General features: G+C 39.7%; 2 protein-coding genes across 7 annotated transcripts; both read left to right on the top strand.

The window, feature by feature from the left end:
• The first annotated feature begins 30,196 nt into the window (after positions 1 to 30,196).
• On the top strand, positions 30,197 to 91,069 carry ANO5 (anoctamin 5). Of its 4 annotated transcripts, XM_074917846.1 has the most exons (23): positions 30,197 to 30,321; positions 42,468 to 42,512; positions 45,267 to 45,337; positions 52,048 to 52,095; positions 57,455 to 57,499; positions 58,668 to 58,781; positions 64,280 to 64,348; positions 65,476 to 65,760; positions 66,104 to 66,217; positions 68,079 to 68,194; positions 69,090 to 69,224; positions 70,463 to 70,568; positions 70,658 to 70,718; positions 72,348 to 72,499; positions 76,340 to 76,414; positions 77,097 to 77,319; positions 79,853 to 80,022; positions 81,137 to 81,234; positions 81,482 to 81,612; positions 83,882 to 84,087; positions 85,138 to 85,319; positions 86,447 to 86,552; positions 87,413 to 91,069. In XM_074917846.1, exons 1-23 carry the CDS (start codon positions 30,261 to 30,263, stop codon positions 87,632 to 87,634), a joined length of 2,835 nt encoding a protein of 944 aa, XP_074773947.1. In that variant the 5' UTR covers positions 30,197 to 30,260; the 3' UTR covers positions 87,635 to 91,069. The 4 variants fall into 4 exon arrangements, with proteins under 4 accessions (XP_074773947.1, XP_074773948.1, XP_074773949.1 ...); XM_074917847.1 differs by lacking the exon at positions 57,455 to 57,499; XM_074917848.1 differs by lacking the exons at positions 52,048 to 52,095; positions 57,455 to 57,499.
• A 17,577-nt stretch (positions 91,070 to 108,646) lies between these two features.
• On the top strand, positions 108,647 to 142,854 carry SLC17A6 (solute carrier family 17 member 6). Of its 3 annotated transcripts, XM_074918054.1 has the most exons (13): positions 108,647 to 109,291; positions 109,368 to 109,370; positions 112,299 to 112,551; positions 113,815 to 113,933; positions 130,121 to 130,235; positions 132,079 to 132,166; positions 132,268 to 132,354; positions 133,192 to 133,334; positions 135,753 to 135,902; positions 138,057 to 138,189; positions 138,720 to 138,830; positions 140,267 to 140,394; positions 140,753 to 142,854. In XM_074918054.1, exons 1-13 carry the CDS (start codon positions 109,206 to 109,208, stop codon positions 141,083 to 141,085), a joined length of 1,749 nt encoding a protein of 582 aa, XP_074774155.1. In that variant the 5' UTR covers positions 108,647 to 109,205; the 3' UTR covers positions 141,086 to 142,854. The 3 variants fall into 3 exon arrangements, with proteins under 3 accessions (XP_074774155.1, XP_074774156.1, XP_074774154.1); XM_074918053.1 differs by lacking the exon at positions 109,368 to 109,370 and having other exon boundaries at positions 108,648 to 109,291; XM_074918055.1 differs by lacking the exons at positions 109,368 to 109,370; positions 135,753 to 135,902.
• The last annotated feature ends 1,325 nt before the right edge of the window (positions 142,855 to 144,179 follow it).

The following is a 144,179-nucleotide window of genomic DNA, read 5'->3' as shown; positions in this document are numbered from 1 at the left end:
TGACATGAGCTAACTGGAACAATACTTATAAAAGCTGTTTAAACTTCATTTCCCCAAAAATAGTTTTGGTCAAAAAAATTCTAGCTCATTAACTCATAGATTTGACCTTTGGCTAGAGTGAGGCTGGCAGAATGGGTGACAAGCTGCTTCTGGACTCCTTCTCAAAATAAGTGGCTTATGGCAATCTATAATAAACACCTCAAGACAAAAGAGAAGGCGGTTCAGTAACCCCAGCTGGCAGAATTGCTCCTCCTGTCATGCAGCTACTGTACCCTAAACTGAAGGGCAGTTCAGGACTCCTGGGACAAAAAAGAGATTGAAAATGGATTTGCCTTTCACCAGGCTTGTTCAGTGCTTACCCCTCTATTGCACTTGCACAGAGTAAGGCTCAGAATTTCTTCCTTGTCCTTTGATTTCTCTGCTAGCAAAGTAGTTTAGTGCTACTCTACTGAGTCCCACCACTCTGTAAGGTTACCTAATTATGCCTACAAAAAATTAATTTTACCTCTTTTCCTGCTGTATCTTTGTCTTTACAGCCCATATCACAGGTGTTTATTCAGCAGAAAGAATAAGGTCAGAGTCTTCTATTTTTCTCTGAAGAGACTAACACAAAGCTACCCTGTTTTTTCTTGATTTAATTACCAGTTCTGTGAGTAAAGCTCTCACACAGGTTCTGTTACTGTTATTTTGCTTCAGTTGCTGCTTGGGGCCATTGTACTTTCCGTTTCGGATATGCCTCCAGGCAGTTTTGGCCTGCTGAGATCTTTTTTTGACACCCTGAGAACTACTGATGAGTTTTTGTACCCCTGCGGCAATGCAACCTGTCTCCCTGGCAGCTAAAAATGACACTGCACTGGTTGGACTGCTCTCCAGTATGGTTCATGTACTCTTTTCTTGGCACATAATTTTCAACAGGTGTAACCATGCTCTAAGAGGCCCAGGGTAGCAGCCTGTAATACAGCAATTGCTTAAAGGAGCTGTTCTTTTAGAAGAAATGATGCTTGCATTGTTATGCAGGCTGCTGATCATTGCCTGGCACCTCTGCCCTCACGGCAAGAGTCCAAATAACTTGTGAGAAGGCACTTTGCCATCTCAGCAGATGGACATGAGCATAAGCAGCTTAGGGACTATGTCTGCGTATCAAGCATAGGCATTGAGGGCACGATTCCTAGCCAAGAATGCTGCAACTGCTGTTTATCTTCTGCTTACCAACCAAGAGTTGTTTATCTTCTGCTTACCAGCCAAAAGAGTTCAGGGAATATGTCATTGCTAATTAAGACCTGGGCTGGACTCAATTTCAAAAGTATAAAATATGACTGTGCAAAACAAGTGTCTGTCTGGCTTGAATCGAGCAGCAAGCCCTAAAAGGGATCAAGGGAGTTATCAGGATGAAATCTGCACTGGGGCTGACCAAAATCCAGGAAATGATGCCTCAAAATGTTGCCATTTCATCAGATTCAGGAAAAGAGTAAGGGAAGGGTGAGCAGGGAAATCACTGTTAATATGTGGGTGGATTTATATTAACTCAAAAGAAAAAGTGAAACTTGGCATAATAAAGAGATGTAGTTGAAATACAGAACAAAATTAGGCCTAATATGGAAAAAAATCCTGACTGTAATTGCATGAATTTAGCGAATAATTTCAGAAAGGAAGGCTTAGAGGAATTTTTGTTTGGTAATTGTAATACCTGGGAGAAAAAACTTCTTCAAAATAAAAAGACAATACTGTATTCACTGTGAGAAAACCCAGATGACCTAAGGGATCTTTTCCTCTCTCAGTTCCATGAGTCAGATAGAATTACGTTACCTGAGGTACAGTGGTAGTACAAGTACTACAACGGCTTTGAAAGCCTAAACTAGAATTAACTGATTCAGAGGCTTTCTCCATGTACGGAGAAGAAATGAAGCAGAGGATCAGGCAATATATTATTTAAACCGTGACGTGACATGCTTCTGCTCACTGGAGACAACTGCAATATCAGATGACAGGATCAAGGACATTCTGAAAATATACTGAAAATATTTTAAAACTGGGTTTTGGTTTTGCCATTGTTATCTGAGTTTCAGGTCAAATATTCATGAAGTATCATAAAATCTGCCCCTCCCCTTTTACAATTTTAGTACCAAAAATGGTTAGTAATTAGGGAAAGAAAACAGGTCAGGCATTTGCTTTTCTGATAGAAAAGGAATTATAAATAGAAGGAAAACAAGTGAAAAAAAACAAACAAACAAAAAAAAAAACCAACCTAAAACTGAGAGGGATTCACTACATGATACTTTACTGAATATTTGAAATTGAGCACCGTAAAAGGAAAAGCTGGCTCAAAAGGTAAAAAGCCTGACACAAAAAACTATGAACCAGGCACATCAGATTTCAGAGCTGATGTTCCCTCATTCAAGTCATTATCCACACACTGATACTGAGTACTAGGACCATGTAGTTTACATTATTTTATTTCACGCATTTTTATTTACACCCATGAAGCTATCTTCATCAAGCCAAGTTTGAAAGATGTTATGCCTGTGAGGAAACGGATACAAGAAACTCAAATGTTCTTCAAATCTTTACAAATATATATGTTCAGACAAAAAAAGTTTCTATATAGCGTATGTTTCTCTTATCAGGCACTGATACTAATAAGTTAGAAATGTCCAGCTCCCTTTCCCACTGCCCTTCCTCTTTCCTGACCGCTGGTATAAGAGGAAAAGCCTCCAAAGGAGCAAAACTGAAGCACAAGCACAGCTCACACAAACAGATGCAGCATGTTCCAACACCCTTCTCTAATGATACAGCTAGATAAACTATATCACTTCAGACTCTTCTCCAGCCTTATGCTAAAAGACAGACGGGATTTGCTTTTCATCACCAAAATGTCTTTCCACAGTTCTACCAGCTTTCAAAAACAGTGTAGTCCTGACAGCTACTTTCATTATCACTACACTTGTAACAATATTTGAATTTATATATTTACACTTCTGTCAGAGGACCTTCATATAAAAGAAGAAAATTTATAATCTTTGGTAGTATCATAAAAGTCTTGCAAGGCCATCACATCCCCTTGCATTGTATCATGTGATAATGCAAATATTTTTGGGATACAAAGTAAATTGGAAGAAATCTGTGTTTTACCCTTGTCTGTTACCATCCACTTCTTCCTACAGTAACTATTTAAAGTCTAAACCAAAGCACAGTGAAGTTAGAATTTGCTCAATGAAATAACCTTTTTTTATTTATCACACTTCAAGTCACCCAGTTTTCTTCTGAATATCCTGATGACCTACAGTCACACATGAATGTCAGTGGAACTATTCACAGACTGCTCACACTGCTTCTCAGCGCAGCCAGAGCCACCTTCCCCCCACCCCCCCAAAAGTCAATTAAATGGGTATTCTTTGCTTACTTACAAGATATCGGTCAGCTATCAGGTTAAGATGACGTGTTAGACTTATCCTCTCTGCTAGCTGGCAGATTATCTGATTTTGGGAGGATTGGTTTGGAAAAAACGTAGAAAAAGATTGCTCTCCATCACAAATCACAAGTACAGGGTACAATAACTGGGTTTTGTAAGGCTTGAGGATGAGCACTGGGCAGCACCTGAAGAGTTTTAGGGAAAACAAAAACCTGAAGAAAGTAACCCATAGTTAACAGCAACCAGCACTAGATAGCACACAGACAATGAAAATGTGCGCTACTGAAGTAGTGCTGCTTCCTTCTGTTTTACCTTTAGCTTTTTTTTCCCCTTTTTCCATGGTATCAAAGCCAAGGCTAACAAGGAAAATAAGCACCTTCAAGCCAGGTTTTCCCCAGTCAAACACACTTACAAGTATCCAGCTCTCTGAAAGGTCTCCAGATACCTGCCCGAGGTGCCGCTGCTCCAGAAGCCGTGCACAGGGAGGGGGAGGTACCCCAAAATGGACATCTAAAGACATTTAAAATGCATATGTGGCAGTAAAGCTAGACACTCGCATTACGGTTGTTCTAAAGGTAATTCAGTCCTTCTTGTTGTCTCCAGCTTCTTGTTTTCTGTGTACACTCTCTCTCAAATTCACACAATTCCCTTCTGAGGCTTGCTCAAGATACTCACCTCATCTTCCATTTCACCAGCCCTCCTCTAGCATAACCACCCAAACTGTCTATGTCTATCCTGCACAAAAATTCTTGCACGCCCAAGCTCCAGCAAGAGAGGTCTTGCACACCAGGTCTCCTCCAGGACTCTTACTACCTACCTGGAGATCAACGGAGCTAAATTCCTGCCAAACTTGCTCAGAAGAGGACTAGCATGGCCTCGCATCACTAACCTCAGGCCTTGTGTCCCCATACACAAAGAGATTTCTTTTAAAATTGCCTTTTTCTTGTGTAAACTGTTTTCTCACGGTCCAGCTTCACTGCTCCCTTACCCTCCCGGGTAGGCAGAGATCTGCCAGCAGTGGTGGCGCAGGCAGTGCACAGCCAGGCAGGCTGGAGAGGGGCAGGAGAGGCTGCCCACCCTCACCCAGCTGCTGCCACAAGCACAGGGCATGCTGGAGCCTTGCATCCTCCTCATGCTTTCTTCCCCCAGACTGATTAGCCCACAGTAACTTGTGTACACTTCTCACATGGTTACCAGGCAGAAAGACAGAGGAAGAAAGGAGATCTTTCCCTGGGTCTCCTCATGCTCCTGAGAAATGTATTTCAAGAATTTATTCTGTACTGTGGGTGAAGGCAGGGGAGGAGGTGCTTTTTGAAAGCAGCTGTTTTAGGAAACACGAAGCACAAGGATGCATTTGAAATGTGACCCTGACCTACTCTGTGCTTCACATTTTGCAGGAAAATGCTTTTATCTACTGCAGATCCACAGCTTTTAGCCCTTTCCTGAAAGAATGGGTCTGTGACCTGTCTTTGAAACAGCTAAGCAGGGACTATTCCTTTTAAAACACAGTTGAAAGGGGAGATGATGAAACAGCATTGAATAAAATATGAATCCTTGGAGCAGAACTCAAGCTATCTGTCTATCATGTAGTGCCCTACCCATAAGGCTATGTTCGTACTCCTGTTATCGTATTGAATCTTGAGTTCATTTCTATATAAAAATCCAGATTCAAGAGGATGGCTGAAGAACACTGCCCATGTTCATACCCCGCTAACCACAGACACCTAAACTAGGCAGGAAAATGGGGCATGTGGGTCTCAAATCTGTGACAGGAAAGAAAGGTGAACATGAATCTTTTGCAATTACAGGCTACTACATATAAGGGAAACAGTAGGGTGAGACTATCCTCCTTCTAAAGGGAAATGACAACTCCTACTGCATCTTGTCCAATCTTTCCAGTTCATAAGGCACTTAACTAGGTGGAATCCCTTTTGAGATTTAATCACAGGATTCTCTAATTACTTGATCTTGAACGTGAAGTCCGTCAAACCCAACTTAAGAATTCAGTGTTATTATAGCTTGGTATCTGGACAAGGCTGAGTAACTCTGTACTCTGGCAGAAGAGGGGAAAGAAACATGCTGAAGTATAATCAGTTGCAGCTACTCTCTGAAAGCCAACAGCAGTCAAAGGGCCAGCACCCTGAGCCTGACACAGGAGGAAAAGCATGAGTTCATGGCATATTTAAGCTCACAAAAAAAAAAAAAAGAGAACTGAAAAAGGAAAAATACATAATAGAAATGTCATGAGCAGTACAACGTTTTAGGTTTCTTATTAAGTGTGGTCCAGCAAAGCAAATATAATCTGAAGTGCAAATTCACGAGTTAATACATTAAGCAAATTCTTGGTTCAAAATTCCACTGGGAACAATAGTCATTAGACACTGTCACCTACTGTAGATGGTTATGAAGGAACCTAATAGAGGAAGAAGCTATTAAACATTTCATCTTAATAATACCTACCTGCTGTCTCATGGTCTACAAAAAGAGACACGAGAATTTTCCATGATAAATGTATCTCATAGAAAAGGAAGAACTGCTACGTGCTACAGATTTTTGGCTGAATTTTTTTTCCACTTGTGTTGTTTGTTTTGGCTTTTTTTTCCATTTCACTCAATACGCTGTGGAAGGATTTTTCTGCCAAAGGGGAAAAATATATTATTTACTGAACCAAACCAATAGCTCATGTAAGTTTATGCCCTGTCCTTGGTGGTGGTCAACATGAGCTACCTTACACAGAATAGGATGGAAGAGGTACAAGAAATTCTAACTAAAAATTCTGAATAGCAGGCTAAATGAGAAAATTCTGGTTTAAGCTCAGGATGAATATGCCCTGAAACATAATGATCTACAATTATCTAAATATCGTATCCCATTAATATTTGTCAGTTCTTTCCAATTTTAGTTCTCGTAGTTTGATCATACTGGGACCATTTCAACTCATATATTCCTAACCAATATTTTACTCGAGTACTGCATTATCCCAGTTCACCAGCACATGAGTTAAAGCTATTGAGAAACAGGCTGCTTTCTATCTGCTACCAACAAATGTGATCTACTATAGTAATTATATTAAAACCCTATCTTTGAAGAGTTTTTTAATAAAGTGCTAGAGAACCATTACCACCAGGTTTTCCAGTTAAACTTATTTGAGCTCACAGTCTGGTCTAATATTCCCAACCACCCTACTACAGACTGCATTTGAAGAGCAAGCTATTAGCTTTCGGTTTAATAGCTGGCTGGCTGTTTCGGTTTAGATTCCCAAAGTCAGACACAAATCGCTCATGTTGTCTCCCTTCTTCTTGACTGCTCCGCTAAGATATATTTCCCCCTGACCACCAGCTCTGTTATGTTTCCTGAACCAGAAATGAAGCATGGATTTGTAACATAAGCAGTAGGTCTTCGCACTGGTTAGCCCAATACAAATGTTTTTCGCATCCTGTTCACCATTAGTGTGTGCGAGAACTGATTTCTTCCCACAGTTACTTCCATTCTTCTAGAATTGTGAAAAATCGGTGGCCTTGATTAGGTATTTTGTCAAATAGGTTTTGATGAGATGCGTAGCTGGAAGGATATTTGACTAGTTCTGCATTTGTGCTCCAGCAGAAACAGCTCATCAGCTTAGCTCATATATTTCAGCAGAAAGAGCAGGATTAAATGTCATGAGGCTGTACTGGATTATATGCGAGGTTTTCCGACCTAATTCATTTTCATTTTTCCTTCTTATTTTCCCCTTTAGTGCAGTATGCTTCAGTAAACCTAATATCTGACTTTCATAACTATTTTGAAAATTATAAATACCTCTTCTATGAAGCCCTATGAAAAGTCATCGCATTACAAGCCTTACAAAGAGATGCTGAAAAAAATCTTTCATTAAAAGTGCATTAGGTGCTAAATGAATCTACAAAACCAGACCCAGAGACCCATATATTGCCTGTACGGGGAATAAGATATATAAAGTTTGTGGCTGGCAATCTGTTATTCAAATGGAACATTAACGTAATAGAAAGTATCTGCTTGTATCAGCAAGACTACCATCCTAAACCTTACAGAGTAATCTCTTGCTCTTAATAGCATTTCACAGGAATCACCACAGACAGCACAGAAAACATTATCTGCTGTAGCGATGCACAGTAATAGCCAATGGATAGTCCTTTCTCTTCAATACATTTAATGCGCAATTAGAGAGGTCATTATTTAAAAAGGTCACCACTTGAATTTGATTCTGGATCTCAGATCCCCAAAATATGAGGGTAGGGTACCAATCTGATTCAGATTTTCTATTTTATCTACAAAAAACTGGGAACTCACCAACAATGAAATCCGATACTAAGTATATAAGGAAAGAAGAAACTTTCTCAGACATGGAGTGTGGTTTCTCCCACTTAGGCCAATGATATGGAACTTAATTTATAATTAATGAATTAAGATGTGGAAATTCAATTGAAGTTTCCAAGCTAAATCCTTAACTGGTGTAACTCAGATATAATTCAGACTTAAATACCACCAAACTAACAATATGAACTACCAGGGAGTAAGAATAATCACAGTAAGGAGGAACAAATTACTCAACTCTGTCATTTTACTGATTAAATAAAATATCAGGGTTCAGTAATTTTAGCAATAGCAAGGCTTCAAGTAGCAGTTAGCAAGATGCTTCTGAAAAAATTACGTATTTCTTATTCTCTTGGTGTCTGAAATAATTGAAGATTCTTCATCTTAATGTTTTGTTTCATCTTCTATCACTGCAACACCCGACAAGAAAAATATGATGTCTACTGGCCTTCATTTAGACTTTATCAATGAATGGTGGATAAGGGTTTTTCTGACCACGCTGAGGTTGGAATTCCTTTCTATTCTCCTGTCTCCATATTCCAGTACAAGTCTCTGGACATTTCATACTTAAAAACCACTGTGATTCTTAACAGAGACATTTCCCTTCCTTTCTCACCCATAGGACCCAAATGATATGTTCTGAGCATGTTCAACCCAATGAAACAGAGGAGAAGAACTCTCCATAACATCATCACAATATTTATTTAGTACTGGGCAATTCAGATGAAAAAGCTTTATCACATTACAAAACTTGGACCTGTCAACCCTTACCAGCAGGACAGTATCCCATGAAACCCACAAGACAAGTGGTTCTCAATCTTTACTTGTGAAACACTTCCTATTTGCATAGAAAAATTAAAAATATTTGCCTTCAGTTTGAGATAGATTCTTGGAATTCATATGGGATAAAAGTAAAATTCATTCAAGTCCTCGAGGAAATTAATATTTGTTTCTTAAAAGTAGAGAGAAGCTGGGGAGGGCCATGAGAGACAGGGAACTCCTCAAAGGCACTGACACCTGGGCCATCCTCTCTGCTAGCCTTTCCCCATCGCCTCACTATTTTGCCATTTCTGCACACTGACTTATATAAACCCATTTTTTAGGTAAATATTAGATCCAGTGATTGGGTGACAGAATTTATAAATTTATCTCTGGGTTGTGAACTCGTCTAGCCCTCTGGGTATGAAAAGTTAAGTATTATGTAGGTTAGTACTGAAACAACAGAAATCCCCCCTGAGAATCTACCATCAATATCTCAGTTCTGTGTTGCCAGAAGAAGGGCAATGTTATTCTACAGAACAAAACATAATAAAAACAATTTATTTTTTTTTTTCATGTAAATCACCACCGCCTGAGACGAGAAGCAAATTGTAATCTCTAATTGCAGGTTGTCAGAATCAACTGTTCTTCCCAGTTCACTATAATGGGGAACAGTAGCGACAAACTGATCCCACATCTAAAAACATGACTTGCTGTCTCCTTTTTCTGACTTTGAAAAGACTGAAAAGCCTTTGTCTTATTAATAGAGTATACTTTTTTAGAAGTACAAAGTACATATTTGTCCAGAATATTTCTAGATTAGACTTCAGGACAGCCATAAATCTACATCAGAAAATACCTTGGCAAGCAGCTAAGGTTTGATTGTACAAAATGCTTCCGAGTAATACTTAACAGATTATGCTGCAAATATTTTAAAGGCTAAAATCAAATCTAATCTAATCAAAAATAACTCAGCTGAACTTCCTGGAGGAAAGGATAAGGCAGGTGGTCCACTGGCATGACATCTTTACTTTTTTCTAGGATTTTCAGAAATACGGATGTAACGTAGAGATGCTCCCACTCCAAAGCCACTTGGAAAAGCCATTTATAGTAAAACTTTAATAAGCACATTGATGACTTAGGAACATAAATTCCCTTTTTGAAAGTGAGGTAGGCACTGACAAGCTTAACTCCCCTAAAAATAATTCCCAACACCATAATTCCCTAATTCTCATGCACATAACCAATGTGAATTAAGCTTTTTTTACCTTTTAAAGAAGAGAATTATTGCAAATAGCAACTATTTTTCTACCGATGTTCAAATAAAGAGACTATATATACTTTCTACAGAGTCTATTTTTAGGTCTGAATCTGAAATTATTTCATCTTGGAGTTGGTTAAGGGTAAATTTTTTCCATCTTGCAATTTGAGCAAGAAAACTTCCATAGCTGCGGGCAGTTTGTAGTAGACTCCTCAAAGAGCATCAAAACCAAACCAGACAATACAAATGCTTATTATGAAAATGTTTATATTTAGAACGTGGGCTAATATTTTGAATAATTACTCCCATGGGAAGGGATTCACAGAAAAAAGAAGAAGGTGGCAATACATGTCTTTGCACCTCTTGCTAGCTGGGAAAGAGAAAAGCAATTTTAGTTTCTTTCTACAGAACCATTCTAGGTAGTCTGCCAGAATCTTGGCACAGCAGCCCACTCCCCTTCTGCCAGGTAAGGGGGCTGTAAGGGAAGCAGTGCATCCAAACCCGTATTTCCTTCCCTTCCCATGCTGTGTGGTAAATGGTCCAACTCACTGCTTCCTCAGCCTCATGGAGCTGCCTGATGGGGACTTGCCTCTCAATTTCTCTTTGCATACAGAAATATCTTCAGTGTTTTAATTTCTCAAGAGGATTTTCCATCAGCTAAATATTTAAAAAAAAGTTCCCCAGACATTTTCTAACATTCAGCAATCTGCTAAGTTTTGGAGCAGATGATTACTTATTTGAGCACAGAGTTTCTTCATTTTTGTACAGTGCCTTGAACAATAGGGGCCTAATTACATTAATGGTCCTTTGCCTCTAAAGTCTGTAACTTGAAAGGGTCATTTCAGAGATGGGCGTTTCCAGCTATGCCAAGCCTCTAACAAGCTATTATTATGGAAAAAAAATCTCCTAAAGCACAACAACAATTAAAGATCTGTCAGATCACTAAGGATCTACTTGAGGCAATAATATAAATACACCAATTCACAGAAACCAATCTTGTTCTATGAATTCACAGTTTGTTTCCAGATGGTATCAGATACTTTGTCTAAAGAACTGCACTCATCCAACTTGTTGATGATAACCTTTTCTCATTTCATATAACACTTACAATGTGATGAACTAATACCAGTATTCATACCTGATTTTGGAAAATAGAAACTTAGGACACAATGTTTGCAAACTCAGCAGGATCACTCAAAGCACTAAGTTACTCAGGCATAAAAATAGACAGTAAGGGATCTTAAACTTGTAAATAAATGTTGAAGAATAATCCTGAGAGCAATTGTGAGAAAAAAAAATATTGTCAACAGTATATTTTAAATCAGTGAGCTGTTGTAGTATTGGAATTTAGTGATGCTTGTGCCCTTTCTGACATTAAGTGCTTGCCATGCTTGCTTTGTCTGATCAGAGCCTGTAATCTTTGCTACTGCTGTATTTCAAGCTGCTGATGAAACAGCCTGAGGAAGACTGGAAATACCTCTTTGAAATGCTCAGCTGGATTTATCAAAAAATGAACCAACAAAACTTTGAGAAAACTGCTGCAGAACCAAAAGCAAGAGAGAACTATGTGCATTACAAGCATGAAGATAGACATCTAGGAAATGCTCAGATAGGATTAAAGTGGAGGGCAAATAATTGCCTAAAGAAATAATCAAGTACAGACAAGACTCCATGCACAGATGTAAGATTCCCCCAACTAAAAGTAAATATTTGCCCTTTCTTGCTTCCCCCACTCCATGTGTATCCAGCTTCTACAATGGCAGAAGGACAACTGACCCTGATGCTTTGCCATGGTCTATATTAGGAGCTATAGGGGTCACTTTAAATTATTTCAGTTGCAGAAAATAACTTGGTGAAAGTACACAGCAGAATTTTTCTCTCTCAAAAGAAAGGCTGGAGGCTGGCGGAACAGAAATTGATGGTGATCTCAAACCGATGATTTCATGGTAAGAGACAAATAGGAAGCCTCCTGTAGCATCACGCTATGAGAAAAATAGTACACCCTTTTTCTCACAAGGGTTTGGCTGATATTTTATTACTGGTAACATTTCTGTAAGTACCCTGTAAGTGCAAAAGACGCAGCTTTGCATGACAAAACCTGTCATGAAAAGCAATGCCCACCAATGTTGATTTCATTTAAAGGTAACAACATAGGAAAAAAATGCGCAGAAACCCAACACTCTCCTTTGCTATGTATGGAACTTTCTCGTCAAGAATAGGGCTCTAGAAGATTATTTTCCCTCTTTTTGCTTTTGCTGCACCTGTAAAAGGAGATGACTGCCAGCATGCAGCAATCGGCACTACTTTGTAATAGAGATGATAAAACAAACCTGCTTGTGAGAGCAGATATCTGCAACCAATGACGCGTGACTTTCCTCCAGAGCTGCCTTCCTACAGATGGTCATAAAGTAGTTGAAAAGGAAATCTTAATATGTTTTAGTTATTTTTATATTTACTTACACAGAAGAAGCTTGACGTTTCAAGCCTTGTGACCCCCATCAAGAAAAGCTTAATATAACAGGAAAAGAACTTGTACATCCTGAATACTGTACATCACTAGTAGGCAAATGACAACTTAGCACCTCACAGTAGTATTGTGCCAAGGCGATACACTGCCAATGCCACCTACAGACACACTGAATTACAGAGCACGCAGGACAGCACCTGCAACACCCGCCTCTCCAGGAGCTGGTCGCTGCCCAGGGACATCGCCCGCTCGGCACACGGGTACTTGTGAGCTCTCTGCAGCAGAGACCATCTTGCTCCTCTGTGTATTTTTATTACGTGGCAGCGAGCAGAAGGCAGTCTCACTCCACCACTGAGGCCCTGGCATCCTCTGGCGCAAAGGTAAATAAGTGAGCGCACCGAACGGCACACAGCTCTGACATTTTTCATGGCCTCTTCCAGAAATAGCACCCGCCCCATGCAGGATGGTCTGTGTTCACTCTTTCTCACCGCTTCCCTTTGTGGCAACATCAGAGGGTTTCTGCTGGGATTAGAATCATTCACCATCCCTGAGCCACCTCAGGCCGTTAAAATATTGTGAAACAAAAGGGCCCGTTTAGTTTTACCCAGCGAAGCGGGAGCCGTACGTTCACTATATTAACATTCATCCTCCAAGTGACCCCAACCCCGACCTGCTGCGGAGCGGCTGATGGCGGCGGCGCAGCGCAGCGCGGGCTGGCAGTGCCCCCTGCCGGCTCCGCGCCGCCCGAGCCGCGCAGCAGCCGCGCAGCAACCGCGCAGCGGGCTGGGACCGCCGCACCGCAGGGCAGCGGGGGGATGAGCGGCCGCTCAGTGTGGGAAAAAACGAAACCAAACCAAAAGTGCAGAGTCCCTCTTACTAAGGTTTACCTGCCGTAAAAATCCTTTTTTTCTGTGTGTATTTTGAAATACAAGTATTTTCACTTATATACGCACAATTTCCTACCTTTGTGCGAGCTCTGCCATCTCCAGCGAGTCACTCATGAAAACAGCTTGCCTGGCACACGGGCATGACAGATGAACCATGACGGGTAATCGGCGAGGAAGAGCGACCCTCACCCGCACGCGAGAGGTGGGGGTGAGCATCCAGACTCTGCCCCTGCCCATGCGATGGACGCGGCGTTTTCTTCCTCCAGTTTCTTGCCTGCGAGGACAGGATGTTAAGTAACACCTGCTTATCTGCATGGCAGTGCCCGATGGGACCCTGGGTGATGGGACCCTGGGTGAGCAGAGCAGCCGGGGGGCGCCGGGGCAGCCCCAGCCCCGGGTGTTGGGCACCACGGCGGGGATGGCGATGGGCCCAGGCCAGGCAGGGATGTCAGCCAGGCTCCTCCTTGTGAGGCCCATGGCCAAGCAGGCAGGGGCTGGCAGGGTTGGTGGCGCCCTCGGGGCCCTGGCAAGTTTGTCTTGTGTCTTCTGAGTCCTCCTGCTTCAACATTCCTCCCAACTCTCAGGTTTTTCTTCTTTTCCACATTTATAAAGGGAAAGGAAAGGAATTGCACCCATGTGGAGGCACGGGAGCCAGGCTCCAACACAGAGGGCAGGTCTGCATCACGGTGAGTGCAGGGCCCATTCTTGATTATTAAAGCTGACAGATAAAGACTATTAGGTCTCCTCGCCAGCCTAGTAAGCTACGTACTTTCATATACCACCCACAAAGAGCTTAAACAAACCCTGAAGTGGATTAAGCAGCTAAGAAAAGGGAAAAGTTCCTATATTTAGCAGGATGGAAAGAATAAAATGGCTTTTAATAATATGAATAAGCATCTCAAAGCTTAACTGTACCATCTCAAGGCTCCTCTGGCGCTCAACCAAAGCCCAGAAATTAACATCTTGTAAACAGAAATTTTTAGCACTTGTTAACTCATGTCACGAATTTATATTGAAAACATGCATTTTAGTAGTCATGCTTAACGCTGCCATTTTGTTTCCACTGCATGAATATATGGACTAAGTGTGCGATTGAGACTTTGGCAATAGACCCTTAATTAGTTTCTTTAGGACAATACCAAGGTACACAAGAAATAATACAATAAAACAGAAATTTAAGTCACTGGAAGGTTTGAGTTCTGGCAGGACTGCTTTCATTTATTATAAAAAGAACAGAATGAATTTTCCAAAATGTTTAATGTCAGTACTTGCAGTTCTCCTTTCACAACAACAGGAGAAAAAAAAAATTGTCTAATGCCCAAAAATGACATCTGTGAAAAAAATCTGTGCTAGAAAAGATGAAAAGAACATCTAGTACAATTTATTCACAGAAATGCCCTTAATAGACTAAATTTACACCATAAAACCCCTTTTCTACCCACTTTGTATAATGAAGAATATTATGTTATTGATACTAGTGTTAAAGCAGCTTTGTGTGGTATAGTAAATCAGACTCAAGGCATGCTTAGCAGATGGATGCATTTCTGCTACGTGCTAGGGACTGTATCAGTTCGCCACCCAATAAAGTCTTATCAGCACACTCATCCATGTCATCTAACTTTCATTTAAGGGCATCACTAAAATCAGTAGCTGAGATTTAAAAGGTTGAGAAAGCAATCAGATCACCAGAACACCCTTCTGTTATACAGCCCATCTCAGGTAGCCCTTGCCACAGATTTCAACCTGGTGCTGCAGGCAGAGAGCAACAGAATGAATTGAAGCCGCAGCCATCTTCCCAGAACACCATTTGAAATTTCACTTGAGGAGGCACATAGTAGAGTCAACCAAATTAACATTTTTACCGTTATTGACACTACAAGATTTATTACTCCCTGTTCAATTTAAAAAGATTCCCTGGGGAAATTTTTAAGGGGTGCTTGCTTTATTAGTTGTTATTGAGTTGGACCATTTGACAGCTTGTGGGGAATGTCTGAATAACAAAATCCTTGCTAGAAAGAGACCAAGAGACCCCTGGTGACTGATACGGGTGACATTGATTTGATTTTAGCATGATGCATTTAGTTTCCATTGTTAAAAGAATATAGCAGATTAATTTAAAGAATGAATAGTAACTATATGAACTGTATACACAAAGGAGTCTGACTAGGGCTGTGATAGAACCTGGAGCCCTACAGTGCACACAGCTCTCACTTCCCCAGTAAACATTAATTTCAGCAAGATTACTATACAGAGCTGGATTACTGTGGGGAGGAAGCACTAGGGCTGAACCCTACAACTTCTACACTTGATATTCACAGAATACAAACACAGGGTATGTTAGAGTTAGGCAGCCATGCAGTTTGAGAGGTATTCTTGGTATTAAAATACAAAACAAAAGGCTAGCTAACAAGTAACAAAACACAAGGTCAAGCACTGACAAGACTTGAACTATTTTTTTCTGAGGGATTATGAGAAAAACACGCAGTCTAGGAAGGTGGAGACAAGAAAGACAATAAGTTTAATTAATTCACCCAGACAATAGAGCATTTATAGAACTATGGACAAAGACACCAGCTTCCTTTAAAATGATGATAAGAAAGTTTAGAAAACCAGGAGTTCATCACGTTTACATGATTACATCACCAGCATTGTTTGCTAATTGCCATAACCCTTAAATCCCTCATTTTAGATTTGGGCAGTAGTCGAAAGTTGTATTGCTGCTGTCAAAATGGCTTTCACTTTCCAAGGAAGGATCGGTGAATATTCCTGTTAGACCGAGAAACAGTAAGTAGTGGAGGGACGTAATGTACTCAGAGATGGTTGAAATCAACTTATTGGAAGTTTAAACTAAAAGCGAAAATTTTTAAGAAGAACTTAAAATATGTCCTTAAAAAAATGCCTCAAAAGTCTGGGGTGTTTCAATTTCAGATGAAGTCTCTGCTGGATGGGCAGCAGCTATACATACTCTGGACTGAGAACTGCACTAACATATCTTTCTACCACGGTTCCAAAAATTCCCTAGCCTCATGCATTTTTTTCCCTAGTCCCCCAGAAAACAGTTGCAGCAACCTGGTTGATCATCACTACAATCTCAACCTGCAACCACCAAGAGCCTGAAAAATCACCGTGTGAAGGAAGTAAAAGGGTTTTATTCAGTCTGTGAGCGTTTGGGGGCATATCAAATCTGAATTGGCTAATCCTAAAGTTCATCCAAGGCTTAATATGAATCAATCATTAACCCCACATCTGTACTATATACTGGGCTTTGGCAAAAAAAGCATGCTAGGCAAATATTCAGATTATACAAACCAAAGGAAGCCTGGAATCTGTTCTCCAAGCAGGCCACGGTTACTCAGAAGAAATAGCATTTGTCCCCTGTTTTTCTACCCATCCATACATTGCTGTGTACAGCTACTATAATTACACTTAACCCTCTCTGTGTTACATATGCTAATATAATTTTCTGTAGTGTGTTTGAGTCATCCATAATTCACTCCTGTCTTTCTAACAGAAAATTTATGCCTGTGGGGCTGGAACACTCCGGTGGTTTTCCAGTATGCCAGGTGAATGCCCAAACCAGTGGATCACAGTCAGTTTCCTTAACCGTGACTCTATCATCAAGAAGTCTACAGAACAAAACAGTTTAATAGCAAGAGATTCCACAGGGTAGGAGATACTCACAAGCAATAGCTCTAACTCACCACTTCTGGTGATCTGGCATTTCTCCATTGCCAGGTTAATATCCTTGGCATTGACCTACAGAATTACCTTGTGCTAATTTTCTCTTGTTTGGGCCAAATGAGAGAAATCCTTTTTATAGAACAAAAAAGAGTCTCAAGAATAGTAAACTTCCTAAAAGCATCAACTTCAAATGATTAACATTAGCTCTTGAAAATTGTCATTGGACTCAATTTGAATGATATGTCTGTTGTTCCAGGTCTGAGACCAAAAAAGTCAGTGACTATGAATCTCTAAATGGTGGCTAAAATAGACAGAAAAATTACTGCCGGGTGTTCCCCAAATGAGAGCTTTGCACATCTTTCTAACTAGTCTGCTTACAGGAGAAGCAACTCAGGGGATCCCTGCGAGGTACTGCAGTGCCATTCCATTCCTGTACGCTGTGAAAGCCAGAGACAAGGCATGAATACTTCTTGAAAAGCGTTTAACAATGAAGGAAAGAAGAACACAGTTCCTTACATTAAACCAAATCAAAATGCCATGTTCGAGAATCTAGCCACAGATGACTAAACCTAGCAAATTGGATGATCATTATAATGATGAGCTACGGCCATGGGCATCATAGGGCAAGAAGTATCCTGCAACCAAGGAGCAGCATGTAAGATCAGCCTCACTGGAAGAATGATTGATTGCAAGCAAGCAAGAAAGAAATTGCATACGAATGCTTTTTCTGGAGACAATGTTCTTCTTTGTGCTCTTGAAACCCAAGACAAAGCCTCTGTGAATATAAGATGATAATTTAAAAGAAATTAAGATGGTTTCTAACTTGTCATATCAAATCCTTATATAAAAGCATTTCCATTTGCTGTGTAATACATGTAATGTCTAAAGGTCTTAATTATATTTGTTTTCTGGTTGATTCTCCTCACCTAAGAAAGAGGTACACTGCTATCTAAAAATGAATGCTTCTGAGAAGCTTTTTCTCTTTTTCAATGACACTATAACAGTAACAAAGAATCTTGAGCCATTGGCTTTAGTGTGAGTTTTGTCTCAAAACGGGCAAACTAAACATTTCAGGATTAGGTCCATAGAATTACATCATCATTAGATTCAAAAAGATAAATATTTATTCACTGTGAATGGTATTGTAACACTTCCAAAGGGACCGTGGAACAAAGGACAACAGTATCAACAACAGCCCACAGTTGTCTGATGCTGAAAGATTTTATATATTCAAATGATAAATGTCACATACTTGCAGACAAAGAGACAGGGATGAAATCAAAGGCGACATAAAATACTTGCTGCTGCCTAAGGGTAACTGCTGGACACCAGGAGACAACTGTGACAGCACCTATCCCCTGAACCAGCAATCTCTGCTTCGGACAGCAGGAAATCTAGTTTTGCTAGGAAGGAAAAGGGAGACTATGTGGCTGTGCAGGAAAAGCAGAAGAGCAGCCATGGAAGTAGCAAAAATCCTCTACTGTTGTCATACCCTCATTTGATTCTGAAGTGAAAAGCATTGAAACTCCGAGACGAGGTAGAGATATTCCGAGTTGGCTGGGAAAAGAATGATGAATGAACGTGAGGGTAGGAAGGAAGGCTGATTAGGGGAGAAATGGAAGAAAGGGAGATATCAGAATCAAATGGAAAGGGATCTGAAGGTGGGTAAGAAGAACTAGGTTCTTCTTACCAGAAACAGCAGGATGAGAAGAGAGAACAGAGGTGGAGAACGCAAAGGCTCTGGGAAGTTTAGTTACATGCCAGAGGAATCCTTGGTAAAAAAAGGTTCCGAATCAGTGACACAAAACACTGTACATGGTACAGCAGTAAAGCTATATAAATTATTACTCAGATTACACACAATTTTCACTCTGTGTAGAATTGTGAAACTGTAACAGGAAAAGAACAAAATAAGAGCTGTGAAGTGTGAAAGAAAGCGGAGAGGGGAGAACTTGTTTTTCTCAGGTTATTTTTTTTACATACAGCAAGGAAAAGGTTTTAATTCCGAAATGTTAAGAAAAACAATTTAAAAAATAAAGTCTCCATTAAAAAAGAGCACCTTCTAGATTAATATCCTGTTCTATGGTTTGTCTTACCCGTTACTTTGCCTTGTCCCAGCTACACTTTCAGCATCTAACTCTGTATTTCAGATGCATATGCCTAATGATCCCTAGCTATTGAGTACAGCTGTCACACAGAAGAATCACCACTCTGCCAACTCTGGTATCTAAGTCCCACACTCAGGCTCTGCACTGGAAGATACCTCTATATGCCTCTTGCCATGAGAAAAAGGCCTTACTTCTAGTCATGTCCACAACACAGCAGGCCAACTGGAAGGTAGTCTTGGAAGTGAAGCTCCTAAAGGACAAGGCTGAATAAACTACCTCAAAGCAGTGCCTTCTGAATTGGCAAGAGTGAAGAATCAGAAAAGAATGAGCAGGAGAATCAGTTAGGTTTTTATACATGGGAGGCATTAAACTGTACATGAGGTAGTTCAGGTTTTAGGATAACCAAGATAGGAACGAGGTGGGAGAGGTCAAGGTACAAACTTAGGTAGGAGAGAAAAAACTAAGCTAAGGTCAGGTTCCTCTGGCAGGAGTTAAATACAACACTATTATGGACCGTAACACTAAGGCAATTGTGAATCCCCTACCTCCTCGTGTTTCCTGCTGATTACTTTGCATTTTGAAAAGCAAAATGGGGCTCCAGCCAAGCTGTTTGTTTGGATTTGGCTCAGATATGTCTACGCCCTGCTGAACCAACTGATTTCCCTGGCAAATTGATAGTAGCTTGAAACCTATCACTGGAAATTATTTGTTGCACAAAGCCAAGCTCACTTGGCCAAGTTCACAACAGGTGTAATAAAACTAAGGAAAGTCTCTGGCACATTTTTCATACAACTCACCCAGGACCCCATTTCCTCAGGTACTCCTTATTTGCTAGCTAAGCAAATGCTGAGATGAGGCAATTTTCCAATTCTTAATAATTCTATCAATTGAAACTTGAGTCAATAGATTATCACTGGACTGTTTTGATCAAAACTAATGACGAGCTGGAAGAGCAGTTCATGCCAATGCTTATCCCATCACTATCTGGGCCTGGTTTTTAACTGAAATAAAATCAGCGGTGAAAGGGTCAGTGTTAGGAGTCCACCCAGGGAAAGTTTCAAATCAAGCTTCTCCTACAGTATGCAGCCATGGTGGTTGCACTCGATGCACCACATAATCATGGTGGGGAATATAACTGTGGTTCGGAGCTTCTTGAGAGAGAAAAGCAACAGAATGAATCACATCATTTCATGTCCCAGCTCTAAAAACAACGAATGACACCAACAAGAAAAAAATCATGGGAGACATGTGAAAAGGATTTCTCAAAACATAAAAGAAGGGCTCATAAAGCAGCATGGGACTCTGACTATTAATATATTACAGGAAAGGATTGTATAAAAATTGCTGGTCTTTGGAGGAGGAACCTCTCTTGTATGATTTAGTAAGATGTACCATAGCAGAAGAATACTAATAATCAATTCTCCACTGCCTGATAACACTGCTGAAAAGATTAGTGTTAAGAAAGGTTGATTAAAGCAAGTGCTACAACTGCTGTTGACCCTGACAACATATGCTGTTGTGCTGAATTAGAGAATATCAGCTCCAATCTAGCAGCAAAGCATGATCTTGAAAATTAATTAAGACTAAAGATTATCAGATGTCTGGTTCAAAAGCATTTTAAGAGAAGAAGAATAACAGATTTTAAACATGAGTTCTGGGGCATGCATATAGAAAAACAATGATGGATTCTGAGACCATTAGCATTTCTTAAGGGCTTTGGTATGGAGATACTAAACCATAAGCAGACAGTCAGAAATTTTATTTAAAAATAGCAGAGATGCTCATAAGTGCAAGGTAAAAAGAAATGCTCTGCCTGTTCCAGTTTTCATTTGAGCACGACAGGAAATGTGCGGGGAGGGTATCAATTTTACAAACAGAAATAGAGGGATGAAGCTCAATAACTTCATTCCTTTGTGAAAGTACAAAGGAAATGAAGAAAAAAGCTGCAGCAGGCCAAGGCAAAGTTAGCTGATACAGATGGTGGCTCACTGACTAATGATTGATAAGAGCAGCGATTACTGACAGTTTTAAAAAATGTCATTCTATTTTAATTCTCAATATGTCAGACCCAGGAAAATTAAATCACATCAGAAGCCACAGACCTATTACCGAAAGGCCGATTTTTATGAAACTTTTCCTCAGCAATTTTAACTGAGAGATTAACTAAAGCCTACTCCATTAACTTGAGTCAGACAAGTTTTAGGAGAACATCAGGCAAAAAAGAACGAAGAACTGTTGTACTTCCAGATCCTGCTTCCATTTCCAGAGATCGCTTGGGAATCAAAGAGTAAATGACCTTGATATTCATAGGAGTACTATCATTCAAAACTTCTGTCAAAGCATGCAGATGTGCTTTGAACTGAAAAATGAAGTAGCATCGCTTGTCTAATGTAGAGATGGCTCAGGGAAGCCAGTGTTATCCCTCTATATAAAGCCACATTCGCTCCCCTAATGCACCCGTTAACACCGATGGGGCAGGGTATGATTCAGAGTTACACCACTACACTTGCAAATCCTGAGGCTGCGGCTTCTTCAGTAACCTGTGGGAGGGTGTGAAGGAAAATATTATGATCACTGAGTCCTTGTGCAATCGACTGGTTTTAAAAGCCAGGCCAAAAGGTGCTGTGTGTTTGATACTAGCTCATTTCTTGACTCACGCACAATTTAAAATTGTGAAGCACGGACCGTGCCTCTGGGAAGCTGAGTATGATTGTGCTGGAAAACTTTGAGAAAATTGAGGACCAGGTTTGATCCAAGAAAAGGAGAGGTTATTCTAGACTTAAAGGTCTAACTTGAAAAAAAACCAACAGGAGTTCTTGAAAAATAGACCTACTAATATGTTTGCAGTACCAGAGTTTATGTACCAAATCACACAAGTATCACTTTCTCTCCTTTACAATACAGAGAACTACCAACAAATGTCTGTGTATTCGTCTTTTGTGTTTGATGATAAGTCCAGTAATTTCAGGCATTTGACAAATATGCTAATACTAGCTATTTTAGCAGACTGACTTACCTCAAGATTTAACTTAAAAGGAATCATCCAAAACTAAGTATTGTATGCTCATTGATAGGAGAAGTAATGAATTCAACAATCAGGAAAAATCTTCACAATTGAAACACTAGGACTTAAGGATTTCAGAAATGATCCAATTACTAATTACAGGATAAGTAACTACCATGGTATCTTCTTGCCTCTTTTCACATTTGAACTGAAGCATGAAACAGTAGAATATTTTAAATGAGGGAAAGAAGAAATTACAAATGAGACTCTTCCTGATATATTATGCACTTGAATGGGTATCCAAGAGGGCATAGTTAGAAGGCACAACCGGTTTGTCTTCTGATAAACAATACAATTTACAATTCATAAGAAGAATTATATTATAGACAATAGCAATGACCTCAAGAAAAGAGATTTGACTTTTATTAGAGATGGCATAGCTCCTCTTATGAATACAGCGGTTTGACAGGAAAGGAGAATTAACATTCTGAGAGGTAGCCACCAAAAAAGTGTTCAAATGGCAGATTTGCTCTACAGAAATTAGAGTTATGTGCTGGCCTATCTGCGTTACACTTTGGCTTTCCCACCTGAAGACAGAGGTAAAGAGCAAAAAAAGAAATTGGCAGTGGTAGGCCTCTTTGAAGCCAGATGAAACAGAGTAGAACCTTGCCTTTTGAAGTCTTTTATCTATTCCCCTGAAATTTTAAATATACTTCCCAGACAATGAATGTTTTAATTTGATACTACATTTTTCTTACTTATTGCTTCTATTCTTTTTCACTCTGTTCCTCCCAGGCTCTGCTTCTTCCTGTTTAGAATGTGTACATAAATTATTAGATTATATTGATTTTGTCCTACTATTCATACTTCTTATCTGATTTTTAAAGTACAGATTTTAAAAAACATTTTTTCTGCTTAAACTTGTTGCTTTACTTCTTGCCTGATCCTTCCTATTCTGTTTGATGTGGCTGAAGGTGCCCGTGTGTTTCCTGGCTCCTGCTGCTCCTGGATGCTTATCACGTTTGCAGAGTTCGCCTGACTAATCTGTATGCCCAGGCTGAGCTGCGGCTGGGATGGCCAGGCCAGCTGGGGCAGCCCTGACAACTTTGCACGAGGGTTCCCCTGGGTGGGGAGATAAGCGCTACATTATTCAGACAGGATCTGGGATAGGGATCAACTCAGGCTAGAGACCGGGGAAAGGCTGGAAACCATGAGGTCGCTGTATCTCTCACACTTGTGCGGAAAAGCTGTGAAAATGAGAAGGAAACTGAAGGGCTGCTACAGCCAAGGGCTACCAGCTCACTCACCAGTTTTATTAAAACTGAAACCAAGACTGTATCAAGTAGGACTGGATAAAAGCTGATGTCATCTACTGTTTAATTTACCTTTTATGAGAAAGGGTCCCTTCCAGCATGTATTAGTGTGACTACATCCATCGGGGCACAGGCCAGCCCAGACACCCACACTCCCAGGTGGCCGCACCCCGAAGCACACAGCCGGGTTGTGATGGTATCAGCCAGCACACAGCCCCAGGAATCTGGGAAAACCTGCGTGTCCTTGGGCAGGGTTGGTTATTGCAGAAACACCTTAGGCTTCCTTTCTGCCTAGGACCATCACACAGCCTTCCCTAAGGCAGACAACCCTACACACCTTCATCTTGCTTGCTCCTATTAATATTATTTTTTAACTTTTTGTCCTTCTCTCCGATCTTTTCTGTCTCTATAGAAAAATGCATATTGTTTTCTTTCCTGGCCCATCTACCTTCACTCATTTCTGCTTAGAAGTGCTACCTGCAGCCCTGTGCCTAGACCACTCTGTAAGATGAGACCTTCACAGCTTCTTCTCTCTGCTATTGCCTGGAAGGAGGAGAATGGGACTGCTGGCAAAGAAGAGCAAGACAGAAAGCTGCACGAGCCTGTGAAAGATGGAAACCTCCAGCCAAGGCATTGGAACTAACCTGCAGAGCCTCCTCGAGGAGATGCGCTGAAGAGACATGATGTAGCTTATCATTTGATATCAGAGAAGCCAATGTGGAAACATGACTCCTTTGTTTATGTTGGTTTCTAGGGGTGCTGTATACATGCAATGCAATGAATGGAAGCTTTGAAAACTAAGTCTGCCAAATACGCAGAATTTAACAATATAACAGCAAACGTGAAACATTTTCTTAAAGCTCACATTATAACTACTGTTATTCTTCATGGAGAACGTTATAAACAGCAGAGAAGAACATGGTCATTCAATACTGCCCATCACTTGTATCATTATTTCTATTATTGTCACCAGCCTGCCAGCTAAATAGCTTGTGCTTGAACATCTTGCACAAAATAACCTGTGCTTGAATACCTTGCCTTATTAAAATGCAGATTGAAGGCTTACATTTTTCTAGATTTTTTGACAAAGCTGATAACCTCTTGATATAATTTTTATAGACTTTGTAATAAAATATCTAATCAAGGACAGTTAAAAATGTGCATACATGAGAGATGCACAAGTCATTAAAAGCTGTGTACAAAAATTGTAGGCAACACAAATTTATTGGTGATGACATAGAATATTATTTGTGTGTATCTCACATGTAACAGCAGGGTTTTTGTTCTCTTGTGCTTTTAGAGTGTCTTTATCATTCCATTCTGCTTTACTGCCTAAGCCGATTAATGTACACTGAACTGATTTTGTTAATATTTTTGCTAGAGCTACTAAGCTCCCCACATAATTTCAGTGCTCCGTCTTTCACACATCAGCCTCATTTACTCAATCTCAAATCCTCTGCGTTTAACAAAAAATACTATAATTCGACTTTATTTTATATAATCAACCAAAATGAAGCATGAGGCGCCAGCAGCTGTAGTTTCACAAATACTGTTACCGGCAGAGGGCACTAAGCCCTGAGAAACTGAATTGTCTATAAAAGGACAAGAGAGAAAATGGATGATTTCACTAGAAGCACACAGGAATTTACTAAAATGATGCAACTTCTTATCTTAACATTGTAGTTTAAGTGCCAGAACTGATGAAGTGGCCTTATCCCAAGCCTACCGCATTCAGTAATCTTTTATGTGAACGTACCTATCAGTGCACAACCCATCAGACTTAAATACTGATCTTCACTCACGCTGTTAGGAGCAGTTTAGCAAAATCAATGGAACTATATCCACGGAGACACGATGAGAGTGAAGAATCATGCTTCAGACGTTGTTACTGAATAGATTTTGTACATATTCAAGTATCCTTAAGAATGTCTCTACCAGCAGGAAAAAGATGAATTCTCCCAACTCTGCAAAACACATCAAAGTAATTTTTTTCTTGTCATCTTTTTTTGTGGTTTCTTTGGATGATTTTTTTTAAGGAGGCTTTGATGGCAGCTGTAAACTGGGCAATCCAGTTATGAGAGTGTAACTGCAAGATTACAGAACTAAAATATCTGTTTGTGCTTGAAACAGGATACAGGCTTCTGTTAAGATTACTTGGCTCCCTAGCAGCTCTCTGAAACCTGCTGCTGCTCACTCAGGCAGGGGCCCCAAACCCGCGTCCCTGTTTCAGGCTGTCCCAGCACTGCTGGGAGGTGCCTGGGCTCAGCTGGGACCGCGCCCATGCAGTTTCCTTGCCCTGGGGAGGGTGCAAACCGGGTTGTTGATTTTAGTTCTACTGTTGCAAACATGTAGTAACTCCAGCCAAGAAGAAGGTAGGTTATAATACTCTGTAAAGTCATCTGTTTGTTTAGACATCATAGGTGTTATTCTTAGTGGCACCGCTTTCTGCAAACAGCTAACTGAAAAGTGATGGAGTAGGAAAAGAATGCAGTGAGTAATGCTGAACTTTTGCATACTACGTAAATGCACTTCCTCTGAGAAGCGTTTGCATTCTGCCGCCTCGCAAGGCAACCGTGGCACTCTCTTTTCATTTCCTGACGGCTTTAGGGCTGTGCAGCAGCAGGCACAAAGCATCAGCTGTCCCGATATACAAATTCAGGTGCCCATCCCATCAGCAAGCCTTGCTGTAGGTCAGTGCCCGACCCTGGCGTGGTGTTCCAGCAGCCTTTGGAGCTGTGTATAATGGGATGGAAGGGTCAGATGTCAGGCACCCTCTGAGTAAAATGCAAAAAGAGTTTAGGGAGCCCAGACTGAATCTCCAGACAGTTGCAATCTCCCTTGGGCTTGCTCTTTGGTCAGTGGCTGTTCCATTCCTCTCTTTGCAATGACAACTTTCCCAGGAGAGCACCCCATCACCCCTGCCCAGCTGCTCGCTCCCTCCCCACACCCAGCCCAGCCTGGGGGCTGGTGGGGCAGCCTTCCAGCAGGAAAGGCTGAATTCACTCACAAGAATTGGCCTTTGATCTCTCACATTCCAGGCAGGTGTTGAAACTTTAACTGAAGTTACTGCCTGCAGTACAGAAACTGTGCTCCCTTTCTGGTGCATTTGAGGGGAAAAAAAAAAAAAAAAGGCAAAAAAAAAAAAAGCCTGTGATAAGTAAATGGCAGTTTTGGGTAACAAAAGGCTGGATTGGGGCACCTAACTTGGATCTGAGTCCCACTTTATCTCCCTAAGCCTGTTTGGTATCTGGCCCTACTGGCCTCTAAAAGATTCATTTCTTTCCAAATGCCACTATTGCTTATATTCTACTAATTCAAAGACAGGGAAAGAAATAGGTTAGCTCATCAACTAGAAAGCCTCAACTTCCTTTAATTGGTTGACAAAAGCACACTCCTGAAGATGTGCAAGACGGCAACACTGGTTTCTGGGATGCAGCCCGCATGTGCTGAAATCTCACAGCAAAGTGATGGTCCATGGGGTTGTTCAACCATCAGAGGAGAAAGAGCAGGCTGAAGAGGCTGGGAAGGAGATACACCGCTTCCCTTTAGCTCCTGCAAGTGTTTCAAACTCATGGTTTGTTATTTCTAACTCGTGCTCACAATCTGATTTGAAAACTCACTAAAACTCTGAAAAAAAAAATATATATATATATATAAAACTTTTTTAAACAAAAGGAGCATATGCAATACACATATCTTCAATATCAGAAAGTTGTTGCACCTTCTGAGACTGGCATGGATATATGACATGCATAGCATAGGGAATCCTGAAAGCATATGCTATTTGAACAACTTGTACATCGGTCCCCAAGTGGTGAATGCAAAAGCTGTATATACTAGACTCCTTCCCAGAAGATAGATAACAGAGAATGAATTTTTTCGGAGCATCTACTGATAAGACACAATAGCTCCATTTTCCACATGATTTAGAACTCAGGGCCATATTTTCAAAGATCATTTAGTGCTGAGAGGTTTACGCAGCCCTCTAAGAGGACTTCCATTTCCATTGTGACTTGTTTTGAACAGGCCTTGGGGCACCCACCTGAGACAATGATGGGTGCGGAGGTATCTTAGAAATCTGACCTGCCAATCCCACCAATTTTTCTGTATTTAAATAATAATTTTTTAAAATATGAAGGCCTGTAAATCACTTCCAAGCTTCTGAAAAAGCCCATCAATGGAAAGCAGGACTTCATAAGGGCTACAGTCCATCTGCTCTCCTTTAGCACAAACAAAGGATTGCGCAGTGCTGCTGAACATCCTAAGTGTAATCACTGCTAGTAGTTCTTGGTGATGCTTGCTACCTACACCCACAGCCTTCTAGGTATTTTTACTATTTTTTGGTTTATGTATATACTGTACTAGATACACTGGTTGAACTCCAAACCATCAAAAGCAGAAACACTATGGCATACCTGTATTGATATTTCAGGAATAAAATGGTCCTGCCATTGTGTGGTTCCCTGTGTCCTCCTTTGTTTTGTCAGTACCTGTTGCTTGCAGTGACTCATGGAACTGAAAACCCAGGAAAAAAAGTTTAACAGTTTGACCTGAGTCACTGTATCGCCTTACGATCGATCAGAAGTGACAATGCAAGGTGAGAGGCAAAAAGGTCTGTGCCTTTTGAAGGAAGTGTGGTCCTGGATTGCCTAAGCAATCCCCTGTGAAACCAGGGAGGCAGACAATGGCTGCTTAAGCTCCGAACAGACCAGAAGCCTCACGGCTGGGTGTGCGCCTGCCACGGGCACAAGGCCTTCCACAGATAGCTCCTTCCAGGAGAGCAGGCTCGGGTCCCCTCCCCAACACAGGCACTGTGCAATTTACACAAATTCCGTGCTTCCACAAACCATGGGCCTGTCCAAGTACAGTGATTTGCAAAATCATCTTCGGCATTCTGGATGTGGTACTTACACAGCTTTAGGTGTGGTTGGCTTCGCCGCCGCACATGCTGGGTGGAGCTGGGAAGAGCGAGTGTGTAATTAGGAGGCAAAACCCAGCGATGGCCGTTGCAATTCTTGCTGTTTCTGGCTCTTGTCATCTCCTAAAGCATTTATCTGAGATATATAATGTTGGGAGGAAATTAAAGGCTTAGAAAATACAGCTTTTAAACTGAATGTGGTGACCTGTCACGTTGTATACAGTCACAGGCTGTTTAAAGATGCCCCTTGGTGTGCTGTGCCCATCCCCTTTGTTCCCGCCATCCTGCATCACAATATTAAAAACCAAACTAAACATTTCAGACTTTGGAAAGAAACCAGACACATTTTTAGGTCTTGCTCATGACTAAAAATACACTTCCTGAAGCAGTAATGCCACACAATACAAATAAAGGCCTAATACTGTAGACCTGTACACAAACCCAGCACCTTAGCTGACTCACTTTATTTGATTAACTTTATGCTTAAGAAATCCTGTCATGAAACTGCTGTTGTGCTACTGTTGCCCAAGCGGCAAAACTCCCTATCAGTTTGGTGTATCAAACGGTTACTTAAGCTGAATATACAAAAAAAGTTAACCTGAAAGAAGGCCTGAGATGGTATTAATGAACAAAAAAATGTGAAATACGCATACTGAACAAACTGTCTGTTGGAAACTATCTCAGATTATTGAAGGAGGAGATGAGGAGATGGGGCTGTTTGAGACATAGAAACGGCACCAGCTCCAGGAGAAGGCACAGCAGCTGCCACTGGAGCCTCCTGTCCTCCCTGTCGCGGTCAGGCTCTGGTCCTGGGAGATGCCCTCTGCCTCAAAGATCCAGAGGAAGCCTGGACTAGATTCAGGTGACAAATTCTCTGTCCATCCAACACCTGGAATGAAAGAGTTATGTTTCTTCTGCCACCTCTTCATGCCATGTTTCCCCTTCCTCAGGCTTAATTCTTATTTCTGTCTCTCTCCCAACTGCTACTTAAAAAGAAGGCAGGATTGTTAGCCAAAACAATGTTTTTGCTAGCTCTGAATCTGTAATGAAGACAGTGAACAGCCTTATCCTTTATTACCCTGACACCAGCGTAAGTTTGCCCTGTAGGCAGGAGAACTGTGTGCTGTTCTTAACAACCTGCAGGATCAAAAGTAAGAGCAAATGTACCCTCAGTAAAGAAGAATCGCTGACTATGCTGGCTTTGGCTGGGAGAGACTTAAATTTCTTCACAGCAGCTTAAATGGGGCTATGTTTTGGGTTTGTGATGGAAAACAAATAACACAGGGAAGGTTTAGTTATTGCTGAGCAGCTCTTACACAGCATCCACACCTTTTCTGCTCCTCACCAACAGGCTGGGGGTGCACAAGAAGCTGAGAGGAGACACAGCCAGGACAGCTGATCCCAACTGACCGAAGGGATATCCCATGCTGTACATCATGCTCAGAAATAAAACTCGGGGGGGGGTGTGGAGGTTGGCAGGGGCTGCCGCTGCTCAGGGACTGGCTGGGCATCGGTGGGTTGGTGGTGAGCAATTTTGCATTTTTTGTTTTCCTCGTCTTTTTTTTTTTTTAATTATTAAACTTTCTTTCTATCAACCCACAAGTATTCTGAATCCTTCCGATTCTCCCCCCATCGCACTGTGACAAACTGGGAACTGAGTGGGATTTAGTTTGCCAGCCAGCATCAAACCACCACACTGACCCACCCAACTATTAACTATTAAAAAAGATGCAGACAGGGGAAAAAAAAAAAAAAAAAAAGACGACAAACTCTTTCTTCTATCTAAATGGGCAAATAAAATTGCACTATGGGGATTTAAAAAAAAAAAATAAATGGGTTAATGGAAAAGCCCTTCCCCTCGGGCGCGGTTCCCTCCCGGGGGCGGCCGACGGGCGGGTTCCCCGCCCGTCGGCCGCCCCCGGGAGGGAACCGCACCCGGTTGGTGCCGGTCCCCGGTGTCCCCCTCCCTCCTCCGGTCCCCCCCCTCTGCCTGCCCGTGCTCCGCCTCTGCGGATAGTGCGCATGTATGGGGCGGCAGCCCAGCCCCCTGACTCACCCCGTCTTCTCCAGTCCGTTCCCACATCCCCCGGTGGCGGAGGAGAGAAAGGAGGACGGCCCACCATGAATCGGTTGGGGAAAAAAGGAGATGAGACCCTCATCGAGATGGCGTTGTCGGCCGATGGTAGGAGACAATGAAGTTGGGGGGTGGATGCGTTGTTTTGTCTCGTCAGGGTGAGGAGGAGGAGGAGGACGGGGGGGGTGTGTGTGTCTTGGTGCGGCGGGTTTCTCCCCTAGAAGTGTCGCGGGTGGGAGGGAGCGGAGTGTCCCGGCAGCAGACGGGATCCTGGGGGTGTGTGTGTGTGTGTGTAGGGGTTTGGGGGGGGTTCTTGTTGCCCCCCGAGGCTCTGCAGGCAAGCTTCTGGGAGGGGGGGGCTGATTCAGGGTGATTTCTTGACGCCTCCTGAGTCTGGTTTTAATCCTCCGGCTTCCCCTGGGAACTGCAGACACGTTTGCATGAGCCTGAGCATAGGTTGATCAGGCCTTTGTTAACCCTAAATAAACCTGGAGAAAAAAAAAAAAACAAACACCCAAACAGTTTCTACACCAGCACTGCTCAGAATCGATACTAGAGGTTGCCCTTAATATTTCTGTTTAAACACATTTAAAATGCAAAAATCCCGTTGACTGACAGAAAACTCTGACCCCTTCCCCGAGCACTGGGTGCTGGCTGAGACGAGCCGCTGTGCCAGCAGCTGAGGCTGTCCCGAGGAGCAGGCTCAGAGCAGCCCAGGTCCCCTAAACGTTTTGGGGGGGAGCAGCCCCCCTCCTGCCATGCTCCATCCCAGATGTGCCAGCCCCGTCACCTTCAGCCCCCCGCAGAGCAGCCGGGGGGTCAGCGCTGGGGCCTTGCTTTTCTGCAGAAACCGGGTTACAGTTCCCAATTTGTGTCAGTGTGTAATGTAATTTTTTTGATAATGAATGGGGTAATAGCGCGATTTCGTAAAATAACATGACGCAAATGCTAAGTTTGTATTTATCAGTACCTCACCTGGCAACGTGAATCAACTGTCAGATGTAAGATAATACGTTGATGTTTCCAGAAAGATTCTATTTTTAAAACTTAAAGAAAAACAGTGACCTAAACAAAAATTATTTGAGGGAGTCATTCTTTGCCATCAGTCCTAGAAGTGAAGATCTTAAAGCAGGAAGGAACCACTCAGCTTGTGGGCTGCCTGCTTGGCTTGTATGTTTTCCCTCCCTGCTTGACTACAGCGTCTCTTTTAGAAAAACATCATGCCATTTTAAATTCCTTGAGCGTTAGTGTAAAATCATGATTTTCGAGCATCTCTGACAGTCTTGTCTCAGTGAAATAACGGGTAAGGGCTATGAAAGCTATCCATAAGAGCTGTTTACAGTGTCGGCGGGGCAGGGTGCCCGCCGGGAGTGTCAGACAGACTTTTTTCCTGGCTGGGGCTGGCAGGCTTGCTGGGAGCGCAGCAGATGGGTGGTGTGGCCTCTTGGCCGAATGGGCATTTCCAGTCTTGTGGGGAGCCCTGAGTCACTGCCCGTCCCGCTGCCTGTGAGCCGTGAGGGAGCCGAGCGCTGAGCTGCTCTAAGCAGCCCCTTGCTCCTCTGAAGTAGCTTGAGACTAAAAAATACAAAATATGCGACGACCACTTAGGGAGTGATGTTGGAAGTTTGTAAACTTAATTCCGCAGCATTTGATCTTCCCATGAGTGTCTTGAGGGGTTTTTTATAGTCATAAACATTGAATATAAGGAGATTTGGGGGGTTTCACTCAATGGGGATGATTTAGTAGGATTTACCATACAGGAGCTCGTAATTGTCTATATAAAACCTTGCACCAGTTCATTTTTTTGAACCAAACACTTTTTAAAACAAACAAATTGAATATGGGGTAAAGCGAGTATTATTTTTGATGTTAACTTGTTGTCCAAAAATCTCTCGAGGTTTTTAAAAAATCTTCATTAAATGATACTTTAGAAAAGTTAACAGTGTGCATATATTGCCGGTGGGATTTCTTGTAGATCTAAACATCTGCTTTGTGCTTTTAAGGAACAGATAGCCTCTTAAGGAGGCTCCAAGCTAGAGATGTCTGACATGCACAAGAAAGGGTCTGTGTGAGTCAGTAGGAACAAAGCAGAAGAAGAAACATCTGCTACTTATTTTCCTTAAACACGTGCTCCTATTCAGCTAGTACGTGTGTATTTAATGCTGGTTTACTACTGCATTTCATTAAACTTGAATGCTGAGGAACAGGTTGTGGGGGTGAAAAACTCCTCACCGGCAGCAGAACGTTTAGCTTGCAGAGGCTGTGTTTGGAGACCGTGTGCCAAAACTTCTAGCTTGAAGGAAGCTTTCTGGCTTCCTGTTGAATTATACCCGCGTGAGGTAATAACTTCCATTTTCATGTACGTGATTTTGCTTTCTCTTGGCAGATGTGTGGCATTTACTTCAAATATTAAAAAAACAAGAGAAGTGAAATTGCAAAATTGGAATGTAAATATCAGAGGAAGAAGACCACAGTATGCTGTTGGGAATATTTCTTCATGGCTATACTGTTTCTTGGCATTTTTTTTACAGCATTAAATGTTAATGCTGCAGTCTCTGTATTGTGGGATATATCCCCAAGACTATGGATCTTCTGGAAACTCATAATTGACTCCATGCTCTGGTTTGAAATACAGTGCCTTTATGCTCATGGTTCATTTTTCACAACTTCCAGGAGTATGGTTTGAACCTGAAATGCTCAAAGACTGATCTAACTTTGAATGCTTACTTAGGTTGGTTCTCATTTAGTTCGTGTTCCCTCTGAGGAAGGCAGCAAAACATCGGGAAAAGCCGATGGCGTGGCTTGCAAATGGCACTTGTGCCATTGTGTCAGCTTCTTGCAGTGTCCCAGCCAAATACTGCTGTTGTTTAATAGAATGATACTTCGCTTATTTCATCAGAATTACTATGGCTCATACTAGTGACATAAAAATACAGGCCTCTGTTGGAAATGACAGCTGTCTGTAATTACTGGAGAAATGTATGTAGTAATTTCTGATCTATTTGTGGAAATGTGGAATGGGTTATCATGTTCCCACAGGGCTGAAGAGAAGGGTTTGTTAACATGAAAGCTGTTTGAACGATTATTCCCAGGTAATGAAATAAAAGCTCTGAGAAATTTAGACACAGTTCAGAATATAAAAGGCAGGGAAGAAAATACTCCCTTAGACCAACCAACGTAGTTTCCAAGTGGAATTTCTTTACTGGCTGCGATGCGTCACTGTGGCGGCACAAGCACAGGTTGGTTATCAGAAGGTAAACCTCCTTTTAACAGAAGACTCTAGTTCATAGTAGGAACGCCTGCTTTTGGGAACTGAGCCCAGCAACTTGCACAATACTGCCTTAGATATCTTTTCTGTACACATGCTGTGGTGCTTTTAATGAGAAAATAAACATCAAACTCATTCCACCACAGCTGTTGAATATAGATTTTTATCCAGAGATTTGTGTCAGAGTTAAAAAAAAAAAAACAAACAAACAACTCTGGTCTTGGACTGGTGACAGATTTGCAAACGCTTTTCTTTTAGATGAGGACCCTGCTTATGAGGTTAAAGTCTCTCTCTCTGCAGCCCTCAGAGTAGCAAAGTGGAGCACCTCCAGAGGAGGGATTAAGTCTCTCATGTCTTCTTAACCCAGTAGCAATTATGTGGGAAGTTTAGGCCACGCTTGGGAGAGCTGGGCGGTAGAGCTGAATTCCCCCAGGTGAAGAACAGAGTGACTGTCCTGCCCATCCCAGGTGAATGTGGTTTTGTCTCTATTTCATGGGGGGTCCACAGTTTCACCTTTTTCCTCAGAAAATATTCTGCAGCTGTTTCTCCACAGGGTTTCCTGGAGTTGGTTCCAGCTGGGGCAGAGGGTCTGGGCTGTGACTGCCAAATAAAGGCTGCGGGAGCAGCTGAAACCCTGCTGTAGTGGAGGGCTGAGCCATGGCTTTCTGCGTTTCCCTCTCAGGCACTTTGCAGCTAAGTACTGTCTGGTGTGGTGTCCCTTTCTGCGGTGTTTACAGGATTAATGGAGAGGCAGGGTTTCTAGTTCCTAGGAGTTTGATTTTCATTTTCATTTAAATGAAAGTCTGGCTTTGGATCTGAGTAAAATTCAGAATTCTGACAGTGTAACTACTAGAAAGTTTCCATTCTTTGATGCTGGCTAGGGAAATTGTGTATAAATATGATGTTGCACCCTGGAAGGTTTTTGTAACTAATTCTTCTCAGTTTACAAATAAAATCCAAAGTTATTTTGCTTTTTAAGATTTTATTTAACACGTGCATTAGCAGCACATGTTGAGAACTGGAAACTGCGTTGAAATGTTTTTGCACTCTGGAAAAGTCTACAGAAACAAGATAACTGTGTCATAAAATGAAAGGGTCCTTTAACATCTGTGTACAAATGATTAATAATTACTGTGATGCAAGGAAAAATAGGATAAGGGCGCTGCTGAAAATGTGCTTTTAAAATTAGGCTGAGAACTGTTGGTGAATATTGTAAAAAAACCCAAAAAACCACAAAACACAGAAAACCTGATACCATTGTCTTCATATTTAATATCTATAAACTAATTAATGAGTTGTATATACACATGGAGAAGTACAGTCACCTAACATAAACATGTAGTTAAGAAGGTATAGGTAATGTAAAAATGTGGTGAGAGTTGCTGTGTCAGATGTTAAGTGGTAAGATAATAATGCAGTGAACTTTTCCACTAGTTTTTTATTGTTATCTGGGGGTTGAACTGAAGAGCAGTAATCTTACCTAGCAGTAATTTCATTATATTTGGTAGTAGCTTTTCACCTGCTCATGTGTATAAATGCACAGAGGGGAAGGAAGATTTTGTGCTGTACTGCAAGGGGTTGTTCTTGCAACTACAACATAGCTATGGAAGGGTTTTGAGGTGTTGGCTATCTGCAGAAAGCTGAATTATTGTGTGTGGGAGGAGTTGATTCTAGGTTGGGACTTGGTTACTTGGATTATACTAGAGATGTGTGTTTTTCTTTGAAGGGCCTCCTGCAAGAACCTGTAGCTGTAAAACCGATGGTGTTGGCTGCTTTACTCTGACACATGCCAAGACAAGGTGTGCTAGCAGGCTGGCTGGCTGCTGCTGATAAAAAGGTACAGAGTAAGGCAGGATGCCTGAACCAGTGCTGGAAATGGCTTGTGCAATTGTGCTGATAGGCTTTGTAAGCACTAATTACCTCTCTTAACGTAACATAATACAATTCTTAACTTGCCTATCTGGGTAGGCGAAGGGATGATAGGTGAAAATCTGTGTGTACGTGTAGTTTCCCAGAAGAGCTGAGAGAACACCTGAGCTCATACCTGCAATAATACTCCTATTGCAGTAATCCAGTAAAGGCTTCTCAGACTGTTTCTGTGCACTCAGAATACATCCAGGTGTAAGTCTGGATTGCTTGTTTCACACCCATGGAGGCAGTTAGCATGTATTCTCACACATTTTAGGCCTGCCTTCAGTCTCTTTAGCCCCTGTTTTCATCATGGGTTTCTGCTAATGTAAGGTTTCTGCTTTAGTTGTAACTGGTGCCCAAGAGATGAGGAGACAGATTGTTTTAGGTCTTGTTTATATAATTGTAATCTGGAATTTTCAACAGATCCTACAGGTTATGTGATTCACTGCTACTTTTTTTTTTTTTTGCATTTGTAGTATAGTAGTCTGTTACAGATCTGACCCTTGAGAATAGACGAAGATTTGATGTTACTTGTGTTGCAAGACTTCATTCTAGGCTACCGTTTTACTGGTTTTTATTTTTTTTTTCCCAGTGCACGTGGATCATTCATTTGCACATAGCAGTATAATATAAGCACCTCAGTATTTTATCTTGTTGCTTTTTCTGGGCCTTTCAGTACAGTCAGAGCCATTCTCCACTGGTTCTCAGTGAGGACCAGCACTTGGAGTTCTAAATGCTCTTTTTTAAGAAGTGAGAATATCTTTGGGTGAAGAAATTACTGGGTCTTATAACTGGGAGTCCCAAGTGATCCCGTTGTTTTCCTTAGCAGGCTCCCAAGGGTAAATGTGAAATCTGAGGCCTTTGGCAAGATGGCAAGAACCCCATCAAGCCCTGTGGGTAGGGCTCATGATGCAGATGGCTGGCCTTTAATTTTCTGCACTAGCCTTAAATTAGAACGGGCCCTGTGGTTTGTTATTCAAAAGGGTTTTCTTAACTATCAGGTAGGAAATCAGAGAGCCTATGCTTGCACAATTTATAGTGTGCTAGAAATATACCATGCGAACGTGTAATGAATGACCTGCAGACTTGGTTTTGGGGCTGTTGGCAAGTTGGATGCCTTTGTGTACTTCAGTCCTGTTAATTGACTGGTGCTTGCTGAAAAAGTTCTTTAAGTAATGGGACCCATGGTCCATTGCCCTGCTCATTTTCTGGATTGATAGGAAGTGTTTCTCTCTGGGGTCAGTGTATAACTTCCAGTTAGTCCGTTGTCTTTAAAGTAATTTGGACAGAAAATGTTAGGTCTTGCAAACTCATACTTAAGAAAAAAAACAAACATGGGATTTGTTTATAAAAAGTCTTTTTGTACTAGTGTATTTTTATGTTGTTTAATATGAGAAAATCAAGTACTTAGACTAGCAAAATTCCCAGTGACACATTTCATTGGAAGTATAACCAAAATAGTATTGAACTAGAGTAGAGCATGAGGACCAGAAGGAATAAAAGCTTGTGGATGACGTTAGCCATCTGAAATTAAATGTCTGGGTAGCGTGAAACCGAGGAATGCTGCCAGGGGATGGTAAATTAGAGGTGTAGGGTTTTTGTGTATTGCTTTTTACGTTCTTAATGAAAGTACAAGTTATATGTGTTCCTAGTTTATGCTAAACCTCTTCCCATCATTTTTTTCACTATTTCCCCATCATTAGTTCCCTGTTCAAGTTTCACTTCTCTCTCCCAGTATCTGTAGATCTCCCCTACAAGGATGGGAATGTAGTGCAAATCCATCCTATTCCCCCTTACTTACATGTGCCTAAAAGCTACACAATTTAAAAATACCTGACTTTATCCAGCTGTCACTGGTCTGGGCTTTCTTTCTTTTAATTGCATTTAAACCTATTAATCAGTTTACATGTGTCATTCTGCAAAATTATGATACCTGGAAGGTGTAAGTGCTCATAGAATGCTTTAAGTCTTGTCTGTGCTGGTACATACAATATGGTAAAGGTTGTTGCCTGAACCTCATTAAAATGGCATTCGAGTTCTGTGTCACAACACTATGCTTGTAGCTTTTTGCTAAAAACAGATTTACACAACTCTTTCCTCCCCCCCTGTTTTTAGCCTAGTGCCTTTTAATCAAAAGGGGAGGGTTTATGGTTCTTTAAAAGGAAGGCAGCTGAGGGTAAACCTCAATTTCTGATTTAAAATACCTATTTACTATACTGGAGATTAGAACTGAGGACTTCATGTCTTTTCCAAATGCTAAATGAGATTTTCTTATTGTTAGGACAGATTTCTCTTCCCTACATTTATGCCAATCTAAAGGAGTTATTTTTTTCTTTTATTTCGGAGGTGTTGATAAATACTTGTTCTCTGGATTTGCTTGTTTAGTAATAAAACGCATACTGAAAGTGATTATATCCATGAAGCAGCCTATACTTGAATGCAGTTGGTTTTTTTAGGGAATCATAAAATTCTGTTAAAATGTTCCCAATAATTTTTCTCGAATTTACCGAGTATTTAATGTTTTTATTGTTAAGAAATAGGTTAAAATTTTTAGGAGCAGCCCTGAGTGTGCATGAACCATCGGTTCAAACATAAACTTGAGATAGAATCTTTGGCTCAGCAGTGCAGTTACTACTCTTCCAACGATGCCAGGTGAAGTAATAACACGTATTTTACTTGTTTGGGGGCCGGTAAGAACTAGGTGGGTTCTCAGTTCCCTTAGACAACTCAGTCATGCAGCTCTGGGAGAATGTGGTCAATATACATATAAATTCAGTTAAGTCATTTTAAAGCTATTTTTTTCTTAGATATGGAAGCACTTAAAATAGTCATTATGAAGCTTACTTATTCTGGAGAAGTCTTTGTTTGGTACATTATTTTTTTTAGTGACTCGGTGCTGATTCAGACTCCTTATCAGGGATGGAAATCAGTCAGAGTAGATCCCACTACAGCAGTAATCCCATGGTGATCTTGGGAGCAAAGGACACACTGCTGTAAATAGCACATTGATTTAGTGATAAATAATCATGTCTTAAATTGATTCCTCTTTTCTGTCAGACAGGCCGGGTTATTGAATAATATCAGGGCTTTATTAAGATGGTAACTTGAAGACATCTAAGAAAAAAAATTTCTTTCATTGATTGGTAAAGATGAATACTAGGAATTTTCTTTGTAGTATAAATTAGCTCTGCCATAACCACTGCAGTGTAAGTTTTGGGATGGTTTTTTTTTTTCGTTTGTTTGGGTTTTTTTTTGGTTTTACCTGGACTGTCAAAGTTTTCCTGTAGGGTATGTATGTGTATAAACATGCCGAAGGTGTCACATACATGCAGAACAGTATGACAGGTCTGAAAGCTCTTTTTACCTGCTTGGTTTTGTTGACTGAAATGGATGCTGCTACTGTGTCTAAGAAAATCGTGGAAATAAATGGAAAAGCAGTATTTTGGAAACAATACTGAAAGCAATAGCAGGACCAGTAGTAATACTGTCTTACTGCAGTTAAACAATGAAGTTTATCAACAACTACCTGAGAATCCTGGCTCTGACTTTGCCTTTGGAATAGCTCTGTTAGAGGTCCTGAGTGTGCAAGCGCAGATGATTTCATAGTTTTAGTAGCAAAATTGAAATTATGATCTCTAAAAATGTCTGTTCAGTTGCCACTTGGCTTTAGAAGTATCTATTAACATTTTTATTGGTAGAAATATGTCTACCAAGAGCTCTACTTGGTGCAGATGAATCAAGGTGTTGGAAGTTTGAAAAAAAAGGAAAACTTAAATGCCTTCTCTTGCTCCGTTTTCTGACGCAGAGTTGCTCTGAGCTGTGCCAGACTGCGGCATCTACACGCCAGCTGCTCTGTGCCCAGCTGTACCTGAGTGCAGCATCATGGGCCAAGCTTTTTCCTTCCCATCTGCCAGCATACCCCAGTTTACTGGGGATGCTGAAGTGACAGAGATCATCATCTTCTAGGGAAATTGCTGGTTAGGTACAGTTAAAAAGCTAGAGCATCCCTGGCCGTGCCTGTGCTAGTAATTAAAAAAAGCTGAGGATTTTTTCATTGGCCTTCGAGGACGAGTAGCACAGTCTGGCCACATCCATATCACTGCACTCCCTCCTTGCACAAGTCGGGCAGACTTCTCCGTGCTGTTTTGAAGACCAGAACCTGACCTGTGGTGTCCTCTGGAGTGTGTTCCAGCTCTGTCTGGGAAAGTGGTAGAAGCCAAAAACTCTTCCACAAAGTGCACTAATAATTACACTGAGTGAGAAGTCCAGTGGTTGGGCCTGTGTCCTGGACCTTTTATTTGCCCAGTTGAGGCACAGCTGTTGTGACCAGGACATGGGCTGTGGCAGGTTGTGCTTCTCCCAGAGAACATGCAGCTCATGTTTTGGTGCAGAGGGATACATCACTAGTCCTTGAGCCGTGCTGCTTAGCTCGTACCAGCTATCAGAAGCTGGTAGGGGCCTACAGGAGGCCGTGACTTAAAATGGCTTTGTTAGTTTTTTAGTAAGGCCTTGAATACCTTGTGTTTTAGGAGATTTTGCAACTGAAATTAAAGATAACTTGTCAAAATAAACAATTTATTTTGTGCTGGTTGTTTTCTTGCGGGTGACCTTAATTTTTAATTTTATAAAGTCTGTATTACCATTATAGTCATTGCAGAGAATTGGTAGGTAGGTCGTGCATGTGGTCTCCAATACGTTTATCTGATTTTGAATGGCTGGCGTGCTGATTCTCTAAATCACAGACAGTAGTGTCTTGGAAAAATTGTGAGCGTGTTAGTGTCTAGACTGCTAAGGGGTTTTGTCTTTCATCAAGGAATGAATAGGAAGATTTTGTAGGACAACTTTTTGATTCCTGAAATATTAATCATATTAAAACACTTCTTTTAACCGATGGGTCTGGAGGGGGAATTAAATTCCTTTTATCTTTTCCTAAATCATCATGTAGATGATAGCCATGTAGAAAAAGCAATTGAGGCACTGTGAATAAAGTTAAAACTGTTGTACAATGACTACTCGTCTCATTACACAAGAAGACATTTTTAGTGTTTGTTACGGGAATCATAATATTGCACTAATACATGTACCTTTTTTTTGTGGGGTAAACTACTTATATTTTGAGGCAAAACCAGTCTTGATTATATTCTCCAGTCTCCTGTTCTAAATGCTGTTTCTGAGAGCTGTTTTGGATTACTGTTGATCTGATTATCCGGGTATGTAATTGTAATGGTCTGTAATTCTTAGGGGTGGCATACCGAAAGTTTTTATGAGTAGGTTGCCCTGCGGTAGGGTGTAGTTTGAGACAGCATATGTTAATACTGCAAAATTATAGGCCATGTGAATTTTTACTATGTTCAGTAATGTGTAAACTCCCAAGACACCCGTGTTTAAGGAGTTATATAAATAGATGTCTGCAGAACTGTTAAGGCCATTGGAGATGACAGTTACATTGGGAAAGAGGCGTTTCTTTCAGCTAGGATATGTGCATGCCCATGAAAGGCCAATGATTTGAATAAGCAGTAAAATTATTTATGTCTGCAACAGTTTTAATGAGTTCATAGAATGATTTGGGTTGGAAGGGATCTTAGATTGTCTTGTTCCAACCCCCTGCCATATGGAGGGACACCTTCCACCAGCCCAGGTTGCCCAAAGCCCCGTCCAGCCTGGCCTGGAACCCTTCCAGGGAGGGGGCAGCCACAGCTTCTGTGCCAGTGTCTCACCATGCTCACAGTAAGGAATTTCTTCCTTAGATCTCATCTAAATTTGCCCTCATTCAGTTTAACACTGTTACCCCCCATCCTATCCCTACACTCCCTGATCATGAGTCCCTCCCCCCTTTCCTGTAGCCTCTTTAAATCCTGGAAGGTCGCTATAAGGTCTCCCCAGAGCCTTCTCTTCTCTGGGCTGAACCCCCCAACTCTCTCAGCCTGTCCTCACAGGGGGGTGCTCCAGCCCCCTGAGCATCTCTGTGGCCTCCTCTGCACCCGCTCGAGCAGGTCCGTGTCCTTCTTACGCTGGGATCCCAGAGCTGGACACAGCACTTCAAGGGGGGTCTGACAAGAGTGGAGTGGAGGTAGAAAATCCCCTCCCTCGCCCTGCTGGCCACCCTGCTCTTGATGCAGCCCAGGACAGAGTTGGCTTTCGGGGCTGTGAGCACATGTTGCTGGCTTATAGTCAATTTTCCACCCACCAGTACCCCCAAGTCCCTCTCCTTGGGGCTGCTCTCAACCCACTCCTCGCCCAGCCTGTGTTTGTGCTTGGGATTGCCCTGACCCATGGGCAGGACCTTGCACTTGGCCTTGTTGAACTCCATGAGGTTCACACGGTCCCACCTCTCCAGCCTGTCCAGGTCCCTCTGGATGGCACATCCCTTCCCTCCAGCCTGTCGACTGCACCACACAGCTCGGTGTCATTTTAATAGTCATAGCATTGTTCCGAAGTTATTTTTTAATTAAAAAAATTGCAAGAAGTGACTGCACTTTGTAAAAAAAAAAAAACAAAACAGAAACAAAAAACAAAACCACAACCCACACAAAAACAACAACAACAAAAAAAAAACCCAACCAAAACACCACCCCACCCCCCCCACCCCCCCCCCCCAAAAAAAAAGCTGCTTAGGTTTAGTAGATGTCCTTCTTGTTGTTGTGTAGACATTTCTAGATCTGTTTACATACAATAGCATGTCTAGTGTTGAACAAGGTCATTCCCTTAAATATTATGGTTTCATCAGAATATTATTGTTTTTATCTTTAGATAGGAAATTGTAATTTCTTGAAGAATTTTGAAGGTGTTCTCTTGGCTAGCAGAAAACTATTATTGTCCTCCCTGCTGCTGATACAGGGAAGTGGCATCCTTGTTTGTGTTGCTAAATAAGGTACCTGGACAAGAAGGTGAATGTTGGTGTTTTAAGAGGAACCTGTTCTGTGCTGTCTGGGTTAGAGTCTCTGGTTTCCAGGGCTTATTCTTTTGTGGGATACAGTGGCTGTGTTGTAAATGACAGAGGGGCATTATTCAATGGTTTCATGTTAAAAGTGGATTTTACTTCTGCTTCTTACTGAAGTGTTTTTTCCTTTTAAAGATGACATTGCGGTTCTCACCAAGTTCAAGCCAATGCGGTCAGAAGGTATTGTACTAACCAGCGTTACGCCTTCCTCCCATTTGTCTGTGTCCTCTCTCTTTTTTTTTTTTTTTTCTGCTGGGGGCCTCTTGGAAACCAGACTGAAGTTTATATGAGTCATTGATATCGCATATGAGCCAGGCTTTTTGCAATGTGATTTGCAAGTCAATTCTTAGCTGTCTGTGGGCAGCTCTCTGGGCTAAGAGCTAATTGGGCATCTCCATTCCTGGTGCTTGTTGCAGTTCTGGCTTGCGGCTCCTTTACACCTTCCTCCGTGACTTGGACCTGCATTTCTTGTACTGCTCCTGCTCAGGAGCTTGTTTATGTGTTTTTTTTTCAAGGAGTGAATGTATTATGTTGTACTTCTCAGTTAATATATGTTTTGCATTGTCTTTTTGCCTTCTTATGTGCTGCTCTAGCGTTACTCAGTTTTATTCTCCTGGATCAGAGATACCAAGAGGATTTCCTTCCACCAGTTGCATAAGTAATCAGCTGTGGTACTGGCGGAGCGTTTAAAATGTAGAACCCTGAATTGTGCTTGTTCCTGAGGTTAAACTTTCACAAGTACAGGAAGGGTAATCCAGAAAAAACAAACACCAAAGCTGCTGTTGTATGCTGTGGAATCACTTCAAGTCCTCTCGGCAGCATAGGCAAATTGAACGTTACTGCTTGTTACTGCTCCAGGGACAAGGTTTTTCCTGCCGTGGAGGGTTGTGTGGTGATGAAACGTTTGGGCTTTCTGCTTCTGGGCCCTGGGCTCACTACCTTCAGGCAAAGCTTCAGCGACCTGTTTCCCAGGGCTGTGGGCAGGACAGGCAGCCGAGCGTGGCGATGCCGCTGCTCCCTTCCTGTCCTTGGGCCGTGATCTGCTGTCCCGAGCAGGGGCTGAGTTTGCTTAAGCCTAGAGCCAGCCTGCATGAAGGTAGAGCCTCTCCTTAGGAATATTCTTGCAGATACAGTTTCTCACATAAATTAATATATTTTGATAAGTTGTTGTTTTTTGAGTCAAAACTTCTGTGTTCTTATTACGATATTCTCCCATTACGTGCTATTTGTTGAACGTTGAACGCCTGTGCTGTGTTGGGAGGTGAACTGAATTCAGTTCTGGGCTGAAGCTGTTCCTGTAAACCTTTTCTGTGTTTGGTGTTCTGTCTTACAGCCTAGTCCCTGGAGCAATTACCTTATATTTGGGTAGGAAGAATGATCCCAAATTATCTATTCTCACACTGACTTTTAGGAGATGACTTAACACTGGTCTCCACGCTTGTATCAGCATATGAAAACACGTTTCTACAAGTGCATAAGTAAAACTTAAGTGTTCAGATTGTATCTACTAATACAGGTTTTGCAGGCATAATTTGCTTTAGCAGAATAGCAGATGACAGCTTTAAATATCTTAGCATTCAGAAACGTATTCATTATATGTTACATACCATTATATACCATTGCCCAGTTTGTCATCACATGTACAGTTATAAATTACAGAAACCGTTTTCTGTAAGTGAACTTTGACAAAGGAAAAAATTACAGGAAACAAAATGCTCTCAAGCTGTACTTAAGTAGCTTATTATAGGTTTTCAGAGAACTAGTTTATATCCTGCCTGGATGTAATTTTGTCATCAAATATTTGCAGGTTACCAAAAAAAAAAAAAGAAGTTGGTTTTATTGGTAGGAATAATCTAACTGTAGTTTCCTTGACAGTGGACCACTCTGAGATGTGCTAGTCAGTCTGTGCAGTCTATGCTATACCCAGCAATACTTCCTTCATGGAGCAAGGAGTAGCTGAATCAGTTTTTTTTTTTGGATGAAAGAGGCACCATTATTAGATGCCCCCTCTAGATTGTGATGAGCTGTTTTCAAAATCACTTATGCTTTTCCGTTAGTGGTGGAGTTACTTAGATGCCTCCTTTAGGAGACTGCTCTGTCTGTTGAATCAGCAGAGATGGTTGTTTACAAAACCTTCTTGGAGCAGGACTCTGCTTATGGGCTCTGAATTCCTCTCCAGAGGAAACTGGTGAGAGAGTAGGTTCAGAGCCACAAACCCAGCTGACATCTCAGTATGATTTAGGGATCTGAAGGTACTCAGTGTGTTTTTTCCCTATAATGTTAACATCTAAGTAACAGTGTCCTTGGTGAACTGACTGTATTTGCAGGGAAGTCATGTTAGAGTTTAATACTTGTTAAAATAAAGGGGATTTTGTTTGTTTGTTTGTTGTTGGTTTTTTTTTTAAACAAGAAGCAGCTTGGTAATTTCAGTTGATACTATTATTTATGATCCTGTTGTCCTATGTCTGTTATGTGAGCATCTGTAATCCTGAGGTTGCACACTATTAATCGATTCCTTAGCAACAAAAAACCTAATTCAATTTATAGCAAGCAATCCCAGAGATAATTGAATTTTCATAACTGAAGCAGCAAAGCTCTGGGTGTGAGACCTTCATAGACAGTAACCTAGCAGACATTTGAGACAAGAAAGATATGTGATGCTGACAGGTTTTTGTTTGTCACAGTTAAAAATATGTTTCTGTGACTGCAAGGTTACAACCAGGTACTACAGACAGAGTATATTGTGTCTCACAGCATTTTTTCCCCTTCAAAGAACGATTATTGAAGATTTTATGTAGCTGTTATTTTTCCAGTTTTTCCTTTTGCTTGTTCATAGCTCCATGCCTTCAAGGTTCACATAATTTTCAGATACCGTAATGTTTTAAAATACAGAATGTATTTATGTGAATCTATCTTACTTTCATTGTTCCTTAGGGGAAGAATGCAATGGACCTTTATGTGAAACTACTTCAACTGCAGAGTCAGAAGTCCCAAGCAGCTCTGAGGTAAGGTAGAGTTCTGATGGTCTTAACTTGCATGGTAGGAAGAGGAACAGTTGCGGTGGAAGACAGATTTAGTTTTAAAAATTAAATTTCTTTTAGATTGTCTTATACCTCCTTTTTAATCCTTGTAAACATTTTTTTCCTTTTAGTTTTTTCAAGGAGCAAAACCATGTCTGTAACAGTGATACTCAGTCTTACAAGAGACTTACCAGTGTTAGTGCTACAACACAGTAGTAGTAGAAAACAGCATGGGCTTAACAGTGTTTCCAGTATCAGTCTTGAAATGAGAATCACACGATCATTTAAAGATTTGGCAATTGGAAAAACATAATGCTTCTGCACAAATGCAACACTTTGTTTTATGCTGCGCATTACATTGTTGGCTGGAGAGGGAAGTCAAGGCACTCTTGCATTCCTCTGCTCTAGGAACTTTTTGACAGTGCAGCAAGATTTATGAGGAACCAAATGAAGATTTGAGTTATAAGAGTATCTCTTTCTTGCAACATGCAATATGAAAAGCATCAGCAGCTATTAATTTTCTCACAGTAGCTCATTGCTTAATAAGTACAGTACACAGTATCTTAAGTAGATAGCAGTGTGTGGTTACTATTCAGTTAGCAGATTTAGAAAGAATATTGAAAGTATGCATTGTTGAGATTGGTATTTTGTTTTAATTTCTGTTGTCTGATTTCTTTATTATGGTTATTGTATGCTTAAAGGAAGATAGGAAAAGTTATAGATAGGGAAAGAAATAGTTGCTCTGTTGAAGCAGAGTCTCATACTGGCCGTGAGTGCTCATCAGAAATTATGTCTCTTGGATTGAGTGTTGAAACTGTAGCTGTTCTCCTGAACTTCTTAAGAGTAAAACATTTTCCTCACCTCCTGAGAGGCAGATTTGGAGATGGTCATGTGAAGACAGAACTCAGAAATGCTTCCTAGATTACACAGATCTTCATGTTGCTGGTGCATGCAACCATATCATCTATGTGTTTCCATAAATGTACCGGTTCTGTCTTAAAAACTGTTAGTATGTTCACCTTGCTACTGAAGTTCACTAACCTTGCTTTCTGAATCTGTTGGAGATGTAGTAATCTTTTTCTCCAGGAAAATTTTCAGTGAACAGCCATATCAGATACTTTGCTGAACCCTGGCAGATAGAGTCTCTAATTATACCATATGAATCATCATACCATGATCAGCGTCAGAGTCTGAAGATGATTCTGAGTTCCTTTTGAGTGTCTCTGAGTAGGTGGAGATGATCCATTTCACCAAAGCTTGAAAGAATTTGCTGAATCACAGAATTTTCTAGGTTGGAAAACTCCTTGAAGATCATCCAGTCCAACCATTAACCTAACACTGACAGTTAATTCACTTAGGATGTAGGAGAAGGCAGGAAACGTGGGAGAAAGGGTGCAACACACATGTATTATAGAGACATGGGACTTGAACCGTGTTTGAAGGGTGAATGATGATGGGGTGGGAGAGGAGGTTTTGGTCTTCAGCACTTTCTTGTCTGGGAGGTAGTCTCCTTCTGAAAAAAATATCAGGTTATTCTCTTAATCTCTCACTGGTCACTTCATGCTGCATTTTCTCTTCTTTTCTACCCATGCATGTTACTTACATAATTACCTTTCTTCATAGCTAGTTCTTAAATATCACAAGGTTTTATTAACAATATTAGTCTGTAGTTGACTTGATGACTTGAGGGGTTTTGTTCTGTTATTTTCCTCTCTCGCTCTAAGAGGAGACTGCTTATTTGGCTTTAGATTGTTTGATTCTCCAGATCGTTATCTGATATTTGCTTAAACTTAAATTGGTACTTTTCTGTGCTTTTGTATTATCCTACCCTTGTCCCCTAATAACACTCTTAATTTATCTGATTTTTGCTTTCTATGCATTAGCCAGATGTAAAGTTGCAGAGTTAATCTTCTTGTCTGGTATCACACTCTTACCAGCCAGGACAGGCTTAGTTCTGGATTGATTGATGTCCTAGATATTCAGGTTAAGTCTATCCTTAAAGTTTTTCCATTAAATTTTCCATTTCCATAAATTTTCCATTTCCATTAATTCATTCTGACAGTGAGAGAGCCCTGATTTTTTTTTTTCATATAGTGCTAATCCTTTGTGTGTTGTCACAACTTCTCTGTTTTCTTCTCTGTAAACTGGAAGAATTTATCTTCCTTCAGTTCTTTGCTAGGCTGCCTTTTGTCGTCCTTGATGCATTCCCATAGGAACTGAGCAGGGTTGTGGTTTCTCCTCTTTTCACCAAGACCCTTCTGAGCTCAGGTCAACATGCTTCGTTCTTGTTTTGTCAGATAGCACGTTTCTCTGGGTTTTTTTTTATGATTTTACTCCAGTGATAGGTTGGTAATCTTGTTACTTAACCAGATACTTTACTTTGTTGCTGCAGTTAGAAAATATGAACACTTGAAGTCTTAAAACAATATAAGTAAAGTAATTTTAAAACAGAAATGGAATTCATTAATAAAAAAAACATTGGGAAAGTGCTAAATGAATTTATATTCAGGTCACAATTTCATTATGCTCAGGGTGTCTTTTCTTTTGGAAAAGATGAAACATAACGTACAGTAACAGTATCCTGCTCAGCAGTAGGGAGAAAAATCTAGGGCCTTATTGTTGATTTAGTAACAGAGGAGGGACCAAAAGAAATCTAGATTCAAATATGGAGAGCACAAAAAATTACCTGTCCATAATTCAGCAGTATTTTTTTGTCATCTGTAAAGAAATATGTGATTTGGATATAAGGAATGATGCAAGTTAAAAAAAAAAAAACCAAAAAACAAAACAACAGAAAAAAACCAGTCTGTAATGAAGCCTGACAACGTATATACAAAGTCAGGCGAAGTCTGGGTCTCAAAAAGCAATCGGGTCTCCAGTCAATGGTGCATTTGGTCCTTCTTCATGATTTTGCATTTTGTGCTGTAATCTGCTGCTACTTGCCTATTTTACCATGGTTTTTCTTTTTTTTTTTTTTATCTGATTGATGTTGAGTCTCCTTGTTTTTCTTCTTTTAATCTCCCACAAGGACAAAAGAAACGAGATCACTTGGAGTTCAAGAGCTTTTCATATTACAAGCCTTATAGCATGAATCATTTCCAGATGCTTTGTCATAGAGGGAGGCGAGGAGATGCTTTCAGCAAACAGCAGACTGGAGAGGGGGGAAAAAACCCAAAAGGCTGCGATAGAGATACTTTCAGATAGGTGCTGCAATGGGAACTGCCTCAAATTACGTAATGCTAAATCAGTAATTCACAGTCACTTCTTTTAGGGACAGGCAGCTGTCCTAATTGAGTCTCTATGTAGAATCTACTTGAATCAATCTTTATGGAGTTCCTGTTCCAAGAAATACATAAATTCCTCTGAAAGTTCTTTCAAGCAAATTGAAGAATGAATGAAATAAAACCTGAGAGTCTGTTTCTCCTCTGTGCTTTATATTTATGCAGAGAGCATGCTAGAAAAATACGTAATGTCTCAATTCTGTTTTGATAGCACAGTGCATTTCTGTTCAGTGATTATAATTAGTTGTTCGAGTTAGAAAGTAAATGAGGATGAGGCCTGCTGACAAAATAGAGTTCCTGTTCTTAGAGAGGAAACGTGGTTGGTTAAATAATTCCAGATTGGAAGGAAGGTTAAAAAATAGAGTTTGTATTAATTTTGCTGATAGTAAAAATTTTAGGCCATTCAAGTGGGATAATTGTAAAATCAGTAGAGATTTTGTGGGAGGTTGAATGACTAGTTTGTAGTTTAGTGACATATCTAAGAGGTGTATACAGAGGACTGTTTGTCTGTCTGCTATTCCAGTTAAGAAGTATGAAGTAATTTAAAACGTTTACTTGGTATGTATGTGGGCCTTGAGTTTCTCACCCTCATAAAAGGCAGATGGCTGCACTGCTCTTGTAAGTAAAGCTACAGGGTTGTGCCCTATCCTAGCTGTGAGAAATTACATATGAAATTTTCACCTTTCCTGTTAATTTCACACCAGTGAAATGCTCACTAAAAATTCCTGTTAATCAAGATCTTCCATATTGTAACTTGATTGTGAGAAAATCTGAGAACAAGCTGTCTTTATTTAAACCAGGTCAGCAGAAGTAAATTGGCAGAGCTCCATCAAATGTATTAAAGCAATGCATTTTATGAAAATTAGGGATATGACACATAGATTATTCTTTTTGAGAGCTACAGGAGTTCCAAATGAATTGATTTTTTTTCCCCCGAAGGAATGCCATTATGATGGACATTACTTTTTATGCTTGTTTATTTTTCAATTCAGACTGGTGGGTTTTCAAATAGATACATAAAGTACCATTATTGATATTGTGAAGACAGACCAAATCAGTTTCAAAATCTAGAAGGAAATAATTCTTTCAAGTATATCTACAAAACACAATCTGAGGGATGTTTTGGGGTGAGAGTGCATTAAAGACTTAGGAAAGCAGATGCCAAAGTACGAAGGACCAGCCCAACACTGCTGCCACCATTGCCATTCTTGGTTTTCATCTCAGCAAAGTTGGACTATTTGAGCATTTCTGAAAACACTGGTTGGTTCTTGTTTTGAGGGTCATGTGTTACCAAGATTGGAGCCCCTTTGTGCTGTACATTGATTTTGACGTATAATGAAAAAGTAGTGTTTCCTCTACAGGAGTTATTACGCTTTAAATGTGCAGGAGATGGTTTGATCACTGGTTTTACAATAGTTAACCCCCATGACTTGAGCTGATTAATTGCAGACTGGTGTATTGAGAACAGGGTAGGTTCTCTAGGTTAACAGGAAAACCTTTTACAAAATGCACAGGAATATGCAGAGGACTCCACCAGCTGTGTATCTCTATCTCACAGTTCAGTGTTTCACTAAATGCATTTAAATGTTATCTTGGAGTGAAGCAGTGTGGCCAGCATATGAGGACCGGTGGGTATTTACATCCAGTCATGGAGGAAGCTGTGGGAGGGAGGACTATGGGAGGGAGAGGTGAAAGAAAAGCAGATGGAAGGGTGCTACCTTGGATGGGGGGCCAAGGGGTGCAACAGAGAGGTCAGGAGCCTTAGGACAGCAATGAAAAGCAAAGGCTGCACTTTCACTGCTGTCAAATCTATACAGTACAGGCAGATATTTTCAGTGTATAATTGGAGAAAAACTCTCCGCTTAAGCATCTCAGCCCTTAGTTCTCTACAAATAGCGCAGGTTTTTCCAGTAGCGTCAGTGACGTGAGGATTAGACTTTTAAACCCAGTTCAGACTATCTTAGGGCGAGAGCACAGTGCAGTTATTTATATTTGTACTGTTTCTCATGTGGATTCCTTGCCAAAAACCAGATCTTTCTGTGTTGATTTGACTGAGTTCTGAAAAGGATATTTTTATCTTATTTAGGTAGGCAAATACTTTGAGATGGCATCATTAAGAAAGAATGTACAGATGTGTGTATGTATTACTTGCAACATAAACAGGAACAAAAATATAGCATGTGTGTTTTCACAAAATTACAGGAATGGACCTGGTGGTTTCTCTCAAGGAAAATTATAATAAAAGTGAAAAATATTCATTTCTAATTTAAAAAATCATAAACAGTACTTTATGAAAATTGGATTTGGGAAAATACACGTTTTGAAATATTACAACTCTAAACCAATAAATGATGATAGAATAATGAAATAAAGTTGGTATTCTGCTTCTGTTGAAAGTTAATTTAATTTCCCTAGAGAACCGTCCTATTTTCATAATGCGCTCGCAATATTTGGTTGTCACTGTTTAAAGCTGTAATTTGTTTTCAGAAGCAAAACAAGAGACGAGTGTGAGAAATTCTTGACTAACAGAACTGGATATTGCAAACTTCTTCATTCCAATAGTGAAGCCTGATCTCAGCATCCTTTGCTCGTGCAGTCATAGAGCTGTGGGCCGGGGCCCCAAGTAGTTTAGGTATGGATGTGTCTGTAGGGTGGCTGTGCTCTGCAGAGTCCTCTGCTGTTGCTGTGCCCGCCCTCCCTGTGTGGAGCCTGCCCAGAGGATGTTTCGGCGCCCGCCAGGCCCACATAGAGGAAAATAATGAGCACCCAGATCTGTACGGTTAAAATCAGGGTAGGGCCTCACCAGGCCTGGATCAGAACTGGAAGCTGAGAAGCCCTTGCTAGCCTCGTTAGGCACAAGAACTGCAATTACTGCTACCAATTTGCCTTGTCTGCGCTATGAGATTAATGATTTGTCTCTTTGCATTTGTTTCTGTTCAGCACACATGGTATAATTTCAGTTTGTATTGAAAAAATAGCTCAGTAAGGGGTGTCACCTGTTCTGACTGCAAGCACAGCCATCTGACGCTACATACGTTTTCTCTTTGATGTTAGAATAAGAAAAAGTACTGCTAGAAGTTGTTCTTCATCAGCTTGTAATCTGTGCCAAGTTGCTCAAACTTTATTTTTTATAATGGAAATGTATAGCTCTTATTAAAAGCTGTTGTTAATACTTAAAAATCAATATGGGCCATGTAACAGTCAGCGACATAGGCTAGAAACCCAGGTCAGCTGAGGAGGTACCGGTTTGTTTAAACTTGGACTGTCTAGGACTGAAAAATCTATCACTCAGAATAGCTTTTCAGCAACTTAAACTAGAAGCTACACTGTTTCTTCTGAAATAGCCTTTTATTTTGAAGCATCCTTTGCATCATCGCTAACAACATTATGTTTTTCCCATGATGCCACTGGCAGGGCCTAAACAGCACTGAGACTACTTTACTCATCCCTGAACATCAAGTGGTAAGCAGTAAGCAATATTCATGCTTCCTTGCATGAATCTGTGTGGCGTCTTCTATTACCATATGCCAAAAAGTCCCTCAACAACAGAAAATTTTCCAGTTTCAAGGAAGCCATCCTTCCAAAAAGATTTTTGTTTTTTTTCCTAGCTTATAAAAATGAATGTGGTTTTTGTGTTTATTCCTAGTGATGCTTTAAATGATAAATTCAAGGAAATTGAAAGGATAACAGGCAAAATTGAAAAGTTAAGATTGGTGAGAAAACTGGAAAGTTTGCTTTTTATTATTGTTTTGGTTTGATGGGCTATAGGATATATTCTATGGTGTTATTAACAAATGCGGGATTCCTTTTTATCATGATAATATGGAGGGCTCTGTGAGTCAGCATGATACTTAAAGATTTTTTTTTAAGTTTTTTTTAAAAATTTTAAAAAAAGTTTTAAAGAGCAAGAAACACTGACAGAACTTGAAATGTTTTGCCTATTTTTTCTTATTGTAGTAAATAATAATGAAAGGCTCAAAATATCCACTCACTGAAATTTGCAGATGAGATAATTGTATTAATTGTCAAATATATCAGAAAACTTAAAACATCTATTATCCTTTTATGGAGAAAAAATTATGAAAAATTATTTAAGATAACTGAAGAAGTACATGCTGAGGATATTAAAACTGTCTGCTTGCTTACATTGGGCTCTGGTGTCTTACATTAACACATATGCTCTCTTAGCATACTTTTTATTTTCCTTTGTTCTATTCTTGTTTAATGTGTTCTTTTATCCAGAGAGGCTTTTTCTGCATATTTAAATTTTAGTGCGAATACCTTAGTGTTTTAAACTGCTTTTGAAATGCATGTTTTCAAGCTTTAAGGTTTTAATGTGGCTCAAAATGGAAACACAGTTGTAGTAAGGGGGGGGGGGGGAAAGTAGCTTGCAAGTTTTAGCTACAAGAAATATGTGGGGTTTTGTGTTTCTTTGAATGCGAAGGGTTATAGTTCTTTATACAACTTTGCAGCCTGCATGAAGCATAACTGGAAATTGAAATGTGTGGTGGTAAGGGTATTGTTAATACACCTCTCTGAAGTGGGTAAGCACTTTGGTTGCATGGATTCCTTCAAGGAAGAATATCGAAGAGAACTTCATGCAAAGGGGATCTCTGGTATAATGGGAACAGAGTTTACTGCGCATAAACCAGGAATTTGCCTTTTTGATTTTCAGTAGAGTGCCTATATATTTGCATATGTCGTGTAAATGCATTTCCAGGAGCTTTTTTGCTTTTGGAAATAAATTTTATCGAACAGTTACAATTAGCATAGCGGCACTTAAATCATCGTGGTTTTCTTATAACTATAAGCATGTTTAATTTGGTGAAAAGGAGGGTATATAAATATTCTGTGCAAACTGGGAATCTAAGTGAGGGTGATAATTTTGGTTTTAAATCATTGAATGTTTCCTACCCTTTCAGTTATGGAGACTTTTCTTGTATTTTGATTCAGCTTTCAAACCCTTACATTTTTGTCCATTTCTGTATTCAGAAGATTTTTCTGCAGTGAATTGTTAATTTATAAATTAACTAATAGCTTTGTAATGATATTTTGGTTCGGTATGCAGTAAATAAAATATTTGGTTTGTAGACTGTATCTTGTAAGCAAGCAAAAGGTTGCAAATCAATTTTATTTTGTAATTTTGGGCAGTTTTCTTGTCTGGTAATGTAGGAATAAGATAGTATAATTCCTAGATGTGCTAATGGGGATCATGCTATTAACATAACTGCTCAGCATACCTGTTAGTCATAGCCAGAGATTCTTCACTGTGCTATAACTGTAGTGAAACTGTTTTGGGTTCCTCCATCTCACATTAGTGTTAGTTACTGCTTTATTACTGAAATTGCTGCTCTAAACCACCTTCTCACTCTGAGATACAGAAAGAAGAAGGGGAAGGATGCTGAGGTCTGAACCCACAGTCCCAGCGCTGTGAGGTCGGACACTCTTGAAACCTTGAAGCCTGGGCAGTTGGATTGGGGCAGGATGTTTCTGATTGTAGGCCCCTAAGAAACTTGCGGTTTTCTGACAGTATTAATCTGAAAAGTATTGCTCTAGGATAAGTTCCTCTGAAGAATGGATGTGGAGAGGGCTAGGGTATTCAGTAGCAAGGTATATTTGGAGGAAGCTCCATTGCCTACAAGGAGAGAGCACTGTGCTAAGCAGCCTGTAAGGACAGAAATTTCCTGGTTGGTGGATGACTAGAAAGACAAATCCCTGAGTCCTGTGAAAATATGCAGGATCAAGTCACTCGGGTATAATCTGCAAAATATATTTGCCTTTCAGGTACTGTGATATTGTTAGACCACCAAGGGCTAGCTGACTGTACTGACCAAGGTCAGCTGTCTGTTCGCTTTGGTGGGCAAGCAAGGCCATGGAAATGTTGCCTGGAGTCTCTGTCCCTCAGCTTCAGTCCAAAATTGTTTCTCTGAAGCCCTTCCTGTTACCGTATTCAGTGGTTGATGCCACATCCAGCAGCTCGCTCTCCCTCTCCTCTTTGAGGTGACTGGCCTGTTTGCTTTGGCCCTGGAGAAGTGTCTCTGAGCCACCTGCGGGAGAGCTGTGATGGGTTGGAATGTAGCGTGTGACCACCAGCCACCATTTACATGCTTCACTCAAACCAGTTTGGGCAGAAATGAACGTGGGGTGTCCTATGTCTTGAGCTATACTTTATTTATTTCCACACTGACATCCTGGTCTTCCCTGTAACCTGTCCTGTTTGAGTCAGGATTTTCTATAGCTGGCCTTTAGCTCATGTCTAACACGAGGATTGCAAGTCCAGGTACTTGGAGGGTTGTTTGGTTGGACGTGGTCTAATACCGTGACCACTGGATGTCTAGACGAAGTTAATGATTATGGGATAACTAGGAATATTAATGCAATGCCATATGAATCCAGTAAGCTTACGCTTATGTAGGTACATGAAAAATTCAGCTCTTTATGATAGATCATTAGAGTGTTCAATTAGCAGATCTGTCTGCAGGCTGTGAAGTCACTTTGTTCTTACAGAGACTCTTACAACTGGAAAGTTACTACAGGAAAATAGGAAGGGAGTATTTGTTTTTGAACAAGTAGTTTTGTAAGCTTTCTTGGTAGCTGGTGGATTTATCCAGCTTTTGGAAGTACTGGTAAATGCTAAACACTTGCAGTAACACCGTTGCATGGAATGGCATAGGTGACTTGGAGTGGAAAGGTCCTCTGGAGGTTTCCTCAACCAACCTCCTACTAAAGGCAAGGCTGATTTCAAACTTGGGTTAGGGCCTTGCTTGGCCAAGCTGTTTGATCTCTGAGGATGGCTGTGAGGCAATCTCTCTGGGCAACCTGTTGTACCTGTTCCTGCTCAACCACACCCTCAATCCAGTAGGAATTTCCCTTGCTGCAGTTTGTGGCTGTTGCCTCTTGTGTTTTCACCCAACGCCTCAGGGAAGAGGCCGGCTTCATCTCTTCTGCAGTTCCTCATTGGGTATTATTCAATTATTCAAAAGCTTCTGGTTGCTATCTGTGCTGCATTGGGAAATTTTAATTTGGCTACTTGTATTCCAGAAGGTACATGTCACAGAATGTCTGCTCTGAGGTGCAACTTCATTTTTTAACTGTAGGTTGTGTAAGATCAATTAATTTCAATATAGTTCTGGAAAGAGCTGTTAAAATATAAGATGTACTAATCTGTAATGTTTTATAATTCACTGATGCAACCACTGCAAATTACTAACATTTCATATATTTTAAACCCGTAAGTGCACATTTATGCATGGAATTACATGAATATGCAAGACTGATCCTGTTCTTCTTGTGAAATCCAAATGCAGCAAAATGGAAAAGAATAATTTATGGGTTTAATAAGTAGACCTGTCACGATCTGTGATGAATAATCCTATGTATAGAAGGAGAGACAAGTGGTAAGTATTCCCCTCCTTAGATCCAACGATGACTACTGCATCTTCTTACATCGATAGTCAGACCTTTAATGACTGAGCAGGATTCTGATACATCATAGAAAATGAGCAAACTTTGATGGCACTAAAGATAAAATATTACTTCAGTTGTATGGAATGATCTAATTATACTTGTGCTACCCAAAGAATTTGGGACACCCCTTTGGCAGGAGGTTTTTTTTAAAGTAAATATTTTTTTTTTTTTCTTTGTTTATATGGATTTTGTTAGATCGCTAGGGCAATGTCTGTGCTTAGACAATCTCGTATCTTTTTTTGATGGGTAGATGGGGCAGTCTGCTTTTAGACCTCTTTCCAGCGTTGTAAGTTGTTAGACTGCACTTTGTGGTTTGCTTACTGTAATGCTGAATGATCAGAGTACTGTTGATCTAATGTAGATATTGGCGTGGTTCTATACACTATCAATGTCTAAACAGTTGCAGTTTGTTTGTAGTCAGAATTATATTTACAAAAAAAAAGTAACCTGTAAGCACAAAATAAAACAGGAGAATGCTGTTTATGTTGTTTTCTTCACAAAAATCATGGCATCCAAGAGAACATCTTAGTCTTAAATGATTACATACTGCATTTCGAAGCAAAAATGTTTTTGGAGGTAGTTTGTACTGACAAATTCTTACAAAGTAGTCTATGTTAATTGACCTGCTGTAAATATTTCTCAAGAAGAGAAACAACAAAGGGAGTCATAGTTTTCCAAAGGTGCGAGTAGCTTCAGGAAATACGGGAATTCTTCAGAATGAACGGATGGTCCAAGTAGACTACTGTCTGGTGACAGCAGTTACCACGGTATCTAGTGCAGAGGCATAAAGCTGAATAACACTGTGGAACAGGGATTTTAAATTTTTCTAAAAGACTAAATTTGAGCCTGTTTGAAGATAAACACATCTCCTGGAATATGCAGATATTATTGCTTGTAATTTTGTCAACTCTGGAATTACATGGGTGTCATTCGTCTTGTTATGTCCCAGTGGGTTCAGCCTAACAGGAGTGTGGCAGAAATATGCGTTCTCTGTCCATTAGCCAGTGCTTGTTTTGTTGCTTTTGCATTACATTCAAAGAAACTTTCTCATTGTTCCTTTTTAAAATCTGCTTAGTATCCAAATGATTTTGATTAGCAATTTAAGAGTCGTTATTTTAAAATGCCTGAGTTTATTATCAAAATGAATGCCTGCACAGCTTTGCCTTTATTAAAAAAGACATTATAGCCATACTGTTTGGGGATGCTTGTGTTTTTCTGATAGTTGGAAGCTTTTCCTGTGGTTCTGAAGGACACAGACTTCTCACTAACTAGCTGGGGGGTATGTGCTCGAAGCAGTTGGTTTGGGTTTTGGAGAGGAGCAGTGGGCTTGCTAACTACTTGTTGGTTATTCCAGCAGAGTGGAAGGAGATTTAATCTGTTCCTGAAGCGACGTCTCAGGGTAAAACAGTGATGAATGATACTGCAAGTGGCTTGGATGGCTGCAGTAATAACATGCTTCACTGTGTGATGCCTTTTGTTAACTGGGAGCAAGGTTCACATTTATAAAGTACTCCGAGAAAGCACAGAATATTTTTCACGCGCATCCTTGCATGGCTTAAGAGGGAGAAGACAGAGGTGTATCCCTCTGAATTACGCTTTTTTCCTTCCTACTTTTAACAAAATGAAAACCCAATTCGTTGTTTATAAACACAGTTCTGATGATGGGTGTGGTTAAAAATCCAACAACAACCTTCCTTAGCATGGAGTTAAATTTAGACCAGATTATTAGCTCCTATGGAGAGCACTTTGCTGTATGAACCTCTAGGCTTGTAAAGAATTTGGTAAAGCTGAATATTGATATGATCATAAATAATTTTAGCTAATATTTTGTTAACTTCCCTAGGAGAGTGAGGTAGTGGTCTTTATTTGCTTAATATTAATTACTGTAGTCTAATCAGTGAAAAAGATGAATGTTGTTATTGCAACATTCTAGCATGCTGATAAATGAAAATATGACCTTTAATAGATCAATTTAGAATACTAATTGCCCTGTTGCATTGATACACTTTATTAGATTTTTGTTTTTTCCCCCACAAAAGTAAATGCTCAATTTTGAAACATAACCCCTGTATTGTTTGTGTGCATTTTCATACCTTGTCATTGCTGAGACATTTCTCTGTGGTGTTGTTTATAGTGAGTTTTGTTATGTAGAAAAAATGCATGGAATTTACTTTTTGCTACCTGCTTCAAGTCAATGAACTGTGCCCTAGCTGGCTTTTGTGTAGAGTGGCATTCTGACTAACTGCGGAAACAAATCATGCTTGATCATTTAAGACACACTGTAAAGACTGTGAAGAATAAATGGTCATTGTTCACAGGTATTGCTACATTAACATGTATTTATTCTTCATATACTGATTATTTACATGTAGTGTTTGTAGATATAAACAGTTAATTTAGAAATTGTTTTAAGTGGATATAGCCCTTGTTGAAACTTGTGCTAGTGTATCTTCAGCTATGAAGAAACTGAAGAAGCGATGTGATTTTGGGCAACTTTGTCCTCTGTTATATTTCAAATCAACAGCAATACTTGTGTTTTTTTAATCGTATGCCTGTATCTTCCACAGATTGATAAAAGACATCAAAGCAAAGATTCTATTTTCTTCAGGGATGGTGTCAGGAGAATTGATTTTGTTCTTGCCTATGTGGATGATCTTAATAAAGAATGGGAAAAAAAGTTGGTAAGTTTGTCTTCTTGAGGTTCTCTTTCCTATCATAAACTAAATACTAGTTTCTAAGCGTTTCAAATCACTACACTCAGCTGGAGTTGGATTTAGCTAAAAACTGGATAGCTGTGTAAAAAGCCATTCCATATACTGAGAGTTTTTTTGTAATTTACTGTTGTGCATTAGGACCCCCATTTTATTAGATTTTTGGGGCTTTATTTACTGAATTGATCACTCTCCATTACTTAGCCTGGTCAATATATTATACAATCAGTGCCAAGTAATCCAAATGATTTTGCTTTCTTCATTTAACAGTCTTATAGTTAGCTGTGGCTTTGATAAAACTGTATCTGTAAATACTTAAATGAAGGAGGTTTCTTTTAAATAAGCAAAGCATTATCCAAGTAAGATGTGATAGGGAAAAAAAGTTACTATCTCCATCTAACTTTAGTTAGAGCAGAAATGGATTCTTAGATCTAAGAATCCATGCAACTTTCCTTTTAAGACTTTATTTTTTTAATACTCTGAGCAAAATAAACACAGAGCTCCTCTTTGAACTCCTCCCTGTGCTTGATGTGCTCTCTATATGCATGTATTCAGTGTTCTAGAAGAATATTTGAAGTGGCTTCGATAGATCTCCTACGTAACAGAGCATGAAGTACAGGCTTTCTCTAAAATGCTGGTCAGCCACCCTCCCTGAACTTCCCACCCAGACACGGTTGCCGGAACGGTACCAGTAGGTCAGACAGCCTCATTAAATGACACGTATCCTTGCTCATGCTGACACTTGAGGTCTAACTTGACTAATACGTAAATTCAAGCTACTTAAAAAATCCAGTACTATGAGATGCTGTCAAGATGAACAGTAAGTTCTGCATAAGCATTGTGTTTAAATAATAACAATTGCAGGGATGTAAATTTTTTCCCCCTCCCTCTTTATCCACTGGCTTCTTTCTGAGCCAGGAGAGGTTACATTTACAAACTAGTCTTTCCAATATATATTTCCAAAGTTTGTTCTTTAAAGCAAAAGAAAACAACAAACCAAAAAAGACTTCATTCTCATGTAATCACATTATTCTGAAAGATAAGGCTTTCTGAAGAAAATTAATTATACAGAGGCTTATGACAAAATCGTGATCAAGGTCTGCAAGGTAAATAATGTTTCTCACCTCTATCTGGTCATATTAAAGTGTTTCATAATGAAAAGTTACAATTGCATTTGAACAAAAACTGTACAGTTGGGCTGTTCAAAAAACTGCTTAGTGCTTACATTCCGTTATGAAGGAAATACTGTTTTCAAAGGACTTACACTGCCTATATGCAAATGTGATCCCGTGTAGAACGCAGCTCCTAAATCATATTCTTGTCACCTTAAAAAAAGCAAGAATCTCTGTCACAATCTTCAATGCTTTTCCCATCTTAAGCATCTCACAATCTGCTTTCCTCAGCTGGCCACGTTCAGTATATTTGTTTGGGAGACCAGGGTTATGTTACAGCTAAGCACCATAGGTTTATGTGACGCATACTTTTTCAAACTCGCCCTGACTCTTTGTCAAACTGCAATCCTAGCTAGATTCCCCCTTCTACCATAAAGCAAATGAGTTTAAAAAAGAAGGAAGAGGAGACCAATCAGTGTAGAGAGAAAAAGATAGCCATGCAAAATACGTGAAAGCAACTCTTAAAATAAACTTTCCCATTAGTCATACTCAAGTAACACGAGGGAAGAAATGGAGACTATTTAGGTAATGTTTCAAGTGGGAAGGAAAACGAGCCAGATGCTCAGTCTAGTCTCTCATTCATGCTGTGTGCAGCAATTTCCTCCTTATTGGTTTATAGGTCTTTGGAGGGTGCCAGGAACCTGCCAGACCAGAGGCCACGTACACAGGTGTCATTATTGACTGAAGGATTCGCAACGGGAAGAACCTAAGAGCTAGCAGCTAACACTGAAGTTCCTCTTTGAGGGGAAAAATGCACTTGGTTAGGAAGAAACATTTCTCTCTTCAAAAGAGTAGAGCATCTGCATCAGGTTTTGTGAAGTTTAATTCTGTAGATGTCTTGTTACTTGCAAAAGAGTTTATGGCCCCGTGGGAGGAGGTCTTTGCTCTGTGGCCCTGTGGGTTAGCTCTGCAGGTGCAGGGCGGACAGGCGTGAAGGTATCAGTGTTATGGTCTGTGAGTTTTTGCACAATTCTTGGGGAATGCGTGAAGAAAATTAAATTTGCCCTGGTTTTATGTCCAGCATAGACCTTTATACAGTGAATATGCCCATAAATTAATGCAGACTTTTTAGCCTAGAAGTACTGTGCTGTTGTCTTTGTGGGAACAAGATGTTAATAGTGATGAACTGCAGCCTTTGGAATGTCTGACATACTGTACTTGCTTTTGTACAGTCGTTGCAGGAAAGAGATGTGAATTTCTTTTACTGTAGTACAGTGATACAGCAAAATGTAACAGCTAAGAATAGAAATCTTCATGGGAAGAGAATTAACAGTTGTTACAAATGGTTTTGTTGTCTCGAGGAAACAGCTTTGTTCTACATTTCTAAGAAAGGGATGAATAATTAATTTCTTCGTGTTTTTCAAGATAGCCCTGATGTAGGAGATGGTCAGCTCATCTCCTTTAGCTTTATGTAGAACAAATGCATTAACTTCTTTGATGTTCCCCCTAAACTTTACAGCTTAAACTGTTTTGAACTTGCCTTCTGTGAACGGCATGAATAAATCCTAACTACAAAGTCTCTCTGAACAAAAATTAGGATTACGTTTTTGTGGGACAATATGTTATTCCTCAAAGCCTCTAGCAGATAAATGGAAATATCCATATATGAAATGCATGTGAACATGGAAAAATAAGTCCGATTTTTAAAAGTATCTACCAAATTATTCATGTATGACCAGGATATGATCTTTATAATAGATCATCTTTTAGCATGTGATTGATCCAAAAGGCCATACTTATTTACCAGTATCCTACACGTGACTGCAGTTAGAATAAGCCCAAGCATCCTGATATATCAAAGGTTTTTGTAAGCTTGACATTCCCTGTCTAAAGGAAGGGGGAAAGCGAGGAAAAGGAGTTTGATGAAGGAATAGTATGTTGTGAACTTAAAATTATTTTATTTTCTTGTTAATTTATTGTTATTAGCACTAACAGCATTGTTATCAAGAAGCAGGTGGATAAGTTGGCGATCTTCCTTAGGTCCCTAATCACACAGTGTTGCATCTGCATTGGGCATATTAGTACCACTGGACTTTGGATCTTGCTTTGTTAATCTTATTGGGGTGGTTCATTACAGCCAAGCAAAGGTTAGATGGTAAAGTTACCCTGTAGAAGTGTGCAGGGTGCTCGGCGAGGTGAATGCTCTGCTGGCCTCTCCTATCTAGGCCACAGTGGGCTCGGAAAATGTGGTTTCAGTCTGTTTCAGATGCTTTGGAGAGGCTTAAGGACTGTACTTAAACAAAATGGGAGGAACGGTATTAGCCTGCTGTTACTGGTCTTCACTAATGTGATTACTTATGTTGTTTCCCTCTGTGACTGCGGAGTGGCATCTGTGGCAGAGTCACAAATATCTGCACCAGGTCTAACTTTGCAGGTTTGGAACAGTAAGCTTAAAATTATTACAAATATATATTAAAATAGCACTGGTCCGAGAGTACATTTTGTCCATTTAAACCTTTGATGGCAACATGAAGAAATCCAGCATTTGGCAAGAAAAGGGGGAGCATTTTTTTTTTTTCCAGGAGTTTGATTCCCTTTTAAAGGTGGTGAAAGTACAGTACATTCGCATGGCATTCAGAGAAGGTGGCTTAAGAGAGCAAGGTGGTAAAAAGAGCATAATTTCTATTAGAGCACTGCAATTTGTCATGCTAACTTTGTAAGTAAGAAAAGATCAGTAAGGTGGGGCCAGACCCTTTGTCTCTGCCTGTTACTAAGCTGAGGAGCTAGCTGGCTGGGTTGTGTGGTGGCAGACAGCCCTCGGAGCAGACTTGCTTGGCTCTCCTCCAGTGGTTGCTGGGGAAAGAATGCACGCCAGCGTGCTTTGTTTGGAGAAAATGTAGTCCAGGATAGCACGTAGCTTTGGGTACCAGGGTTGAATGTTAGATTTATATATAGCACTTTCAAATGTAACCGTAAATCACCTTTTAGTTGTATTGTTCTTGATTACGTCACCAGGTCAGCAAACAAGTTCTCTGGTGTGCTTATACAGGTGCATGTAGGCGGGTTTGTGGGATTCATTAATTAATAAATAGTGCATGGAATTGCATTTGCCCTCAGCATGGGCTCAGACTCAGGAATTACATATTGGCAAATTTATTATGCTAATGTATAATCTAATATCTAATAATATTTGGCAAAATCAGATATGACAGGTAAACGGGAAAGGCCACTAACATAAGAGAATGTATCAATACACCTTATAGATAGATTTGAGGGCCATTAAAGCTCTTGTTCAGTCTGTATTCGTTTATCCAAGTAGTTTATGCAAACAGCTATGCAAAGAGGGCAGCCTGCTCCTCACAGACACGCAGGAAAAGGAAATTGGCTGAAGACTAGGGTGTTTGGGGTTTTTTAAGTTGGTTGAAAAACATTATCTAAGACCTTTCAACAGACAAAACATCACACAGCATTGCAGGTTTTAGCTAGAAATAAATTGGTAGTCTAGCTAGCGTGTTCTAAAGAGGCTAGGGCTCAATATTTAGCTTAACTTGTAGTTATTCTGGCAGTTCTTCAGCAAATTTTATATAACTAAAAGGAAATTAGTTCAGTCTCCCAATAGGAGCAAAAATTCTACAGAGAAAGAGGGGAAGAAAATATTTTTACCTGAAGACACCACCTAAGAATTACTTGGTAAATACAGAGCTCAGGAAGAGTGTCAAACTCCCAGAGGTCGTGCAGCCATCATGCACTGCCACTGGCAGGTTTTGTTATCTCTCCTCTGTATGAAGTCCGCACTGACTTATGGAAGCTTAAACATGATGATTTGTTAGTCTTACCTAGTTTTACAGTTATGTTGTTTGTGAAGCATAGTTTGGATTGTCTGTAATCAGTACTTGAACATCTGTATCGGGCTTGATTGCTAAACTGCTAAATAGATGTCCCTGTAAGTGGTCAGTCTTCCAGATGCCTCCAGAATTTTTCTTTCCTCCTAGTTTTACCATTCTCTTAGCAATATATCTAAACTTGAAACATAACACACCACCCTCCCAAAGAGTCAGAAATGCTCAGGACACCTGACTTAACTCTGATGAACAAGATTGCAGTTTATGAGCCTATTCCTAACAAATAGATTTCCTGGTGCTAGTCAGTGCAATTCCTGATGAGTTGCCTTCACTCCGAAGTGGCCTGGCATGCATCAGCTGGCTTTTGTCTGGTGGTCTGATTGCTTTAACAAAGGTCGCATAGCATCAAGGGGTTGTCGTCAGTTAGGAGGAGTGAAGCTCAGTGAAGTCATCAGTAAGTGATCAGTTAGTTGCTACCTTTGTCAGTTAATAAAGTGTGTTTATTTCTCTTCAGGAAAGAAGAAAAGAATTTGAGAGAAATCTGGAAAATGCTGGTTTGAAGCTAGAAAGAGAAGACAAGAAGGTAAAAAGAAAAATTAGGACCAAAGCAACAGACCCCCAAATTACAAATTAATATATACCACTTTGTTTCTTTGAGAAAAACGATATTCTAGCGGATTTCAGTGGAGCATGACTAATTTAGGTGAAACAAGCTTAATATGTTTGAGTTGTTTTTACAGATATGTTCGTAAAAATTGTGGAAAAAAAGTAATTTTTTGATTCAGGAGGCAGTAATTGCTTTTGATTTCGTAATAAAAAGAAAGCAGTTCCAGAATACCTGTGACTTTATGTAAACCCATGTAAAAGGGAAGCATGCTGACAGCTAGATTTAATCCCACCTAACACCTAGTAGCATGTTTGGAATCAGTGAATGGATTAACGTATACCCACTGGATCTTGTAATTATGAGAAAGGACTTGAAGATGACTGATCAGTGTCACTGTTTTGTTTAATAACTGGAGAACAGTGTGCCCTTTTTTCTGCTAGAGATGGCGTGGAGCAAAATAGCTCTTGAAGTTCAGACTCTGTTAACGTGCATAGATGGAGGTTCATTGAACAGCATGTTAAAAATATTTTGATTGCCATTTTCTCCTCTGTATGGAGAGGAACACTGGAAGAACATAAACTGTCAGGTGAGGCCTGTGATAAGATTATTCCTTATAGCTGCGAGGCTGTAACAGATCTTGGCTCTGGTTGGTAACTCCTTTTTGCAAGGCGTCTTGTACACACTACTCTGCTGTATGGAAACGGCTCCTCGAGGAGAGAGAACAGCTTCACAGCCCGGCACGGTGACCAGCAGGACGCATGGGCTGCCAGTGGCCAGCCCTGCGTAGCGAACCCTCCTCTCTCCAACGTGCTCGGAGGGCAATGAGAGTTTTCAGGCCTCAGTGTACATGATTAATGTAGTTTCAAAAGCCTTTGTGAGCTTTTAGTAGTACGGAGATTATCCTTATGAACAAACAACCGCTTGGATAAGCTTGTCAGTTAAAATCCATATAAATGGCCCCCTATTCCCCCTTTTTTTTTTTTTTTTTTTTAAAGCTTTCACAAATATGTAAAAGGAAATCAATTTTGTATAACAAGTGTTCTCATAAATCTTGCAATAAAATGCAGTTTAGTCTGATGTGTGCTTTAACTTTCCTGGGGAAGGAATCTGAAGATGGCAAGATTTGTTTTGTGAAGATCCATGCCACGTGGGATGTTCTGATCACATATGCAGAAGTGCTGAACATCAAAGTTCCTATCAAGGAAAACGACATTCCCTCAACGGTGGAGAACCCTCTGGACTGTATGCTTGCACCTCTCAGGCTTCCCGAGAAGGTGATGCACCCTGAACCGGATTATTTCACGGCACCATTCAGCAGGGACAAGCAGGAGCTGTACCTCATTAATGACGAGAGCACTTTCTTCTCACCGTCCATGAGAAACAGAATAGTACGTATGTGAATTTGCCTACCTATATTTACGTGTAGGTTTACATGGTCCCATTGGAATATTCATGCAAGGAAAGACTATATAAACTGTGATATCTGTGGGTAAATATAAGGAAGCCTAGGTGCTTGCGCATCTTCTTTAGAAATCTGGAAGAGTATGTGTTGGCATGGATTTTCTGGATGTCCATGAGGCAAGCATGCCCTCAGTGGTCTCATGCAGAGAGAAGCACGTGTTGCTTTTGGGTGTTGTTCCTGCAGACTGTATGCAGTGCACAGCCATTATCAGTTTCTGTTAAATGGCCTTAAAATAGCAAAGGTCTGAAGTTCTTGTGTTTGAATCTCAGGTTAATTACATTCTTACACGTTGTCCATATGGAACAGAAGAAGGGAAGAAAAAATTTGGGATTAAGAGACTGCTAAATAATGGCACTTACACAGCTGCATATCCTCTTCACGATGTAAGTATTTTAGCTTTCTGCTCCCTTGAGCATTTCCTAGTGTTTTTACTCTTTCACCTGCTGTGACATTTGCCATTTCCAGCAGAAATGAAAATGTACTCAAACCCTTCCATTTGTCCCAGTAATTGATTCTGTTTTGTAATACACAAGACATATCTGCCACCCTTACTACTTGTTTTTTATGTCCTGAAATGTTTCTTCCTGTGTATGAGTTGCTAGGGTATACTTATATGTCACTCACATAATTTGTAAGACTTATTCTGTAGTATTTTTCTATAATGTTTATGATGCAGGTTATGTGGTAATACACTGGAAAGATTATAACAAGGAATCAACACCTACTGTAGGTGCATGCGCTCAGCTGTGTGTGTATAGGGTGTGTACAGGCAGTGCTTACTACCTGTAGTTATGTAAATACTCTCGGGATCATACTGGGTTGGGACTGAAGTCAGAGGAGTTGCATGTGCCCTACAGTTCAGTGGGGGGGTGGTTACGTGTCCATCTCCAGGTGAGCTTTGGTGAGCTTCTGAATGTTTAATTCGTTGCGTGAATCTTAAATTCTTTCCTTGTTTTCAATAGTTATTTCAGATTTATCACAAAGCTTTAGTGAATTTAAACTGCTTATCCACAACATATTTTAAAATACTTCATATAGATTCATATTTTGGGATGTTTCAAGTATTTTTGTCTTCCCTTAGAAAACAAAAAGAAATGTATGAATGGGCATTCTTTAGGTTTTCAGGGGGAAAGTTTAGCTGATGAGAGTTTAGGCTGTAGAAGACTAGTCTAGCCTGGGAAGTGCTTTATACTTGGTTTATACTGTTGGGACTACCAAAATCATAGATAACACAAAGCAGTACAACCAACCTTAAATGCTAAGAAGTCACATGAAAAAAATGCCAAAAATCATGAGAAGACTTACAAATCGTTGTCTAAAAAAGAACTATTTACTCTTTAAAAATATTTTTTAAATGCAAACTTTAGTTTGTTTAAACTTCCTGATTTCTATTTAGAAACCAATTTTTCATGCTGTTCTTTGTGAGAGACATCCAGAATAAAAGGAAAACCAAGATCACAAACTGAATCTTTGACATAGCAAAATATTTCTTAAAGGCAGAGCTCTACAACACAAAATAAAATTACAAGGGCTGTCACGAACTGCAGTTACTTTGTGCTGTTTAATTCCTAGGAAACTGAAGTTCCAATATTTTCTTAGCATTTGGCAGGTAGTGAGGAACACCACTAAGCTAATTAGTGTCCGGATTTCATTTTGCATGTCCTTGCCGTACACCTTGAGAAGCCACAGCACAGAGTACATCATAGTGCTATGGCTGGAGGCAGGAAACAAGTTCAATTTATATCACCTAGTTTCCATCTCTCAGTGAAACGCTTTTGGCTGCACAATTTACAATGAGACTGAAATACAAAGGACAGGATTTAAATATGCATCATCTTTACTGAAGTTGAGTAAAATGGTGGTTTTTCTACTTTAGGGAAGCTTGAGGTTCTGCAGTTGCATAATGCTACACCAGTGTAAAGGAACAACCCATTCACTGCAGTAATCTCCCGGTGTGAAGGAGTGTGGTACCAATCGGTGTGACCTAATGTGATGGGGTTACAGTGCAGGCAGACAATGTCTAAGATTGACAGATGTTTTCTGAAAATGTGCATTATCTTAAAACTTTACATAAAAGGATTCTACTTCAATAAAGTGGTGAAGTACAGTGCTAAGTTTGACTTTCAAATTATTTTAATTGGCACTATCTTAAGAGGAATGCATCAACATGAATGTTTGTTTCTTTCAACATAGTATTTGAGTCTGTCGATGAGCTGTTGTGCCTTTACTCTGATTTGCTCACAGTGCCAGTACTGGAAAAAGGCAAACGATCCAAACTGTGAGAATGAGAGATACACGCTCTACATGGAGTGGGCCCGCTTCTTGCGGTTCTACAAAGAACAGCCTTTGGACCTCATCAGGTAAAATCCCAACTCTGTTTTATTATATTTACTTGGTTTTCACCGCAATATGAGCGTGTGTGCGTTTGTAGCTTCATCCTGCTGGGAAATTTTTACTACTTTTAAGATCTGATGAGAATCAGGTACTTAATTGGGCACTGGGTCCTTAGAGGACGCAACACAGGTTTTTACTAGAAACTGGAAAAATGTTTTATCTCAAATTAAGCCTCTTTGAATCTAGCCAGTGCTCCTGGGGTCAGGTATTTTACAGATAAATCAGCTGTAGAGAAACACATGCAAAGAATAACTTGCTTTTTGTAATCAATATCTGCCACGGTTTTTAAAGATTAATTTGAATTTTAAGACAGACTTGAAAAACACTGATAAAATCAGTTTTGAAGCTTGACTCTTAATTCAGTATTAAACCCAAATTTAAAATAACCTTATCCAAGATCGATTTGATTCAGTCATACAACAAAAATGTTACTTTATTCACAGGTTACAATTGCCCCATTTGTAACACAACCAGTTGTATTTCTGTGAATTATCCATTTGTTCTAACCATATCATCACAACTGTTGTGCCCAGCTTCATTTGTCTAACTCGTGGAAAATCAGAAAAGTATATCTTCATCTACGTTGTCCTGTGGAAAGGAGAAAGAGCAATTTTTTTCAAGCTGGAGCTTCTGTAAAGGAGGAAAAAAAGGGTGAACAGAGGCCATATATTCTGTTCGTTCAGCTTGCGTAACTTCTGCCAGCTAGCTTCAAACCTCATTTTTCCAGTGTACATCAACCTATTTACCGTTCCATTAAGTGAGAATTTTGCCGAGTGTTTCATTTTGACTCTGGCCAGTTTGCTCTATTGCAGTTTCAAACTTTGCTTTGTATTCCTATTAATTGCATTTTTGTGTGTTTAGGAAGTACTATGGTGAGAAGATTGGAATCTATTTTGCCTGGCTAGGATTTTACACTGAGATGTTATTCCTTGCAGCAGTTGTTGGCTTAATCTGTTTTCTTTACGGCTTGTTTACAATGGATGAAAATATGAGCAGGTGAGTGTAATGTTGAAAATCTCCTGGGCTTATAATGGGAAAAACTAAGCAATGTGAAAATTTTGTTCTTGCAGAAAAAAAACAGTTAACGAGCTTTTAAAGCTTGTCAGAGCAGATTTGTTCTTCAGCTGTCTTTGTTGTCTGAAATAGTGGTGGATGGCTAATGCAGAACTTGTGGCTATTAATTAGAAAGACTCAATTTGTAGGTTAAAAGCAATGCTCTATTGCCATTTGGCAATAGCTTTTTATATTGGAGTACCTGCAATACATGAAGCCCTAAGACTACTGCTGACTTCTCTCAAAATTTTCAAGTGTTTCTTGTTGCCTTAAGCTTTTTCTATTTTATCTGTCTCACAGAGTAGTCCGTTGACCTGTTTCTGTAGGTTGTCATTTGTCCTAACTACCAAAAGCATGAGTACAGGACAGATCAGTAGTGCTCTCCTGTCAAAGAGGAATCCATTATCTCAGAAGCCAGTTTGCTTCTTTTTAAACAAACATTGAGTTTGTTTCTTCAAGGGTCCCAAGATAACTTGTATTCATGGATTTGGCAGAGGGGTGTGGATGAGTGGGGAGAGGAAAAGAGAGTTGACACTTCATTGCTCACTCTTTTATATAAGAAGGCCTCCAGAAAATTTTGGGTTTTAACCATAAAGGATGAATAAAATTTTCATCCATTCTATTGAATTATGTATTTTTGAGACTTACATTTTGTCTAGGTTCAGAATTGACCTGGAAATACTGCTATAGATGTTGAGATTTCTCTGGATACTGAACAACTATCACAGAATTGTAAACTTCACCCACTGTAGTAATTAAATTCAAGTAGCAAATTTTACTGTAGAAAGCAAAGCTGAATTTTTAGCTGCTTTTAGAAAAGATGGTTTTAATGCATTACTAACCTGATGAGAAATGACATGGTTTATCTCACCTGTAAGCCATGCATGTGCAGTACAGCTCCTTACAGGCTTTTGATTCATTACTGTTAGAGTTGGAAAGCCCATACCAAGTGAATTGCTAGTTGTCCTCTTTGTAGCAGCTGCTACATTTCTTGGCTTGCCCTGACCAACCATAGGTTAACACCAGTGAATGTGACAAGACTTGGCATCTTCTCTATGAAGCTGCAGAGGTCGAGCTTTGAACAAATGAAGCCCTTTATTTTGTTTAAAAAAAAATGAATTTCATATAGCACCTCTTGAGATGCTATGAAAACAGATGCTGTACAATGTTTTTCTCCTCAGCAAAGAAATCTGTGACCCTGCAATCGGAGGAGAGATCATCATGTGCCCTCTTTGTGACCAAGACTGCGAGTACTGGCGACTAAACACCACCTGTGAGTCCTCACAGGTCTGTATCTGGCTCTCCAGCCGCTTGTCGCTTTTGTTCATACTGAAAACTGTTTCGGTATTGACCTGTTCCTGTGTTTTCTGTTGTAGTATTCCCATTTGTTTGACAACGTGGCAACTCTTTTTTTTGCCATTTTCATGGGCATATGGGGTGAGTACATTTGATAAGTTACGTCAAGCAGTAAGGAGATCTCATCTAGACTGCTGAGGGACACTGGAAGTGGGAAGAAGAGGAATAATGGCTTCACTTTAATATTCTGCCTCAGATGCAGAAGTGATGAAAGGCTAAAAATAATTTAAAGTACTGAGGAATTAGGCTAAAAAAACCCAAACAAAATCCAGCAGATATCGAGGGTATCGTAAGCATTGCGTGCTCTTTAGCTGCTAACATTTGTTTCTTTCCTTAGTAACCTAAGACAGAGTAGTCCAACCTTTATGCAGCCCTTGTAAGAGCCCTCTCTGCTAAGCCCTGCAGTGTCCCTCTGAGGGCGTAGAGAGCTTTTGTGCCCTTTCACTGGATGGTGATCCAGCACTACCACTTTATGAGCAGCACTTCTAGGATGAGAGTCAGTTGACTTCTACTCCAGTGAAGTTCTTACATTACAGTATGTTTTGGTGGTGCAGAAATAGGTAAATCTCCTGACTCTCTAAGCATAGTTTCACACCAAGTGATAACTTGTTCAGACTTTAAGATCATAGTGTCTTGAGTACCTGTTCTTTTCTTAAACTCTGTGAACGGGTTTGTAGGTGCAGGATATTGTTTCTTATTTCCTTAAATACTTTGTCTCCTGTTTCATACAGTTTGTATGAAATATCATCATTAAATCTTTGATTTGAATATAGATATTTCATTAACACACAAAGATCTGTGTGTGCTTATAGAAAAATCTGTTTGTGTGTTACAGAAGGACCTAGCCACTAACTTTTTTTCACAAAGAATTCTCAAAAAAAAAAAAAATTGAGTAAGATAACATTGTATGTCAGTTTTACTAATCTTTTCTTGCTTTTAAGCACTAGCATTTGAGTGATATGGATTAGTTGTTCAGGAAGTATCAGCAAAAGATTTTAGAACTGCAGAAGATAAGTTTTCCTGTGTTTGTGTGGACCGTAAAGCCTCTCCAGTTCAAATAAGAACAATCAGATTACTAAAGGTTTGCATATTAAAGTAGTTTATAGAGGGCTTTTAAAATGTAACATAGTATTATAACTTTTATATTTGTTTATTTTAGATATGAAATCAGTTCCCTCTAGTGTCTTAAAAATTTCTTAAGCCAGCCTCACTCTTGATTGTGTGAAAAGCGTCATTCACTATCTTTAAAATGACCATGATATCCATAAATCATCAAAAAGCAACAGAAATCTTTGAACGTACTACTTGAAAACAGTTCTGTTGATTTGCAGTAGTTGTTCTTGTGTAACAGGTTTATCCACAAGCAATTAGTTGAATTATAACGTTCCTGTGTTAATTCCGTGCTGCTATTTGCATATGAAAAGTAGTTAAGCTGTAATTGAATGTGGTCATCATAACCATGGAAATACCCGTATCCTGTTTTGGCATCTTCATTGTCATCAACTTCTGGAGTTCAATTATCTAATAATTACTTAATCCATATTATGGTTTTAGCTGTGAACTTTAATAGACAGTCCAAAAAAACAGATGGGTCACACTGTGAGGATAAATAATAGACTGCAGAATAGAGCCAGTGCAGAAATAAGTTTAACTTGGTTTGTGAGCTGTTCACTTCTCCCATAACTGAATTTTGACACTTCCAAATTGCAGTTACACTTTTCTTGGAGTTTTGGAAGAGGCGGCAAGCTAGACTGAAATATGAGTGGGATTTGGTTGATTTTGAAGAGGAACAACAACAGCTCCAGCTGAGGCCTGAGTACGAGGCCAAATGTACCCATAAGAAGAAGAATCCTGTAACACAGGTAATGAGCGTGCTGGGTTGACATGCATGCAAATTCTGTTGTGTGCTGACAGCTTGATAACGTGAGTTCTGTCTCCAGAACGTGTCTGTATGTCAGGGCTAGGGAAAGGTTTGTGTGACACGTAGGCAGTGCTGCGTTTACACTGGAGCAGGGCAGGCCCTCGGCTGTTACGTCTCGGCCGAGCAGTCTTTATGACTGCGGTGAGTTTGGCTGAAATACGTAGAACCACCATGATGCCCACCACACCCTCGCTGAACACAACAAATTGCATCGAATATCAAAGCAGAATTTGATAACGCGTTGTCTTCTGGCTGACGGCACCCAGTTGAGTACTGAGGTTTGTGCTCTGTGACTAGTATCAGAGATGCCCGCTAGCTGCCAACAGCAGCACAGCTGTGTTAGCCCCAGTAAATCCCGGGGTGTGTTTCCCCGGGCGCGGGGCCGTTGCGGTGTGGCTGTCCTGCTTTCAGATAACAGCAGCTGAGGGCTGTCAGCACAGTGGCCTCCTGCACGCGACAGGCATGGCCCAGCTCCTGGACCATGGCTCTCTGCCTGCAGATGCCGTTGTTATCTAGGCTTTAGACACAGAATAATGGAACATGGGGTTTTTGCCTCTGGAGCGTGTGCGTAACTTCAGTTATTTTCTGTTGATTTGAATTTCCACTGGAACTGATAAATTAGGAATACAGAGGCAAAGTTTATAGCTTTCACTTGGCTATCACCATCTTTACAGTGTCCTTCATGTTTCATGGGAGGAGTCTCTGAAATTTTCACACCTTGAAAAGCACTTTCTCATCCCTACACAACATATGAAGAAGCAGTTGTTTTGATCTAAAGATAAATAAGCGGGACTAGCTGTGTTTTTGGTTCTGATACACAACTAGTTTGGGGAACGCTAGAGATACAAGGGTTGCTGAAGCCCTTTGTCTGAAATCTAATTGAGATACAATTAACCACACTAACTCTCTTAAGTGCTGTGTAGAAATACTTATTAGATGGTAATGGTCTCCATTTAAATTTAATTTAGGTAGAAGTTATTTGACAAATTTAGGGATCAGATGGTTGCATTCCAATACAACATCTACTACCTCAAATTGACATTTTTAAATCATCCTTCCTCTTACTAGAATTGCATATAAATAACATGTTTTCACTAGTCATAATTATACTTGGGTAACAGTCTTCAGAAGATAAATAGAAGCTTAGCAGGAACATGGGAAGCGTCATTGATTTATGAAACTGTAGCCCTGTCTTTTAGGGCTTCTATCTTGAATTATTAGGAAATATATATGGTAATGTTATTTCTCGTGAGAGGCTGTTTTTTCTGCCTCTCCTACCCCTTTTGCATATGCAGCATTAATGCTGCTGTTCTATCTGTAACTTGTGCACTTGGACTGTACACTGTACAAGTTATGCAGAGATCTTCGATACCTGTGTACTGTGATTTTGAGTGTAGCTCTGCTGAGGTACTGATTTCTGCATTCTCAGGAAAATGGTTTCAGGTAAATCAGGTTTTGATTAGCTAGTTCACACAGGCGGTTCGTGGCCCTTGTGTGCTCTGAAGTAACGGGCTGCAGCCAAGGGTAATTGTGTGAGATGGGGAAGCAATGGGCTGACTCGTCAGCAGTGGTTAGGTACAGCACAGACCAAAACCCGCAGTCTGGCGAGGTGAATGAGCCGTGGCAGATCCCAGCCAGAGATGGCACGGGTGAGGTGCATTTGTCTCACTGTCCTGAGAGAGAAGATTGTTCTCTAGATTCATGCAGATCTCTTTGGTAGCATGGTTTATTTGGACTTCATTTAGAAAATAGAAATTGGACAGGAATATATTTTTCGTATCTTGAGTGAGGTACTGCACTGCTCTGTGCTTTCTAAGTATGTATTAGCAATTACCATGAAAATTCAGTGACTGTACAATCCTTTATTTTATGACACATCAATTTATTACCTTGGTGAATTTACAGAAGCTTTTGCGCAGCCGGGTTTAGCAGTGATCCTTATCAAAACCCAGTTATAGCAAATCATACAGGTTAGCCATGCTGCAGTGTAATTTCCTTTCACTAGATAATGTGCAGTACCAAACACATGAAGGGACAGTGCTTTCGAATAAGTGAATTCTGCGGACTGATAAGGTAATATGGATACAGGTCACTGAATTTCTTGTGTCCCAAGGATGGATTTGCTTTGCTCAGAAAATTATTTCCTCATTATTCCTGGCCATGATTCAAAGTTCTAGGTGCACTGAAACAGAAATGGCCCATCTTGAGGCTTTAATTAACACCTCATTTGCTCATGGTGCTAAACTATCTAGTTAGATCATAGCTAAAATCTGGTTTTGCTGATTACGGTAGAATCTTAATTTACATAAATAATGAAGCATTCCATTCAAACTTAGGCTCTGTCATTGCACATTATCACTTACATTTTGTTCTAAAGTAGAAAACTTGTCAGATAGCCTAGAATGTGTGAAACATTTGTTCTTAGCATAGAATATATGTAGTATTTATTAATACAAAAGAGGTATAGAATGTAATGAGCCTGTGTAAAGTCACCTGATAATCTGTGCTTGTATCTTATCTTCAGCTTTTTTTAATAGTTCTGTTAATAGAGCCTTTAACTGTTATCATCAAAAAAAACTTGTTGTGACTTGAGACTGCAGTATTGATAATTGCGCTAAGTAAGTATACTTAGTGAGATTCAGGCCACATATCTCTCCTGAGAGAACACCACATTACACTTCAAACAAAATCACTTTGATGCGAGCGTGCTGACTGACTGAAGAATGTTGCCATCAAAGAAGCAGCACGTGTGAAACTGCTGCTGCCTGGTTGTATCAGGGAGAAATGTGCAGCTCGGTTGCAGACATTGTATTCAGCATGATTACATCACATGATGCTGGTCTGTTTAGCACATACTGGGCTTTTGTGAAACAGAAAATGAATCCCTTCAACAACATTTTACAAGTTCAATATCTTCTGTTTCAAAACAAGCGTTTTCTGGTTCAATGTACTTAGTGATCGTATGCTTAATATTGCACATGCATGTGGTAATCGTGCCCCTGTGTCCAAGTTAGAAGCGTAAGCACACTACAATGCCTTGTCCCAAAGATTTGTCAAATTCAGATTATCTTTTACTAAACCTTCTCCCACTGGGGTTAGTTCTTAAATGATCCTTTCTTAACACGTGTAATCTGATATTTTAGGAAGTAGAATTGGTTGTGAAAAAGAGAACTTTCCACGAACATGGAACATTGTTCATGTGCTATGTGGGGATACTCTCCTGGGTAAGACCTAGCTGCCTGAGACTGGCAACTAATGAATATAGCCATTTCTTCAATTTAAAAAAAAATAAAATTGAAGGAGTGGAGGAAAATGCTCTCTGGCTGTGTGGAAAAACATGGTACATCCAAATAAATGACTGTTTTAAAAAGCTTCGACGTGAGGAGTTTCTTAAAATTCAGTCCAGTTTTGGACTCGGAGCTGTATGACAGCTGACCTAGCATTACAGTAACAGTTCTGTTCGTCTGATGAAGGAGGTGGTCTGTTTCCTGCAGTTACGGATTGATTTTTGGAAAGGTTTAACCATTCTTTCCAAGTACTGTCTTTACTTTTATCATAGTTATGGCTGCTTCTGTCCTGATTTTATTACTTTGTTTGTTTTTTTTTTACCCCCAGCACATTCAAAATGAAGTCCTATCTGCCCTTCTAGAGAGGGGGTTTCTGAATGGTTTTCCTCAGATGTGGGCACTTTCACACAGCTGATGAGAGCTCTGTGTGCTGCTTGATGTTAGAATAAGATTTTGGATTTGTGAACTGTGCTGTGCTTGCTTGACTGTTTCAGGAGATGGAGCCTTATTTGCCTATAACTAGCCAGGCTGTGCGGTTCTGCATCTCAGGAACTACAGTGTTGTTCTGGGTGAGCATCTTTTTGAATCATCACTTTAACACATATCAGAGTTGCCGAGCATCACTAATCATGACATTAACATAAACTGGTTTTAATCATGATATTAACATGCTTTTATTATTGTTTTGCAGATTTCCTGCTTTCATGCAAAATGCGCTTCAATAGAATTAAAAAAAAAAAGGGGGGGGGGAGACACCTTGGAAATCTGTCATTAATTAGTAATTTGATTGGACATTTTAGCATAAGGATAACTTTTTCTCTGGCTTATGTGCTATTAACCGACTATACTGAAAAAATTAGTAGTAAAGGTAAAAAATCCCAAGTATTACTACAGTGAAATATCTACATATTCCTCTGTAGAAATATCTGCAGAGTGAATTTCAGGGTGGACAGTGTAATCTAACTTGTCCCTTCCATCTCCATTTCTGTGAGTCTGTTTTTCTCCTGCACTTTTTTTTTTTTAATATTAGATTGTTTGCTTTTCTTGTGTTAACAAAATAATTTTGTTTGGTTTAATGTATCAATATAACAAAGTATTTTGCCTGTGTACTTTGCATTTCAGTGCTCTGAACTCATACCCATAAAGAATAAAATTTTATAACGCATGATGATTTACATCTCATTTCAAAAGTTACGTGCATTTAGCTATACGGAGCTGTAAGTGTATTTCAAATCTCTCTCTGTTCCTTAGGTGTCGCTGATTATAGCTAGCATGATAGCTGTGATCGTGTATCGTCTTGCAGTATATGCTGCCTTTGCCAGCCTTATGGAGAACACTCAGACCTTACAGCCCATCAGTGGATTACTGACCCCTCAGCTGGCAACTTCAGTCACAGCCTCCTGCCTGAATTTTGTCATCATCATGATACTGAATTTCTTATATGAGAGAATAGCCATCTGGATTACTGATATGGGTAAGAAATGTCCTTGAAGACAAAACTTTCTAGGAATCACTAAGAGTAGAACCCATCTAGAAGTGCTCTATGTAGTTGTTCTCAACTTGGGCACAGTGGCAGCACTAGGACGTTAGTCTGTAGCTTGCAGCAGTGACTCAGCTGTATCCATGGCCATACTGAACATTTTCCCTGCATTTGAATAGTTACCATAAGCTTGTTTCTCTTAGTATGATGTTTGCTTATATTAAAACCAGTCTACAGAGACAAACATAGTTCTGAACATAATTAAAAATGGTGTTATATTAGAGCCACCAGAGCAAGATCAAAGTATCTTGATTTAGCGGTGTTTCAATTAGAAATCCTGAAGATGTATTTTTAAAAATGGATCATAGCTTTCACAGCCATCTTGACAAGAAAAAAGACTGAACAATCATGTCTCTTACTTTGAGGGAGAAGTTAGGAGGCTGGGGGATAGGATAGTGTATTTTCCAGGGTTTTCCCTTGGTTCTGTTCCTCTTGGCTATGAATTTACAGATTCGGAATAGCCACAGGTTGAAGGCAGAGATGGAGCAGGTTGAGAAGTTGGGCCCAGGATGTGTCATTGTGGCTGTAGCCATTGGTGGCATTGCCTGCAGTAGGCTCGTTCCAGAGCTGGAGGAGCTGACAGGCAGGCCCAGAAAGATCTATTACTTTTGTAGCAGGTTTTGTCTGATTGTGGCTGGCTTCCTTGCTGGAAATACCCTTCCCTAGAGCCCTTCTTGTATTTTTCTTTGTTAGCCCTTAGTGATTTAGATACATGAGTCCCTGCAGGTGCTTTATGGAAAGAAAGAATTGCAGAATGTTCAGCTGGGGTGAAGCATTTGAAGGTGTTAGGTATTTGTAGCTTGTACAGCTGTCGTAAAACAGCTGGGTGATCTTTCTTCATGAATTCTTAGAAGTGAATCAAGAATTTAAAGGTGTTTCTGCAGAAACCTAATGAGATGTTGCATTGGGTTTATTTTAATTTGTCATGGAGCACCTCTCGTCTCAGAGATCTGTATTGATCTCACAATGGCCAAATTAGCCCAAAGAAAGACAGAACAAGTAATAAGTAAAATTACGCCCCTAGGAAAAAAAACAGCCGATCAACCAACCAACAAAACCCCAACAAAAACCCACATAGAAAAACAACCCCCCAAAAAACCTCTGCAAAAGCTAGAAAATATTTAATCGTTCTTTCTTGAAGTCCATGGATTATAAGCAAGGCTCAGCAATATTATTTTGCTAGTTGCAAGTGCAGAGGATTCATTTCTTAAGTGTCAGCAGTACCTGTGGTTATCAGTACTAGGGGGAAAACAAATGTGTACTTTTGTGGGACTGCTGCCCTCCTCTGGCGGCCGCGGCAGCTGTGCTTAGCCCAGGCTTAGAGACACGGTAGGGCCCAGGATATGAAATGTTGGCTGTGGCCATCAGGATTGTCCGTTCTAACTCTTTTTACTCTTGAAGTCTTTAGGCCAGTTTTTGTTTTCAGCCGTGCAGGTGTAATTTAGCTCTGGTGCTCTGACCTTTGAGTGTCTGACATAGACATTTGACAGCTCACTGCCAGTAAAAATACTTGAATGAGCTGCAACCTAGGCAAAGTACCTCACCTAAGTACTGCCTCCTCTGGAGTGCACTGCAGCTTCCCAGTCAGTGCCTCCTGTCATGCAAACTTACGCCAAGCTTGGAAACAATTTACTCGGATATATGAAACAACTTTGCCATAGGGCTGGTGAGTTCAACACGTCTGCCAACTCCCGACCAATTCAGAGGGATGTGACTGCTTGTGGTGTATTTTCTTCCCTTCTCACAGCTTGAGTTGGTTATATGTTATCATTTAACAGGACATTTTAACAATAATGTGCACAGGGCTTCCTGCTACCTTTAAAAATGTAAAACATGATGGAGAATGTGATTGTGAAGGCAGCAAAACCTTAAGCAAAGGCTTAGTAATGTTCAGTACCACTGAGATGCCCGTATCCTTCCCTGTTCCCCCCCGCGCCTCGACTATGAGTCCCATCTTTCCGAGACACAGGACCCATCCAGTTTCTGCTGATTTTAATGTTACACACACAGAAAATACTGAAACAAACAATACTGTAATGTATTCCATTGCCACAAAGAAAAAAAAATCTTTATCATGTGCATTGCCAACAATGAAATTTTCATAGTCTAGAAGACCCTGCTAGTTAATGTTTGAGATTCATCTTGGATCTCCTAAAAATAGTGTAAGATTTTTGTGGTGGACAAGTGCTAGAGGACAGTACAAAGAAGGGGAAATTGAAGCTTATAAATATTTCAAGAATTAATTTTACTTGCCTGTCTTCTCAGAGCATTGCATTGTAAATTAAGGGCAGGGTGTCTGAGAGCAGGAATTCCATCTGCTGAACTGTTTGTAGGTGGTGGTTTTGTGTGTTGTTTTTTTTTTTTTCCCTTTGGGCTGTAAAGGCACAGTGGGTGATAAGTATTTATGAATCTGTATCCTTTTAAAGGGAATAAAGGAAAATAAAATTACTGTTTTCTGGTTTCACAGAGATTCCCAGAACTCATATGGAGTATGAGAACAGGCTCACTATGAAAATGTTTCTGTTCCAGTTTGTCAACTACTATTCATCCTGCTTCTATGTGGCCTTCTTCAAAGGGAAGTTTGTTGGTTACCCCGGTGCCTACACATACATGTTTAATCGCTGGCGAAATGAAGAGGTAGGACTTCCTTGATTAAGGTGGATTAAATAATAATAAACTAGTTTAAACTCTTTATCCCTTCCAACCTGTGCAGCCATAAATTGCCAGCTGCAGATTTGGCCTGGAATGAGCTGGACCTCAGCTGGCGATCTGGAGGCTGATGGAGAAGGGCCTTCCAAGGATTCTTCATGGTGTTGCTAGTCAGGGAAATGCCAGCTGGGAAAATCTGTGGCTCTCGGTCACAAGGATGAAAATCAAAAAGCTTTTCTGGGCCCTAGCTCTTCTGAAATAGCAGTGGATCTCGTCATAGCTCTTGAAAGTGATCCTCTAGCCTAAAGCAAGCCAGTAAAAATGGAAACGATCTCTGGCCTTTAGGTGTCTTCATGAGCTGTTTGAGGCACATTTTCAGAGAGACCATTTGGTAAGAGGCACATCTGTAAGCTTTTGCTTTTTCCCCCCCTCATTTCATTGCTAATTATGCTGTTTGTTCAGAGATGAAATATAATATTTTATGTGAAGCATTGCTTGGGAGTCAGTAGTGGAAGAAAAACTTCATGCAAAACACAATGAAGTAATGCAGTGCACCTAGTGATAGAGTATCTCCTAATACTGGTCTGGCTGCTAAATGCTTAAGAAGGTCTCAATAAAGAGCTGAAACTTCACAATTAGTGTTCTCAGCAAACAGCAGAAACCAGATACTGGCAGGTGTAGGGGCAGGAATAGAAAATGCAGGTCCTTGCTAGGTCAGAGTTGATCTGGTCTTGAGAACTAATCGAGTGCCACTGGCCCACCTTGCTGGGGCTGTGGGGTGGCAGCTGCACACGGATCCTGCTGCCCCGTCACTCTGTCTGCACGGTGGTCAGCCTGAAGCATCTCTGAATTACTCTGTCTTTAAATGCTTGTTATGTTTTGGTGTGTGTTTTATCGAGCACACTGTGCATTGAAAGCCCTTCCGTAACGCTTTCCTGAGGGGGTGGGTGTCTTAGCTGGCAGTCCAGGTGAAATTTAAGTATTGTCCGAGCAAGTTTTATGAACTCCTCTTCTTTTTTTTCATTTACAGAGCAGTAGAGTGTAGTTTGTCTGCGTAATGTCTATTATTCATGTCCGTTAACCCCCAGTTTATCTCTGCCAGTGCGATCCTGCGGGCTGTTTGATAGAACTGACGACCCAGCTCACCATAGTCATGGCTGGCAAACAGATCTGGGGAAACATCCAAGAGGCCATCGTACCGTAAGTTAACTCTTACACCGAGATGCCCATGTTAGTCCTTCCGAGAACTTCCTCTGTCTCTGATAACAAGTATTGCCATATGAAAAAGTTGAGAACAATTCTGTAAATTAAGCACAAATTCTGATAAGTAGACTCATTTCATAGAGGCTTTTGGCCCCTTTTTGTAAAAGTGCAACAAGGAGCTTGCTTGGAGAAAGGAATACGTGATTTGCTTCTCTCATTGTTAACTTTTTTTCTTCATATACAGCTGGATTTGTAACTGGTGGGGACGCCGGAAAGCCAGAAATAATCCAGAAAATTTATACAGTCGCTGGGAGCAAGATCATGATCTGCAGACATTTGGAGCCTTAGGCCTATTCTATGAATATCTAGAAATGGGTAAGTTGAAAAATGCACATTTGGAGTTGAGGACAAGATACCTTATACTGACACTTCCAAAAATATGGTTTCTCAATTAATTGTTATGCCACTGCTGGTAAACAGTAGACTGTTAACTGCTGGAAATCATGAAATAGGTGAGCCCAACTTAAAAAAAACAAAACAAACACACCTGCCTTGGCATCTTAGACTGCAGAGAACTCTACAGAAACACTGCAAAGACTGTTTGTTTCCCTCATTTGAATGGGGAACATAATTATCGGTGCTGCCAGCTGTCTCAGTGTCTGCTCTGTTCTTGTTCCCAAGCATTTTCTCAGCTGATGTCAGTGGAAATTCTAAGTATGGGATGAGTGCCAAATGTCCTTTAAGGATGGCTACTGTAGATACAAGATCTACGAACTGGATCAGAGAATCTATCTAGTTTTAGGTTTGCACTGGTTAGTGCTTTGATACACTCCAGTAGACCAGCAGAGGGAGTGTGGGTAACAGAATAGGATTTTTCAAAGGTAACATGAACAGATCTGCATACTGTCCTGGTTTTGGCTGGGATAGTTAATTTTTCTTCTTAGCAGCTAGAATAGTGCTGTGTTTTGGACTCAGTGTGAGATTTGGTACCAGAAGAATGTTGATAACATGCTGATGTTTCCAGCTGTTGCTAAGAGATCAAGGACTTGCCAACTCCCCGTGTCCTGCCGGTGTGCAGGTGCACGTGAAACTGGGAGGGAGCATGGCCAGAGCACCAGACCCAAACTGGCTGATGAAATATTCCGTATCATGTAACATCACGCTCAGTATATAAAGGAGGGGTGGCCGAGCAGGTGGGGGTTCTCTCTCGCTTCTGGGATTGCGATTGCAGCATCTTGGTGTTTTGGGATCACTGGCTGGGAATGGGCTGGGTATTGGTCAGCAGGTGGGGAGCAGTCACATTGTACATTATCTGTTTGTACTTTCTTTTACTGTTTTATTTTATTGCAATTATTAAACTTTTTATCTCAGCTTAGAAGTCTCGCTTCACCTCTCCAATCCTTTTCCCCCATTCCCTGGGCAGGGGAGGGTGAGTGAGCAGCTGCATGGTACTCAGTTGCCCTCTGAGCTTAAACCACAACACGTATGAAACTAGTTTACAAAACCTGAGAAACTGAAACTAGAAACTAAAGCCAAACTAAATCTAAAAGACACTTAAAAAATACATTAATTTTTGTCGATTATAAGGACAAAATTTGTTGAAAAGTGGTCCCTTGTATTGTTTTATTTCTACAGAAACAATTTGAAGTGTTCTAGATTGTCTAGAGATTTGTAGCTTTATTATAGTCACGTGTTCCATACAGGCCTCTGATCTTGTGAAATTAATACACACAGAACAGTCCGTGTTGTCAGCCATGCCTGTTAATAGATGTCTTTTCTCTTCCTGAATCATAAGGGAACCAGTACACTCCAGCATTGTCCTGGGGCTGCTAAGCTGGTAGGAATAGTGTTGCTTGTCTAAGATGAAGAACTCATGGCTGAAATTATGGTAGAGCTCATGACTGGTGTGTGGGAATTTATTTTTATCCGCTACCTAAACCAGACAAGATGTTCTATTTCCTGTCTTTAAAATACAGTGGCAGCACTGGCTCTGCACTGAGGCCTGTCACATTCTGTACCAAGAGACATTTCTTTTTGGTAATGATTAAAAGGATCGTTTGTTTAGTTTATTTTCAATTAAACTAATGTTAAGACTCCCCAGTGGAACTGTTACGTACAGAACTCATATTAGTATTTTGACTTAAACCAGTAATAACAGGTGGAAGTAAGGTTGAGATAAAAGTAAAAGCATTTCATTTTTTTTATTTAGTAGTGTAGCTGATAAGTAAAAGGAGGATGGGCTTGCTCTGTACAAACTGCAGGAGAGGAAAACAGCCTGGTTTGGTTCCTCTCTCGTAATTCAGAAATTAGATGTCTGAGTACATTCCCATTCCCTTACAGTTAGGTTCCATTCATGAGAGAACTGCAGCACCATGAAAGAATTAGAATCCAGCATCACTGGCAGCATTGTTTGACAGGACCCGAGTGCCCCGTTCCCCTGGGTGCTGTGAATGGCAGCCCAGAGAGACTGGAGGAGGCTGGGGCTGGGCCAGGTTGTCATGTAGCTCAGGCCAGGCTGGAGATGACTTGTGCAGCCACGCGGAAGTTTGCCATTTCTGTGTGAGTGGCAACTTGCATGTTTCATTCTCTCCCTGAGGGTACTTTTGTAGGGCAGATTTTGGCACTTTTGTTTTCTCCCTTGCAGTGATTCAGTTTGGATTCATTACCCTGTTTGTGGCATCCTTTCCCCTTGCTCCTCTTCTTGCTCTGATGAATAATATCCTGGAGATTCGAGTAGACTCCTGGAAATTAACCACTCAGTACAGGAGACCTGTGGCTGCAAAAGCACACAGCATAGGAGTTTGGCAAGAAATCCTGAACGGAATGGCCATCTTGTCTGTTGTCACTAATGTAAGTATCTTAATTGTGCTATGTCAGCTTTGATTCTTCCATGTGCTCAGAATTTGCAGATTTAAAAATCAGCTGATGCTTTTTCTCCTTCATCAACAGTGTTCACTTAATCACGTTACCCTACCGAGTAGGGTCAAGCCATTTGGTGGTTTGCCTTGTCCATAAGTTGATGACATGCAGCTCACAATCCACATTTCACTGGACCATAATCTTTCATTCACTTGTCTGTGTTTTCCAGTGGTTTGGAATGGCATAAGCAAGCCTGAAGCTGAGTCTGATGAAGCACACTGATTGCCCTGAGGGGACCGTAGGGGACAGGAGAGGTGCATTAATTCTGTTGGCCAGATGACATTTCTGTCTTGTCACTATGAGGCGTGTTCTGTGGGAATTCTGCTCGTTGAACTGCTCTGGATGCCCCTGTGGAGGCAGTGGCTCAGAGTACTTTTTATAAACTGGAAACTAAACTCTCTGCTAGTGTTTCATCATAAGTATAATGTAAAGCAGAGTGCTGAGCAAGAGAGTTGCCTCTTTTTAATGCAGAATATTAAACAATATCAGACCTGCAAGTGTCTTGGGCAACACACCTACTTGCAGGTATTGCCTAATTACCAAGGTACCTGAGCATCTTAATCATCTCAAGTTTCCAGGCAAAATGTGCTCGTAGCCATTGTTTCCTTTTTAAATACAGCTGGAGAAAATGTCTCCCCTTCTTTCATAAAGTGATCACGTGCTGGGTTCGAGTTCCTCCTTTCTCACAAGAATTCAAAACCATTTCTCCTCCTTTCGTTAAGGAGTGCTGTTATCACAGATAGAAGACAGTTTGGTGTGAGGGGATATTTGGGATTTGGTGCCTCTTGTAAGGACTGTTCATGTATTTTGTTCACTGAGTGCTGATCCTTGCAGCAGAGGCTGCAGTCAGCATCTTTACCAAGGTTGGGTGCCCTAATGCTCTCACCCTTGCTTAAAAGAGTCACAGTACCAAAACCTCTTTATGAATCTGCTCGCAAGTTCTGTGTGTCACTTAATTTCTTTTTCCAATTTCTTTTTCAGGCTTTTATTGTTGCATTCACATCAGATATGATTCCTCGTTTAGTTTACTACTATACTGCTTCTGAAAATGAAGACTCGCCTATGTCTGGATACATAAACAATAGTCTGTCAGTGTTCCAAATCTCAGATTTTCCTGACAGAAACAAGCCTAAATTGAATCCAGAAAACTTTGTCATATGCAGGTTGGTGTTGGTGTAATAATAACTGTTATCACTTTGTTTAGAATACAGCATAAAAAGTCAGTGCAGATCTAAGTAGACCACTAGAAAGTAAGTGATGTCATTTTCATCATTCTAAAGTGTGAGAGGTAATATTTAAGCTATTAACAAGGCAATGCTTGAGATGGTAAAAGATCATGCCAGGAATGAAAAAAAAAAATAAATCACCTTTTTGTTGTTTAAGAGAGTCTCATTGCTAATGTGTTTTGTTTGTGTTTGTTTTTTTACTTAATGGAACTATGGGTTTTTGAGTGATGGAGGACATACATGTCCCTAAGGTTGCAAACTTTAGCATATATTTTCTAAGGTTTTTAGGCTGCAATGCCTAAGTGGGCAAGGAAGCATCATTAAGGGGATGTTTACGTTCTAAAGCTGCATATGAGATATGGTATTTAAAGTAAATTGTTACCATGCTAGATACCACCAAGAATCTGGGCCATCTTGTTTTCATTTTAAAAAATAGACATTTCTCACTAGAAGAAGCATTGGAGCTTCTAGAAGAATTGAGAAAGAACTTTGGAGATGTCTATCATAATAATGTTGACTTGATGAAAAAATAATTCCAAAACAAATGAACCAAACAAAGAAACTCCAGCACTTTAAGAAGGAGCTACATTTGTGTGATGTTTTAGCTTTAAAGCCCCAGGAGTCTTTATCCTGCTTAATACATGCAAGTGTAGAACATGTACTGAAGACTGTCCTTCCATTAAACCCTGCATCTGTCCAGTCCATAATCTGTCAACATCTGTCACATTTAGTCCATACTTGTCCATTACTGTGCGATACATTCCAACCCTCCGTCCTGTATTATCTGATCATTGCCTGGAAAAAAAGTAACCTATGTACAGAATTTCACTTCTCGCACATCCTCATCTCTGCGCTGTTGCTGTAAATGTGAGGGTGTTTAAGCAAACATGAGATAGAAACAAATTGAGAGGCAACCTTTTTCTGCGAAAGGAAACAGGCCATTTAAAACAAGATGAAAAGGTTCCTCGAGTGACAGCTGTATTTGCCTGTAAGTGTCACTGGGCTTGTAGTCTGTCTCAGACTGAATATGACATTTCACCTCTGCATGTCTTTCTATCCAACAGGTACAGAGACTATCGATACCCTCCGGATCATGAGAAGAAATATTTACACAGTATGCAGTTCTGGCATATTCTTGCTGCAAAACTGGCCTTCATAATTATTATGGAGGTACATTCCCTACAGAATTTCTTTCTGAAATTGCTACCTTATCGATTTTCTAGGTAGTTACTAATGTTGCAGAAAATAGAATTGCTGAACAGTGTAAAATAGTTCCTTCCCTGAGTTAATACCACAGTAGTAATACCAAATAGTCATGTCCTAAATGAATTTTATAACTAGGTCTTTTAACTTCAGGAAGTTAACTGAGAGTAAGAACAGTGAAAATAGCTGAAGAGACTGCTAGATTTGATAGAAACAAAACAGAATAAAAAAGGTCTTTATGGAGATGGAAGAGACGTGAACCACCAGGACTAGCACCTTCACTCCTACTGGTTTCATTAGAGCTGTATGTGAGATGTCTGTAGTCAAAGCCCAGGAAGCATTTTGCAGTGATGTATATTGCCTAAAAATAGCTGCATCAGTAATTTGCATAACTGGCACTTCCGTATTAAGCCACTGTCTTGCAAGTTCTGAAGGGAGAAGGGAGTTGTTACGTTGCTCTTCTCATCCCTTTTCTCACTGCGTTTTATTGGTTCTCAATAACTGAGCGTTATCAGCACGGCAATGTGAATTTTCTAAGAAACCACACAGAGGTAGAAAGTGGTGCTAGGGGTTCAGAACCCGAAGCTTTCCTCTTGTGTTTGCTAATTCATAAATGGTTTGGAATTCAAGTTTCTGGGTAAAAGGGCTTTAATCTTTGTGCACATCAGTTCATTATGTATTGTTCAGGACAGCTAAATGAAAGGTATTCTGCTTGTGAACAACAAAAAAAAATCTGTTCTGTGTTAGAAAAAACAATAGGTGTTTCATTTGGTAATAAGTTGTTACATCTCTCCTGTGTTTTGTTTTGTTTTTTTTTTTTTCCCCAGCATGTTGTATTCATCGTCAAGTTCTTTGTAGCATGGATGATCCCTGATGTCCCTGCAGACGTGAAAGCCAAAATAAAACGTGAAAAGTATTTAACGCAGAAAATCCTGTATGAGTATGAATTTGAAAAACTGAAGGAGAGACTGTGTCAAGGTGGTAAGCAGGCCACGGAAGAGGAGTTCATCACCACAGAAGGGAGAATGGAGTTATCCAGAGCAATGTAGTTGAAAAGACAACTGTTTGGGATTTAGCTCGTTTTAGCTTTTTTATCTGTGATTTGCTCAGGATGCATGACCTTGAAAGCTATAGGACAGGTTCAATCCTTTGCTTTCAGTCCAAAGATTTTAGACTTTTCTTTAAAAGTCTTACTGAGCATTCTAAGTTTAGTAAATCTACTTAACTATGACTTCAGTACTGTTTTCTATTTACCCGTCACTTTGAATAAGTGTAATCTTGGATGAATTTGGATTCCCAGTATAGGGAATGTTACCCTCAAAGGGCTCACAGGATATAAGGTCATTGCAACCAAGGCCTCCCCCTGTTGCTGAATGCAAATTCCAGGCTTTATCCCAGGTGAATGAAAAGGGTATCATAGAGAACTCCTGCTGTGGAAAATGCTGAGAATTATTATTTTCATGACATGATAATTTAAGCAGGAGAACACTCCTGATACAAGGGTTAGGGGCTGGGGCTTTTTTTTTTTGTATTCGCTGTGTCTTATGAAACATTTGTTTGCAGCTTTGAAATTCTATACACTTTTTTAGAAGAAATTGATTTTTAAAGATTTATTGGCTTAATTCCACTTGGAATTATTAATAGGCAAAGAATTCAGTTAATACATACTAATGAAGGAAAAGAAACCCATAACGTACTTTCATAAAGATGATATCTGCCAAAGAGTTTGCTCTTTAAGTGCAAGTATTTTGGAATCATCTAATTACAGTGTTTTTTGAAAAGATTTGTACAATTTGGAGAAGTACAGCTAATTTATTGCTCAGTCTCAAAAACTGCCATTGGAAGATTATGCTTGATACTAGTCTTGGCCAAAGCTGCTCCTTAGTTTGGGTTCTTTGTTTGGGTTCTCTGTGAATGCCAGGGAAGGGCTGGTGTCTACTCGATGTGTACTGTGGAGTAGTGCAGTGGGTGGGGAGCTGGACCACCACACTAATTGATCTAGCTGGATGGTTTGTACATGGATTTTAAGCATGCTAAGTAATCTATGTTTACATTGTTATTGTCCATATACATAGGAGCCGGGGGGGGGGGTTGGTTTTGGTTTGTCTTTTTTTCTTTTTAATCTTCAAGAAGATTTCTTTTTTTTTTTCTGTGTTGTCATGGGGCTTTTCTACAAAGTCATCGAGTTTTATAAATACATGATAACTACTTATGCAAAGTAGCTACCAGTTGTTTATGAATGTGTCCTCATTTTATAATTTGAAGCAGTTAGGCATTTTTATCATTTTGCTCTGTATTTAAAACATATCAACACTTCCATGCTTAGTGCCTTGTTTGTTTGCTTTTGGCAAAAGATGTGAAAATGATTACTGTGGGGAAATGAGTGTTTCCAAGGTGTGCTGCAGGCAGCATGATACTGTGAACCTGCACACGGAGCTGTACAGTGTTAGCCAAACCATGCCTGCCTTGGCACACTTCTGTTGTAGTTCTGTGCAAACTGCTCACAGAGCAGTTCATACCTAGACTGCTTTGATAAAGTAGCAGCAGATTGTTGAGTTCTCTCATGCTGAAGTGCACTGGCTAGAGAGATTCAAAATTTTACTGTATTTGCACTTTGAAAGTTATACTTCCTTGGAAGTATACACAAAATTTAGATTTGTATTCCATATCAGCCAAATGATGTACTGTTTACTAGCCTCATGACTTAAGGCTGCCATATTTTGTTTTAGCAGACCTAGCCTATGTCTTGGAATACTTGGCTAGTAACCTTAATGTTGTATCAGAGTTTTAAATCAGTATCTTGAGTGGAACCGTCATTGTTAGCTAAAGTGTTAACATTGAAGTGCCTACCTCGAACAAACATCACATGGTTTGGCTGCCAGTCAAGGAGTTGAAGCAGATGTACATTTCTCGTTACTGTAAGTTATTCAGCTTCATTCTGTGAGTTGGCTTGATAAATCAAGCACGTTGGCAGTTCATGTTCATGACGAACTGACCGTGGTCTTGACTATTCAGATATATTTGAAGTAATGGATTTATTGGAGGAATGCATGTGTAAATAAATTAACTCCGCTGCTTAATGTATAAGCCAAAGAAAAATATCAGTCACCATAATTATATATGTGCCACCACAGTTCACACAGTGCAAGCACTTTGTGGCTTCTTACCTATATATACTGTTAACTAAACTGCTTAATATAGATTTCATGGTTTTGTTACTGTTGGCAGTGGAAACAATTGCTTCAAGCAGTAGGGTGATGAGATGCAAAATGATATTTCTATGCAAAACGTACGATCTGATTGAAGCTGAAAACAAATTTGAAAATTCCGCATTAGATGCACTATTCCTGCTTACGGAACATTCATTTGTTCGGGTCCTGTAATAAATAAAGTGTCCTAATATGCTACACTTGAAAAGATGTCAGCAAAATAGATGTATTGTGAATGGATAACGCTGTCTAAAACGCAAGATGGAGGAAACAAGGAAATACCCTTGTCTGTGATGCAGCGCTGATAAGCAGAAGCCCCGTGTGCAGACCCTGAATCTGAATTGATGTTTTGACCCTTATTTCTTGCTTCTTTCAGACTTACTTTTTCAGATCACTTCCTCTTTAGTGCTACACAAACAGATGTTTTGCATATGTTGCATCATACAATAGAAAGTGGAAAAAATGTGGTATCAGCTTATTTAAAAAGAAATATATATCTCTTAACATATCATTAACACTTCATAGCATTACTTCTTCATATATAGAAACTGTTGAAAATGTGTTGTCATATTAAGAGCTAATGCCACATAACAAAATAAGTCTTTACACTTATATAAGTTTGCCTTGTTATTAAGCAGTATTTTGACAAAAGATTATTATTAAGGTTAGAATTATAATGGTTCACGTACATACATATTTCCTGAAGTGTTCTTGAAAAGTCACAAAAATAGGAAAAATGGGCTGGTCAGTTTGAGAATGTGCTTATTCTTACTGTTGGAATACTTGATTTTGATGTGTTTAATGTAAGTATCTAAAAGTGTCCTTTAACCAAAACGAAGATAGTTCTGTGTTGGAACTGCTGTAATTTAAGCAACAGTAGATTGCTTTATTGGAATTTAAAAAAGAAAATGGGCCTTTCAAGTGTAATACAATCAGGGATTTTTTTTTTCCAGTTAAAATTTAGTATTTTTACCTTGGAAAGACTGTGTGGTATGTCCTAAGCAAATGACTGCAAAATAAGAGTGCTACTATAAGACACTATACTGTTTTTTCTAGAACATTTTGTTATTATGCTTTTACTTTTTATGTAATACTATCAGTTTGAGACAGCAGAACAGAGTGAAAATAGATGGACTTTCCTACTGTTCTTTGTGTACTGCTTGTTTTGACTTGTACTGTCACGTAATCTTGAGTGGTGGTTTTTGTCTGTTAAGTATGTTGCTGATATATATGATACACTAATGTTGGAATAAATTTTTTAAACATTGCATTCAGCTAACTTATGTATATACATTTACTGAGAGCTAAATCTGGCAAATAAAGCAGTGTTTATTTTTAATGTGCTGTCAGCTTGATTTTGAAAATTCCAAGAATTCGGAGAGGAGCTGAGGTATTAAAAGTTAAATGCCCAGAGAGCCTCATGGAGGGAAGTATTCATACAGATTTCTGCCACTCATTGCAGGATATTTGGATGCTGTATATAGATTTCCTGCTATTTGTAACTTCACAAGTTTCTTACATTACTGGAGGAAGCCTCCACCTGACTGTCATCTTCCACTAGATAATCACATGGTGTAGCTGTCTTTCCTGTCTTCATGCATTGTCTTAAGAATGAATTGCCAAGGAAAACCCGTACCAAGTTGTGCATACATTGCAGATAATGCACGTGGACAGAGATGGCGTGAGTGTGTGATAGCCCATGAGGGAACGTAGCTCAGTGAAAAAGACTCAGCACTTCGGTCTTCCTTTAGGTACGGTACAAACAGTATGTTAACACACATTCATTTTCTGTCAGGCAGCTTTTCCCTTCATTCTCTGGATACAGTTTTTATTCTTGCAATGCCAGGACCTGAGGTGGCTTCTCAAGTTCTCAGTCAGTCACACGCAGTTTTCACACACAGCACATACATGCACTTAAATAGTTTTGAGCACATACACGGGAAAATATGGCAGAGCTAAAGCTTTCCCAAGGGTCTGGTAAAATCTTACTGTTCATAGATACCTCTACATATTTTCGTCTTTCTTAAAATGCACTTCTGGCACCAGTGTAGGGCTTTGGATTAAATCACAGAGAATCTGGATTCAAATTTATGGCTTGCTCTCAATAGACAGCATCAGCACATGTTATCACTCCTGTTATACCAAGTTATCAGAACTTCTCTGGGAACAGGGTCGCCTGCCAGACTTGGTAGTTCATTTCCTTTATAACTTTGAAATGATAAATTAAGAGAGATGTGATAGCAGTAATCAAATGTAAGAAATTTATGAGATGAACAGTCTTGCCAACATTAAAAAAAAAAAAATAATTACCAGAACAAGCAGGGTCTAATTATGTATTATGCTACTACCACAGTGCTACTTACTGGGGTGCAGTAGATTACTTAATTAGGTACCAAAAAGTAAAATGAGGTGTTAAAAAAGATGGAGAAGAAAGTGGTAGCAAAAGAAAAGTGAGAAAGGAGTAAAAAAAAATAAAAGGTGCTATTGCTGTGCAGGGTATAGGGGCTATTTATGAATGACTAAAGTGTTAAACCTTTTCAGGTGCATTCAAGCTTTGTTTCCATTGAGGCCTGTGGTAATGGAGTTTAACTGGTACAGTTGTATTCAAAGCCAATTATATTTTATAAGAGTAGCATGGTAACTTGTGAGACATTCACAAATCCTGAAACATACCTCCCATGATCAGAAATTGTAGCTACCCTTCAAAAGTTTTAATTCCTTCATTTTCTAGTGCAGTAAACGAAGAGGCGCACCAAAGTTTTGGTGGTTGTACTTTTTGCACCAGAGAAAACAGGTAAGGCATCTAATTTGCTTGGTGTCTTCAACTACCCAGATTAAAGGGTCTTTCTAAAAATAAATCTGTGTTTATTCTGTGAAAAAAAAAAAAAAAAAAAAAAGGGGAGCACTGAAATGGAAGAAATGTTTTGAACATACACATCTCAAACTGCTGTAAAATACGTTCTTACAGGAGTAGAAAAATATGTAACCCATTGACTAATGGAAAAAAAAAAAAAAGGCAAGATGTTGAAGAAACAGTATCCCAACATTGGAAGTCTGCACATTTCATATCTGTTTCAGATGTGTGGGCTCTGCAATAAATCTTCCCTAATCTTTTTCAAAATGTTCAAAATTAAAACCAGTGTTTCTCAAAATAACATCTTAAACGTGGCACTGAAAATACATTGAGGTCAGCACAACTGCACCAACTCTGAGAGCCCAGCTTGTGACTGGAAGGAGACTGAGAGCGATGCAGGGCTGAGACACAGGGGATGGGGTTGTGGTTTGTGACGGCTGGTGTGGCAAAGAGATTGTACCAAGAAAGGGCAAAGGCAGCTCTCACAAAGGACTCGTTTAGACATGAAAATTCTTTCTTCCCTAAACAGATGGAGAGTGGGAAAGGGAAAAAAAATATGATTGTGACCATATCAACAATAAAATAATTTCCAGAATATTTGAATTACTTTGTAGCCTCATTACACCAACAGCTACTATTTCTTGTCTGTCTTCGTGTATGCTCGGGGTGGTCACAACAATTCTGCAGCACTGTCTTGGCATCCTTAAAAAGGAATAGCTAAATTAAATCTTGTTCTGGTTTTAAATAATCAGTTTTCTCTACCCAACACTTAGATCACTCAGATGCAGCTCAGGAAGGTTGGCTGGTTTGTTTTTTTTTTATGTAAGTATGTGTACCAAGAAATCTGCTGGCAGATGAGTAGGATGTGAAATTCAGCAGCCATATCAATTTTTGGAAGGCACATATGCACATTCCCCTGCAGTCATTAGTGACTATGCTTTCTCACTCAGACATGAGTCAGTCTGAAACATTTAGTCAGGGTATGATTCTTTTTAATTCTTTTTTCAACTTCTCAACAAACTGGTGCTGTTAGCTAGTCAGAAACACATTTGTATTTAAATTACTGACTGACCTAGCTTTGTCCTCAGGTATTCTAAACATCCAACGCTATTCAGCATTTCAGTTTTGGTACTGAAAGATGTAGGGGACATCATAACTACTTCTGTAGCCAAAAGGCATTAAATAAATGAACCTTTTAGTTATGTTCATTCCATTCCATACCACAGCAGGCTTGAAATGCTTGGTGGTGCTAGTGTGTCTGAACCACACCATCCTCAGCTATGAATAGCCATGGTGGAAAAGTTCTGACTCAGATGGCCCCCGGTTCCCTGCGTCTCCCATGCTTATGGCTTTTACTGATTTGCCTTAGGTAGTGCTCAGTACGATGTAATAGGAAGCCACTGCTCAAGCAGCGTGTGCTAGATGCTTGCTGGCTCTTTTGATAACCTTTCAGAAAGGCATAAAAAAACTCCAGACAGAAGGTTTTAGCAGGGAAAGCTAATAGGGAGGCTGGATTCTCTGCCCTGTTACAACCTCATCACAACACATAGTTTTGTTATCGGATCCTCTTGAATAAACATTTCTGTTGACATTAGCCCATTAGTAGAGTGTCAGCAAACAGTAATGCTACAGTTAAGGCAGTTTTCTGGTTGTGGCATCTATATTATTCTTCAAATAAAATTCTATCTCTGTCTATACTGATGGAAACTGTACTGTTATTTTTAGATGTGGCCAAGATTTCAACATTTCTTTAACAAAGATTCAGGTAAAAGAAAAAGCAAAAGCAGCTGAACTAGGTGGGCCAGGAGATTTCTATACAGCTCACCATATAATGGCAATCTGCTCATTTCAAGGTGACTTCATGCTGCTCTAAGCAAGCTGCTAGTGCATTGCAATCAGGAAGGAATCCTTGCTTTTCCCTTTCACATAGGATTGCCTGTGTCATGACAGCTTTTTTGGCTTCCTCAGAAGCAGCACAGGAGATAATGTGACAGTACTACCAAACACCACATCCTAGGTGCCAGGTCACACTTCCACTCATCTGCCAACAGCAGCTTCCTTGCACAGGTTTCAGTTTCTCAGCTAGAAGTGAGATTCATGTGCTTCTGAGCCTCTTCCCAAGATGCTGCAGAGTGTGAGGGGGCACATGTCAGGCAATAGAGAATTGTTCTGGGGAGAAGGATATTTGTGTTGATGTGACACTGTGTGAACGTATCAAGAAATGCTCCTTCTAGCTCAGCCAAGAACACAAGGCACTCTGTCAATGATGGTTCCTGCTGCTTCAGCTCCAGTGAAGCTGGTGTGTGTAGTTTCAGGCCAGAGAAATGAGAGATGATCTTGTGGGGTGTGTCAGGGGTTTCCTTGGGAAAAGACAAACATTCCAGCCCTCTAATTTTTGTTTTGTTTTGTTTTGTTTTGTTTTGTTTTAAATGGGACGGTCTGATATATCGCCATAAAAGGGTTTTTGTTTTCTACAAAGATTTCTGAGTAGAAGTGTCTCATGTTTTGAATGAGAGAGCAAGACCCTGTGTTTTATGGTGAGCAATAAGTGGCTCAGTGCTTTTTCATTCTATTTTTGTTGCTGTGCACTCATGTGAAAATAGGAAATGATTCTGTGGCTCCAACCAGCTTGTCACGATGACTCGTGTTTTAATTAGAAGATGCCACAGCATGCCGAGTCACCACGTACCAGCGAACAGCATTCAACCTTTTAATCAAATTAAAGTACTCTCTCTGGGATTGGTAAAAATATGATCATCTAGTTAATGGGGACACTACTGTGATTAGAGCTGAAGGAGGTGACACGAGTAGAAGAAATCAAAGCAGAAAGAAATCTGCTCTGTACTTTTAATGTCAGCTCTAAGTGCTAGAGTTACCTGCTGAACATGTGGAGGGAACTGAATTTAGGAAGGAACTATGAAGCCCTTATTAATGACTTTATCTTCAGAAGGGCAAGGGTGAATAAATGGAAGTGTAAGGGCTCATGAAGTGAAGATAGAAAAACTGATGCACCAGACAGGCTTGAAGGCAGACCATGTAGAGAAACTACGATGGAGACTTGTTAATATTCAGAAGGAGCCTTTAAATGTAAATGCTGGTCTTCCAGCATCTCCCCTGCCTAGGAGAGAGGAGCCAGTTTTATTAGCAGTTAATGCAGGAACCAAAATGGGGCATCCAAGAGGTTGATTCTGCGTGGAAGGGAAAAGCAGGCTTTCCTCTGCTTTTGCACCTGGAAGAAATTAAATGCAAAGAAATAATTTGGAGCATTTGCTTCACTCTCAGTGCTAGGATAAACTCTGCTTCAAATGTCTACCCAGCATAACCAGACACCTCCCTGTGCCCAGAGCAGCCTCCCTTTTCCCTGTGCACACACCACTCAGCAGTGATTTACTCATGCATCTGTCATTGCAGGGACCTGACTCATTCCTGGGCACAAAGACAGTCACAGGACCAAGCGCTTTTCCAAAGAGCTCAGGGTGCCTGATGAGGATGGGGCAAATACTGAGCAAGGTAACTTCAGTTTCATCTGTGGAGAGATCAGTTATTACTTCCTATAAGGCTACCTTGGTGAGTTTCTTCATTCTGCAATAAATGCCAATTACTTGGTGTATATTTGGCACACAAATGCACAAAATTTTCAGTCATCCTGAAACTTTTAAATTAAAACTCCATCCTGCAAAAGAGTTGATATTATTCAGGGTAAGAAAAGCAAGTGATATGGGATCATTGTCTTCAGAAAACATGTTCCTTGTCACTTTTTAGAGCATGCTGGAACAGCAGCTGGGCCTGGAGGTGTTCTGATAGGGCCAATCCAAAGCAGTAGGCAGGAATTTCTCTGTCGATTTTAATGTCTTTGATCAGACCACAGTGATTTGTCAGTAAAATGTCAAACACCTAAAAAAATGAAGACAATCTCACCATAAATCTCTTCTCAGAACTGGCAATAATGATGCAGGCAATCACAAGATGTTCGTGCTAACTGTAACGCAGAGAGGAGACGTCTGCCACGTAAAGTGGAAACATCGTGCTTTATGTCTCTGCATTTGGATAGAAAACAGGGACAGATTTTTGTGGAAATGCAGATACCATCTTGGACACTGTCCACAGGAGTCTCCTTCCAGGGACTTTTTCTTCATCCCATCTGTGGGGCTGACAGAACATCTCCGTTATCTGGGTTTTCATCTTCCAGGGGAAATGCATCACAGAGCATGATTTTTCCCTTGCAGCTTGGTCATAGCCGAAACCACGTAGCTCCTAACCCTTCCCCTTCTAATTGCCATTTGAGCCAGCTGCACTGTATCTTTTGAGAAGTTTTTTGCAAGATAACCAGGACAGTTCACCATGTTTGCTACTACAGTAACATCTATTCTGTCCCACGTTGGAGCATGGATCACTGGCCGTGATGCCTCCACTGAATTGCTTGAGGGTGTGAGACAGTGGTGGTTCTCATTTGCCTCCCCATATGAACAATGACTACCCTGACCAGTGTGCCAGTTGCCTCCATTGTCAGTGCTCAGTGTCCATACGACACTGTTTGTTGTATCTATGTAGTTTCCAGCTTCACCTCTCCAGCACTTCTCCATCTCTCGAGCTGTGCAGTTTCTGGCTGCTTACTGCCTTTCGTTGGTATTTGCTATAGTTAACTGCAGCAGCAGCAGGATGCTGACAAATAGAGGCCTCCTTTCCTCTTCTTAACAGGAATAAATTCACCAAACTTTGGTATTCCACTCTGATAATTTTTGCCTTCCTCTGTTTTCCTTAACCTTTGTGAAGAAAAACATCTTTTTGAGAGCGTGGTGGCCCACTGCCAGGAAACCCGCTAGCTGGATGGATATTTTCTGAAGATGGCAGCATGCTGCCTAAATACTTGCATCAATCCTGCCCTCTGCTTCTTAGCTGGTGGGGGGCTTTCAGAACAGGTTGCTGTCAGAGTAGCCTCCTCATTTTGTAACAGCACAATTCAGAAAAGTCAGTGGCAGAGGGCATCTGTATGACTAGTACAAGTCCAGCCTTCCACAATATGAACTGAAGAAATGAACTTTTTTACTACTGAAATCAATAACTAAGCCCCACCGACTTCCCAAGATGGGATGACACCATATCTGTGGGAAACATACTAACACTCAGGCTTATATTCTAAAGACTATTAATTTGGGCATCTTCAGGGATCATGCAAAATGGCTCCAGGCACCACAATTGTCAGTCTCCAGCCCTGAATATTCTGTAATTTTGAATGAAGTAGGGAATGAAAAGCTGACAGAAAAGCTAAAATCCTGACAAAAAATATCCTTGCGTAATTTTGTTTTGAAGTCTCACAACTGATCTCTTTATCAAGATTCGTTTGTTTATTTCTTTTATGGCTTTAATACATCCCATGTACTATTAAAATGCCAGTGAAAGGAGTTAGCACCTTTTGACCCAACAAGTTTGCAAATGAAATTATTCCCTTGGTTTTATTTCCTGCTGTTGACCCAATTTTTCTAAAATAGGATTTTTCACGAAAAACAAACTTCTACGTAGACAGTTTTTAAACTGAAAAAGCTTTAAAACATACAAAATTTTCTAAACGGTTGTTAAGTATGATTTGGGAGGTATTTTAAAATATTAAAACCAGAAGTTTTTGTTAGTTTTTGCTATCATCAAAGGCAAAAAGTTTCCTACTTTTTGTGATTCTCAATCTTCCATCTTGTTCCACAAAACTGAGTTACTAATTCCCACATTCAAGCTGCATTTCAGGTACTTGCACGTGTGGGTTGTCATGTGGCCGGAATATCCGACAGATGATATATGATCGGTAGCCTATTCGTACGAGCTGAGAACTGATCTCAGACCAAATCATAAATAAAAATACTGAGAAGTGTCAAGTATTTGAATGTAATCAAGAACAAAAAAGTTCTTGCCCATTCTCAGTTTAGTCGGTCTTCCTGCCTGACACACAGAGAACAAAGAACTTCTGAGCCTGATTTCTCTGGAAGTAGCCTAGTAGAAAAAAACAATGAAGTTATACTTTGGTCAAATATTTGTTAAGGATATCAGAATTTGGCCTCAATGTTTAGCAACATGATCAACTGTTTAGAATTATTTAATTTTGAAGGTGATCTTTTCCTATTTATGCCATTCTAACCTTTTGTGAAATAACAATGATTACACTGAGAAAAAGCTTGGAGAAGGTGATGATTCAGCTGTCCTTTGCATTTGCCATCCCACTTCTGCTGATAAAAGAGAAATTATTTCAAACGCTGGGAACCACTGGATCTGTAAACTGCTTGTTACCCTACTACAGGGAAATGGGGTAAATGAGGCATAGAGTATTTTGGAAAAAAGGAATATAGATGTGAAACAGAAGCTCCCTTCACCCCCCACAAAAGGCCCAGTTACGTTCTACTTTCAGGCTGATGGTATGGGAAAACAATTCCAGAACACGAATTATTGTGAGATTTCCTTCAAAGATGCTAGTACTCATGAGAAAGTCCTATTGTATTTAAGGCCATATTCCTTGAGATCGAGTTCAAGTAGAGAAGCAGGCTGTTTCTTACGCTATCTGACCTTCCCTGTGCCCTACGTGGACTTAAGAGAGAATCCTGCTCTGTCTTTCTCTCACCTGTCATATTTTCCCATCTCCTTCAGGCTGTATGGTTGGTGACCCATCCTTTCAGTGAAGGAGGATTAATGAGGATCGTTTTGAAGACTATTAGAAGTGCTGGAGAGTATAGGGCAGCTTTTGAAAGACAAACAATCGATTTATGAAGCTTTTGGAGAACACTAGTCAAGGTACAAGACATGAGCAAAGGAAAGATGCCCGTGTAGACCAGGAAAGCGTCCGCTGCACGAAGCCCTTAGGTGTAATGTTAACCAGATGCGAAAGTACCTCGCAATGATTGATGATGTGCACTGATGACGGAGCATGCACCGTTCAGAGAGTGATTAATATTCTTGTCATAAACAGAAAGAAATTGGCAGCCTGCCAAGGAAATTTGTGAAGGCAGAAGACCAACTCAATTCACCAAGAGTGACTGAGTAATATGAGACTGATTGAACTCATGGATTCAGTGGAGATTTTTGTTAAAGATAAGCTACCTCCAGGGAAAGGCGCTTCCATAAGTCATGGGGGCCTTGTAGTAAACGAGAATTTGGAAGTGAGGAAGATGCGACTGACAGAATGGAGTTTCAGAGACTACTTGCTTTCCAGCCATTCAGTTTGGTGATATGTAGTTATTTCAGGGCTTTATTTACTATATGAATATTACTAACAGAAAGAACGTTGTAGTTCCAAAGGCCACAAAAGCTAGCCTTTGTAATGCTTCTGATGTGTTCAGCCCTCCAGAAAGCAGAAGACCTCCAGAAAAAAAGACATATATAACAACATGGTAGGCAGGAATAAATTGGCAGTCTCAGGCCAATTACTGGACACATGGATCACTCCAAAACAAAATAAAACAAAACAAAAATAGGTACAACTAGTACCTTCCTTACTGAGTTACAAGTTAGTCTATCATGATAAGGGGAAAAAAATAATCTGCACAGAAAACATATGGCATGATTCAGATCACTGTAAAAAATTTAGATACTTTGTTCTGGAAATAGCCCCAGTGATTTTATTGGAATTATATACAAAGTAAGAGCTACAGTTTGGAACTGTAAGAAAATATTAAGTGAGAGAGAACTAGAAAACAAACAACTAAATTTAACAAGTTATGTGTTGCAGAAATTAATTACCTAGCTGCAGCCCCCAGGGTGTGATCTCAGGACATCTGGCAAACAGCAATAGAACTGTGCTCGTAGCCTACCTTTTCGTCCATATTTATACACAACTCCGTCTTGATCTTTGCTTGGCTGTAGCGTAAGGCATATTTTTCATGGATAAAGCAGGCTTAATGTCTAAAAAGTACCTGTTCTTCAACAGGGCTTTAGAACAACCAAATGGTTAAGACAGTTTTTGAGGAACTGGCATCACTTCTGAAAGGAGATCGTAGAGGATGTGCAACTGCGTAGGGAAGGGTTCTCAGCTAAAGATAGACCACTGGTAAAATGCAGTGTGCACATTGAAGTTAATTCCATACAAAAGGCCAAATCCCAAATTCTTTCTTGTTATTCTGCAGAGACATGCCTCCTGCTGAGTTAGGTAGGAATACAGCCCAAGCAGAGACTTTGACATTTGTGGGTTTTCTCCTTTAAGTTGTTATTTTTCTAGTGGATTGAGAAGTTTCTGTAGCACTAAAACAGAGAATAAGTAGCACTGCCTTATAAGAGCTTTCTATCTACACTTTCGTATTTGGCTTTGGCAAACAGAGTGGGATTCATTGTTCATACACCACAGAATACAGAGATAGTACTAACGGTAATACTGATCGCTTCTCCAGCTGTGGGGAAGAAAAAAAAAAAAAAAGCCAGTTAAGAACTGCCCATAAAACAGTGCCCTTTGGGTAGAAGAGAGAAGCAGCCAGAAAATCTTTACCATAAGGGGATCCAGAAAGATCCTCAACTACAGAATGGAGTTGTAATAATCAGACATAACGCAATAAAAGCCCATGGTGAAGGCCCAGGAGATGTCAGGTGTTAAGCTGAGGGCTGTTGGGCTGAAAACCAGAAGATAGAAAAGACACAATTGTTCTGGCTTTCACAATGAAAATGCCAATTTAAGAGACAGACAAGGAAACCCTGAGCCTGGTAAGGGCTGAAGGGTCAGCATAAGTCTTTTGAACTGTTTGAACTTCCAAGTCTTGTAAATAGACCACTAAATATGTAATTAAAATTCACCTCTCCTGTAGGAGAAATCCTGGAATAGCTAGAGACGTCAGAACTGGTCACCTAGAGACTGAGTCCCACAAGAATCAGTGAGCTCAGCTTGACCCGGATGGAACTGAAGAAGCCAGAGGCATTCCTGGAAACATTTGAAGTTATGGCTAACTCCATCCAGAGGAACCTGGGAAGGACAGACTTGGAAGTGAGTCAGAACCATGCTCTTCAACGTCTGGATGTGCCAGTCCTTAATCTAGTATATCTATATATATAAAATTAAGGTGCTAAATAATTTCAGTTGGTTCCTGTAGAGCCTGATTGTGCCAGAGCAGTACCATTGTAGTGTAGCTGTCAAAGCTAATACCACCCCATGGCACACACAACGTATTTGGAGCCACAGCTTCCTCTAGTGGAATCAAGTACTTGATCCACCAGATCTGTGACAATTTATTTATAACAAACAATAAGAAAAAATAGATACAAAATATTAAAACACCAGATTATAAAATGAAGTGCGCACGAAGCCTAAGCTTGAGGGTGTTCCCTGTGACATTTAGAAAAGGGATCTGAACTGAGAACTTGATATTTTTAGTTACATTTAGAGATAACAGATATTTTGAAATGGATTGGTTGAGTGCTTTGGCCTAAAACTAGCTATGTGATACCCTCATCTCCCCTCTGCCCTGTGGAACACAACATCACCACTGAGCTCATTACCAGAGCCCTAAAATAAAGCAGAGATTTTCCTGTCATCTTGAATTATGTGCTGCTCTAATGTTTCCGGGGGAGAAGGAACATCTTATGTATTCAACAAACCAACAGGGATAGCAGGTCTGTGCTCAGATTCCCTCAAAACCTTTTACAGTCTTTGGTTTTCCTTTGCATCTTGCGGTAACAAGAAGAATATTTGGACTTTTCTGCCTTCAAGCCCATGGACATGTTCTCCAAGGAAAGTATCTAGCACTCCTTAAGTATTTATTGCATAAAAGGTGAGACCTTTGTGGTTTATCGAAAGCAGAGGAATTGTTTCTCAGAAGATAGAGTAATATCAAAGATAACTTCTGCTATTAATGAAACATGAGATCAACAAAAACAACATCTAACATTGATTGTTTCAGTTCAGTTTTCTAATGAAATGAAACCTTGAAACCTACACTTTTTTTTTTTTACTTTTTTTTTGTTTGTTTGTTTGTTTGTTTGTCTGTTCCCCTTCATAATCACTTTTGAACCTATTTTGGTCAAATTTGCCAGAAACATAACAGTGTCAGATTTAAGAGTTCCCTACAATTTTCAGAAAAATTGTTTACCTAAAGCAGTTTTGTAAAGAAAAATGAGAGACACGTTGAGGGAGAGGGAAAAGGCATGTTGATGACATGGCAGGAGCTAAGGATGCTGACAGGAAAGCATTAGGGTACGTGCAGGGGGGGACTGGAGTTACAGATCCTGACCAGGACCTGGTGTGAGGAGGGGGTAGTAGAAAATTCAGGTTACTGAAGACAGGAAGCCCCAGGGAGCCAGATGCATTCATTTGGGTGCTCAGAGATAAAGCAGTATTTCATTTTATATTATAAATAAAATGGTGGGAGTCTTTTGATTGAAATACTAGTCATTTGGGGATAAACTGGCATTGCTAGCTTGGATTAGTGTTATCTGATGCAGATGCAAACATATGACATAAGATCCTCCCCATCCCACCCCCCCCACCCCCCTCAATTCCTTGTTTTCGTATTTTGGACCCAGATTGGAGACAATTCTATTACTTTATTAGGCTGATTCCAAGGAAATCTAAGAGATGAAATGTGATTACATTTAGCCTTGAATTCATGTGATGGTTGTCAGCTTGTCAAGAAGTAAAACTAAAGAAGGAAATGTGGGATGAATGGAAGCCTCCCTCCGTGAAAAACATGGTTCTTTCTTGGGAAGGCATGAGAATCACTTTCTACAGACACCACCAGCCCCACATACCAACTAAAGGCACATGCTTCCTCCTTATTTATTTTTTGCTACAGTTAGACACACTGTCTCAATATCCTTATACATAGAAAAGCTATGGTATAGCCGTTGAAAATATACAAGTGTCCTTAGATCTCTGGGACCTGTTCTGGCTGAGTGTAGAGGTGAAGGCGAAAACTGTTGGCTGTCCGTATCACTAGCAAATTACACTTTGTGGATGCAAATTACTGATTACAGTTTTATGTATGTGCTTCTCCTTAGAGAAATCACTTTACATGCAATGGAATCTCCATGTATTGTTCCAACACAGCATTTTATGTATTTTGGTTTGATTTAGTCTATTGACAAATCAATATTTGTCCTAAAGAAGGATTGTTCTCTCTCTTTCATAACCAAAAAAAACCTGAGGCATGGAAAAACTGACAAATTCAGGCTGTAATATCAATCCCAGACCCAACTCTAGTCCAAGAGTCTGCCCGCAAACTCAGATGTCAGTTCCCTGCTGTACTAAGCACAGCTATTTTCCAAATGTCTATTAGAGTTGCACTGGTTTGTTTTTTCTGACCAGGAATAGCTTCCTGATCAAATGGGGTATCTGAAATGCCCTTTGGTATCTCTTTAACAGTTCTCCTAGCAAATGAAATTCTATAATAGATTTAAGTCCTGTTCAAATTGATCCAACTTGTGATCTGAAACATCAGGACTTCCTCCCCAAACTTCTCTTAACACATTTCAAAATAATGTTAAGAGGCAAGTCAACAGTCAAGAAAGGACTACTGCAGCCCTAGAAAATCTGTTTCTGATTTTCTAATTCGGGCAATAAAAAAGCAACCTAATACAGTCTTCAATTTGTCCATTTCCCTCAAGGTTTTTCATGCGGTGAAGAAAGACCTGACTATCACTAAGTCCAAAGTGACTCTTGCATAAGAGCCTTGCCTAAGCTGTTAAACAGTCCAATGATGGACATCATGGAACAATAAAATAATGATAGATTAATGATATAAAAGGTCATTAAACAGCATATTAATAAAAAATAGGCTAATATGCTGCAATCCTTGGCTAAATTTCACTGTGGGTAATTGCATCCCACTCACCAAGTGCTGCACAGATTTCTTGTGCACTAAGAGAATTGTTACTCCGGCTCACCCCCAGAGGTAGGTGCATTTCTGTCTGTGTAACATGACAGATGGCTTGAAGTCCTTCGGGATCCTCTGCATTCAACTCATGGAGCAGTGCAGGAATTCAAAGGAACAGATGTTCCTGTTATATCTGGGAAGAAGATAAGCACCCCCATTTACTTTTAAGATAAATATACTCGATAATGTCAAATTTCTCCACATATATATATATATATTAAAAAAAAAAAAAAGACAAGATTTTTAATACAAATATAATTCCTTTTGTGATTTAAAAGGGCTTTGCCATTGGGTGATTTTTTATTAGAATTTTAAAAGATCTAGTTGCTAATATTAAAAACAATCAAGATTTTAAACAGGAAAGGGAAGAAAATAAATCTTTATGTAGTGCAATGGGGAAATTTCCAGCCATGAAGTAGTCATATATGGTAACTACAAATCACCTCGTGGTTTTGGTTGTTTTGTTTGTCTGTTTGTTTGTTTGTGGGTTTTGTCTGTTTGTTTTTTTCACAGTGAAATCCGCTGCACTAGTAGGACATAGACTGCACTTCTAGTGCCTTAATGGCTTTTGCCACTAGAGGGGGGAAGCAACAGCTTCAACAGGATAATGAACCTGCCCTGCTCCCCGAGCCAAACACACCTGGGATTATCTGAAAACCAGGCACTGCCATGAGAGTTAACACTATGAATGTATGCGCTTAAAAACAAGCTATTCCTTAATACAAAAAAAAAGTGCAGCTTTCAGATACTTCTATGCCTTTTTTTCCTTACTTTAAAATGATCGTTTTTACCTTCTTGGAAAGCAACAGCAACTTTCTAAATACTGGGGTTTGCAGCAAGTCATTAGAGTATTTCACCATCTATGTCAGTGCAGAAATTTCTGGGAAAATTACCTCCAGTTTGGCTTAAAACTAGAAATCCCCCTGAAAAATTAGTGTGTAACTTCTGTCCTCTATTATGTATCAAAAGAACATAAAAAATGGCTTTGTTCTTGAGGTCACATCAAATTCCATTTGGATTCAATGGACAGCTACCATAAATAGCAGTGAGAATTACATCATAATTTTTGAGGCATGTTTATGGTCTCCTCAGTCCCATATGACTCTATCTTAAAGACGTGCATTTAATGGCATAATTAAGATTTAAAGCACATAATTTATTTCTGAAGTTGATACTGTATCAATAGCAATATTTTGTCACCTTTAAGTAGACAGAGCAAACAGAATCTTTCAGATTTTCTCTGTCTGAATAATTATTTTTCAAAATAATGATTATTTCAAAATATTACTATTTTTCAAAATGGATCATAAAATGCATATTAATTTATAAACCCTGCATGCATGACACTTGGGAAAGAGCAAATCTATATTGCAGTATCAGCAGCAAAGATAAGATCAAAAATGAAATTTAATTTTTTTTTATTTTTAAATCACTGGTATGCATCACTGATAAAAATTTTAACTTAGGGTTAGTTAGTTTGCTTTAGCAAGACTAAAACTTAGAGAAATGTATATTGCTGTGTTTACTTCATAGTGCCCTAAAAGGATTATACTACATTTAGGCACTATTCTGAGGTTTATCGTGGAAAATGTAGAGATTACGTATATAGTAAGAAGAAAAACCAAGCTAAGAACCACATCTGTAATTCTTCATCTCTTTCAGCTAACTTGTTGAAATAGCTCAGTCAAAAACTTGTATAAAGGAACTATTTATAGAAACAAAGGGGCAGGTAAGGACTCAATCCTTTAGTCTTCACACAAGAAAAAGGAAAACTTATCAGGCAAAGAGAACTACATTTAATGACAAGATTTCAGTATGAAACAATAAGGTTTCTGCTCTATGTGAAAAACTGCCGGCATACCGTATCAGCCCACAGATATTCTTGGACTTTTTCAGAACTGTGTATTTTACTGGGTGACTTCTGATTGAATCTTTCTGGTCAATACGTGAACACTTAGCAGTGACATCTGGACTAGTATTTTCTGCATAACATCCTATTTCACCTGCCACTGACACCAGTGGAAAGAACTCACAGTGATTTCACTGGAGTTTGACTTAGGCCTTTTGTGAGAGGAGTCTGTCCGTGACAGGTATTCATTACAGAAATAATTATTGATAACAATTTTGATGACATATATTAACACTATGTGTTGTTTCCTCTGGAAATGACTTATTCTAACAAGATTAAATAAAATAATGTTAAAAATTTGACAAGTTTGTAGATATTTTATAATGCTAATGACGTTAGCTTTCTACTGCTCTTCATAGTGCTTCATGTGAAACCAAAACAGCCGAGCTTGATCAGGATGCGACTCACTAATATCTTGGTATAACACCTGATAGACATAAAATTTCCACTTCAGATGGCTACAGCAGTGGCCTAGTCACTGCAACATTTTACTGTACCAGGGTTGTTGGCTATTTTGCATATTTTATCCAACTAAGGACCGACTAATTCTCCTCTAGTAAGAGTCTACACCCAGGAATGTCTCATCCAGCCTTTAAATGCCTTTTCATGTGATACAATATATTATTTATCTTTCCCAAATCAATCACTATTTACTTATTAAATGTAATTATTTTGCTAATAATTATTGCTGCTACTTAGTAGCCATAGCATCAAAAACATGCCGGTGTTGAGCTTTCTGAAAAAAAGGGCCAGAGCTCCCTGTATATGGTGTGCAAATAAACAAAGCATTTTAGATTCTCAAATTCCAGCTCAGAAAAGTGCTTAGTACTTTTCTGAAAAGCTTGTGTTATGGAATCCAATCCCATTTCACCCCTGCTAAACGATTTCCTGTTCCTGCTGCCCCTCAGAAAAATCTGTTAATACGGGTTTCCTTTGAGCATCTGCAGTGGCACACTGGAGCCATGAAACACCGGGGAGACTTGCTTACATAACTGTGCAGCTTCGCATGTCCTGGGAAAAATCCTTTTGGCAGCGTAATCATAGTGAAAATGCTGCACTGAAACCTGTGCTGAAAGGCCCCTTCAGTACCTACCATGACAATTCTGGGTTATGGTGCTAATTAGCAACATTTCGATTACATCTAGTTCTAATTTATTTTCGACTCTATTACTCTGTAGTACTTTAGCAACTTTGACAGGACATATTGAAATTCTACACACGGATTAATCATTATGGGAATTTCAATATTAAAATAATTCATCTTTTGTATAAACGTGCTTTGCTGCTGTAAAACTTCTTTAACCCTCCACCAGAGGGCAACATCAGAAAAAAATATTTAAATAAATCCGAAGAGCAGTTGCTTTTAGGATATTGCAGCTACAACACAGGCTTTCATCAGGGAATCTTACTTTTAAAATATGCTGTTTACGTTTTGTCACCAACTAGGCAGGTGAAGAAACTTAATAATTTTAGAAGGATTTGCTTAGAGCACAAGTTGTACACTATATTTTTAAATTAACAAAGCTACAGAAACTTTAACATGAAGCCTAAAAGAAATATAACAGTTATGACTTAGAAAAAAAATACTCCGTTTAGCATCTTCAATCTACTTTAAAGTGATTCAAGTCAGAAAATTACTACTAGATTCTGGAAAGAAAAATAATTCTGTTCAGAATGTGCCCAGCTCATTCCAGTGCTGTAAGTACCACAGATCGAGCCTAAACGTTAGGCTGGCCTACTCAAGAGGCAAGAAGGCGGAGGACACAAAAAGGATGGAAAATATTAAATGCTTAAGAGAAAGCAGTCGCTAATGGATGCCTAATATGATACAAAACAAGCTGTTTGGGTAAATACGGATGGAGATAACTATGCCTTCAGGATGGACGCTAGCTATTTATAGCCGGAGCCGGGCTGTGGGCAGTTTGCGCCGCGTTCCCCCCGAAGCTGCGCTGAGCGCACGGAGGCCGCGTCCTTTCCCCGCACAAACGGCGGCGCTGGCCCCGACTGACGCCCCCCAACCCCGGCCCCTCTTGCGCGGAGGCGGGCGGGAGGCGAGGGCGCGGCTGCGCGGGGGCTGCGGAGCGCGGTCCGCCCCCGCGGAGTGGGCGCGGCGCTGTCCGCGGTGCTGAAGGGACGCGGCGCTGTCCGCGGTGCTGAAGGGGGGGGGTCGGGGCGGGGGGGGGGCGAGGCGCCCCCAGTGCCGCTCGCCGCCGCCTCGGGGCGCGACCTGCGCGGCCGCGCTGGCAGCAGCGCTGCGCGGTGGGCGGGCGGGCGGGGGCAGCGCGGACACGGCGGGGCTCCTCGCCGCCCGAGGGATTTAGCCGGCGGCTGCCGGGCAACTCTCGGCTGTCTGCCTGCGGCCACCACTCGCCCCCCTCCCCGCTCCAGCCGGGGACGCCGCCGGAGCTCGGAAACGCTCCCGCGAAGGGACCTCCGTCCCCTCCCAGCCGGGCATGGCACTGCCTCCCCCCGCCGGCGCTGAGCCCCGCAAGGCCGAGAGGAGTTTCTGACCGTGCCTGGCAACTCCGCGCTGCCGGGAAAGCCGGGGGCTGCCTGCAGCGCTCAGGCTCCCCGCTCGCCGCCGCACACAGGCGCGCTCCCTCGCCCTCGCCCTCTCCCCCCCCGGCTCCGCACGCCGTCTCTCCCTCTCTCCCTCACACACGCGCGCACGCTTTCTCTCCCTCTCCCTTTACCCGGAGGTGCACTGACAGACATTTAATGAGGGGGGAAAGTTAAGGGATTAAACCACTATGAACCATCGTTGCTCGTAGCAGCGCGCTACCCAGAGCAGAGCAGAATCCAGCGAGCACCCCTGCAGGAATGGAGTCGGTAAAACAAAGGATTTTGACCCCTGGCAAGGAGGGATTGAAGAATTTTGCTGGAAAATCGCTTGGTCAGCTCTACAGGTAAGACTGAGATCTCTTACAGGAATCTACTTCCTAGAAATAATCGGAAGCTTTTCTTAACTGCCAGCCGCTGAAGGAGGTCGAACGCTTTGGGGAGGTGAGCGGTGGAGGGGCTGGGGGCTGTTGAGGTACTGCTGATATAATCGGGATCCTGGAAACTAGTGCTGAAGCTTCTCAATATGGCACCCTTGTAACTTCTCTATCTGATTCGTAGATGGTGTCAGTAAATATGTAGCGAAATATTACCCCGTCTTTCCCCCACGAAAACAGGATCCCATCTTGAAATCCTAACCAGGAGAAAGCAGCTCCCTGTATTTTTGTTCTGTGTTAATTTTACACTGCAGTCACAGGATCTTTCCCCCTGCCTTTACCAACCATTAAAAAATAATAATAATAATCTTTCCTAGTTTCGATTAGTCTTGTCCCTTGTGTATTCCGTCGTCAGAGGAAGATAAACATGGAGATGTATAAATAATTGATATCCGAACGATTTTTTTTTTCTCCTGAAGCTGAAACATATAGAGGGATGTGTTTAATTATTTATCCGTCTGCCTTGAGAAGCATCCACTTGTCTTATAAGTAATACACAACTGCAATTGCTAAACTCAAAAGCATCACTCAACAGTATGTTTCTGTGTGTACAGAACATTTCTACCCTCTTCGAGAGGGTACACACAGATAAACAAGCCCAAATTCTCGCGTACCTAAAAAGTGTCTGCACTCAAGTTAACACATCCTGCTCCATCCAGTCTGGCGACTTTAGTGACCTCCAGGACATCTGAGAATAGCCTGTGAAATTCCAATGTATTTTCGATTGCCCCTCTGCTAGAAATTACCCCGAAGGTTGGGGTTTTTGTTGGGGTTGAGTTTGTTTTTTGGTGGGTTGTGGTTTTTTTGGTTTTTTTTTTTTTGGTTTTTTTTTTTTTTTTTTCCGAATTACGGATTAAAGGTAACTGCGGATTTATCTGCTGAGGATAGGTCACGTAAAATTCTTTTTTTCTATACCTATGCGGCAGTGTTGGGCACAGGCACAAGGCTGTTCCACAGCATGAGTCACAACTTCTGCTGCCATTTTCAGGAAAGGGGACATATCAGTGAAGTGATAAAGACAAAATTAATACTTCCATTTTAGTAATAAGCATACAATTTTGGGAAAAAAAAAAAAGAAAGAAAGAAAAAAAAAGCAGCAAAACCACAGCCATCAACAACGCAGTGAATATCCTACAGGTTTTGGTCATATTTAAGCCATTTTCAATGGCCAGGAAAAGAAACACCGATAATCCAGAATAACTGCTTAAAATATAATTAAAGAACTAAACCTCTTTTTCATCCTAAAATACTCTACAACAAATAAATAAAAGATCATGTTTACTGCTTTTTATATGGTCAGACGGTGAATAAGGAGAAACGGTGTTTGTATTTTCCATCAAGACCCCGTTTGAACTCCCCCTTTGATGAACAAATGCGCGATTTACTAATCTTTTTCACTCACGGGACTTAAGTATTTTGCTTGCGATTCGTAGAATTAAAATAGCTTTCCTGTCCCTTACACATCGATTTCTAGTGTCTTCCCGAAGACAAGAAGCCCGTTCAGGGAGAAAACACTTCCACACCATCCTTTATTCGCACGAACGAATTTTGAACATAAACCCACGGTGGTTTATTTTATTCACAACTTTAAGACATTTCTTAGTGCTGCGGTCTTAAGCATGGAAATAATTCTTCCAGTAAAGGAAAAATCGGGAGGATTTCCACCGAGTGGAAAATCCTTGTATTTTCTCCAAAACACGGAGAACCTTTTGAGCCTTATTCTGCTAATTGTTACTGCCCCATTAGCCGGATGAGTTAACCTCAAAGAGATGCTCCTGCGAGGAGGGTTTCTAACCCGAGAAAACACTCGTAGAGCAAGGTGAGGGCAGCGGTAGGAGAGTCCCGAGTCCCGGGAAATGGTCACATATTCGCTCCTCAGGAGGATGGAGCTAGGACAGAAGCGGTTATGTTTTCTGTCTTGTAAAAACCTCAGTGACTACAAAGCAAGCTTAAGAGATTCGGCATGGAACACTCGCTCGGTAAACCCGATCTTTCCTACTACCGACACGGCATTTAAAGCTTTTCCACCAAAGAAGAAATAAAATGAAATGTTCTAAGTCACCTTTCGTGGATGGCAGGTTTGGGTTGGTTTTTTGTTTGTGGGGGGTATTTTTTTTTTTTCCCCCTCCCCGTATTTTTCTGTTGATTGGAAATAGCTGCAAATAACCATTCCTCTTCAGATTCCTGCACATTGTTTTCCAGGAGATAAGATTCTCATGTGAAAACAAGGGAGTGGGGGCAAGGGGATCTAGCTTAGAGCTGGTGTGGGAAGGTTAAACCTGCGAAGCGATCACACTCTCACACGCGTAGCTGAGCAGATGCGATCTTTTGGAAAGCCTTCTCCGGAGATGCCAGCTCTCGAAACACGGTCATGTTTTCCTCCACTGCATGTGACAGCCATTTTGCAACTCTAAAATAAGTAGCAATATCGCTCCCCCTCTCCTCCTGTTAATATTTCTTTTGTTCGCAGACCTGAAGCGAGATACACGCACCAAGACCATCCCCCCTGGTGTTTCTGATACAGCGAGGAGGGAGTAAAACCTTCTCCAAAAGACTGTTTCGGTGTCCATGCTGTGCCTCTTGGGCTGCCCAACATGGCGCCTCTGCAGTGGTTACAGATGATGTCTTCTTAATGCGTCCTACATATTTAAGCAGAAGTCTTTAATGATAGATGAGGAACTCGCAGCCAGAGCTCCTCCCTGGGCTTCTGTGGCGGGGGGAGTCGGGGATGACTAATCTTGACTCCCACAGGTCACTGCTAAAGAACAGTTGAAGGTGAATGGAAAGCAAGGGATAAATCCTCGAATCAAGCCAAGCCAAAGGGGCGGGGGGAGCGGTGAATTTAAGGCTTGAGCTACCCGGGGTGGCTGTGCGCTCAGCCGGCCGGGGCTTGACTTTCCTTTCTTGTGTCGGGCAGAGTCCTAGAGAAGAGGCAGAAGCCCGGGGACACCATCGAGCTGACGGAGGATGGAAAGCCCATGGAAATGCCCGAGAAGAAAGCCCCGCTCTGCGACTGTACCTGCTTCGGGCTTCCCCGGAGGTACATCATTGCCATCATGAGTGGACTGGGATTCTGCATTTCCTTCGGGATCCGATGTAACTTGGGAGTGGCCATCGTGGATATGGTCAATAACAGCACCATACACCGAGGAGGAAAAATTATTAAAGAGGTGGGAACCCTTCCCTCGTAAATCCCATGCCCTCCCAGTGCGGCTCCCAGGCCAAGCCCCTCAGCGCAGGCCGGGCGGGCTCGGAGGGCTCCGCAGAATTTCTCCGCCTCAGCCCGCGGTGCCCCCGCCCTCTCCCACCCCACCCCCCCCCCCGCACTGCCCGGCCCCGCCGCCCCCCCTCTGCAGGACGGAAACCCTGTTCCTGAAGAAGAAACAATTTCTACCGATTATTTCCTATATTTTCCCGTTCCCAGCCCAAAGCCAATTTGCGGTATTAGTTTGCAGGCAGGTTTGGGGTTTTTTTTTGTTTTGTTTTGGTTTTTTTTTCTCCTTTAACACAAAACGTTGAAAAACGCAAATATCTCGTAAAATAAATGTCGAGGATGGGGGAAGGAGGGCATCGAATAAGCGGCTGCCAGCGGATGCGCTGCGCTGTAACGGAGCCGGGAAGGTTGTGCAGGAATGTTTGAAAACACCAGGGTGAAAGGATTTGCGTTGATAAAAGGCGTTAAATGATAAGACCCGTTTAAAAGCGAGTTAGAGCGCAGTGAGAAAGAGGTGAATCCTAAAAACGGGTGAGTGTTAACTATTCAAGTCCGGAGACAAAAAAAAAAAAAACAACCTTGCAGAAGCGAGGGGTAGGTGCTGCAGCCCCGGCCGGGCGGGCAGGCGACGCCTCCGCCCCCCCGGCCCGTGCAGGGATGGATTTTTTTTTTTTTTTCCCGGCTGTACCATCTGAATAATTTTTCATAAGATTCGATGCCTGACACTCTGCTACGGGAAACCTAGGGTGAAGGAACTTCTTCAGCCCAAGTCCGGCAGACACAGGGCCCCAGGGGGGTGCAGCAGCGGCCGGGGGGTCCCCCGGGGCTCCCCGCCGGCCCGGCCCGGCCGCCCCCGCCCCGGCTGAGGGGCTCAGGGCACACGGGGCTCACTCGTGAGCGACCCTGCCCCTCCCGGGGCACACGAAGGCACGGGCGGTGCTATTTTTATTGCTATTGCCGGATTTGTCCTGCTGTTTATTTATCGGGCGGCGCATTGGCGGTGGCGGGCTAAGGCCAGGCGAGCTCGGGCGAAGGCAGCTCGGGTGGCCCCGCGTCCTCATCCCTGTGCCCCGGCCACCAAGTGCCACCGCCGGCCTTAAGAACCCCCCACCCCCGTCTGCCCGCTCTGAAGCCACGGCGGGTGAATGCTTTAATCTGGCACGATTACAGCCTTCCTCTTCTTTTTCTCTCCTTCTCTCCCGGTCCCTTGCGTTGGAAGAAAGCGAAGTTTAACTGGGATCCTGAAACAGTTGGCATGATCCACGGCTCTTTTTTCTGGGGATACATAATCACCCAAATCCCCGGCGGGTATATCTCCTCCCGGCTGGCAGCGAACAGGTAACCGCGGCCTGAACAGCCCCGGGGTGCTCTACGAGTCCGGGCGGGAGCGGCCCCGGAGCGCGGGGGGGCGGCGGGGCCGGGGCCCCCCCGCACCCCCAACACCCCCCCAGCCAGCCGCCCCTGGGTCCAGGGCAGTGGCGTTGCCCTCTCTGCAGCCCACTGCTGGGTTGGCGGGGGGATTTCTCCCGGGGGCTTCGTTTTCCTTTAAACCGCCCTTTGAGAAGGTTGTGGCAGTGATACTCACACAAGCCGTATTCAGAGACAAATGCAAAGATTCGTTATTTAGTCAGAGCCTGAGAGGTATTTTTCCATGACTGAACGGAAGAATTTTATAATTTTTCTTTTAATGAAAAAGAAAAACCGTCAGCAGGAATTTTCCATTAACGCACAAATGATTTTAGAATGGTCGAAAAACATGTTTCAATGAGACTTCCACAATGAAAAGAAAGTGCAGATGGTGCGAGGACTTAAGGACTCGTTTCTATGGTGTCTGGCAATTTTTCAAGCACCCAGGGTGCGATTCTACCTGTTAATTAGATCCTCTGAGTATTCAAGACACATGAGGCTTTCACTTCCATGCTTTACGCCATAGGCTCATCGTTTGCAGAAGTAGCGAAGGTCCTAGTGCCCCTCTTCAAAACAGTAACAAACTAAGTGCAAATAGACAGAAAACTCAGCAATATATACCTTTAACTCTTCTCAGGAGTGCGCAACATCAAAGGTAGGACTGGAAAGGCAAAGAGGCTTTGCCTGGCGAGCAAGATCACTTGTGCTTGTTTGAGAAAGAGAGGGAGGAGAGAGGGGAGCCAGGGCAAAAAATGCTCTCTGCAAGGTAAATACCTTTTAGACAGAGACCTACAGTAAAGATAATAAGTATCTGCTAATGGAGAGATGCTCTGTAACTGAGATAACCCCCAAATCCCTCCTTTTAAAGCAAATACAACATTAATTAAACTGAGGTATCCATTGCCTGTCTGCTTACAAGTGCCATCTTTCTGATAATGGTTCAGAAATGTAAAAGGCTATTTTAAATAACAAATAACAGCCGGTTAAAGAGTTCTTTCTCTTTTCTTTCTCCTTCGACCATTTTTGCATCTTTACAGAGTCTGTAACTCCTCAGGATTAATTGGAGTTTTGCTCGAGTAAAGATTGCAGAATTTGACCCAGAGAATCAAAAACCTGTCTTCATCCACCCGAGCAACATCAAAGAAGTCATTTGAATCAATCCAGATCTAAAGGGGTGCGACTACAAAGATTTGCAAAACAATGGCAGGGACATTTCCAGGAAAACTCGCCAGTAGAAACACACAACCTGGCATATGTGAATCAAACTTTCCTTCTCTTCACAAACATTTACATTTATAACAGCAAATGAAGACTAGTTCCAGTTATTAACCTGGGTGTGTTTTAACTCAGCAATTTTCACAGATTAGTGGTTCGTTATTATTATTGTGGAAGCCTCTGAGACAACCCCAACACAAGGCAAATGATTATGTAAATCACAGATTTAATTAAGGAACTAGCTACGACATACATGCCAGTAATTGCAAATAGTAAAATACGAATAGTAGCTGTGACTTATATTTAGTTTGTAGATAAAAATGGCAGAGAATAGAGTGCTGAGTAGTTAGATATAGTGGTTGGAATAACAAGGTATTGAGGAGAGGAAAATAAAAGTTAGTTTCTGAATGCTGCAGAGTGATTTTGACATCTACACATTCAACTTGAGATGGAAAGGATGACTGTAGGGTAAAGCAGCCCCCAAAATAGGGCACAAGCCTTAATGGCCATACCCTTACCAAGAAACTGCATGAGAAAAAGTCAGACAAGTGAGGACGCGGGCCTAGGAGCCAACAGCACCAATAAAATATGAGCTACTATGAAAGTCCCTGCTGATTTCCATGTTTTGTGCTAGAGCCACAACTGGTCCCTTCACACTGTGGTGGATGACAGCCAAGTAACTTTTTTTTTTTTTTTTTTTTTTTAATATATAAACCTCACTGAATATCTTTGTGGCGTCAGTGGTTTCTTTTGCATTCAGAGCAAGTCTGAACTGACACAGAAAAACAAAGTTCAGATGTGCTCTACATTAAAAATAATAGAGTCTAGAATATCATCATCAGATTCAAGATGATCTGTGAGAAACTCAGTTCTGAGCTAAAGAAAAAGGGAGATTTTCAAGAGATTCATTCCCTGGAAAGAAAGGAGATAATGATTACATGGACAAGATAGCATGAATGAAAAACTGCCTCTCAGCTGCTAAAAGTGTCAAGGAAGGAAACTGGGAGGAGGGGTAAGGTGTGCTTTGTGAGCTTAATTTGTTATTGACAGGGAGTCGCTGAGTGTAACGGCACTGAGTTTGCTTGACATCAAGATTCAGTCTAGCAACCAATTATAGAGATTGGGCTGACATAATTTGCAAGTTTCTCTAAGGTAGAACACATGGAAGAAATGACCCTCCTGTGGTATCAAGAAAACCCGTCTACACACAATGCATTAATTTCAAGCTGGGCTGAAACCCTTTATTTTGATTCTGCCCCTGTTTTAAACTGCTTACTGCCAATTAAGAATTAGCAGCCCTGAGCTCTGAACTCTCTAACATATTTTCTTCAACTGAGTCTGTCAGTGGGTAGCATTTTACTGAGATCCTTTGTTAATTGTAGAACTCAAGGCTGCTACTGCATGGTTATTCTGTTCTGCCTTGACCCACTGCTCTCCTCACGCATAGCTCCCCATTACTTCTGACAGATCAGATTTAGCGGTTTACGGATTTACAAGTAGTAGATGGAGTTTCTCAGGAATTTGCACTTGATAGCCTGAGTCTCAAATTATCTCATATTGCACACTATTTTCTGTTATATTTTCAGTCCAACACAAAGAAAATTGTTTTACTTAAAACATGTATTTATGCTGCTGTAGTAACAAGGTCAAACAAAACCGCGTTCGAAAATTCCAGAAAATATCCTGAAACAACACATCTCCTGAACACTTACCTCTCAGGTGGGCAATAGAAGTGGGGCTGGTGTGTTACAAAGGTCAGTGCTCCTGAACACTTTCAACCTCTGTTGCCTTCCTTAGGAACAGAGAACCTTCAGTACTTATCAAGACAACATAATTTTTCAAAATACATGGATTGGGCCTCAGGTGCCCCCTCATTTGCAATCAGGGAGGCTTTAAACTTGTGTCCCTTGAGTAGTGTGTGAAAATAGAAGAGGATTCCCCTTTGCCGCAGGAGGCTGGAGACCTCTTCTAGAGGAAGATGCTGGTACAAAACCCCTGTACAAAATCACTGTGCAACCAACCACAGCAGACTGAAGGAACAAAGGAAGCGCAGTGAGGAGACCCATGGGTAGGGTTTATTATAGCTACACCTTTTCTCAGGGTTAAATTCTCAATGAACAATGAACAATTAACCTTGCCATCAATTCAGCATGACACGATGACAGCAGAGAGTACTGAGCAGGCTCTAGGAGTTTAGAGAAGGCATCTTGTCACATGGACGCCCAAGTTTTCAACTAGTCTAGGTTACTTCTATTTGAACATACGTACAGCCTCACGCTAAAAAAGTGCCCTTCTCTCCAGGCTGCAGTATGCTGGAGTAGGACTGATGGTCTCCACAGAGATGTTTACGTAACTATCAAGAGTAAAGCAGCTATGATTCAGAGCTTTTGAGACTGTAGGGGCAAGAACAGACAAGCAGATTCCAGACACAAATCCAAAATAATACAAATGTTTATTGATTACAACCCTTTCTGATTAGTGATAGCAAAGCTTTCTCCCCAAAAAGTGAACAAAGAGTGAGCTTTTTTTTCTTTTTTTTAAATTTCTTGGTGATTCAATGCTGTATTTTTCACTAAATCACAGTGAATTTTGACTAGTGGAAGCAGGGTTTTCAGGAGGAAGGAACTGAGTTGCTTTTACACTGTTTAAAAGTATTTTTCCTCGAAAAATGCAAGAAAACATGAAAATTCAAGTGTGATGCCCTAATACCATGTATCCACACTATTTAATCAGCTGAGCTATTACTCATAATGGCAGTTAATGGCATCTAAATATATATAAATCTCATTTAAATGCTTTTAAACTACAGGTTTTAATATCAGCATTACAGAGGCTCCCACCAGAGGGGTTGTCATATGATTACGATGTGCTGTGAACAGAAAGGATATGAAATTGTGACTGTCCTCCAACCCTCCTAGTCTTAACTTCTGCTTAGCCCATGGAAAGAACTTTTGCTAGGGCTAATCAGAATTAATCTAACCTTTATAAGTTTTAAAAAAACAATCATCATTCTTAGTGAGTGAAATTTTATTAAAAGAGAGACAAAGAAATTAGTGGTTTGGTGGTTCTTGAATTCTATCGTTCAAAATCTGATTTAAACAGGATGCATTTAAAATCAATGGACAAGATGTTTAAATGTTCTGAAACAATGCAACGAATGCAATATTCTGATATGAAATTCAGAAATGCCATTTCATAATTGCATTCTTTTTTAGTATCCTAACAACTATATTTTAAACAGATTTTGTTGTTCCGATACTTTGAAAATAGCAAACCGGGAACTGGTACAGTTTTTCTTGACTTTGAGCTCCTCCAGGAAGATTTATACTGATTAACTGAGTGAGTTAATAAGAACTTCAGATCTCAGGTGTATTGTGTCGTTGCCAGAATCTGCTGATCTCTGCCTGTGTACTGTATGGGGACCCCAGGTTACTTGGGGTATTTGCCTGGGTCATCACGTGGTGTGATGAAACACCTTCTTTTTGTGTTTTGCACAAGCAGATGAGTGCCTGTAACTAGACTAGCGATATTTATCACACTGGGAGACTGATGAGTAACTCGTTAGTGTTTATGAACCTTTCAAAGATTTTGATACTGTTATGAGACTGCTGAACAGTCCTTAAACAAGATCTACCGTGATCTTCACAGTTCATCAGCCATTTCAGGAATAAGTATAAATGCTGATATATGGGTACACAAAGGACCAGACGATGAAATGATATATTAAAACCAATTTGGTAAACTGAATCCTGTTCAAAATATATGACACTCAAGTGCAAAGTAACATAAGGGAGTGGAAAGCAGTCACGCTGAGTGGGATATTAAGCTGTGCTGGACTAGAAACCCATCATGAGCTTGCAACTGGGTGCTCTAATAAGGAAGTCGATGTAATCCTGGGTATTTGTTTTTCTGTATTTACTGAAGTGAGTGTATTTAGGTCAATGACATAGACCTTGGACTGTTGTGGGTAATTTGGGTACATGCATATTAATATGAGTGTCGAAAAAATAGAGATTGATTTAGAGATCTTTAATTACTTACAAGATGATAGTATATAATGTCACATAGTGAAAGAAATATCAAGAATCATGTATTCATGATATCAGTATATAAAAAAGAATATTAAGAGGTAATCTGATTACAAAACATGTGTATGACTCAACTGGAAAAAATTTTCTGGGTATAAATGTGTGCTTTAGTCCTATGGAAAGATATAACAAGAATCAGTAAATGGCAGCCATATAAATGAAAAAAACATGAATATCGACAATAATAACTAGTCTCCACTGGTCCAACCAGAGAAATTTAATGCTAGATTCTTCTCTGAGTGTTAAATTCTTAAATTGGAAGTTATCTTTTAGCAGTTATAGAATATTTTCAGTACAGGGATAAGTAAGCACAAGAAAAGGGATAATCAAGTGAAACATAAGGGTTAATGCCATAGCGAACGTCAGAATAGATGGCCTTAAAATAAGCAGTTGTTTTGTTTTTAATCTAGAAATATAGTCAGTCTATTTAAATTAATATTTCCTATTCCACATTCATGCTATTGCAAAGCTGCAGCTGTCTGTGAATAAACTACCTGCTGTGCTGTCACACGTACATGGAAAGGTGTGAAACTGTGCTGGTTTTGACCACCTGATCTCAGGATAATTTAAATATCATTATATTTTAACTTCTGATACAATCTTTAAACATTCTGTTAAAACCACACTGGAAATCTATAATAAATTTCTTGCTCCATCAAAAGAATTACCAAAATACCATGCCATTATTTCCTCATTGATTTCCTAAGTGAAAAGTTTAAATACTTACCGTAAATCAGGAAAGATTCTCCGAAATTAATGGGTCATTGTTAGATTGCACAGGGTAGGGAATTCATTCCCAAATTTGCAGTTACATATTTAAAATAGAAATGCAGGTTTTGACTGTATGTGCCAAGTACTGTTTCAAAAATACATGTGCAGTAATCACGGATATTTTTTTTTCCGGTAAAACAAAGCTGAGTGACAATTTTAGCTCACTGGTGTATACTCAAACATTAAAACTTTCCTACACAGAGATACTAAGGACAGAAGAGAGTGACAATTTAAAAACAAATTAAAGCCACCTTATAATTCTGTGATATTGACATATCTTTCTCATTATTTGTTAAACTGCAAATCCTGGCACTATTCACATTAAGAATCATCACTACATAACTATACTAAATTTCTCTACAATGCAATTATCTCTCATTTATGTTGAACTCTTCATCATTGTCCCATTCTAACCTGAATGAAAATATATAAATCAACCTTTCACTTCAAATTCATCTTTGTTTTTAAAGTGCCATTCATCTTGTTATTAAGGGCTAAATCCTTCTTCCCAGCAAGTAATCCGATAGGATTATTTGCATGAATCAACCGAATGATATTTCAGACAATTGTATGTCAGCGCATCTCATTTCAGAGTCCTAAAGATTTGCACTGAAACTGTGTCATTAGTGTGTCAGTGAAATCCGAATATTTCTCCCTAACTCAGTCTTAATGACCACAAGCATAAAAAATATAAAGTATTGGTTTAGAAATAGAAGTACAAAGTTTTACTAGAACTTTATAACTTTACATTTTTCAGTTTTAAAAAGAGAAATTAATCACTCCCCTTTAGCAGGTAGATCTATTTTGTGTTTTTCTGATTTGCAAACAGTGTATAATTCACAGTGTGACCAGGGGATTTGTAGCTGGTTAGACAAGAGCCAGCTTCTGAACTTCTGAAGACATAAACTGACCTTGCACTGCAAGAGAGAACCCCGAAAGCTGTACTTGCCAACCCCACCTTTCAAGTTCAATATCCTGCAGATTGAACTGGGCTCTGGTCCCAGGCGCTGGTGTTGGGTTCGCCTGTTTCCAGGCAAAGGAGCCAATATTGCTCAAAAACCCAAATCAATTTTGTCACCCTACCGCACTGCAGGGTCTTTTAAGCACCAGTCACTGCAAGAAGGGGACTGGGGAACCATCTATGGGTGGCTGGTACCGCTGCTCCCTCCACCATATGGCTCAGGGCCCTTCCATTTTTCTGTCATGAATGATGAAGCTGTTTTCACAATTTAATGATGCAACAAGGGATTTGGATGGGGGTTTTGGTTGATAAAAGGGGGCCTCAGATGTGTGACAAAAATTAATAATGTATCCAAGCCCTTATTATACTAGATTAGACAGCGGGAGGTCAGCTTTTACATATTAATGTTTCATGAAGGGCTTATAATAGGATTTAGTATGAAGGGCACACAGACACACATCCCCCTCCTCCCTTGTACACATATGAATGAAAATAACCTGTTTTAGCACGTTTTAAAAAAGCCAAATAAATCTGCTATATTACGGCTTCTGGCCACAGACTATTATTAAAGAGGATGGGGTTTAAGCTATTCTCTCATGAAGCACGTTCAATCCAAGACTGGCACTTGGGAATAAGTGTTCCTCTCTAATGTCAAAGGTAGCTTATTCTATCTGTTCTGCTGGGCAGCTGAGTTCATCAACCATTCTAATATTCATGGCACAATCCCAGCTTTGTTAGCCCTGTGTCATTTTATGCAAATTAAAGGGACCATTCAGAAAAAAAAACACATTTTGCTTATCATTTATGAAGCCATAAACTGTCAGGATGAGCATTTCACAGGAATATGTCTGCAGTAGAGGGGTCAACAGAGTCATCAGGAAATTAGCCTGTACCAGAGAAAAGTCAGAATGATGATATATGTTGCAGAATAGCTAAACAGTGTCTCCCCATACTGGGTTCATTGTCACTTAGTCCATTTCAAGTACATAAACATAAATAGAAGTTGTCCCAAGAAGTGTAACCAGCAGGATTATTGACTGAAAAGACGTCTAGAATAAGAGGAATATCATCAGGGCTATTTAGGTTACAAAGGAGATGAACAAGTGACACGATAGGTAAATACTTAATAAACATCAGTATAGGCAAAGTAAATATTCACAAGAGCGCCTACTCAGAGTTTGCAGCCAAGGAGGTGAACATTGATGAGCAAGGGAACAGCTGAAAAAATGCAAAAAATTGTCACATTATAATATTGAGGAAAAATGATCTTTTTAGAACTCAGTAAGAATGTTGTTTATATTTACATAAATCATCATTAATGGTATTAAATTTCTATCTCCTAAGCAACCCTCAAGCAAGAACATTATAGGCTAAAATATTTTCTGTTACTGAGAAGCACCTGTTTAACTCTCAGCTGACAAATGTGGACTTCTGGAACTATTTGGATATTAGAATGGCAGTGATCCTCAAGATACTAAATGCAGAGAACTATATTTACTCTTGACAGGTTATTTCAGGGCTAAATATTAAAATTTCAGAATTTACCCCTGCTTGTTCAGATATAACTAACAAGAGTAGGATTATGTCTGAAATTTGGATTTAGTTCTGCATTCCATCCTCCATTAATCCAAATTCATTGAAATCGCTATCAGTAGAAAACTTGCTACACAGTTTACATAAAATTACACCAGATGTTTTCAGACCATGCTGATAAAGAAATTTATAATTTATTGAGATTATATCATCTAGATACATCAAAACTGTCAAATAACTTTGCTTCCAGTTCTCTCCCAGGCCCTGAGCATCCATGAATCCCTACTACACGTATGATACCTCATGACCAGAGTCCCTTTCAGAAGGGAAAAAACTAATCCTCTCTAAAACAAAACCCACACATGTTTCTGGCATAGATAATTTCAGGGACTCTATCCAACAGGTATCCTTAATCACCTCTACCTGCTTTGATACTTCATCCCAATGCAATATGTACACTGGATTTCATGCAAAGAAGTACTGTTTAGGTTGGTTGTGTAAAGCCACTGATGTTCACAGTTGCTTTTCTCTGAAGGAATCTGCATTTGCTCTGAGCAGTTCAGATACAATCAGCTGCAACACGTGGCCCATATGCCAGAAAACACTCCACAAAGCAGTACAGATGTAGCTTTTGAGTCCGACACATAGCAGTTATCCTCCCAACCAGCTCCACAAAATATTTTAGAGTTAAAACCACAGATCATTTCTTTGATAAGTGTATTATATATCTCGAAATCAACAGAGACAATTGAATCACAGCCTAAGCCCTGGAATTTGGTAAGGTAATTTGAATGAGATGGTCTTGGTTTGAAACATGATCTAGCAGATTACATATTTAACGAGCAAGCCATCCTAAAGCTAATGAGCTAGAAGGAATGAGTCAGAGTTTTATCCAGACGTATATGGACATAATGAGTTGTAAAATGAAACCGCAGGTTTGAGATATTCCCCAGCTGAATTCAAACAGGAGAGAGGGTTGGTAGGGTGATCAAATGAATGAAGAATAAAGAAGATGAGGTGAAGAGGGCCTGGATTGCTTAGCGATACAAAAGAAAGAAGACAGGACTGCTATTGGGGTAAATTGCAGAGACTAAAACTGCTAAAATAAAATAGCACGGGCACAAAGTATCTACTGGATGTGGGAAGTAACATGCTGGAAAGGCCTCCAAAATAAGTAGGGCAAATGATAATTACTTCTGAGATGGGACCTGATCTGCTTATGAAAGGATGATGTAATGCACTTGCTGGGAAGAGCAACGATCAGAATTTAATGACCCAGGAGTCTTCCACATTCAGTATCAATTGCAATGATGCTGTCATCCAACAGTGCCCAAGTTCTCCATAAAACACACATTGAAATCTCAAAAATAGGTCTGTGAAGAGTCAATGGAAGGCACCACCTGAAAATTATTCAGGGTCTTGGTTTGACCTGTCTGAGTCAGTGGCATTTGTGAGGCTCGGAGAAGGCAAAAGGCTAAAGGGACTTTGTGACGCTGATAGACACTGATTTTGCATGTCATTTCACTCTGGTGCTTGATCCAGTCCTTGTATGGTCCATGTTACTAAAAGACTTGTGAGTATTTTAGGATTTATTTATGTTTAAAACCAGCAGATCAAACCACAGCAAATTCAGGTTGTCAAAAAGTTCATGTTCTGTATCGAAGTCTTAGAAGGCCCTCATCACACCTGACATGGGTAGGGATACACTTTGTAAGAGGAGAAGTGTTAACTGGCAGCTAAACCCCTGAAATTTCTATATATTCTGTCCCTGCACAACTCAAAGAAAAAAAAAAAAAAAGTTAAAATGAGTGATCACAAGTTGTCATTGCTAGCAGCACTTGCAGAAGGAAGGATTCTGAAAAACTGCTGCGTGCCTACAGGCATTCCAGCTAGCTCCTGTCCTGTTTCCCCCTAGACGTTATGTTTTACTCAAAAAATTAAGCATTTAACCCAGCATTTAGCCTTGGAGTTCCTCCTAGACAAGAAATTCTTTGGGTTGTCTAAAAATATAACATAGTCAGTTCTATGTTGTTGGCCTTTTGCAGGAGGAGGTGTGTCAAAGATGAATGATAGCAGGTAGAGTCAGAGTAAAAGATAATAAATTTCAGAAAACCTGAGCTGAGAGAATAATTTGAGTGACTAAAATGTCACTTGCTTAATACATTTACAGCTGCTCAGAGCTGTTCAAGAAACAAGCACCGTTCAAGAATGAACACCAAAGGATAATCATGACCCAGTTTATTTGTTATATGTGTTTGACAAAGTAAGTCTTAACATATTTTATGAGTTTTCTGTAAGGAGAAGGAATGGCAATAACCAGCTCACCAACTTAAATTCAACTATATTTCTTTTTTTTTTTTTTTTTTTTGACAGAATTTTCATCTCATCTTTAGACTAGGTTGGAAACTCATGTTTTCAGTCCTCTTTATTTTCCACCCTTACCTAAGAGAGGACTCTTCTAAGACCAGGAAAAATGTTTTATCGCTGTTTATAAATAAAGTATTTTTTCAATACAGATACTTTACCCAATGAAAAGAATGTCCTTTATAATATGATCAGTATTACCGCAAAATTGTCAAATGCAGAGATTATATGTCCCAGAAAAGAACACAGGCTACATTTGCCATAGGTTCCTGTTACAGTCAGAATAAACCACCTTATAATATTTGGATTTAATTTATTGTCGCAGTGTGAAATGCTTTCACACATCCTGACCATGATTCCCTAGAAAACTAACAAAATTATCAAACTTTCCCATTCTGTAGATAGCTCTTCATGAAATGATGATGAGTGGCTTTTTGAGGGTGAAAACTGTTCACTTAAAGTCCTGAACGACTTTTCTGCTGAAGTCACTGAAAACTTTAGGTTATCATGAAGAGTGATGTCAAACCTTCTCTGCCTTCACAGTTCTCAATGTAAATCCATTAAAATCCATCTTTTGTAGTTGTCAGTGACCAACACTTAACTAGTCTTTAATTATTCTGGATTTTAATAAAATGGCATTCATAATTCTTTTGATACAGCATATATTTAAGCATCTTAAACTTCCAGTATTTTCTCTTATAGCTAAATATTTTTAAATGCTGTTTGAACATACAGAGTTACTCTTTGATTTTTAATTTTTTTAAAAGATAAACTTAAGGTACTTCATATGCTTTAGAATAGACATTTGGTTTCTATAACAGTTGTTTTCACAAAGTTGGACCCCTTATTCAGAGAATAGGGACATAGATAATTGTGGAATTTATCAATTATATTAAAAAATGACATAAAGAGAAATACACAGAACTCAGACAGCTGAGGAGCTGACTCCTCCCCATACACATATGAAAGGAGTTTTAGCTTTATGGACTTGTAGCAATTTTCTCTCCCAGTCATTGCAGTAAAAGGACACTTCTAGCCAGGACCCCTTACTTTCAGATATCATGTGTGTAACCCAATATGTCACCCATCTGGCATTCGGCATTTGGTATGCATCTGTGCTCCCACTGTTCTCAGTTCACTTTTTGAGCTGGCACTTCTTCCAGTCGAGTAACAATATCTATAACACACTTCCATGCAGAATGCTCGTGTAATACAAATTGCCTGGAAAAGGTAGATGAGAACAGTGGGGCTGCACAGATGCAAAAATTAGAAATCCAGAAATGAAAATAAATACATTTCTTTTTCTTCAGTTTGTCCCCAAAGAGAAAAATGAGCCAACTGGCTTGAAACCCAAAAAGATTAATTCCCTGTGCAACCTCATTCCATTCTAAGCATTTTTCCTGAATTGTCAGAGTAATTTCCTTCATCTGCTCCCATCCTAAATGTCCCTTAGTCAAATATGATCTTTCTATTATTACTACTTGTATTACAGGAGGACTAAGTCTCAGCTCATGACCTTCATATAATGCCAATGTCAGTACAACACTGAGGATCAATTTTAGATTCTGTCTTTTGGGACTGAATCTACTGAGTCTAGAAATAGAAATAGATAAGCAAACATTATTATTTGTTTCAGGGCTTCTTCTGGTCACTTATGAGGACCAGGATTTACATTTTTTCCCCCTCCTTGACATACTACTACTGTATTTATTCATTGGTCTTCTATATATGGTTATTTTCTTCTACATATAGTTAAACAGTTGCTGAATTTGGGTCAGAAAGGAATTTTCTCCCAAGTCTAGGGGCTGCTGAAGGCATGTCAGGTCATTTTAATTCCCTCCTAATGCCAGGGCCAAGGATGATGGCAACATCAGTGACCTCTCCTGCTCTATCTCTGTGGCATACATGTTCAAGGTGATAACGGAATGTCAAGAGCACAAACAGATATGTGTGTAAAAGATGCAGATGGATGTGGGATAGGAGTGAACAGCCTTGAAGAGGCTGAAATTTTTATTTTCAAAAGGGAACCATGTCTGTCTGAGAATTAACATAATCCATCTTCAACTGCAATAAATACAACTATAGACCCCCACATACTGTCAATTTGCCATGGAAACATAAGGATCTTAAAGAAAAATATGGTTTCTAATCCATTACTGGAGTTAACATTGTAGCAAAATTGAGCAAATGAGAATTGCTTGAGAAGCAGAAATGAAGCATAACAGAACATAATATAATAATCATAAAATAAGCTTAATAAACATAACAAAAATGTAAGTGCAAAAGAAAAACAACACAATTTGGAGATTTGATGTGTGGGGCAGTAAAACACCTCAGAAATATCTTAGGAACAATCAGAATGCTACATTTCCTAATTAAATATATTCAAATGTGAGCAGTATTCAAATATATTCAGATTTATTGTAGTTCAAAACCATTCTTGTTTGGTTTAAATCATAATAAATGTAGTTAAGTTGAGATATTTAAACCAATAAAACATTGTACAAAACTTTGTACAAATATCACAATACTCTCTTAGGAAGAAGAATTTAGTATTTATGGGGTGAAATACATGTAACGACAAAAGAGCACGAAGGAGAAATACTGATTCTATTTATGGATGTGCATTGAGAGATGCAAGGCAAATGTAGGAAGATGTATTTCTCTTGACTAAGAGTTACAGAGGAAACCGACTCACTAAAATAGCCATGCACTAAATTCATGGTGCCGTTCTTAATATGCATTCAAGAAAACGGATAAAAAAGCCATTTCTTACAAGAATCATAATTTAACTCTAATTTATTCTGCCCTTAAATCCATCTATTTTGGGGGGGGAAAAGTGATCTTTTTTTGAGAAGGTTGTTCCTATAAAGCATAGTTCTGGGGGAGAATTGACTTACAAGTGACATTATGGAATTATTTTATCATCTGCTCCTCAATGTTATTAAATATTCACTGGTACTTGTGTGTCTAAATACAGGCAAGATTTTAATTTTGAAGATGCACATCTCTGAGCATTCCTTACATTACATTTTCCTTTCTTTTCTAGAAGGAACAGACTCAGGGAAACAGCTTCTCTTTAGCGAGCGTGAGAACAAAGGCAATTCTGGGAAACACAGCTTTCAGTTGTGGCAAACAGAAGCTGATTTCAGATACAGAATCCAAAAACCGGAGTAAATTTCCTTGAAGAAACAGTTACCTACCGTAACAATTTTGTAGATCTCATCCTTATAAAGAGATGGCACTTTTTAATATTTTATCTTAGCGTGATTTAAGTGATTTAGAAAGAGTTGCACTGATTCGCACTAGCTAAGGATCTGCTCCAGCCAGTCTATGCACAATCACAAACTGAAAACTGCATTGCTGCATTAGGCATTTAGCTAAACAGCTGTTCAGGAAAGAAACAGGGAAGACTACAAACCAAACAGCCCTTTCTTCCTGCTTACAAGTAAATACGGATTTTCCCACAGAAACTTTAGAACAGTTACAGTCTATTGCTCTTCAAAAATTACTAACAGGAACATCTAACTTCTTAAAAGAATTTATAAAAATCACAGGCAAAACTCCTATGAGTCCCAAACTCTACTCATTAATAAATAAAGAAAAAAAGGCAAATGAAAACCAGGACACCACTGTGATTTCTGTGAACATATAGGGGTATTACATTATAAGGAAATTAACTGCACTTACTTTTGGAGTAGAAACTTACACATAAAGAAACTAAGAGTAAAGACAGAATTCAGGCCAAAATAGTTCATGCAGTGCAACACAAACATGTGCACCAGTCAGTCCCAGTACATGTATTGAACATGCTGCCAGACAAAGCCAGAAATGTGCTGCACAGCCAGCTAGATATTTAACACAAGATAGGGATCATAGGGAACAAAATGAGGAGACCAGATTTAAAGCTATTTAAAAAAACTTCCTTACTGTGCCCAGAAGCTTTTTTTCTGCTGCCCTTTAATATTTGTCAAATAGAAGTGGAGTATACTTAGTTTGCTATTTAAAGATTCCTATCAGGCTGTAATTCTAAATAGAGAATGTGAAACATAGATGTCTTTGAGGAGAATTTTCATCTTGAAACTTACTGCTGCTTCGTGCTTCTTTAGCCCAAGGTCTGTTTCTCACTAACTTATGGCACTGTACCAATTTCTGAAAAACACATGCTAAGGTTAAAGGTTTCTGTCAAATCAGTTCCACATCAGATACTGTGATGTCATATGTTAAGACATCTCCAGGATTTATTTTAGCATTACATAGTTTTGTATAAAGTGGCCAGTCATTGCTGTTGGCTTCATCCCTTTGCACAGTTCCACTGAAGGGAAAATGGGGGGAAAAAAGGATTATTTCCACAATAGAAGAATGAATGAACATAAAAAAATGAAACAATAGTGCTGGAGAAAAGGCTTCCTCCTACAAGGGGCAGATATTAATTGAATCAAATTAGAATTCAGTCAAAGCAGTGGAATTTTGAAAAAGAATCATCACTTCACACATTTATTTAGACCTTGTAATGTGCTTTATTTGAAGCAAATCCTACAATCAGCAATAGTCAGTGAGTTACCTCTAAAAAACCATCAGAAAGAATGATCTGTTTTCTATGGATACGTGTTTCCAGATTGATTAAGTCTCGTGTCTAAGAAAATCCCAGCTCTGTTTGAAATTCTTCCTGCTGCTTTGGCATTTATAAAAGTGGATTCTCTTTTGCTTTATAAGTAGTGAATGCATGGTGCCACTTTCTTACAATTAAAGCACTAACAAAATCTCTCTTCTACTTGGCCAGCAGTTTTAACCAACCATTTGGAGACCTAATTTCTAATTTCTCTAGAAGGCAGCAAATTCAATAAGATTTGGTTGAAATAGATGTGAAAATTAACTAAAAGAAAGAGTGGGGATATGCAGGGAGAGTAAGATTTACACCTGTGACTGCATAAAATGTATTACTTTAGGAAATTATGTTAAATGGAAGTTTATGTCCATGTTTGGTCTGGGTCTTATTAGACAGGTTATTACACGAGATGGAAGTAGACACTAATCCAGTCCAGCAGTTAGTAGATTCCCTACATAAAGAACATATGTTTAAACACATCCATGTTGATATGTGAGCATATGTGGAATAAGTCAATTGGGACAACACTGAAGTTACTTCCTTTTCCTTTTTTTTTTTTTTTTTTCTATCCTTGCAGAGTATTTGGTGCTGCTATACTGCTGACATCCTCCCTCAACATGTTAATACCGTCTGCAGCCAGGGTGCACTATGGGTGTGTCATCTTTGTTAGGATCTTGCAGGGCCTTGTGGAGGTATGCAAAATTTATAACATAACCAGTAAATGTGACAGATATTTGTTAGCCTTTAAATAGCAATTGTAACTTTCAGAGGAAAATAAAAATTGCTTTCAGTTTATTACTGATTTTCAGCATAATGGATTTCAGTGTATGAATTACAGCTGTTTGATTTTCCTTCATCTACAAAATTACATAGCAAAGTTTTGTCTTGCTAAGAATCCAGTGAGATATGTATTTAACACTGACATTCCACTGAAATCTTGTACTGCAGAGGGCTTATACTGATGCTATTCTCAACAGTTATTTGCTGTCCAGCCTCATAGATTAAATCCATAATAAAGAATTAAGCTTCTGTTGGAGGCCCTGACCATGCTCTTGTCAGAATGAATGAGAGATTTACCATAATTTAGAAGAGAAAAAATTTGAGCATGCCTTCTAAATTTATTTATTTGTTTATTTCTTTACCAAAAGACAGATTTTTAGGCCTGTGATTGCTGGTGCTTTGTTCCTCAGGGCTACACAGTTTTATTGTATGAGCTGATTTTAACTCATGCATTTTATCGTATAAAAAGACTCCAAAAGCAGGTGCAGAATGTGCCTGAAAGTTAGGTAACTGTCAATCAAGTTCTTAAAGTATATGTGTATAAATCTGGACCCATTTCTGCAAAGTGATCTGCATGTACAGAGGTGTGCTTGACTGCAAGGAGGAGAGGAACAGAGCAAGTGGGTAATACAAAATCAAATAGCTATTTTAGACCCACTCATTTCTGTGATACTGTTCAAAGAAATTGTGAATGCAAAACATCTCAAACAGGACCATTTGAAGAAGGTTTACAATAAATCATGACAATCTTAAGATTACATCTTTTTTTTAAAAAAAACAAACTGCCAGAAATGAACATGAAAATGGTTATAAGATCTTCTTTCAAAACAGAATAATGTACCTTATCAACCTTTGGCATATTGAGAATGATAATCTTAACATTTGTGATAACCTTAACATTTGCAAAAAGTTATTATTATTTTAAAATTTTTGCATAGAAAACAAAACATCAGATTAAGAGAAAAGTGACCCTCTATAACTATGGATACACCATAATAATTATTAAGCAAGAATTTTGTAGAAAATTACTGTACATTTCATATTACATTTTCTAAAATTTCAATGTTGCAAGATATAATGATTTTTTAAATTATTTTTTTAGCTTTTCTATTATGAAGTTAAAGGCTGGTTTTGAAGAGAAACCTAAAAAGTGACTGGTTTAAAATCAAAGCAAACAACATCATTCAATTATTTGCATTAAGGCTCAAGTAGGTTCGTTAAGGACAAAGATGGTGAAAAACTTCTCTCTTTATATTTTTAAACTCTTCTTAATCTTATTTTCTGTTTTAGAGCAGTGGAACAGTAATCTGTATTTCCTAAATTATAATTTAAATCTTAGATCAAAAAAATTTAGAACACCACCAGAACTGAGTGCTGGAGAATTCAGGCCGGCATTAGAAAGACCCCAGAGGGTCTGTGTTCTCATGTTTCCTTTGACTCTGCTACTTGTGCATTAAGACTATTTCTTTTTAATTCTTCACAATTGTTTCCTGGAAGGGGGAGGGGGAATAAAAGGAAATATTTGTGGTTTATACCTGTTCCATAACACCTCTTTAATGATTTGGAGTGATTTACAAACCTCATTTCAACCTTAACAGAAACTGAAGGTGTTCTATGGCTGTGCTCAGACTTTGCTATAGAAATGCAAAGCATTCTCAACTTCTTTGTAGCAATTTTTAAAAAGTAAATCATGAAAAGACAATGAACTGAGTGACTGATGAGCATTAGCTAACTTGTGGCACACCCATTCCCCAGGGGGTCACCTACCCTGCCTGCCACGGTATTTGGAGCAAGTGGGCCCCCCCATTAGAAAGAAGTAGGTTAGCAACCACTTCCTTTTGTGGTAAGTAACTTTCTATTTTTGTCTTTCTTTCATTTGTAACATAAAAGTATTCTGAGATTGACTTTTATTCCCTTTTCATCCACGTATGTCTTATTTTGTAGGTTCCTATGCAGGAGCTGTTATTGCAATGCCTTTAGCTGGAATTCTAGTGCAATATACTGGGTGGTCTTCGGTGTTCTATGTGTATGGTACGCATTTTGCTCATCTCGCTTCGATATTGTATGACCTTACTCTACCCTTTCTAAAAATATAAAAGCTACTGTTAAGATGACAAAAAAAATAAAAAGGAGAGGCAGGTCCATAAAGCTAAAAATACAGTCTAGAGAAAAGGAGAGTGAAAGAACAGAATTTAAAGGAGAGAGTAGGAAAGCAACATTACTAAATAAGAAACTAAACTAGTTCATGGTGAAACCTTCATCACTTCTAGTACAAGCAGTGCAAACTGCTATGCAGATCTATCAAATCTCAGATCACGCAACGTCACTCTTTTGTTTTTACAACTGTAAGTTCAGAGTACCTGCCCTGACTAGGATGTCCTGATTTTTATCTGAAGACCTGCATAACTTCATTCAGACTAGTTGTGCTACCTTAAATTACACTGATAGAAAAAAATGCTCCAAAGGAGGTAATTTTGCAGTGTAAAACTAATGTGAATTAGGGGGAAGATAACAAAAAATTTAGTGTAGTAATCAAACAACAAAAGGGAACCTCATTTACAGTCTGGTGAAATGAAATGGAAGCTGTTCCAGTGCATTGCATTGTACAAATTAATGTTAAAATATCAGTGACTATTCACTCACAGTGACATAGTTCTCTAAATGAAACAAAGAAGTCTTCGCTATGGTCCAGCCCTGCATGTATTTTGCCCAAATATTGTTTGGAGGAACCAAGTGTCTGTTAGAATGACTCAATAGAAGAACAGTGGCAACAACGGCCATTTAAATTCGTTATAATTATTCCCAGATTTTTTCCATGTTTGGTTCTTTACTGTGCATCTTTTAAAAGTCTTTCTTTCCATTTCAAAGGGAGCTTTGGTATAGTCTGGTACATGTTTTGGCTTTTGGTTTCATATGAGAGTCCTGCAAAGCATCCTACGATTACAGATGAAGAAAGGAGATACATAGAAGAAAGCATTGGAGAGAGTGCCAACCTCCTAGGTGCAATGGAAGTAAGAATATTACTCATATGCTTGCTTCCTATGTGAGTAATAAAACCCACAAATCCCAAATAGAAACAACAAAAAAAATCAAACATCGTCTTCAAGAGAGAAAAGCATGTTTCACACAATTGAACTTTTTTTGGGGGGTGGGGAGATCTGAAATCTGCTGATAGATTTCTGAGTCAATATTGTTTCTGCACGAAGAGAATTATAGAATCATAGATGGTTTGGGTTGGAGGGGACTTTTAAAGGTCATTTAGTCCCACCCCCCTGCAAGGAGCAGGGACGTCTTCACCGCGATCAGGTTGCTCAGAGCCCCGTCCAACCTGGCCTTGGACATTTCCAGAGATGGGGCATCTACCACCTCCCTGAGCAACCTGCTCCAGTGTTTCACCATCCTCATTGTAAAAAATTTCTTCCTTATATCTAGTCTAAATGTACCTTCTTTTAGTTTAAAGCCATTACCCCTTGTCCTATCAAAACAGGCCCTACTAAAAAGTTTCTCACCATCTTTCTTGTAAGCCTCCTTTAAGTACTGAAAGGTCACAATGAAGTCTTCAGTTCTTCTAGCAGATCACTCATGGAATTTGTATCTTTTTCTACTCCAAAATATAAAACTACCTCTATGGTTACATTTGAAATTGCAGCTTTATTGAGACTTTCATAGTACCTTGATTTCAGGTGGTTAATTTCCTTCCTATATAATCCCTTCTGGAAGGTTACCTCTTTCTAAAAGTAAACTAGAAGAAAAGCACTATGCAGTGTCTCTTGAGGTCCTCACAACATCAGAGAAAAAGCAAATTCTGACTATTCTATGTTTTATTTGCAAGAAAGACTATAAGTTGCAACAGAGCATGCCAGGAGAGCCATAAGAACATTCTCCTTTATCATAGTAACTGCTGGAAACATGCTCTCAAGCCTCTCATAATCTGATTTAGTTCTGTACTGGATTAATTTTCAAGAATTCCTAAAAAAACAGCTATGAATTCAGAGAATTTTCTAGCCACTTAATAATCCTATCATGCTACATAATAATTTTCCTATTTCTCTAACTATTGAAAAGCTTTAAAGAAACTATCATCATGCTTACTAACTCAAGAAAGCAAAAAAAATTTGGTCCTTAAATCTCACTTCATCTGCTCAAATTTTTACACCATCCATTCCCAGTCAACCCTCACTACCACTCTTCATTATGTTTTTTAATAGGTCAGAACATTGGTTCTTGATTGTACTCGGGAATAAACCATTTTTCTCTTGGTAAAAAAACTTTGATCCAGATTAAATAGGGAACTGGAAATATTACAGTCATTCCTTTGATAGTCAACATTTTTAGGTGTTCTTGAGGGAGTGTCAGGGTTGATATTCAACAGCATTCAGCAGTGGTCATGGTTTCTTATACCTATAAGCATTGTTGAAAGTTTGACATGAAATGAGATACTTCAAAGGATGCCCATATAATTCTAATTTGGGCTGGATAACTTCTATTTGTTATTGTTGTTTTTTAATTAAACATTTTTTAGAAGGGATTAGTCTATCAATAGCTCAGTTGCTTCTAAAATACTCAGGTTGAAATTCTTCCCATAAGATCAAGTTAGCTTTTCTGGCTGGCTTTTCTTTAATTATGTCACATTATATCCTTAGCTCTCACTTGAGTGTAATTTAACAGGTATACAAGGTATTGCATAGATCCACCTATGGGCTGTTTTTCTGTGAGGAAAAGCCAGTATTCAAATCAACTGTAGAGTAAATTTAGCCTGAAACCTTTCTGAAGTGATTTTCAAACACTCATCTGGGTTTGGATCAACACAGATGGGCAGAACCCTGGGCTCATGGAGAGGTGCTGGGACTCAGCAGGATTGTAGTTCTGTCCATCTGTCATTTTTTTTTCATTATGCAATTCATTTTAAAAATACAATAAAACAAACAAAAAATGTATTGACCAAGCAGTTTCAGCTGGGGCTTGATAATAAAATTATTCAGAATGCTGAGATTAAAATTTAAATGCTACAATACATGCTTAAATAAATCTGATGAAATTGCGTACTTCCAGTGTAAAATCTGACTGTTGCCTTAGATACAGCAACATTGTCTTTTAAGGACATATTATTAGTTTGGACTTAGCATGTTCATGTTTACATGATTGAGATAATGGCACTTGTACATGAGTGTTGTGATACAGCTAAGTATCACTGTGATTCTCCACTCCTGCATTTTGTAGTAATTTTTACTTGCTTATGTTTTTAAATTAAATCTTGATCATTCAAATGTGGATACTTTATGGTAACTGAAGTCATTGTAATTCAGATACATAAAGCTGTGCATATATGAGCTTGTTGGAGTATAGGTAAAAATAACAGATAGGAAAAGGCAAGATAGATAGATGATAATTATCGAAATGGTGACTGGATCCCCCTTTCTATGTTTCAGAAATACAAAACTCCATGGAGAAAATTTTTTACATCTATGCCAGTCTATGCAATAATAGTTGCAAACTTCTGTAGAAGCTGGACTTTTTACTTGCTGCTTATTAGTCAGCCTGCTTACTTTGAGGAAGTGTTTGGATTTGAAATAAGCAAGGTATGTAAAAATAACGTAAAGCTTTTATTTTATCTATGCAAATATCAGAGCTACATTTGTGGTAATTATTAGGAGGAGGAAAGAAAATGGTTCTGCATCTTCATCATGGGTTTACAAGTCTTAGATCTTATCCCCCTAATTCCAGTTAGTGTTCTCTCGACCAGCACATATAAGTGAAGTAACAGTGACGAGGGATTGGATCGGGGAAGGTGAAGGCAGGATGAGATTTAGTCATGATCTGCTTGGGTCCATATTGCAAAAAGAGCTTCAGTAAAGTGCTTGAAACCAGATCATGCATGGTATTAGAAAGGTATCGAGAGACCCGTTACAGTTCTGTCCCTGACACCCCAGGGGATGCGGGATCCCACTGAAGCTGTAAAGAGAGCATTGACAAATGGTTCCATTTTTCTAGGTGCATTTTACAAAGCAGGATCAGATAGTTTTAGGAAAGATAGTAAAATTTGTCACCTTTCTGTATCCTCTTTTGATGTGGTGAGAACTGCTCTACCTTTTCCACTTAGGAAGTGAGAGTGATGGTGGCAAAATATGAGACATAGGGATGATCTGAAGTTCCACATAATTCATATGAATTTTGAATCAGACTTATAGTGTGAATATGGATACATGCAAACAAGCCGCCAGAGTGCATAGTGAGCTTTCGACTAATACAGATTTCCTTCTTGTGAAAGTGACCCGGGCTTGTGCTTTTGAGACACCTGTATTTGGTTGATATTGTTCCATGAGGTATTGTTACCCTAAATTGCGATGTGACAACGGATGAGTAGCTTCCAAAGTGTTGCCGTATTATGGAGTATTGTCAAAAATATGTAATGCCATCTTGCATTTAAAGATGGGCTTCCATCTTTAGCTGGAGTTATTTTAAGCAGCTTTGCTATGCTTGAAACATCAGCTGTTATGCACGCAATAAGAATGGTCATATTCTATAGAATTAATCTGATCATTTTGTTCTAGAAGGTTTTTCTTAGAGGGTACTCAAAGAAATGTGGAGCTTTGTAAACAATGACAGCAAAATCAGTTTAAGCTGCTGTGGATATGGATGCTCATAAATGAATAGTTATCAGTCAGGAACACCTCAAAGCAGTAATGGCAATGCCACAAGTTACCTCATACTTCATATCTGGCTTATTGGGAGAACCATCTATTAAGATGAAGCTAGCTGTCCCAACATAGCTGACACATACATAAACTGCAGTGAAATACAGTTTCACAACTTTGATTGAAGAGTAGAGAAAACTTGTTTTCTTTTTGTTCTCATGGAGCCTGCCTGCCCTGCACACTGATGCAACTCAAGCCAGACATCAGACCAGCTGATGCACTGTTCAGACAGCAATCGTGCAAAACCCCCTGTGCTTAAGCACTTTTTCAGATATACATAATAATCAGTATTCTTTATCCCAACAAAATGCCATGTGTACTAGACCAAAGTGTCTGGAGTGACAGGAGACAGCAGGTGGCAGTTTGTGCCATGCTCACAGGTACCTGTTTTGCAGGAAAGTGCTTCAAATATATTATTATATCTTGGAGCAGTCATCACCAAATTACTATTTCTTACTTTGCTAGTATGTGCAGCATTCTGAATACTGTCAATCAATATTTAGCATGCTATCTTTCACTATGTACAGAGTTTCTCAGACATATCTTTTGCCCATGGGAAATTGGAAGCTTGGGGGATGGTCAGAAATCAAAGGCAAATGGCCATTGTGCACGTGGGGGTGATCCACAGGGAATCTGTCTAGACACGTTAGGTTTGCTGGGCAATGAGACACCTAAAACATCACCAACAGAAATGTAGCAATTCAGTTTAATGCATTTGATCATAAATTTTCTGAAAAGAAAGAGCAGAAGGGCTATGAGTGAGGGGAAAAAAGCCATTAGCTTAAATCTAAACTATGAAAACAAACTAAACACAGAAGTGTCATGGCATCAGAGGTTCTTCAAAACTCTGGCTGTCCTTCATAAAATACAACGGCAAGATCGCCAGTTCTGTTCATTTAATAAACCAAGATTTTTAGTATTACTTTTAGTACATAGCCTGAAATTGAAGAGAAACAATTAGTTGTTGAATGCTTCGGAAAATGAAGAAACAATATTTCCTTATGGTATATACTCTGCTGATTCTAATTATTATTTTAGGTGGGTATCTTATCTGCTGTGCCGCATTTAGTGATGACAATTATTGTTCCTATTGGGGGACAAATTGCAGACTTTTTAAGAAGCAGACAGATTCTTTCAACCACTACTGTGAGAAAGATAATGAACTGTGGAGGTAAGTCTTCCTATTTTATTAAAAAGCTTCTTGTACAGATTCAGTGTCCCAATAGTATGCTGTATACAATAAACAAACAAACTGCATGTATTATGAAGCAATGCTTTGTGTATTTTTTTGCACACCCTCTGCACTAAGAAAACCCAGACCTGAGATGACATACCTGACTTCTGAGGTTAAAGTCACATGAGCTGGATCCTGGCTGTGATAAGGGCTGCACAATTCAGGAGCAGGTTAAGTGTATATTCCCGTTAGGGCTGGCTGGAACTACCTAACCAAATCACAAGTATTTCTTTTCATCTTAAAGCTGACAGGAACGAGCAATAGGTTACCATACAAAGGCTAAAATAAGGAATATCTGAGATAGCAAGAACATGTGGTTTTTAGGGATGAAAGAAATACCTGAATATATTCCACTCTGAAGTAATGTTTTGCCTCTGTCTTCCTATGAAATATTACCATATCCTAAGGCTTGCAATATTTGAGAGGGAATGAAATCTGATGCCTGGTTTTCTTTATGATTTCCCCAGGTTTTGGTATGGAAGCAACCCTTCTTCTCGTGGTGGGATATTCTCACAGTAAAGGAGTGGCTATCTCATTCTTAGTGCTTGCTGTAGGCTTTAGTGGATTCGCCATATCTGGTAAGATTATATTACTGCTATTAGTAAATTATTTTATCTTAACAGAGAGAACATCTCATTTGGCTTTTATTCATTGATAGTAATTTAAACAAACCTCAGAATTACAAATGACATTATTTATGATAATTACAGGAAAGTACAGTCAGAATCACATCTTTTATATTAATTACTTCTGTTCAAATACTTCACTCTTATTCATTGCAGCAAATTAGACTTTCTTTTCAGTGATGTGCTACTGTACACCACAGATTTTTCTTGAAATCAAACATAACACAAATGGACTGATATAACGATACCTAAATTTCCATGTATTTGTTTAAATATAAGCCTTTTACTATTTTTTCCACTATATGTTAGTTAATGCTTTGTTAATGTTGCATTTTTTTATTACTTTGGGGCCTAATTACTAGCAATTTTTTTCTGATTTAAAATTCAGCTCTCCCCCTTTCCTGCTGATATATCACCCCTTTGCCTTTGCCCTTCCCAAACACAAGTCACCTGGCCTTCCCTTGCTTTCCCACTGTGATCTTAGTATCCTCTCCCATGCTGGTTCCTTATGTCTAAAACAGGCTCTCTTTTCTTCTGTGCCAAACATCTAAACTCCCCTTAATCAAATCTGTCCTTAATCCCATGTGTTCTGCAAGTTATCATGCCTGTTTTGCACAACTTGAAAAGTGTATAGCACTTTCTCTAACAGTTATCCATATCATACTGCTTGCCTTTTCCCTCTTATTATCTTTCTGCATCCAAAGATTTGGTTTCTGTTTTCATTTACTTAAGTGCTTACTTTGGGACAATGAGTTCTGTTGCTTCAGAGAAGCATGTGTTTTTTCTAAGATTATTTAAATAGTTACTCCATAAGTTTCAACAGACTTAAGCTGCTGGAAATGCAAGAGGACAAACAAATATTTATAAAAATAATTAATAAATCTTTTATAGATACTGTCTTTTTATTCCCTTCATTTTACCACTCAAGAACAGAAGGGAACTCCCTTCTGCTGGTCTGTGTGACAAGAAAAAAAAATGTGGACAATAGGAAAGGAAAGTGGTACAAGCTGGAAGAAGAAATGACATGTTATTTACAGCATGAAATGGTTGTGAATAACACTGAGAAATATGAATGCTCTCCCTGCCTAAATATCTCCTGGGTTTTCTACTCCACACAGTCACTACTAGGATTTAAAAAAAAAAAAAAAAAAACAACCTACAATTTTGGGGAGAAAATACATTTGATATCCTTTTAAAATATATTTTTAGAAGAAAATGAAAACCCAGAGTCTCTCTACAGATATTTAAACATTATAAGTCTTTTAGAGAAAAAGTAATTAAACGCCCTAAGTCTGTCATAGTAAAATTGTCAAGTGATAGGATTACTTTTCAGAACTGAAGTAATGCTCTGCTTTTGGTATGAACGTTTGCTGACCTTTGCATTGCAGGATTCAATGTCAACCATTTAGACATAGCCCCAAGGTATGCCAGCATCTTAATGGGGATTTCTAATGGAGTCGGGACCTTGTCTGGAATGGTTTGCCCTATAATTGTCGGAGCGATGACAAAGAACAAGGTAAATGATAATACAGTTTTCAAATCTTCCCGTTTAATACTGTTGATTTCAAGAACAAGACCTTTCCGTAGTACAACTTGCCAGGATATCCATATTAGAGTCTGGGACTTCCAGGGCATAGCATCCAGGAATTTGCCAACGTGAAGCATGCTTCAGTGTATGCTCACCACGTCAGTGCTTTTTATAGGCTAATGAATAGTGATTTTTCAAAGATGGATATAAGTAATTGGAAACTGGACACTTAAATGTTTTAGTTCTGCGGATTATCACAACCTCAATCCCTAATTTTAATCTTTCAGCTCAGAAGAGTTAGATAGGTCTATGCACTAGTCTGATTTAGCAAATTTCTTCTTTACAGACACGTGAAGAGTGGCAGTATGTCTTCCTCATTGCTGCTTTAGTTCATTACGGGGGTGTTATCTTCTATGGCATATTTGCTTCGGGAGAGAAACAACCCTGGGCAGACCCTGAACAGACAAGTGAAGAGAAATGTGGCTTTATTCATGAAGATGAACTTGCTGAAGAGACAGGGGACATTACTCAGAATTATGTAAATTATGGTACCACCAAGTCTTATGGTGCTACAACCCAGGTCAACGGTGGCTGGCCTAATGGTTGGGAGAAAAAAGAGGAATTTGTACAAGAGGAAGTACAAGACTCATACAATTACAAGGAAGGAGATTATTCATAACAAACCTAAATATTGGGTATATTTTGTAGTGTTTGTGATTAAATTCATTGTGATTGTTTGCACACAGAAATAAAATGTGGTATAAACATGTAAACACATATCAAACAGGAAGGTCTTACTGTAAAAAAAAATACATCAAAGTGCAATCTGTATGAGTTGTGACATGTCATCACTTTCATTAGGTTATATTTGTTCTATAAACATTAGAGTTTTAAGGGTTTACTGGTCAAAACTATAGAGGCAATTAGATACTTACAGTATACAAGAGCTAAACTCATAACTAAGGATTAAAGCACAACTAAGCAACCAAGTTGGCACATCTAATGCTCTTTTTAGAAAGCCAAAATTACTTGATCATTAAAAATGCACTTATATATTTGTTACACTGTATTGAAAGAGATTGTGTTAAATACACACGTTTACTCAGTGCAATGTAGGAATTGTGTGTGTAGTCTAAGACAAGAGCTTTCGTAAAGAAGAAAGGTTGAGTCCTAGATATTTACAGAGGATTGATCCAGTTCCTTTAATGGTAATTGTATCAAGCCTAAAGAACAAATAGGGCATATTGTATGTTTATCGTGATTACATGCTGCAGGCTACTCTGTGATGAATAAAGGAATTATTTAGGAGTTTTATACTGAATGTTTGGGCACAAATTCTTATTTCTATTCTTTACAGAATCTTATGTAATTATAGACATTATCATGTTCTTCCCTGCATTTATCAACTAATATAAAAAAAATATATTAAGTCTGACTTTTCCTGCAGACTGTCAAGTCCCTTTATCAAAAAACAAGCTTTATTATTCCATTCTTTGCAGTATATTCCAACTTTGTACTGGTGTCTTTAGAGAGAGAAAAAACCAATATAACCTAGAAAAATATATAGTCTTTTACAAAATTCCAAAGAGAAATTTACTATGAACAAGTAGCCCTAAGAAAAAGGATGTATTTCTTTTGCAGAATATTTTGAAGCCAATAGAAGAAACAGAGAATAATTTAACCCTTATTCTTCCCTTAATAGCTTTCATATTTTTACACATCGTGCCACAGTTGTATACATAGATATAAGTTTATTGAAGATACTGTAATTATAGAAAATGTTGCTATTTTAGAAATCCCTGAAATAAAAAAAAATGTATTTGTCTTTCGATTAAACCTAATAATAATGGACACTGAATATGAGTAACATATAAACTCACAATAAACCAAAGTGGTAAATAACTAGTGTTGGGTTGAAAGAAGCCAACAAGCATCATGCTTGTCTCTAGCATAACTCAACAGTGACTGCAACATTAGTGTACCAAGCAATAAGTGCAATGCATTATGAAGTGCATAATCTTCTAGACTATATATTAACCTTCATTTAGCTTGTTGTATATATTTGGGGTTGTTGGGAGTAAACCAAACTGAACCAACTAAAGTTAGCAACACCAGACCACTTCTTAATACTCTAAAATGACAACTATGATCCATTTCTTAATTCAATCAAATGATTATTATTGTATGTAATAATCCATTCTGGATTCTTGGTCTGTTCATTGTATTGTGCTAGTGATTGGAAACCCTGCTACCGCAATATACAACTTGAGGATTGTTTCTTCTCCTTTTTTTTAATGCAAATCATACCTTGACCTTAAGAAAAAAAGTATTTTGCTTTGTGCCTCAAAGTGATGTAAAATGTGACCATAGCTTTTGCTGTGTTTAATGAAAAAGATGTGGACCGTGTCACTTTTGTTGCTGCAAAAAGTGTTAATAAAATGCTCTATTTATCCTTTTATATAAAAAAAGGACAACTGTAGTTTCTTGTCATTTTTTTAGATGTGCCTTAATATAGTTTACCAACATTCTAGCCACTGCAGAACAAATTCTGCTATTGACATGGAGACAATATCTTATGACCCAGCTGGGAGCTCTGCTGAATACCCAATGTCTTTCACTGTCTACTCTCTCCTCTGACCATGCACAGGTGTGTGGTGGGAGAGGAACCTAACTCTAGATTGTTATTCCTCCTCTCAGAAGGATGGCTGGAGTAGGCGTGGAAGAGAAAGGAGTAGGAGGATCAGTGTGCCAGCCAATGCAGTGCAACTGGGAAAGACAGACTAATGTGTTTTAGCTAAAAAACGGGCATGGATCAGCATTCTCTAAAGAAAATGAAATCACCACAGATTGCTATTCCTGGAATTTGTTTCCTTTATTGTTCCTGCAACAAGACTCTTTAAGTGAAACATAATGTTACTGTCCATCCACCTGTAGATAGACCCTACAGAAATCAGTAAATTCCAGACATCATAGATTAAAAGTATTTTTCTACCAAAATTTTTAGTCTTTAGTAGTTTTCTTGCACAAAGTAGAAGAATGCAGAAACACCAAACTGAACAAAAGGCTACAAAACGCTAGACAGAACAGTAATGGGCCCAGCGTTTCTCACTGATAGGCTAGTTGTCACGAGATGCTGAGTCAAGTAACACACAAAGTTACTACCAATTGTTTTGATGGACTGGTGTGACGTTGCCATGGAAAATTCCTGAAAGAGTCAAAAGTGGGATAAATAGGGGCTGTAAAAGTACTGTTGTATTTACCGGAGCAAGTGGACAGCTCAGAAAATGAAAACGAATTGTGACGTTGCCATGGAAAATTTCTGAAAGAGTCAAAAGTGGGATAAATAGGGGCTGTAAAAGTACTGTTGTATTTACTGGAGCAAGTGGACAGCTCAGAAAATGAAAACGAATTAACAAAATTAAAATCAATTCTTAGTTTTCGGTCTAATCTTACATGTTCTCTATCTTTTGGAATTGTTTCAATAATTTCCTTTCATTAAGTACAGGCAATTTTTTTTTTTTTTTCTTATTAGCTTGACACTTTATAATTACTTAGAATAAAGGAGAGATTTTAATCCAGGCATTAGACACTGCACTGTTCAGCCATGCACAGCTCAGTGGGAACTCAGCATTTCCCTATAAATGCTACACTGCTTGAAGGTTCTTCATATTCTCTTTCCAGCTCTCTGCTTTTGCTTTGACTCTGTTACTTCCTCTTTAAATGGTGGTGCAGAGGAATCTGTTCTTCTGGGAAGGAAGAGTAGCATGACAGGT

Source organism: Athene noctua, chromosome 14 (assembly GCF_965140245.1).
Source record: "Athene noctua chromosome 14, bAthNoc1.hap1.1, whole genome shotgun sequence".
NCBI classification, from domain to species: Eukaryota; Metazoa; Chordata; class Aves; order Strigiformes; family Strigidae; genus Athene; species Athene noctua.
Note: the sequence above shows the minus strand (reverse complement) of the source record. Positions and strands in the feature narration are given on the sequence as shown.

Coding starts and splice junctions, on each gene's coding strand:
- SLC17A6 (XM_074918054.1), top strand. CDS start 109,206: ATGGAGTCGGTAAAACAAAGGATTTTGACCCCTGGCAAGGAGGGATTG. Junction 113,934..130,120: donor TCCCGGCTGGCAGCGAACAG/GTAACCGCGGCC, acceptor CTATCCTTGCAG/AGTATTTGGTGCTGCTATAC. Junction 140,395..140,752: donor GAGCGATGACAAAGAACAAG/GTAAATGATAAT, acceptor TCTTCTTTACAG/ACACGTGAAGAGTGGCAGTA.
- ANO5 (XM_074917846.1), top strand. CDS start 30,261: ATGAATCGGTTGGGGAAAAAAGGAGATGAGACCCTCATCGAGATGGCG. Junction 30,322..42,467: donor GATGGCGTTGTCGGCCGATG/GTAGGAGACAAT, acceptor TTCCTTTTAAAG/ATGACATTGCGGTTCTCACC. Junction 77,320..79,852: donor CATCTGGATTACTGATATGG/GTAAGAAATGTC, acceptor CTGGTTTCACAG/AGATTCCCAGAACTCATATG.